The 111,071-nt window shown below is 42.0% G+C and overlaps 11 protein-coding genes, 2 non-coding genes and 1 pseudogene across 13 annotated transcripts in view; 9 read left to right on the forward strand and 5 right to left on the reverse strand.

Annotated features, from left to right (window-relative positions):
- The window catches only part of LOC143273527 (olfactory receptor 2B2-like), a 967-nt gene extending 112 nt beyond the window's left edge, over positions 1 to 855 (reverse strand). The window contains exon 1 of the mRNA XM_076573610.1: positions 1 to 855. This exon is cut by the window's left edge and continues 112 nt beyond it. Coding sequence (XP_076429725.1) covers positions 1 to 845 — 845 coding nt within the window. The 5' untranslated portion in view covers positions 846 to 855.
- A 35,821-nt stretch (positions 856 to 36,676) lies between these two features.
- LOC143273411 (olfactory receptor 2B2-like) lies at positions 36,677 to 37,630 on the forward strand. The gene has a single exon (XM_076572999.1). It carries the CDS (start codon positions 36,677 to 36,679, stop codon positions 37,616 to 37,618), a length of 942 nt encoding a protein of 313 aa, XP_076429114.1. The 3' UTR covers positions 37,619 to 37,630.
- An 11,685-nt stretch (positions 37,631 to 49,315) lies between these two features.
- Trnag-gcc (transfer RNA glycine (anticodon GCC)) lies at positions 49,316 to 49,386 on the forward strand. Its single transcript has one exon. It is a non-coding gene; the product is annotated as a tRNA-Gly (tRNA).
- Positions 49,387 to 49,712: 326 nt separating this feature from the next.
- Positions 49,713 to 49,784, forward strand: Trnam-cau (transfer RNA methionine (anticodon CAU)). The gene has a single exon. It is a non-coding gene; the product is annotated as a tRNA-Met (tRNA).
- A 4,435-nt stretch (positions 49,785 to 54,219) lies between these two features.
- Positions 54,220 to 54,673, reverse strand: LOC102905512 (histone H2B type 1-H). The gene has a single exon (XM_006988865.4). It carries the CDS (start codon positions 54,638 to 54,640, stop codon positions 54,260 to 54,262), a length of 381 nt encoding a protein of 126 aa, XP_006988927.1. The 5' UTR covers positions 54,641 to 54,673; the 3' UTR covers positions 54,220 to 54,259.
- Positions 54,674 to 54,918: 245 nt separating this feature from the next.
- Positions 54,919 to 55,374, forward strand: LOC102905818 (histone H2A type 1-B). Its single transcript, XM_006988866.4, has one exon. The coding sequence runs from the start codon at positions 54,939 to 54,941 to the stop codon at positions 55,329 to 55,331; it is 393 nt and encodes a 130-aa protein (XP_006988928.1). The 5' UTR covers positions 54,919 to 54,938; the 3' UTR covers positions 55,332 to 55,374.
- Positions 55,375 to 56,107: 733 nt separating this feature from the next.
- LOC143273414 (histone H3.1) lies at positions 56,108 to 56,586 on the forward strand. The gene has a single exon (XM_076573001.1). It carries the CDS (start codon positions 56,142 to 56,144, stop codon positions 56,550 to 56,552), a length of 411 nt encoding a protein of 136 aa, XP_076429116.1. The 5' UTR covers positions 56,108 to 56,141; the 3' UTR covers positions 56,553 to 56,586.
- A 2,808-nt stretch (positions 56,587 to 59,394) lies between these two features.
- On the reverse strand, positions 59,395 to 61,511 carry LOC102906129 (histone H2A type 1-H-like). The gene is made up of 2 exons (XM_042278729.2): positions 60,138 to 61,511; positions 59,395 to 59,474 (listed from the first exon to the last, which is right to left on the reverse strand). Exon 1 carries the CDS (start codon positions 61,494 to 61,496, stop codon positions 61,110 to 61,112), a length of 387 nt encoding a protein of 128 aa, XP_042134663.2. The 5' UTR covers positions 61,497 to 61,511; the 3' UTR covers positions 59,395 to 59,474; positions 60,138 to 61,109.
- On the forward strand, positions 61,420 to 63,630 carry LOC102906438 (histone H2B type 1-M). The gene is made up of 2 exons (XM_006988869.4): positions 61,420 to 62,169; positions 63,441 to 63,630. The coding sequence occupies exons 1-2, from the start codon at positions 61,793 to 61,795 to the stop codon at positions 63,496 to 63,498; spliced, it is 435 nt and encodes a 144-aa protein (XP_006988931.2). The 5' UTR covers positions 61,420 to 61,792; the 3' UTR covers positions 63,499 to 63,630.
- A 15,245-nt stretch (positions 63,631 to 78,875) lies between these two features.
- On the forward strand, positions 78,876 to 79,254 carry LOC102906953 (histone H4). Its single transcript, XM_006988870.4, has one exon. It carries the CDS (start codon positions 78,898 to 78,900, stop codon positions 79,207 to 79,209), a length of 312 nt encoding a protein of 103 aa, XP_006988932.2. The 5' UTR covers positions 78,876 to 78,897; the 3' UTR covers positions 79,210 to 79,254.
- Positions 79,255 to 86,758: 7,504 nt separating this feature from the next.
- Positions 86,759 to 87,139, reverse strand: LOC102921569 (histone H4). Its single transcript, XM_042278739.2, has one exon. It carries the CDS (start codon positions 87,113 to 87,115, stop codon positions 86,804 to 86,806), a length of 312 nt encoding a protein of 103 aa, XP_042134673.2. The 5' UTR covers positions 87,116 to 87,139; the 3' UTR covers positions 86,759 to 86,803.
- Positions 87,140 to 90,852: 3,713 nt separating this feature from the next.
- Positions 90,853 to 91,315, reverse strand: LOC102903954 (histone H2A type 1-B). The gene has a single exon (XM_006988860.4). It carries the CDS (start codon positions 91,291 to 91,293, stop codon positions 90,901 to 90,903), a length of 393 nt encoding a protein of 130 aa, XP_006988922.1. The 5' UTR covers positions 91,294 to 91,315; the 3' UTR covers positions 90,853 to 90,900.
- Positions 91,316 to 91,558: 243 nt separating this feature from the next.
- Positions 91,559 to 92,023, forward strand: LOC102904272 (histone H2B type 1-H). Its single transcript, XM_006988861.4, has one exon. The coding sequence runs from the start codon at positions 91,592 to 91,594 to the stop codon at positions 91,970 to 91,972; it is 381 nt and encodes a 126-aa protein (XP_006988923.1). The 5' UTR covers positions 91,559 to 91,591; the 3' UTR covers positions 91,973 to 92,023.
- A 3,318-nt stretch (positions 92,024 to 95,341) lies between these two features.
- Positions 95,342 to 97,264, forward strand: LOC102921277 (large ribosomal subunit protein uL6 pseudogene; annotated as a pseudogene).
- Positions 97,265 to 111,071: the final 13,807 nt, after the last annotated feature.

The raw sequence follows: 111,071 nt of genomic DNA on the forward strand, positions 1-111,071 counted from the left end.
GTGATGATTGCATAAAAGAGGGACACCATTTTCCCCCTGTCCTTGGAAGTGGGGGATGGAGGCTGCAGATACATGTAGATGGCAGTACCATAAAAGAGTACCACCACAATTAGGTGGGAGCCACATGTCCCAAATGCCTTTCGCCGACCTTCAGCTGACCTTATTCTCAACACTGCTTTGACAATAAAAGCATATGAGATGAGGATGAGAGTCACAGGTATTAAAAGAAACACCATACTGATAAAGAACAGCTCTGCTTCATTTGCCGTTGTATCCACACAGGACAACTTGAGCAAGGCAGGGACTTCACAGAAGAAGTGATCCACTTCCTTGTGACCACACCGTGGCATCTGAAGAGTCCACGTAGACTGCAATACTGAGTTGCTGAAGCCACTGATCCAACATGCAGCTGCCAATTGGAAGCAGCGCCTGTGGTGCATGATGACTGAGTAATGGAGAGGCCGACAGATGGCTACAAATCGGTCAAAGGACATGACACCCAGGAGAAAACATTCAGTGCTACCCAAGGCCAGGGAAATTAAAAGCTGGGCTACGCAGCAACCATAGCTGATGACCTTCCGGGTGCTGCATATGTTGATGAGCATCTGTGGGACTGTGCTTGTGGTGTAGCACAGATCCAGCACGGAGAGGTTAGTGAGGAAAAAGTACATGGGGGTGTGGAGCTTGGCATCCAGGCGGGACACTAGAATGATCATCATATTCCCAAAGATGGTCAAGATATAGGACACTAGAAACACCACAAAGAGTGGCAGCTCCAGCCATGGCCGATCTGAAAACCCCAAGAGAATGAATTCCTCTGAGATGCTCTCATTCACCAGACTCATGTTAAATGGTACAGCCTCGGGGTCCCTGGAACACAAGGGGATAGTAAGCTGGTGGACATGATTATTGGCCGCATCAATTAGTTATGAACTGACTATGCCAGAGTATTTCATGCATATATAAGCTGATCCTGTTAGGTTTGAAAAATATACTGACAAAAGTTTAATCATCTGTCAAACCTTTCATGGGTGTTTATGGATTGCTATGCAACAGTTTTTTTTTCTTTTTTCTTTTTTTATTTTACAACACCATTCAGTTTAACATAATAGCCACAGATTCCCCTGTTCTCCCCCTCTCACCCCCCTCCCCCTTCCCTCCGCCCACCCCCCATTCCCACCTCCTCCAGATCAAGGTCTCCTCCGAGGACCGGGATCGACCTGGTAGACTCAGTCCAGGCAGGTCCAGTCCCCCCCCTCCCAGACCGAGCCAAGCGTCCCTGCATAAGTCCCAGGATTCAAACAGCCAACTCATGCAACGAGCTCAGGACCCGGCACCAATGCACAGCTGCCTCCCAAACAGATCAAGCCAAATGACTGTCTCACCCATTCAGGGGGCCTGATCCAGTTGGGGGCCTCTCAGCCTTTGGTTCATAGATCCTGTGCTTCCATTCATTTGGTTATTTGTCCCTGTGCTTTATCCAACCTTGGCTTCAACAATTCTCGCTCCTATAAACCCTCTTCTTTCTCACTAATTAGACTCCCAGTGCTCCACCAGGGGCCCAGCCGTGGATGTCTGCTATACAACAGTTTTTAACAAAGTGATTTCAAGTTACAGCACTGTATGAGTTTCTACAGCCACAGAGCTTCTCCTTTGGGGTTTGCTCTTCAATGGATGGGTCTTCTTGGGACTTTCTACCCAGATACCTGCTGTTGGGGCATACAGATATTGTTCCTATTATTTGAATTCACTTAAATCTCCCCAGAATCAGTGAGAGTGTCTGGTTGTGGGCATGTGTTACAACTATTTAAACCTTGTTTCCCCACTATTCCTGACCTTCCCTCAAGTGAGTCCAGACATTATGACATCTATCCAGAAAGTTTTCAGACACAATGTCAGGAGACTTGTCCTCTTAGGCTCCTGTCAGAGAATCTTTACAAGATTGTTTAATGGTGTGATATTGAGGCTGGCAGGCCTGGCTCATCCACCCCAATCCTCCTTTTCTAACTAGTTTGACTGTCCTATAAATGCATTTTGTGTTCTGATCTTCAGGTTCCTCATTTGTAAGACAGAAATACAAATGCATTTTCTGGCCTGTTGAGAATCACAATTCACCCCACTCGGCCTGACTCTGGTTGGGAACACAGCAGTGTGCTCAATGCAGCCACAGAGATACAAGGACAGAAACGCCCAAAGAATTTCCTTGAAGCTTCTTTTCCAAATGGGTCAGTGGTGCAGATGGTTATGTTACAGTTCTAACCATCAGCTTCAATCCCAGCGGCCAAGGCAACATATCCGAGTATGGATGTTATCTTCTGTGTAAACTGTTTAGCAAACCCTGGTCCCCAGGAGCACAGGTGCTGGGCCACAGGAGCACAGGTGCTGGGATACTTGAGGTGGAGTGAGTCAGAATCCTAAATATCTTAGAAGGAGTCATGTAGAAAGTCCAGCATCTAAAAAGTACGGATCTCAAATAATCAGCCAAAGAATCTGTGTCCAAATTGACTTTATCAATATTAGAATGTATTTTTTTTATCATTTTTATCCATAGTCATTAAATATTAGCAATGGTATTGATTTTTCCCAACTTATTCTAAAATATTTACCCCCTTGTCTGCTGGAATTTTATAAACATGAGATAAGAAATACTGTGTCAATGCATTTTCATGTATGTGTGTGTGTGTGTGTGTGTGTGTGTGTGTGTGCGCACTGTTGGTGCTGGTTTGTACACACACATGCTGCAGCACACACAGGAAGGGCAGAGGGCATCCTCAGCTGCTGTTGTCTTTACCTTGGTGGAGAAAGATTTTCTCCTTTGTTGTTCATGTTGCATGAGTCAGGCCGGCTGGGCCTCCAGATCCAGTCCACTCTCCTCTGTCTCTCATCTCCCTAGAACCACTGGGATTCTGAAGAGCACAGTGTGCTCTAACTAGGGTGTTTTCTGTGGTTTGGACTCAGGTCCTCAAATCTATATGATAAGGCATTTATCTCCTGAGTCACTTTCTCATTATCTCAGCAGAGTTTTTTATTTCTTGAGTTATGGTCTCATGTATCCCAGGCTGGCCCCAAACCTGCTCACATTTCCTTTCTGTGACACCTCATTATTTTATGCTTTCTCAAACTACCTCATATTCTTATGAGAAGGTCTTTCACGTATAATGTTTTCTAAATTTGTAGATAAACAATAAGTCTTTCCCCCCACACAGCTAATAAAGAGAAGGTTTTACATAAAATTTTCTCTGTGAAGAGATGAACCCTGAAGGCAGAAGCTTGGGTTCCTATGTTCCTCTAGCTTGCTTTCCTGAGAGTCCCGATCTGGTTGAGCAGCAAACAGAAGGGACAGCTGACCTGCTGTGAAGGCCATGGTCCCCACCGAGATGACAAATGTCTCCTAATGCTCAAATCCTAATGGGAGTTTATTTAGAAATTTCTTATATATTCTACTTACCTCTGATTTAAGCATGAGAGACAGAAAAATTAGTTTTGACTTCCAATACTCCTGGCATTCAAACAGAATTAACTCAAAAGGCACAAATATAATGCCATTTCCATATACTAGTCCTGGACTTGTTCAGGTGAAGAGAATTCTTCTTTAGTTATGCTTGCAGGAAGAAGTCTCAAGGTCTGCAGTCAGAGCACACTGGATGGTGAGCAGGATGCATGGGTGATGCCCAGAAAGTGTGGTTCTGGAGTCAATTCGATTACTCTTCAGGGAGCGAATCACTATCTTTTAAAGAGATATTTTCGGGTTGATTTTACAAAAATGGAGAAAATACATTTTCAGCTAAATACTGGTTTTGGCCTCTGGTAAAAAATCTCAACCCTGTTCCTCCCTTTATACTATCCATAGGGGCTAACCAACCTCCTGATCCAATGGGAGACAGGGAGGAGATCTAGGAAGGGACATCACCCTTTCATTGTTGTTTGGTTCAGGATAAACATCTCCAGGGACCAGTTTCTTAACTGTGTGAGACTCCAGCAGTGATGATGGGAAAACAACAACCAGAACATCTGAACAACTAACAACTGCATTTTGTGCCCAGCAGGGCTGTGTTTACACTTGTCAATTATTATTCAAGGAGTTCCCTAAAGTCATTCCATACTGTTGTTCTTTTTCCTTTGTGTTTTTTGTTTTGCTTTGTTTTTTGAGACTGGACATATGTCCTAAATCCCAACATCCTCAATTTTCCAAGTGTTGAGATTACAGGGGTGTGTAACCACATGGATTTACAGGGTTGTGTCACCATGTGGATGCATAGGGGTGTGTAACCACATGCATTCACAGTGGTGAGTAACCACAGGCATTTACAGGGGTGTGTAACCACATGGATTTACACGCATGTGTCACCACATGGATGCATATGGGGGTGTAACCACATGTAGTCAGTTCTATCAGAAATGAGCAAATTCATTTTATATTCCATATCATGCCATCTAAAATCATCTTCTCATACCTTTTATTTCCACATCAGGAATGAGACTGCTATTTAATTGATCTTTTCAAATTTTTATTAACTTTGTCTATGATATATTTCATATATGAAAAAATTTAAAAACATATATTTATATCCAATATATCCAGAATATCTTTTTTTTTCATGGGTTCATTCTCTCTACACTAAATTACTATTAGCAGAGAATTATATGTGGCCTATTACATTATTTTGTTTAAAATCTACCTGCAATATATCATTTATTTCAACCACAATACAATGTCATTTGTAGTTTTATTTTTATGATATACAGGCTCACTTCAATTTATTTTTTAGGCAGATAGATTTATAATTCTAAATAAAACCCTAAACTTTAAACAAATTTGGAGAAAAATACCCAATAAACTACCAAATTAAAAATAAAATGACAGACTGATGAGAGAGAGAGAGGGAGAGAGAGAGAGAGAGAGAGAGAGAGAGAGAGAGAGAGAGAGAGAGAGAGAGAGAGATTTTAAAAGGGAACTCAGTTTTGCAGGCTTTCTGAAGAGACATAATGAATTAATTCCTTTTATTTTTTTTCATTTTTTTAATTTTTTTTGAGAATTTCATAAAATATATTTTGATGATATTTGCCCTCTTCCTAACTCCTTCTCATTCATCTCCCCTCCCCAACCCACTCAACTATGTCCTCTCATTTTATTTAGACCTATCAACTCCAGTTTGTGCTACCCATACATTATTCTTGGATGTGTGGCCTTCACTAGAGGATGGTCAACTCCCAAGGGGCTTCACTCTCACGGAATACCGACTCGCCCTCTTCCAGAAGCTCTCAATTACCAACAGATCTTTAGCTAGGGATGGGACTTAGTGCCTCCCTCCTTCCCCAGGTGGGAATTTTTTCTGGCTTCATTCAGTTTCTTCATACTGTCTCAACCACCATGAATTCATATGTGGAACTCTTCTTCTGTGTACAGAAAACACTGTTTCTTTTGATTTTTAATATATCTCAAGAGCAAATGAAGTGTGGTATAGATGTTCCATTTAGAGCTGAGCATTCTGTCTTCTCTCATTATTGTACCTTGACCAATTGTGAGTCTCTATGTTAGGTCTCCATATACTTAAAAAAAAGAAAGAAAGAAAGAAAGAAAAAGAAAAGGCTCCTCTAATGAGGGTTGAGAAATGCACTACTCTGTGGGTACAAAGTTAAGTCATTAGGAGTTGGTTGAATATTATGCACATTTAGCAGAGTCGTAGAAGTTTCTCCCCTAGAATCTAGGACCTGTCAGCCAGAAGTACTTGATCCTGATTACAAGGCCAGAAATGGGTTTCACCGTGTGGAGCCGATCTGAAATCTGATCAGAAAGTGGTTGATTACTCCCATGCCATCCGCGTTACCACCTCACACATCGCATACCTTGCTGGCCAGTCCTTGTTGTATCTCTCAGGGCTCACAGCTGGGTGAGATTAATGATCACTTTTTTCTTCTTGTAGTGTGCATAGCCCCTTCTCAAACTATGAAAGCTAGCCAATAGGGATGAATCTTCTAGGTAAATACTAGCTTGATATCTCAAGTATCTATGACTCAAGTGTGTGATACCTCAGAGATAGGCTTCTACTGTCAAGTTTTGAAGAGTAACCAAAAGCATTGTCAATAGCCTGTGATAGTTGGGGATTTATGGGACCTCATTGCCCAACAACTGAAAAAGAGGTAATTCACGGTTACCACTCTGTGTCTAACAGGGGCATTTTTGCCCTGTGTTAGGGACTCTATTTAAACTCTTGATGTGTTTGTATATGTTTATTTAAGAAAGCTTCTGCTGCTTGCCATAGGACTTTTTCCAATATCTCTTTAGAGTTAGTTATCATTCCCCACTTAGCATTCCCTACCTTGTCCTCTCACTCTGTCCTTAAGCCTTCCTGTACCATTATTCACCTCTAACCCTCTATGCCATTGCGTTTTATTTCCTTTCCCTTGAAATCTACCCTCCCATGGTCCCTTACTAATTTCCTGACCTTAATGGAGGTTCCCAATGAGGCACACATACCTGGGCATTCAAAGCTCACATCCATGAATGAAAGCACATGTTTGTTTTGTGTGTGTGCATCTGTGTTATCTCATTGAGAATCATTAATCCAGCTTCATTATTTACCTGTGAAATTCATAATTTCTTAAGAGCTGACTAATATTTCACTATGTAAATGTACCTTGCTTTCAACATTCATTCATCATTGCTAGATGTCTAGGCTGATTTCATTTCCTGGCTATTGTGACTAAAGCAGTAATGAACATAGATGGGCAGGTATCTGTGTAATAGTAGGCAGGATCCTTTGGGTCTCTGCCAATGAACCCTGTGATAGACCTATTTCTTGACTTTTGAGGAATCTCTGCTCTGATTTCCAGAGTGCTACACCAGTTTGTGCTCCCACCGGAAAGAAATAAGCATTTCTCTTTCTCTATGTCTATGCCAAGTGTTGTCTTTTTCTTGGGGCAGGGAGTGTCTTAGCTATTTTAATTGGAGTAGGACAAAATCTCAAAGTAGTTTTCATTTGCATTTCTCTGATAACTAGGAATGTTGAACATTTACACATATGTTTCTTGTCCACATGTATTCCATCTATTGCAAACTCTTTATTTATTTCCATGACCCATTTTTAACTTGGCTTATTCATTTTCTTGATGTTTCGTGTGGTTCTTTTGTAGTTGTTCTTTGTATATTCTAGATACTAACCCTTTGGGAGATGTTTAGATGCTGAAGATACTGTCTCATTTTGTAGGTCTTATCTTCACTTGGATGATGGTATCTTTTGCTGTATGGGAGATTTTTGTTTCAGTAGATCCTGTTTGTTAATTCTTGGTCTTTATGCCTGTGCTATCAGGGCCCTATTCACAAAGTCACTTTCTGTGCCGGGAAGTTCAGGAGTATTCCCTACTATCTCCTCTTTCAGAGTCAGGGTATCAGGTCATACGTTGCTCCATTTGAAGTTTAGTTATGCAGGCTTAGAGACAAGTATCTAATTTCATTCTTATTCTAATTTCAAACCTATTTGTTTGTTCAGCATCATGGTTGAAGGTATTATCTTTTCTCCAATGTGTATTGTCAGCTTCTTTGTCAAGAATCATGTAGGGGTGTGGGTTTATGTGCGGGTCCTCAGTTTTATTCCACTGATCAACATGCATGCTTTATGCTAGTACCATGCTGTTCTTATTACCACAACTCTGTACCATAACTTGAAATCTGGGGTGATGATTCCTCCGATATCTCTTTTATTGTTCAGGATCATTTTTACTGTTCTTGGTCTTTTGTATTTCCATATGAAATTTAAGGTTATTTTTTTTCAATTCCTGAGACAAATTACATTAGAATTTTGACAGTGATTGCATTGTAATTGCTTTCTGTAAGATGTCCATTTTCACATTGTTATTCCTAGGATGGGAAGTCTTTGCCTTGTGGTATCTTCCTCAATTTCCTTTTTCAGTGTCTTAAAGTTTCCATTGTATAAGTCTTTCAGTTCTTTGGTTATATTTACTTCAAGTGTTTTTGTTTTTATTTTTATGTTATTGTGAATGGATCACTACATGTAAAAGAACTAAACTAGGTACTGATGTCTTTTTCAGAATGATTGTCATTTATGATTAGTAGCTCCTGTTTTTGTGTATTAATTTTGTATCCTACCTTTTTGCTGTAGGAGATTTGTGGTAGAGTCTTTAATGTATAGAATCATATCATCTGTAAATAAGGATACTGTGAGATATTTCCCCTAGAGAGTTACGTCTTACACAAATTTACTTTTTGGATGACATTATCACATCTCAGATTAGAAATGGAAAGTGAAAAAAAATCTAAAGAGTTTGAGGATCTTAAGAATTTCCTACCTGATATAATGAGTCCTTCTGAGAACTGAAGATGTCTTATAGGTCAGAAATTAAAAAAAGTTGAGGAAAGTTAGCCAGGAAATAAAACTCAGCATACTCTTTATTTTTTTTTTCCCCATTTTGCTCTGACCCTTTCTTTTTTCTCACACTTGACCCATCCTTACCCATAACTCCTTACAAATATATTCAAGTTTATAATCTAAGGGACTATTACTGCTGTTGAAATCTCTTTTGGGTAAAATAATGTAATACAACCCAAAGATCCTAAGTGTTGCAGGTGACAGTATGACTTAATGTATTATAATTTGACACCATAGACCATCTCAGAAGAAGAAACAAAGTTTATGCCAGTCATCATTTCCACAAATTCTATAATATTGAAATGCATTCTCTCTCTCTCTCTCTCTCTCTCTCTCTCTCTCTCTCTCTCTCTCTCTCTCTCTTTTGGCTCAAACACTCACTTTTTATTTATTTATTTTATTTTACAATACTATTCAGTTGTACATAACAGCCACAGATTCCCTTGTTCTCCCCCTTCCTGCCCCCCTCCCCTTCCCCCCAGTCCACCCCCCATTCCCACCTCCTCCAGAGCAAGGCCTCCCCTGAGGACTAAGATCTACCTGATAGACTCAGTCCAGGCAGGTCCAGTACCCTCCTCCCAGACTGAGCCAAGCGCATCCCTGCATAAGTCCCAGGTTTCAAATAGCTAACTCATGCAATGAGCCCAGGACCTGGTACCACTGCCTAGATGCCTCCCAAACAGATCAAGCCAATCAACTGTCTCACCTATTCAGAGGGCCTGATCCAGTTGGGGGCCCCTCATCCTTTGGTTCATAGTTCATGTGTTTCCATTCGTTTGGCTATTTGTCCCTGTGCTTTATCCAACCTTGGTTTCAACAATTCTCGCTCATATAAACCCTCCTCTTTCTCGATAATTAGACTCCTGGCGCTCCACTTGGGGCCTAGCCGTGGATCTCTGCATCCAGATTTCTCAGTCCTTGGATGGGGTTTCTGGCCCAACTATTAGGGTGTTTGGCCATCCCATCACCAGAGTAGGTCAGTCCCGGCTGTCTCTCGGCCATTGCCAGCAGTCTTTTGTGGGGGTATCTTTGTGGATTTCTGTGGGCCTCTTTAGCACTTTGTTTCTTCCTTTTCTCATGTTTTCTTCATTTACCATGGTCTCCTATTCCTTGTTCTCCCTCTCTGTTCTTGATCCAGCTGGGATCTCCCGCTCTCTTTCCCTCGACCCTTGCCCTTCATTGCTCCCACTCATGTCCAGGTTGTTCATGTAGATCTCAGCCATTTCTCCATCATTGGGCGATCCTCGTGTCTTTCTTGGGGTCCTGTTTTCCAGGTAGCCTCACTGGTGATGTGAGTAGCAGTCTAGTCATCCTTGTTCCACATCTAGTATCCTCCTATGAATGAGTACATACCATATTTGTCTTTCTGACTCTGGGTTACCTCACTTAGGATGATTTTTTCTAGATCCATCCATTTGCCTGCAAACCTCATGATGTTATTGTTTTTCTCTGCTAGTAGTGTATATGTGCCACAGTTTATTTATCCATTTATCCATTCTTCAGTTGAAGGGCATCTAGGTTGTTTCCAGGTTTTGGCTATTACAAACAATGCTGATATGAACATAGCTGAGCAAGTGCTCTTGTGGTATGATTGAGCATTTCTTGGGTATATGTCCAAGAGTGGTATAGCTGGATCTTGGGGGAGATTGATTCCCAATTTTCTTTTGTTGCAACTTAGTCTCATTATCTTCCTGGTAGCTCTAGTAGAAGGGAAGAAGAGATCACCGATCACCGATAGTGCTTTCATTGTATGTATTCAGAGCATTTGATGCCAAGCACCCATTAGTTCTTTGAACTTTATTTTCCCAAACTGCTTTATGTGACTTTAGCCTCTTTGTGATTTGTACTAATTTCACAGTTTAAAGCAGCACAGATTTCTTGGATCATTTCCCCCTTAGTATTTACATTCACTAAGCTGCTAAACCAACCCTGACTCTTGCCTTTCAAAGGTCCACCTTCTACTTGCTCTGCTTTTCTTATTCAAGCCTGCTACCCACCCCATTGGTATAAAGACACCTTCATTAGCAAAGTTTATTTAGTAAACTTTGGGGCAGAGTCTCACTCTGTAGTCCAGGCTTTCCTGGAACTCATGACCATCCTGCCTCTGCATCTTGAGTGATGGAATAATCGCAGATGTGTATAGTACGTATGCCCTGCTTCATTTGTTAATTCTTGTGTCTCACTACTTGTAATTGTCATTTTCTTTACTCCAAAGGAGCCTTTCTAAAGTGTAAGTTTTATCAGGCCATGTATAAAGTTCTGACGAGGAAGCTTTTCATCTAGAGAACACATATATTCTTTAGTACTGATTATTAATCTAATTGTGTTTACATTTCCAGGTCTACCTCAAGAGCTTATCTTTATCTTGTGCTAAAATTATTAAACTATTGACCATTATTAAACATTGAACTAACTGTAATAAAATAATTTGGAATAAATGAAAGGATGATAACATTTAGAGGAAAAAAATAGCTCAAACTCCAGCCCAGAAACAACCACCGTGGGCTTAAAATTGTAAAGTCTCATTTAAAATTACAGGGGTGGGGGAACCCTTTGAAGAGTGATTGTGAATTACATATGGTAAGAAATGCTAGATGCCAGCATTGCCCCCAATACACAATGCATGTTTTGCAAATATGCACTTTATAAATGGCACTTCTATAATCACAGAATGTGTAAAGGCATCATGTCAGGCATTTTGCAACTAATAATCTGTATGATGATATTCTGAGATTGAAAGATGCTAAAGAGAAGCACTGTTAATAAACTATCTGATAAAGTATTCATCCCTATAGGCATCACAACAAGAAGATAATGGAAAAGGAAGGAAAATGGAAATGGAGATCAAAGTGAGGAAAATAAACAGAATGAAGAAGATGGAAAAGATAAAAATGTAGGTGGTCTGCAATACTCGGGAGGCAGGCCCTGCACCTTGTCTGGGCAATGCAATAAAGCCAATCCTGTTGGCGGAGGTGCAGGTGAGCCAGCCCTCAAGTCGTGAGCATGGGAGAGCCTGGAGAGATGCATCCCTGTCCATCAACGCCTGAGGCAGGTGAGAGAACTGACCTTGAGCTCATAAGAGCGGAAGAAATAGCCCTACCCCTCATCTGCTGCAGCACTCAGGAGAGTGGCCCCTACCATGCCTGGGCAACATAGTAGAGCTGGTCGGGAAGATAAAGGTGTGGGAGATTCAAATACAAAAGCAAAGAGAATTGGCCCCGCCCCTTGCTCATCCCTGCAAGGGGTGAACTCGCCAGGGCAATGCAGGAGAGCTCACCCTGGTGGTGAGGACAAGGGATAGGGGAGAGTGGCAGGCTGAACAACTCTGCAACCACCCAAGTCCAGAACCAGGGTTATGAGTTGGCCCACCCCAATATCCACGCCGTTTGTGATCTACTGGAGCACGTGAAGGGACCAGTCCGGCAGACCCAAAGCTGCAGGCTCTCCACAACACAGGGTAACAGCAGGATAACCAAGAAGAGTCCCAGTGAGGGCCCGGCATTGATAGTGTAGCAGAAACCAGAGGCCTCGAACCAGACCAATGACTCTTTGCAATGAACACTTACAAGTAAAGACATATGGACAGAAGTGTTTACTTTGTGACTCACGGTGTCACAATGCAGCTTCCACGACGAGATTTTTTTTTCTTATTCCTTTCTCTTTTAAATTTTATTTGGGGGAGGGACTGCAAGGGCAGAGGGCGGATACGAAGGGACAGGAAATGAATGGGATCAAGATGCATGATGTGAAAGACATAAAAAATAGATTAAAAAGAAAGTTGAAAAATGTGGCTGGTGAAAGAAATGGAAAGAAGAATAAAAGTGATGTGGAGGCCGGAAAAGAAGCCAAAAATGAAGATTTCAAGATGGAGAAAAAGAGGAGTCTTGGAGTATTGTTTAAAACACCCCTATGTGATATCATAATTTGGTAACACAGTTTATTTTTTATTTTTGTTATCTCTTTGCAACAGACAGACAGAGAAAGCCACAATCAATCAAAATGCAGAATTGTGGACCAAAGGCTACACACCAATTAGTTATCCAGTACCAGATGGTCAGTCCTGAAAACACATGCATAAATAACATGATGCAGACTGAGCAGGTTGCATTTATGTATTTAGGAAGATGTGTGTGTGTGTGTGTGTGTGTGTGTGTGTGTGTGTGTGTGTGTGTGTGTGTGCAACAATAATTAATGAAAAAAGAGGGCATGGATTTGAAAGAGAGCCAGGAGAGGTAGATGGGAAGGTTTGGAGGAAGTAAACTGAGTAAACTGAATTGGGAAATGATGCAATTGTACTATAACTTCAAAATGAAAGAAGTGGTCTTTAAAAACTGCTCTATGTGCTATTATAATTCAGCAGCACAGTCTGTTTGGACCATTGTTATCTCACCTCACAGTGCCTCCCCACTTGTGACATTCTGTTGATGAGGATGCTCACCCCGTGACAATTTGATCACAACAGTCAACGCAGGTGAATTTTCTTCCTGGAAGTGCTCCTGCTCCCTCCTGCTCTATTTGGTCCTGTCTTCTGTGGGCTGCAGCAGCCCCTCAGGGCTCTTGTGGGATCTAGCAACTCTGTCCTGTGTCAGCTCTCATTTCACTTTGTGCTGGATTTTATTTCATTTTTTTTAAATGTAGATGCATTGTGGGCAGGTGAATTCTTGATAAAAAGAATAGAATGTGTACACAGAAAGAGAGGAAGAGAAAATTTCAACAAACTTATCAAAATGAAACAGCCAAATGTATGTCGTGGTCAGTAAGGGAAGAGATGTGTAAGGTTTATATGTATAAGAGATAAATAAGGTTTCTTTCAAAGATGCTGTGGTAGATTGAGTGTAATTGGCCCCATAAGCTCATAGGGAGTGGCCCTATTAGGAGGTATGGAGTAGATGTGGGCTTGTTGGAGGAAGTGTATCAGTGGGTTGGGCTTTGAGGTCTCCTATGCTCAAACTATACACAGTGTGTCACACAGACACCTTCTGGTGCCTGAGGATCAAGATGTAGAACTCTCAGCTCCTTCTCTACCACCATATCTGCCTTCATGCCTCTTCTGCCTGCTCCCTCCCCACCATCCCCTGAGGCACCAGTGACCACCGGTCCCATGGGCCCCATCTGCACTGATTAGAAGAAGAGGTGAGTCTCTGAGCTCCTCCTGGCTAGACAGCCCAGTTCCTTAGCCCCTAAGCCCTAGGGGCACATATCTTGCCCCTCCTCCATGCATCACAGCCCCAGAGACAGGGCAGCAGCATCCTCTCCTGCCCCGTCACCAACCATCCCCTGAAGCATCAATGATCACCAGATTCACAGGTCCCCACCTGCGCGGCTTGGAAGAAGAGGAACTCCCAGAGGCACAGACTCCACCTGTAAGGATTGGAGGAAGAAACAGACAGATGGCAGCATAAGAATACATTCGAACCTCAGTGAGTTCAAGGCCAGCCTGGTCTACAAAGTGAGATCCAGCACAGCCAGGACTGTTACACAAAGAAACTCTGTCTCAAAAACAAACAAACAAAAAACATTCAATAACATAAGAGCAAAATGGCACCTCCAGAAACTAGTGGTTCTACAACAGCAAGACCTGAACATCCCACTGCAGATGAAGCAGAAGAATATGATCTTAAAAATAACTTTATGAAGATGATAGAGGCCCTTAAAGAGAAAATGAAAAATTCCCTTAAATAAATAGGGGAAAAGACAAACAAAAATTTGGAAGAAAACAATAAATCCCTTAAAGAAAGCCAAGGAAAAACAATCAAACAGGTGAAGGAAACAGTCCAAGTATTGAAAATTGAAATAGAGGCAGTAAAGAAAACATAAATTGAGGGAATTCTGGAAAAGGAAAATTTGAGTAAACAAACAGGAACTACAGATGCAAGCATAACCAACAGAATACAAGAGATGAAAGACAGAATCTCAGGCATTGAAGATACTATAGAGGAAATGGATTCATCAGTCAAAGAAAATGTTAAATCCAGTAAATTCTTAACACAAAACACCCAGGAAATCTGGACACCATGAAAAGACCAAACCTAAGAATAACAGGGATGAAAGAAGGAGAAGAACTCCAGCTCAAAGGCACAGAAAATATATTCAACAAAATCACAGAAGAAAACTTCCCCAACCTAAAGAAGGACATACCTATGAAGGTATAAGAAGTATACAGAACACCAAATAGACTGGTCCAAAAAAAAAAAAGTTTCCTCACTACATAATAATTGAAACACTAAACATTCAGAATAAAGAAAGAATATTAAGAGCAACAAAGGAAAAAGGCCAAGTAACATATAAAGACAGACCTAACAGAATTACACCTGACTTCTCAATGGAAACTAAAAGCCAGAAGGTCCTGGACAGACATTCTGCAGACACTAAGAGACCACGGATGAATGCCCAGACTACTATACCCAGCAAAGCTTTCAATCACCATAGATGGAGAAAACAAGATAGTCCATGACAAAACCAGATTTAAACAATACATGTCCACAAATCCAGCCCTACATAAAACACTAGAAGGAAAACTCCAACCTAAGGAAGTCAGGTACATCCACCAAAACACAGGCAATAATCATACAGCAGCAAATCCCAAATAAGGGATACACACACACTATCACCACCACCACCAAAACCAAAAATCACAGGAATTAAAAATCACTGGTCATTAATATCTCTTAATATCAGTGGACTCACTTTGCCTATAAAAAGACTCAGGCTAACAGAATGGGTACGAAAACAGGATCCATCCTTCTGCTGTATACAAGAAACGCACCTCATCTCAATGACAGACATTACCTCAGAGTTAAGGGTTGGGAAAATATTTTCCAATCAAATGGACCTAAGAAACAAACTGGTGTAGCTATCCTAATATTTAACAAAATAGACTTCAAACTACAATTAATCAAAAGAGATAGAGAAGGACATTTCGTGTTCATCACAGGAAAAATCCATCAAGATGAAGTCTTGATTCTGAACATTTATGCCCCAAATACAAGGACACCCTCATTTGTAAAACAAACATTATTAAAGCTTAAATCACATGTCAAACCCCACATACTAATAGTGGGAGACTTCAGCATCCCACTCTCACCAATGGACAGGTCTGCCAGACTTAAACTTAACAGAGAAATAAAGGATGTAACAGATGTTATTACTCAAATGGACCTAAAACTGACTACATACTCGGTAACAAAATAAACCTCAACAGATACAAGAAAAAATTGGAATAACCCCCTGTGTCTTATTGCATCACCATGGCTTAAAGTTAGAATTCAACAACAACACAAATTGCAGAAAGCCTACAAACTGATGGAAACTGAAGAATGCTCAAGTGAATCACCAATGGGTCAAGAAAGAAATAAAGAAAGAAATTAAAGACTTCCTAGAATTCAATGAAAATGAATGCACAACATACCCAAACTTACAGGATGCTATGAAAGCAATGCTAAGAGGAAAATTTATAGCTCTAAATGCCCACATAAAGAAGATGGAGAAATCTCACACTAGTGACTTAACAACACACCTTGAAAGCTCTAGAACAAAAAGAAGCAAACTCACCCAGGAGAAATAGATGCCAGCAAATAATCAAATTGAGGGCTGAAATCAAAAAAATGGAAACATATAGAACAATACAAAGAATCAATGAAACAAAGAGTTGGTTCTTTGAGAAAATCAGCAAGATAGACAAACCCTTATTCTAACTAACCAAAAGACAGAGAGAGAACATTCAAATTAACAAAATCAGAAATGAAAAGGGAAACATAACAACAGGCACTGAGGAAATCCAGAGAATCATTAGGTCATACTTCAAAAGACCTGTACTCCACAAAATTGGAAAATGTAAAAGAAATGGACAATTTTCTGGACAGGTACCACATACCAAAATTAAATCAAGATCAGATAAACAATTTAAATAGGCCTATAACCACTAAGGAAATAGAAGTAGTCATTAAAAGTCTCCCAACCAAAAAAAAAAAAAAAAAAAAAAAGCCCAGGGACAGATGGTTTCAGCACAGAACTCTACCAGAATTTCAAAGAAGAACTAATATCAATACTCCTCAAATTGTTCCACACAATAGAAACAGAAGGACCATTGCCAAACTCTTTTTCCAAGGCTACAGTTACCCTGATACAACAACTACACAAAGACACGACTAAGAAAGAGACGTACAGACCACTCTCCCTCATGAACATTGATACAAAAATACTCAATATAATACTGGCAAACCGAATCCAAGAACATATTAATAAAATCATGCACCATGATCAAGTAGGCTTCATCCCAGAGATGCAGGGATGGTTAAACATATGAAAATCTGTCAATGTAATCCACCACATAAACAAACTGAAAGAAAAAATCGCATAATCATCTCACTGGATGCTGAAAAAGCCTTCAACAAAATCCAACACCCCTTCATGATAAAGATCTTGGAGAGATCAGGGACACAAAGAACATACCTAAACATAATAAAGGCAATTTACAGCAAGCCCACAGCCAACATCAGATTAAATGGAGAGAAACTCAAAGCAATTCCACTAAAATCAACAACAAGACAAGGCTCTCTCCATATCTATTCAATACAATACTCAAAGTTCCAGCTAGAGTAATAAGACAACAAAAGGAGATCAAGGAGATACAAACTAGAAAGGAAGAAGTCAAACGTTCACTATTTGCAGATGATATGATAGTATACATAAGTGACCATAAAAATTCTACCAGGGAATCCCTATAGATGATAAACACCTTCATTATTGTGGCAGGATACAAGATTAACTAAAAAAAAATCAGTAGCCCTCCTATATACAAATGATAAACAGTTTGAGAAAGAAATCAGAGAAACATCACTCTTTATAATAGTCATAAATAACAAAATATCTTGAGATAACTCTAACCAAACAAGCGAAAGACCTGTATGACAAGAACTTCAAGTCTTTGACAAAAGAAATTGAAGAAGATATCAGAAAATGGAAAGATCTCACCATCCATAACAAATGGTGCTGGCATAACTGGATGTTGACACGTAGAAGGATGCAAATAGATCCATATCTATTGCCATGCACAAAACTCAAGTCCAAATGGATCAAAGGCCTCAACATAAATCCAGTTTATGAACCTGATAGAAGAGAAAGTGGGAAGTAGCCTTGAACACACTGACACAGGAAACACTTTCTAAATATAACACCAGTAGCACAGACACTGAGAGCAACAATAAATAAATGGGACCTTCTGAAATGGAGAAGCTTCTGTAAGGCAAAGGATGTGGTAAATAAGACAAAACGGCAGCCTACAGAGTGGAAAACATCTTTACCAATCCCACATCTGACAGAGGGCTAATCTCCAAAATATATAAAGAACTCAAGAAACTAGACATCAAAATACCAAACAATCCAATTTAAAAAATGGGGTACAGATTTAAACAGAGAATTCTCAACAGAAGAATCTCAAATTTAAGGAGTTGCTCAACATCCTTAACCACTAGGGAAATGCAAATCAAAATGACTCTGAGATACCATTTTATACCTGTCAGAATGGCTAAGATCAAAAACACCAATGACAGCTTATGCTGGAGAAGATGTGGAGTAAGGGGAACACTCCTCCATTGCTGGTGGGAGTGCAATCTTCTACAGTCACTCTGGAAATAAACATGGCAGTTTCTCAGAAAATTGGCAACCAACCTACCTCAGGACCCACCAATACCATTATTGGGAATATACCCAAAAGATGTTCAATCATACCACAAGAACACTTGTTCAACTGTGTTCATAGCAGCATTATTCATAATAGCCAGAGTGTGGAAACACCCTAGATGTCCCTCAAAGGAAGAGTGAATAAAGAAAATGGTACATTTACATAATGGAGTATTACTCAGTGGTTAAAAAAAAAAAGAATGACATCAAGGAATCTGTAGGCAAATGGATGGAACTAGAAAAAAAAAATCATCCTGAGTGAGTGTTGTAACCCAGACCTAGAAAGACAAACATGGTAAGTACTCACTCATAAGCGGATATTAGATACAAAGCAAAGAATAACCAGGCTACAATCCACAACCCCAGAGAAGCTAGGTAAAGAGGAGGACCCTGAGAGGATCATACATGGATCACCCCAGGAAAGGGAAATTATTAAGATCTCCTGGGTAAACTGGGGAGTGGAGGGTAAAGGGAAAGAGATGAAGGATGGGAACATGAGGGATTGAGATGGCCAAGTTGGGGGAGGGACAGAGAGAGAGAGAGCAAAGAAAGAGATATCTTGACAGAAGGAGCCATTATGGGCTTAGAGAGAAACCTGGTGCTAGTGAAATTCCTAGGAACCCACAAGGATGACCCCAGCTAAAACTCCTAGCAATGATGGAGAGGGTACCTGAACTAGCCTTCCCCTGTAGTCAGATTGGTGACTACCTTAATTGTTATCATAGAACGTACATCCAGTGACTGATGGAAGCAGATGCAGAGACCCACAGCCAAGCATTGACTGAGCTCCTGGAGTTCAGTTGAAGAGAGAGAGGAGGGATTATAGGAGCAAGGGAGGTCAAGATCATGATGGGAAAACCCACCGAGACAGCTGACCCGAGCTAGTGGAAGCTAACAGACTCTAGACTGGGGAGCCTGCATGGGACGGAACTAGGCCCTCTGAATGTGGGTGATAGTTGTATGGCTTGGTCTGTTTGTGGGGGCCCTGGAAATGGGATCAGGACTTATCCCAGGTATATGAATTGGCTTTTTAGTGCCCATTCCCTATGGTGTGATGCCTTGTTCAGCCTCGATGCAGAGGGGAAGGGCTAGGTCCAGGCTCCAACTTAGGATGCCAGCCTGTTTTGAATCCCCAAGGAAGGCCTTACCCCCTATATGGAGTGGAATGGGGGAGGTGGTGGGGAGTAGGAGAAGGGGAGGGAGGGGGAACTGTGGTTGGTATTTAAAATGAAAAAAAAAATTAATTAAAAAAATAAAGAAAAAAATCTTTTTAAAAGATAGTAAGTGGAGGCTAGAGAGAGGGCTTAGTGGTTGAAAGTGCGTTGTGCCCTGGTGGAGGACCCAAGCCTAGTTCCCAGCATCCACTTGGGGCAGTTCATAGCTGCCTGTAACTCTAACTTGAAAGAATCAGATGCCTTCTTCTGGCCTGTGAAGAAACTTGCACTCATATGTGGTGATATTTTATGTATGATCTAACAAATAAAATTGGCCTGAACATCAGAGGACAGAGCCAGCCACTAGATTAAACATAGGAGCCAGGCAGTGGTGGCACACACCTTTAATTCCAGCACTTGGGAGTCACATGCCTTTAATCCCAGCACTTGGGAGTCATATGCCTTTAATCCCAGCACTTGGGATCTCAGCCCTTTGCTCCCAGTATTTGGGAAGCACACACACCATTAAACCCAGCACTACAAAGGGTGAGCCAGGAAGTGATGTGGCTGGGCGGAGAAAGGCATATAAGGTGGGAGGAGACAGGAGCTCAGTCCTTTAGTCTGAGGACTCAGGGGCCTTCAGTCTGAGGATTCCTGGAGACAGGATCTTTCCCTTTCGGCTGAGGAGTTGGTGAGGTGAGAAGTGGCTGTGGCTTATTTCCTCTGACCTTTCAGCATTTGCCCCAATATCTGGCTCTGGGTTTTTATTATAAGACCAATTAGGATTTGTGCAACACTCATGTGCACATACGCACACACAAACACACGCAGACACACCCATACACATACATTAAAATAAAAATAAAACCCTTTTTAAAAAGAGGCTAGGAATAGCTTGGTCAAGCTGTGCAAGTCTGAGGACTTGATTTCAATTACAAGCACTCGGGTACAAGGTTAAATGGGGCATTATATGCCCATGATCTCAGGTGAATCCTTGGGGTTTGCTGGCCAGCCTGCCTAGCCAAGTTGGTAAGCCCCTGGAAAAAAATGAAAGACTCTGTCTCAAAAGGCATCATGGAGAAGTCTGACCACTGGCCCCACACACCTGCACAGTGACCCCCCCACTCCTGCACACAAATAACACACATGCATGAAGAGAGTAAGGATGATCTATAAAAACCAATGTCTGAATGACGCATTTATATTTCTAACTTTTCAAAAGTGTGGAGTATCTGGTATGTATTGTTTTTTGATATTAAAAAAAAGGGACAATGCGCACTCTTCAGTGCAAACAGAAGTACAGGGAAATTAAAAGCGAATTAATGAGAGTTACCCAGAGAAAAGAGGTTTGTAGTTTACAGACTAAGACAGTGGGGTAGGGTGGGCAGGCTGAGAAAGAACTGATCCTTCCTTAAGAATGTTTTATGTAGTTCCTCCTTATGGTGTAATAATGTTTTGCATATTTAAATTTTAAATAGATAAAGTAGAGAAGAATGGAAGGTGTCCAAAAGAAACACAAACAGAAGTAAATGACCTACTGTGGTGATATTGTGTTCCCCAAAATATTGTGCACTCTAATAAACTTATCTGGGGTCAGAGAGCAGAACAGCCACTAGATATAGAAGCCAGAAAATGGTGGCACTCACACCTTTAATCCTAGCATTCCAGAGGCAGAGATCCATCTGGATCTCTGTGAGTTCAAAGCCACACTGGAAACAGCTAGGCGTGGTATCAAGAGCCTTTAATCCCAGGAAGTGATGGCAGGAAGCAGAAAGGTATTTAAGGTGTGAGGACGAGGAAGTAGAGTCTGGTTAAGCTTTTAGGCTTTTAGTAGCAGTACAGCTGATATTCATTCTGGATGAGGACTCAGAGGCTTCCAGTCTGAGGAAACAGGATCAGCTGAGGAATTGGCGAGGTGAGGTGGCTGTGGCTTGTTCTGCTTCTCTGATCTTCCAGCATTCACCCCAATAACTGGCACTGGGTTTGTTTTTATTAAAAAGACCTTCTAACAATTCATGTTACAACCTACTTGAACTAAAAGTATGCACTGTCCCCAAGTTATAGAGGGTAAGGAATGCTGGGTGGGCTGTAACTTAACGTCTAGGAAAACAGTATTGTAATTGTTGCTTTCAGGTTCAAGACAAAAAGAAATTTATTAAAGTTTTGTAATCTTGTTACTAACAGTATTATTCACAGAAGGAGAGATTAACAGTTCTGAAACTCTCTGTGTTATAGGATTGAGCATAGTGTAAATACACAATGGACAACAAAACCAACTTCCCATTGTTGGCTAAAGTCATCAGAATGATCTGTGGATACAGACACACACACACACACACACACACACACACACACACACACACACACACACAGAGAGAGAGAGAGAGAGAGAGAGAGAGAGAGAGAGAGAGAGAGAGAGAGAGAGAGAGAATACAATATGTGTTTGTTTAGTTTTCATGGCTATAACAAAATACTTGAAGCTATGCTATATATGAAAGAAAGACATGTTTACCTCACAGTTTGAGAGGGCAAAGCTCCCAATATGTACCAGTATTGATGAGATGGAAGGCATCATGCTGGGAGTGTGTTGAGACTGGTCATGGGCCAGGCTTGCCTTTTACAGCATTTCTTTGCAGCAGACAAATTGATGTCCCACGAGACACCAATTCCTTCTGCAATTTGGTAATCTTGTGATAAGCTGCATTTCTTCCATATTGAACATTCATCAGCAGTGCCAGGCATGGTAACCCACTCCTTTAATCCCACTACTTGGGAAGCAGAGGCAGTTGGATCTCCATGAGTTGAAGGTCAGTCTGGCCTACATAGTGAGTTCCAGGACAGCTAGAGATTCACAGTGAAACCCTGTCTCAAAAACAAAGACCCTGGGAGAAACCATCTGTTTCAAGGCTGGGCAGCAAAGGTACTAGATGACCCTGGACAGCAGTCACAGAGCTTAGACACGCTCAAACAGTGAGCATGCTGCCAGGTCATGGGAGGTTCCCAGCGTAGCTGTCACAGGCCCAAACTGGGACAACCTGATATTAGTTAATTACAAATCAAGATAAAACAAGAGACAAACCTGGGCTGTGTTGTAGTCCCATGAGTGTGCCCTTGAAGAGATTAGGGCTCATTGAAAGGACAAAAGAGTAAAGTTGAAAGATCTTTCAAAAGACAAATAGAGGACAATTTCCATGACAGCTAAAACAGGGTCAGCTAATCTGCCGGGCTTCACAGCACTTTGTCAGTGTTAATTCCCTGAGCACAGAGTTCCTGAATTGTCTTTGCAAACGTCTTAGAAGTTTAAAATCAGTTTCAAACAAAATGCATTGAGAATAATTCATTTAAAGTATATTTAATTTAAATATAAAGAAAATATAAGCATATATATATATATATATATTAGACAAGGCACAGGTTTGCTACAGAACTCTGGTAATTTTTCTAAAACCCTTCTGTCTGAATTTACACAGCCTCCACATAGCATCCAAGCTGCTTCAGGGAGATAAAGAATCTTGCCTCTGAATGGATGGCTTCATTAGCTTTCTCTTGGCTTAAAGCCACACATGTATTAATCTATATCTAAGCAAAAGCAGTACCCATACATAATATATTTCCCCCTCCAGTTTAAAATTAGCTCAGTCTGTCCATTCCATGTGAAGCTTTAACAACCTACTACTTGATAACAACATAAATTAGCAGCTCTAAAGACCAGAAATGCACTTTTGTCTACAAAACTCAAGATCCTCTGGCAAACAGCCAGTTCCAGTGCTGAGCTGGAAAACAGAAAATCCTTTTAACAAGTGACAAACTTGTCTTCACTGTGATCACTTAATAAGAAGAAAAAATAGCATTTTCTCTCAATATTCCTTTTCCTTCACAGAAACACAGTTGGAAAACTTCAGGTAACTGCAGATAGAGGGTTTAACTCATTGCTAAGGAGAGTTGATCAAGGAATCCTGCTCTTCTTTGAACCCGGGAGCCAGGGTGAAAATAGGAAAGGCCAGAAGTAGAAAAGTACTGAATCTGAGTCAAGTACCTGGTCAGGCTCCTGTCTGTATTGCAGGTCCTCAGGGTGCTACAACGCAGACACAGTCTTGTGCTCCATAAGGATGCTTCAGTTAGGGATCTACTATGTATATGACCATGACCCTACAGCATCACAACAGAGATGGACACTTCCTGTTATCTAATGACATTGTGGTTGTTACAGCTTTTAGAACAAGCCATTGCATCTGTGTTTCCTGTGGAACGGATGTAAACAAACCCATGTTGCCAGTGATAAACAAGTAGGTATGTGCCACACACTATTATGCACACAGTATGCAGAACTTGATGAGTGGCCATGCTCCTAGCTTATATTATTCTATTTTTATTATTATTATTATTATTATTATTTGGTTTTTCGAGACAGGGTTTCTCTGCGTAGCTTTGCGCTTTTCCTGGAACTCACTCTATTATTGTATTTTAAATTGCACTGTCATTACTTACAAAATGTTTCCCATAAAGCATCATGCTCTTTTGTGCTGGCAGCAGTCTTTTATGTATGTAATTACTGCATCTTTTGATTAATTTGTACAATTTATGTTCACAGAGTGAAATCAATTGATGATGTATTTCTCAGAATGTATCTCCCTCATGCCTGAACACCTGTGAATATGGCTGGAAGGATGGCAAGAAGGGCTGAGCCCTTGACGACAACACTCTCAAGAGACCTTCCATGGTCCTGGTAGATTAAAGATAATCAAGGATACTGTAGTTTAATGTATGCCATGGAATTTGAGAGCTTATGTGTCTCTGAGGAAAATGGGCCCCTCCATGTCCTCTCTTCTCCTTTGGTATTACCAAGTCATTGAAATGGCTTTTAAGAATAATCTCATCAGGACGAAAGAAACAGATGCCCACAATCCCAGTACTCAACAAGGCGGGAGGACTGAGAATTGAAGCCAACCTATGCTAAATGTTAGTGAGACCCTGTCTTGACCCAAACCAAAACAACAATAGCCTTAACAATAATAATATAACAGTCAAAGGGGTAGGTCCATCCCAGAGCCAGCAGCTGAATTGATCCTTCCAGTAAAGGTGTCTACTTCAGGTCATTTGTGGCTATAATGGCTGTGCGATAAATGTTTCAATCCATGGATTCATCTGTCTTACACCACTCTAAACAGACAATAGAACGTAGCACATCTTCAAAGTCTTCTGTGGAAGCATTTTCTTAGGAAGGAGATCCTGAATATTTGGTCAACCTTTAAGAGTGAAAGTTTGCAGAAATCAAATGATATAGGTTGTCTTCATTTATGTTGGTTTTATGGAGCCTCAGGGTATCCATAAATCCAATCTGTGACCATTTTCCCTAAGTCTGAATGGTCTCCATTTGCTAAGCAGATTGGAATCTGAGCCTCCTGTACAGCCAGGGCCTGAACAGAGCCAAAAGTCAGGTAGCCATAAGTCCCAGTATGCTTTCTACGTAGGGGTTAACACCACGACCTAAAGCAAGTTAGGGAGGAGGAAATGGTTTATTTCATCTTACAATTTACAGTCCATCATGGAGGGGCATCAGGGCAGGAACTGAAGCAGAGGCCATGGAGGACCATTGTTTACTGGTTTCTTCTCCAGACTTGTGTTGAGCTACCTTTTTAAAACTTTCTAGGACTGCCTGTCCAGGGTGGCACCACATACAGTAGGTTGGGCCCTTCCACATCAATCATTAATTAAAACAACAACAACAAAAAAAACAAAAAAAAAAAAAAAAAAAAACAAATGCTCCTACAGACTTGCTTGTAGGCCAGTCTTGTTTTTTTTTTTTTTTTTTAAGTTTATATTGTCAGATATTTAAATGGCTGTACCAGCTTGCTTCTTAGGTCCATTTTCTTGGAATATCCTTTTCTTTCTTTCTTTCTTTCTTTCTTTCTTTCTTTCTTTCTTTCTTTCTTTCTTTCTTTCTTTCTTTCTTTCTTTCTTTCTTTCTTTCTTTCTTCGTTCCTTCCTTCGTTCCTTCCTTCGTTCCTTCGTTCCCTCCTTCGTTCCTTCCTTCGTTCCTTCGTTCCTTCCTTCGTTCCTTCCTTCCTTTCTATTAAGAAAATTTTTTCATTCATTTTACAGACCAATCAAAGAACCCCCTCTTTCCTCTTCCTGCTCCCTGCAGCCTCCCCCTCCCACTCCCTCCCACAAGAAGGCAAGGCCTCCCATGGGTAGGCACATCCAGTAGAGGCAAGTCCAAGCCCTTCCCCCTGTCTCAAGGCTGCACAAGGTGTCCTATTATAGGTAGTGGGCTCCAAAACCTGCTCATGCACCAGGAATGGATTCTGATCCTACCGCCAAGAGGCCCCTCAAGCAGATCAAGCTACACAACTGTCTTGCCTTGAAGAGGGCCTGGTCAAGTCCCATGCAGGCTCCATAGCTGTTGATCCAACTTGCATGAGTTCCCACAAGTTTGGTTTGGTCATCTCTGTAGGTTTCCCCATCACGATCTTGATACACTTGCTCATAGAATCCCTCTTCTCTCTCTTTGAATGGATTTCTGGAGCTCTGCCTGGTGTTTGGCTGTGGATCTCTGCATCTGCTTTCATCAGCCACTGAAGAAAAGCTCTTTGATGACAGTTAGGGTATTCAACGATCTGATCACTGGGGTCAGCCAGTTCAGTTCAGGCACCCTCTCCACTATTTCTAGTAATCCAAGCTGGGGTCATCTTTGGGTATTCCTGGCAATTTCCCTAGCACTGGGTTTCTCTCTATCTTCATGATAGATGACATCTCTTTCATTGCTTTCCCACTCCATTCCTGTTCCAGCTCAACCATCCCATTACCTTATGTTCTCATCCCTTATCCACCACTCGCCAGAGCAACACATATTCACAGCATACAGAACATCCCACAGCACCTCCCCTTTTTTGTATAATCAATAAGGGAGGTTTTAACTTTAACATAGTAAAATTACATATAATAGAACAGTTATCAAGCAAGAATTACAGTTATAATGTCTAGTCTATTTGTATTTGGCAAAATTAAAGAAAATATTCTATCTATCCTATATTTATTAGTCTAAAGCTTCATATCAAATTTATCTTTTATCATAACCAAGGAAAATTATAACTATCTAGTCTTTAGATACATCAAAGACCTCAGAAGGATATAATATTACCTAAGTAAACAGGAAATGCATTTTAAGCAACTTCCAAAATTCTGGAAACAATAGAGACAGCTGCCTGCCTGGACAGTCATCCAAAGTTCCTCTGCAAAGTTGGGGCATTTGTCTTCAGCCCATAGGACTAATCTTTTAGTCACTTTCCTGTATCCTGTAATGTCTGACATTTATTCTGTGAAGCAGGAACCTAAAGGATCATTTTGCCTTGCAAAGTTCAGTGGTCACCTTCCTATGGGTCTTGCATGTCCAGTTGATACAACATTTTGTCAAGCAGTCCGGGCAAGAACAGTTTCTTGCTCAAATGGCTATTTGGGCCAAGAAGAAGATAAACCCCATATAGAGTGTCTTCAACACCCATCTTTCTCTTTGAAGTAAATCAGTGCTGCCAGGAACAGATAAGTGTCACTGTCCAAAAAGTCTAAGTTTTTAAAACATTTTAAATGCCATATTCTATAGGTCTTTGAAGTGTTTGAAGATTACCTACCTAATTGAATTATATATATATGTATACCTAGAAAACTTAACATGACTATAAGTTTGACTATCATAGAAGATTATTAATCTGTATTTCTTAATTATCCATTACAATTTAAATGAGCTGCACAAACATAATATCTTAAACAAGAGTAGAAATATATATACAGTATAACAAAATTAACTTCAAATTTGTATCAGTAAACTAAAATCTATACCAATGTAAAACATTTTAAACAAGTTGCTGCTCTTTAAAAGTAGGTTCATTAATCTACCCTTTTATTCTATCATACCTATACTATATTTCCATATCATATCCCCCTTTCTTCTTTTAGAAAGATATTGACTATGACCAATAACAATTTGTAACCAACAACCTAAACAAAGACAAACGTCCATAATCCACCTTTTTGGGAATGTGGGTGTAGTGTTCTAGGCTACTTCCTGCTGATAAAGGGTGCTGTATTCCTAAGGGGACACAAAGAAAATTTTAGGATTATGATGAAGTCCTGACTGGATTGGTCTGTGAGGCTGTATTCTCTGAGCCTTGAAGTTGTTTTTGGATGTTGGATCATCTGGAGACCTCTCAGGGGGTCTGTCTTGATCAAACTAAATGAGCCTGGAAGCAATCCACAGGTTCTCATCTTCTGTGGAAACAGAAGAAGAACCTCTTTTCCAAAGCAATGTATCCTTAGACATACATTTTGAAATCAAGATATCTTTAAAATATACATATTGATTTAACTCAGCAGCTTTTACGATCAAATGTTTCTCTGTAGTTAAAAATCCCAAAGACATAATCCAGACTCTCTGTGTAATATCTATCTTTATGTGGCTTATTTTTTATATTACCTTTATTGTCTCTTTATTTTTTAAAACTTTCTATTTCTTGATATAACTGTCTATATTATTTTTCCTCTCTCTTCAAAACCTACATATATTTGTATATATTGTAAACAATTTAGAGGTTTATTTTTATCTGAATCTGTTTTATTGTCAATCTATTTCTTTAAACTGTAGTGGCTGGTACTGAACCAGCAGCCTTGGCTGCTGACTCCACCCATCTCAGCTTGTCAACATGGTGGAGGTAACTCACTGCCAGCTCTGGGAGCCATGCTGTCCACTGACTCTGGGAGGCAGTGGGTCTATGCTTCCATCCAGCAGTGTATAGCCCAGAAACCTTTTCTTTCTTTTCTTTTTCTCTTTTTTCTTTTTCTTTTTTGTCTGTACTAGCAAAAGCTATATTCACCATGCAGCATACTGCGCAGCTTGCAGACACCACTGTGTACCACAGCAGGAATCTGCCATGTTGCAGGTTAAGCCTGCACTCCACAAACCCGCCATATACTCAGCTCAAGCCCACAGGCTGCAGCTGGCCTGAGAGAGACAACTAGGAAGCTGTTTTTAGCTCCATTTTAGAATCTTTTTTTTTTTTTTTAAAAGCTTTCTCAGGTTTTAGATAGAAACTCTTGCCCCACATTGGGTGCCATTTGTAGCTGGAAGTTTTCCTGTGTCATGGCCTGCCGATGGTTGAAACAAATCTCTCCCACTCGTGTCTCCCAAGTAAACACACAGAGGCTTATATTAATTAAAACCGCTCGGCCAATAGCTCAGGCTTACTGCTGACAAGCTCTTACACTTAAACTCAGCCCATTTCTGTTAATACATATGTCACCATGTGTTCCGTGATTTTACCTGTGTGCCACTACATGCTGCTCCCTGGATGGTGGGCTGGCGTTTCCTGACTCAACCTTCCTCTTCCCAGAATTCTCCTCTCTGCTTATCCTGCCTATACTTCCTGCCTGGCTACTGGCCAATCAGCATTTTATTTATCAACAAATCAGAGCAACACATATTCACAGCATACAGAACATCCCACAGCAAGATGGCATGATTCATAGTCATTTGTATATATAGGTAAGTGATTATTAGCCTTTCTGGAATAGGAAGAGTCTACTAGTTATATATGTGCCACTGTGATAAAAATGACTGCCTGTGACAGCATATAAGATGGCTGACGTGCTGCCAGCAGAGACTGGAGAAAAGGGGACCCGAGATTGTGGACCACCAACCCTCCCTGTGTCCCCCTCCAGTTCTTCTGCTTAGCGTGCCTCTAGAGGGCCAAGGCAAAAATGCCTACATGTCCCAAGGTCACACTTTATGGCACTCACATGTCATGTCCTCCTCCATATAAATATTTCTTGTAATACTAGTCTTCTTCTTCTATCTGATCTTCATGTTCTGTGTTCTTAGACCAATGGTGATTTCTGTGATGCAGGAAAGGAGTGAGGTAAATTCACAGGAAATTATACAGAGATGATCACTCAGGCTGAGGTTAAGGCAGTTATATATTTCATGGAAAAGAACCTGCAGCCTGGAGAAGCTTTTTGGGCTTGGATAAACTGTACTGAATGTGTGGACAACTATAGCACATGGTATGATGTGTATCAACACCCTGGACTCAAATTGGCCATGATGAATAATCCAGTTTCTGAGGATATTCCAAGGACATTGTGTAAAGCTTGAGACCCTAAGGGGTATTGGCTGAAGACTGTGGCTGGAGTAACATACAGATGGGATGACAGACTAGAAGTGTGGGAACCTAGAATAGGAGAAAATAGTGGCCTCCACCAAGAAAGGGAGATGGGAACTTCAATTTAATACTTTTTATTCCTCCTGAAGGAGTGTAGAGATAATGTGACAATTGATGGAGTGATTGCTACAAGCTTTACTGGGTTCCTAGATTAAAGGAACTACCAAGAAAGGTGAGCTTCCTTTCATAGAAGCTCTATAAATTAAATTAGGTCTTCCTTGGAATTGTTGGATATAGAAGGACAGAAGTTGCTGACTTACAGGGACAGATTTCTTGTCTGAGGTCATTGTGGCCCACCAGTCATGGGGCTTGGTGTTTGCAGAGGGCTGAGGAGGAATTTAGGCGGCTGCAGGGGTCTTGAGGTTGGAGTGGACTGTGTGAGAAGGAAATGACTGTCTGGTACATTGACCACTGTTCTTATTTTTGCCTTTTTTGCAAAATCGCATGTTGCTAGCTTTTGGGTCAAGTGCTCAAAAGATTGTGTAATCATTAATAATAAAAATAGATTATACTTGCTTTGGTGTTAAGTCTGGGATAGTTCCTGTGTTTAGTAAAAGATGATGAAGAATATATTGGTGATTTTCTGAGAATAACCTTTGGAATCATGAGAACATGTGATTTTGTATTGGGTGATTTCCCCTTTTCTTTCTGTTTCCCCTTGCTTATGATAATAAAAGACTGAGGTCACCAGGGCAAAAGCAGAAGCTAAAGAAGCTGTAACAAAAGCTAAGAGAAGCTAAGAGAAACTAAGAGAACCTAAGAGAAGCTAGGGAAGCAAAAGAAACTTAGCAACTACAAAAGTCCAAAGTGACCTGTCAGCTTGCACAAACGTTGTCTCTGAGTTGTTATTGCACTTCCAGGTATCCCATCCTTCAGACCCCCGAAACTGCTGAGGCTGGTCCCCAGCAAATGACGGAAACAACTTGAGGAAGAAAAGGTTTGTTTTGGTTGTGGCTTGGCAAAGATTCAGCCATCAAGGCTGGAGGGACATGGCAGCCAACCTCAGTCCATGTCAGTTAGAGAAGAGCACTATTCACACAGCGGTGGGCTAGAAAGGTCAAGAGGGAGGAGAGAGGAGGAGAGAGGAGGAAGAGGAGGATGCAGAAGAAGAGGAAGCCGTGGGCCAGAAAGGTCAAGAGGGAGGAGAGAGGGAGGAGAGAGGAGGAAGAGGAGGAGGCAGAAGAAGAGGAAGAGGAAAAGGAAGAAACAAAGGGAATTGTAGACAACTCAGCAATATGCATGTAATACAGCAAAAGTAGTACTGAGGAAAAATTATACCCATCAGTACCTATAAAAAAGTGAAAGATCACAGATAAACAACCAATTAGTGACCCAAGAAAATGTACTACACAAAAAACCAAACCCAAAAGTAGTAGAAGGAAAACCTAATAAAGATGAAAAAGTAGATGAAATGGACTCCCTCAACCAAGAAAAGAAATGAATAGGCAATTGTTTATGTAGCCATAAAATGGATCCCAGTTGTAATAAAAGAAAAACAATGCTAAGATACATGTAGTAAGTGGATAAAATTCCAAACATTATGCACAGTTGAAGAATCTAACCAAAGTTTACAGACTACACACAAAGAAGCTTTGGTAGAGAGAAGTGTGTGGCGCTCACACCAAGTACCCCACACCTGGGGAGCTGTCTGTCAGGACTCAGTGGAGTGGCCTGCCTCATAGCGAGAGTGATTACGTGCAGAGGGTTGAATCAGCAAGGAACTGTGTTGAAGAGCCTGGTTTCTTCTATTTGGAGAAGTAACGGATAAACAAGGAAAAGGAGAAGACCTGAATGAAATCTACAAATTGAATTGGAATGAAGGTATCACTGAGAACTTATGTACTTACCATGTAGAGATGAGTGAGTTAGAAAGAGGTGAAGAATGTCTGTGTGGGGATGTTACATACTAATGTGTTCATGCACTCTTAGGTCAAGCTTTCTTTTCCATCCCCCCACCCCCAAGGAATCCAGAGCACTGTGGAGAAATGGCTGTTCCAGACACATCTTGTGCTGAATTTATGGAAGGGTTTCTAGATACAAGAGGACAAGACCAAAGGATGTAGTGGCAGCTCTAAGAGACTCATGTGGGTGCAACGTGGGGAAATCTCAGCATCAAAATAATGACTGACTGAACTTTCAACTAATAGGATGGAGAGGGAATGTGCGAGTCTATACTGCTTTAAAGTTTTGAACATGAAAGTGGACATTTGGTGGAGTACCAACTAATCAACATAGAAGAATAACGAGATTGGAAAGGGGGCATTTCAAAACCATGGTCTCGTGGATGCAGCTACGCATCGAGGAGAGGCAGGAAGCATACAAAAGAGGTCAACGCATATCCAAGGCTATCTAAAGGATTCCTCTCGGTTAAGTCAAACATGACCTTAGATGCTATCTTAGGAAATTTATATGTAAAATAATTTTTTGTTCTCATTGAACTAAGTAGTGAGCAGATGTGGTGGCGTATCCCTGTAATCCCGGCATTTAGGAGGCTGAGGCCATCCCGAGCTACACAGCCAGACCCTGTCTCAAAAGTAAATACCAAACTATGGCAATTAAATGGTTTTGAGAAACTCTCTGGATAGCTCACAAAAAGAAAATAAATCCCCACTGAGCACAACATGTAGTTTTCATTCAATGAAGCACTTTAGTTCCAGGCCATTCCTTTAGTGTCTGAAAAAGTAGAGAATCCCGTCCCTAGAGGGAAGTTCCTTCTCGAGCTAATCAGTGAGGAGAGAGACATCGTTTGGCAGATCCCCTGCCCGTGTCCCATTGGGTCAAGTGCTGACTTTGCCGCTATAAACAGAAGACTTAGGCAATGTACGGTTGAGATTTCTTCTGCTGACCAAAAGGAACAGCAGTCTTTACAGACAAAGTATTTTTACCCAGGTTTGCAAGACTGATAGGAAAAAATAATCTCTAAAAATAACAGTAGATTCCCTAAACTGTAAATGACATGGCGCCAATGCCACACATTCCAGGTCTGAGGGATACTCCCTCCTCACTGTCCACATAACTGTGTTTGGGGATCTCAGAACTTCTGCATAGCACGTGAAACTAAAGAACTTTACTCAGTTTGCCAAAATGAGTATACAGCTAAACAGAGGAGGAAGGGGCCACCGTCTCTGTGCAGTTTAAATTCATTCTGCTCACATTCAAGGCTACTTGGACATCAAGCAAACCCATCTGTTCCCAATGCTTAAGTTGGTGGTAAGTAAATACATTTATTCAAACGGCTAAAATTCACATTAGGATTTGAGCATTAGGGGACATCTGTCATCTTGGTGGGGACCATGGCCTTCACAGCAGGTCAGCTGTCTCTTATGTTTGCATCTCAAGCAGATCTGGACTCTCAGGAAAGCAAGCTAAGCTAGAGGAACATAGAAACCCAAGCTTCTGCCTTCATGGCTCATCTCTTCAAAGAGAAAATTTTATGTGAAACCTTTCCTTATTAGCTATTCTGGAGGAAAGTACCTATTATTTATGCTTACAATTCAGCAAAATAAGGGTAGTATGGTAAAGAGCCTCTCATCAGGGTATAGGTAATTGGAGGAATCATCAGTAAATAATTTTCCATGGCGAGGAAAATGTCAACTCAACCCCAACACAGAAATTAAAACTGATATTCAAAATGCTTAATTCACTCGCTCAATCGTGCAGGTGGCAGACCTCGAACTGACTCTTGTTACCTTTCTTATCCCAATGTTCTTCACACCATAAAGCTTAAAGAGCTGTTATCAAAATTTCTCTCATCTTTGTGAGGTTTCAGGCTCAGATATGGGGCCAGGAAACTCAAGAGGGAGATGAGAGTAGAAGACCAGCAGCCCACACGCAGGCTAAAAGGCAAACACATAAACAAATAGAGCAGTGACACTATTCATCAAGGAAGCAGCCTCATCTTTGCTTTAAAATACTCTCAGATGACTGCAGATAAAACTTGTAAAGACCCCTCAGCAGCTTCCCCAAACTCTCAGTAACCAATGTCAGCTTTAACCTGACACTGCTGTGCTCTCGCATGATTCAACTGTTTTGGGTTTTTGCTCTTTGTTTTTTGTTTTTTTGCTGGTGTGTTATTCTAAAGGAGAATGCTATCACCGTAAGGTGCTGCAATGCAGGCTTGCTTTAAAGGAGAGAAACCTATTCGGTGGCCTCAGAGACACCAGCAATAACTGCAAGCAAGTGGAGTAGACATTAAGAGACAAAAATAGGAGCATGGCCCATGTAGTTTTACTAATGTAGCCAAGGGTACCCTAACCTTTGATTTTATGTTCTTTTTCATTAATAAATACTGTTTTCTAAGGCAAATGCTATGTCTGAGTCCAACTCACTTAAAATACAGGATGTTAGCAATACTATCTAGAGATATGCTTTTAGGAGTTCATAAATATTTGAGGGGTCTCACTTGCTGGAAGATGGACACATTCAGAAAGCTGAATAAGGTACAGTGTGAGAACCAGAGCACTGAATTCTTCCGTTCCCTTCCTGGCTTTCCTGACTGTTTCTCTGTTGTTACAACAGTTCCTCCTAGAGTGATAAATTCTTTTTGCTCTTCTTGTGCTGTGACTATGGAGCATGAAAGGATGTCACATACCACAGCTGCACTAATATATTATATTGTTCATTAAGAAATTATAAATCATGACTCTCAGGGTGAGGGGTGCATTGATTAGAAATGAGTCGACTAATTTTCTTTCCTTTATCGATAATGAGGCTTCCTGGAGAAATAGTCTTTTGCTGAGTTCTCAGAAGAAACATTAGTATCAAGGTCCTAGTCAATTGGGTCATTGGTCATGTTGGAGGAGAAAATGCAATGTCCTCGATGGTGAAATGCCTCTTTTGCAATAATACAGAGATCATTTTACTCCTTAGCATTAGTTAGGGAGACTTTACAACTTATCCAGTGAGGACCCAGTTTGGAAAGGAAGTAACTCAATCAGCTACCATGCCAGGACAACAAGTCCTTGGCGAACTGAGACATACAGTCACTGTAACTATATGGACTTGTTGCAGGGGGCGGGGGGGGGGGGGGAGTGATACACTCTTGTAATACTAAGACATGTAAACTGTCTAGTATGTTAGAGACCTGTACCCAGCATGTGGGAGGGTTCAGCAGGAGGATAATGCCAACATCAGCTATGTATCAAGATTGAGGCTAGCCTCAGCTACATAAGACCCTGCCTGAAAAGAAACAACAACAACAAAAATGAAATTGTGAAGTATGTGAAATGTATCTTTACTAATATTATTTAGTAATATTAGGTAGTTCTTTCTACCCTGTGCCCACAATTTCTGGCAATGTATGTTTTTGACTAAAAGGATAAAAATGTGTTTCTTCAATCCATGCTTTAAATGTCCTTGTAGATTCATACTAAATTTTAAGAAAGTACCAAGTTAAAGAAATTTAATTTCTTATGAAGATTCGAGTCTGATGACTATTGAAGTCTTCACTAAAGTTACTCTAGACTGGAAATAGAAACCCAAATAATCTGGGGAGTAAAGCAATTAAAATATTGTAAGAGAAACACGTGCTCATTTTAAAACAGAACAGACAGCTGCTGGCAAATTAGCAGGCCAAGACTGGTTTGCTTTCCTCTCTGCCTCAGTTTCCCAGGGACAAGAGTCTCTTCCGTATTCCTCACGGTAATTTTAAACTTGCATAGTAACATTTAGATACTGAATGCTGTATGTTCTTTAAATGGAAGGAATCATGCTATACAACTGTATAGTAACGTAATTTCACTTAAAAGGCCATTGGAGAGAGGGAATCTAGCTGCGTTCTGCTCAGTGCTGGCCTGCTGTGCTTGCAGGCCAGGGTTCTGTCCCAGCCCTGCTCAAGAGAGAGTGACAGTGTGCACCTCTTAACTGCACTCTAGAGATGGGAGCAAGCGGGAGTCCCAGGTGAGCCTGGGCTACCAGGAAGTTTCATGCAAGTTCGGCCACCTGATACCTCATCTAAAAGAAAAACTTAAAACTTAATGTCTCTCTATATGACCGTATATCTCAGGTTTCTTAGGGGAGAGCAAGGGGATGCTTCTTGAGGGAGCACATGTTCTGGGATGAGTAGAAAAAAAAATCAGCACCCTTTGCTAAAATTTTGATGAACAGGATCAGAGCTGAGAAGCATAATTTCTAATGGTGATTAAGTCAGAAAGTAATTTAGATTATCACGGAGAATGGTTTGGGATGCATACATTCGTTAACTGTCAGATTGTCTCATAAGTACTGTCAGAATGTAGAGCTATGAACAGTTTCTCAAAGTATCCCAGCACCTGTGCTCCTGTGGTCCAGCACCAGTGCTCCTGGGGACCAGGCATTGCCAAACAGTTTACACAGAAGATAACCTCTGTACTCGAATATGTTGCCTAGGCCCCTGGGATTGAAGCTGACAGTTAGAGTTATAACATAACCATCTGCACCACTGACCCATTTGGAAATGAACACTGTAGAAGCTCCAAGGGAATCTTTTGGGCATTTCTGTCCTTGTATCACTGTGGCTGCATTGAGCACACTGCTGTGTGCCCAACCAGAGTCAGGCTGAGTGGGGTGAATTGTGATTCTCAACAGGCCAGATATGCATTTGTATTTCTGTCTTACAAATGAGGAACTTGAAGATCAGAGCATAAGATGCATTCTCAAGGCAATAAAACTAGTTACAGTGGGGGTTGGGGTGGATGAACCAGGCCTGCCAGCCTCATTATCACACCATCAAACAATCCTGTGTAGACTCTGTGACATGAGCCTAAGAGGACAAGTCTCCTGACATTGTGTCTGAAAACTCTGGATAGATGTCATATGTTCGGACCTACTTGAGGGAAGGTCAGGAATAGTCAGGAAACAAGGTTTAAATAGTTGTAACAAATGCCCACAACCAGACACTCTCACTGAATTCTGGGGGAGATTTAAGTGAATTCAAATAATAGGAACAATATCTATATGCCCCAACAGCAGGAATCTGGGTAGAAAGTCCTCAGAAGACCCATCCATGGAAGAGCAAACCCCAAAGGAGAAGCTCTGTGGCTGTAGAAACTCATACAGTGCTGTGACTTGAAATCACTTTGTTAAAAACTGTTGCATGATGCTTAATCTTTTGTCGGTATATTTTCCAAACCTAACAGGATCAGCTTATAAATGCATGAAATACTCTGGCATAGTCAGTTCATAACTGATTGATGAAGCCAATAATCATGTCCACCAGCTTACTATCCCCTTGTGTTCCAGGGACCCCGAGGCTGTACCATTTAACATGAGTCTGGTGAATGAGAGCATCTCAGAGGAATTCATTCTCTTGGGGTTTTCAGATCGGCCATGGCTGGAGCTGCCACTCTTTGTGGTGTTTCTAGTGTCCTATATCCTGACCATCTTTGGGAATATGATGATCATTCTCGTGTCCCGCCTGGATGCCAAGCTCCACACCCCCATGTACTTTTTCCTCACTAACCTGTCCCTGCTGGACCTGTGCTACACCACAAGCACAGTCCCACAGATGCTCATCAACATATGCAGCACCCGGAAGGTCATCAGCTATGGTGGTTGCGTGGCCCAGCTTTTCATTTTCCTGGCCTTGGGTTCCACCGAATGTCTTCTCTTGGGCGTCATGTCCTTTGACAGGTTTGTAGCAATCTGTCAACCTCTCCATTACTCAGTCATCATGCACCACAGGCGCTGCCTCCAGTTGGCAGCTGCATGTTGGATCAGTGGCTTCAGCAACTCAGTATTGCAGTCTACGTGGACTCTTCAGATGCCACGGTGTGGTCACAAGGAAGTGGATCACTTCTTCTGTGAAGTTCCTGCCTTGCTCAAGTTGTCCTGTGTGGATACAACGGCAAATGAAGCAGAGCTGTTCTTTATCAGTGTGCTCTTCCTTTTAATACCTGTGACTCTCATCCTTATCTCATATGCTTTTATTGTCAAAGCAGTGTTGAGAATAAGGTCAGCTGAAGGTCGGCGAAAGGCATTTGGGACATGTGGCTCCCACCTAATTGTGGTGGTACTCTTTTATGGTACTGCCATCTACATGTATCTGCAGCCTCCTTCCCCTGCCTCCAAGGACCGGGGGAAAATGGTGTCCCTCTTTTATGGGATCATCACACCCATGCTGAACCCCCTCATCTACACCCTTAGGAACAAAGAGGTAAAGGGAGCATTTAAGAGGTTGATAGCAAGGCTCTTTGTGATTAAAAAATAAGGGTTGCCCAAATAACAGTTCTATTAGTATAAATTTTACAGCTGATAAATTATATTGTTTTGTTCCCTATGGAAATATTATGATGATCCTCCTCAAATAAAATCTTGCTGAGAGAGAACTACATCAGTGTTCTGCTGCCTAGATATATTTAGTTCAGGAGCCATTAGAAGTGACCTTTTATGATCCTCCCAAACAGCTAACCCCACAAGCTCCATATTTTCAGGCTTTATACTAATTGTGTGCTTGGTAAGGATTCTCAGACTTCTCAAGGCCTAAAGTAAAAACCTGAGAATGGTTTCTACAAAAGCAAGGCATTTCATACACATGCAGATACACCGTCTTGCACATAAACATACTCCCACACTCTTAAATGTGTAGATGCTCTAACAGAAATATGTAATGTGGCCATAGACTCATCTTTTTGAGGCTTGGGTGAAAATTCAGCATTGTCTCTACACCAACACAATAAAAAATTCACAGTGAATCCTCCACCCAAAGTTTATTAAAATATTTGATTATTTTATTTTATAGTTTCTACCTCTATTAAACTGAAGTCACATCCTGTTTTATCTATCAAAAAAGAAATAATAATAAAGCAATATTTTAACCTTTAATCAAACTGCCTTTTGACATTCTAAAATATTTCTCATATATATCTATATATCTATATCTATATCATCTTTCCTCATTAACTCTTAAAGGATCAATAGTTTAAACCATTTTTTATAAAACAGCCTTACAATGATGCCCACTCATGTTCACTGTACTTTTATTATGCAAGAAGGAAGTTTGTTTTCTTACTGTTACTTGCCTTGAGTGAACAGACTATAATTTATACTTCTTCCACATTTTCAGAACTCAATAGTGCTGAACAAAATTGTTATACACTAAAAGTCCTAACTGATTGTTTATTATATATTACACTAATTAATCTCTTCAATTCTTTTTCACCAAACTGATCTTAAAAACAGAGAATGCAGTTACCAATAAAAAAAAAAAATGCATAGAAGACTCATACTGAGTCGAAGCACCTTCAGGGTTTCTAACACAGCAGATCGGAGGCGAGACGAAGAACTTGTCTTTCTACAAATCCCCAGAAAGTGTTGATGTTCCCTGGCAGGGAACAGGCTGTAAGAACTGCTCTACTAACAGTTAATGAAAACAGCGACTACACTGGGCCCCATCCTTTATTTCCATCAATGGGAATTAAAGAGAAAAATGGGAAAGAACACTAAAAGTGTATTTTGAAAACCAGAGAGCATTTTCTAAGGGAAATACACACTTATCTTAAAGTCCAAGTAAAGGAAAGACCACATTTCCAGAGACAACTTTTTATGTCATTTCAAAGTCAGTGTCCTCTAGAGATCTGTGAGAAGCTGGCTGTGGCCGCTCTCAAAGGCAGGATGCTAAGGAGAGAGCCGTTGAACCGTACGCTCCATCCGGGCCCTCTGAGATAGTCCTGATAGTTTCTCAGATATCATCTGGATGCAGCCTGCAGAGTTAGGGTGAGGTCAGCTGTTTACTGTCATCTTGACTAAAGCCAGAGGGGCGCTGGAGGAACTAGCAGAAGGAAGGAAATTGAGCTATTTTATGTTCTTAAAATTGAGTAATTTAATTGATTCAGCACACTGAGTACTGGTGAATTTTAAAGGATTTTATAGCTAAATGCTACAAATATTTTCCTATTTGTTGATGTATATGTGTACATATGATACACGTTTCTTGATCGCCCCAGGTAATTCTCATTATACTTTTGTACAATGTGGATCAACAGTGACTAAGGAGACAAAATAATTCTATGTGCTCCTATCTGTGTTAAAAACCTCTCATAAATAGTGATTAATAAAATGCTGCTATCTTGGAAAGAATTCACGATTGCTACATGATTTAAATGTTTTACTCTACTAATTGACACTTATCAATAGCCTGTCTGGATTTTAAAAAATGACAGGATTGATAACTTTAAAAAGATGGTAGAATAAGAGAAAATAATTCTAAAGGTATAAGAAATATGATTTAAAGTAAAAAAACAAATAAATGGGTGATATTTAATATGAATCAGCATAGTTATGTCAAGTTCAGTTTCTACACTAAAAGGTACAGAAATATGATGACTACATAGTCCATAAAATCCTCACCTGGGAGAACATACTGATAAACTATTGGTTGTAGCTCTGAGATTTGCATTTAAGTTGGCATATTATGTAACTAGAATGCCTTCATAGAATAGAGAGTGAGGAACTGTGCCATCAGAATACCAAACTTCTTGAAGACTTTTTAAGGCATGGGTTTGTTCAGCACGGAGTAGGACGTGCTTTGTCCTGATATCATTGACACCAGCATTGGGAGGGTGCTCATGAAATACAGTTTCTTTCACAGAGAGCAGAATCCCTGCCACTGGGTAAAAAACAAGAAGTTAATTTTAGTACAATGGAAGAAAGGACTCATAAAGACATTGACACTGTACCATGCTAATTGAGTGGACCATTTCTGACAATCTTGGAAAATAGATATTTATGACACAAGGTTGAAACAAAAAATCTCCTCAATGCTTTTCTATTTTGTTCTGCTTCAGGAGTTCTCCAGAGTGAAATCAGATTTGATACGGTGATTCCTCTAAGTGACCAAAGGAAAGAAAGCAGACAAAGAAAAACGATAGATAGGACAATGGCAAGTCTTGTGTAGACGTTGACCTGGTGGTTGTGTCTTCTAAGGACAGAACTGCTTATTTTGATTGTGCTCATGGATGTCACACTGGAATGATAGGAACGGGTCAGTGTCGCTGAGATCTCCAAATACTGTCGAGAAGCTGGACTGCACAGCTTGTGAAGACCCTTCCAACCCAAGAGGTTCAAGTCCTGGCAGCTATAAGAAGAGTTTGGTTAGATATGAAAAAGATTTCCAAAGTTCTGAGTGTTATGTACCTGAAACTAAGGATCAGGCTGGCCATTTTCCTGAGGCGAGTGGCGAGGAAGGAGCCAAAGTGGCCGACTTGGGAAGGGCTGTCCCATGCATGCTGCAGCTCCTGGAGGCTGTGACTTGTCAGGTTGCTTGCTCACAGCCAGACGCTCTCACCTTGGCTCCTTTCACATTTCTTTCTCTACTTCATGAACCTCAGTCCAATCTCTCTCTCAACCTGTCTCCTAAATATTCATGATGGTATTTGGGAGTCACCTAAATAATCTAGAGTAAATACGTCCTCTGAAGATTCTCTATCACACCTTTTGCTAATTAAGGTAACACAAGCTCTGAGGAGTGCCTGTGGACCTACCTCGTTGCCAAAGTAAGATCATCACTAAAGAGCTGAGCCATCTATACTGTTCTGGACCAGACAGCCCCTCATCTCCTAAAGAAGGAAGAATAAAGCTGTTTCCTAGAGTCTTGATCACATTGGCAAGAATCCACTTAATCCTTACATCATCACTATCTTACTATCATGAGAAAATTTTAGACTCCACACGTTTTCCTGTTTGAAGCAGTAGAAGAAAGACGGCATCACTTACCAGGATATACATTGAATTAAACATTGGACAAAAGTTGGCAGGAAAATAAGTAAAAATTTCCATCTCTTGGCTGTTGTGAATAGAGCTGCAGTGAACATGGGAGTGCACATGTCTCTGAAATACCAACTTCATTTCCTAGATGGCTGGGCAGTAGTGAGATTTCTGCATCATATGGCATTTCTAGTTCTTTGAGGAACTTTTAAACTGTTTTCTATGATGGTTATGCTAACTTAAATTGTTTTCTGTGGTAGGTAGCTAATTTATATCGGCACCAACAGTACTTAAATGTTCTGTTTTTTTCTACATCATCACTAGTATTATAAAGTCCATTATTCCTGGGTGAAGTGACAGATAGATCATCATTGTGGTTTTGATTTGCATTTCCCTGATGAAGTAAGGCTCAGTATTTTTAGAGAAACCCACTGGTCATCTTTATGCCACCCTCTCTGAAATGTCTGCTTAGATCTATCGGCACTTTTTCTATCGTTTAAAGCCTTGCTATAGCCTGAATTCCTCATATATTCTGAATAGAGACACACATACAATTTGCAGCTCTCTTCTCCCATTTTTTTTAGCTCAATTGTTTCTTCTTGTGCAGAAGCATCTGAGCTTGATATGGTCCCATATGCTTACTTTTGATTTTATCTCTAGTGCATTTAAGGGCTTGTCCAAAAAGCCTTCAACATTCTAATGTTGTCAAATGTTTCCTCTATTTTTTTTTCATACAAAGACCAGCCTATCTTGAAAGTGTGTTTTTGCAATTTTGTTGAAAATCAATTGGCATAGATGTACAGGATTAATTCCAGTCTTTCTATTCTGCTATTGTTCTGTTTGCTTTTATGTCAGAACTTTTCTGTTTTGATGGCTTCAGCTTGATAGTGTATTTTTAAACCAAGAAATGTGATTATAATTGCTTTATTTTGTCCAAGACTTCTTTTTGTGTGTGTGTAATATATGGGTGTGTATATGTTCATGAGCATATAAACATACATTCGAAGGGCCATTGAACGTATCAAATGCCTTCTGCTTCTATTGAGTTGAAAGTGAGATTTTTGTCCTTACTGTGTGGTGTAGCATGCTTGTTATTTGTTGGAGTTTCCTTTCACCCCACTTAGTCATGGTGAATAACCTTTTAAACGTATTGTTGGGTTTGGCTTGTGAGTGTTTCCTTAAGGATTTATGTAGTCGTGTTCATCAAAGATACCACCCTGCAGTTTTATCGCTGTGTCTCTGTCATCTTTTCTATCAAGGTAATGCTGGCATCACAGCATATACTTGGAATAATTCCTTCCTCAAATTTGTTGGAGTTATCTTAGAAGAGTTGATCTTAGTGACTCTTCAAACTCTTGGCAGGCTCTGCTGTGAAGGCCTCTGGCCTTGGCTTTCTTTTGATGGAACTTCTTCATTGCTATTCATTGTTACTGATCTTTCCAGGTTTTCTACTTTGTCCTGGTTTAATTTTGTCAAGGTGTGTCTGTCCAGGAATTTGTCCATTTTTTCTAGGTTAGTTATCAAATTTGTTGACATATAAATGTTCATAATAATCTCTAATGATTTTATTTCAGCTGTGTTTGTTCCGTTGTCTCGTTTTTTCATCTCCTCTTCTACGAGTCTTCTCTTTTTCTTACTTAGCTAGCTAAGGCTTTGCAAAATTTGTTTATATTATTGAAATAAAATTTTAGTTTTCCTGGGCAGTGATGGCACATACTTTTAGTCCTAGCACTCAGAAGACAGAGGCAGTCCGATCTCCAAGTTCCAGGCCAGCCTGGTCTACACCATGAGTTCTAGGACAACCAGAAGTATACAGAGAAGCCCTGTCTCAAAAACAAAAACAAAAGCAACAAAACGAAACAGTCCCTTAGTTTCACTGACTGTTTAGTGTCCTTTTATTTGCCGTTGTTTAAGATATCTCTGTCTGAACCTCATTATGTCTTCTTTTTGGCTGATTTTGGTTTTAGTTTATTCTTGTTTTCCTAGATTCTTAGAAGGTAATGTGAGTTATTACACACACACACACACACACACACACACACACACACACACACACACACACACACCTTTTTCCCTTCCTTATGTTGTCCTGATGTAGCTGCTTGGGATGTATTTTCCTCTTGAAACTCCGGTTACTGTAGGACATGTTCTGTTATGTTGTGTCTTCTCCTTTCATTTGTTTCAAGTTATTTCTTCTACACAGAATTACTATTTAAAGATCTGTTTTATTTTCATTCATGTGTCTGTCTGTAGGAATGTATGTAGGTGCCTGTGGGGACCAGAAGTGAGCATCTGATCCCCTGGAACTTGGGTTATAGGTGGTTGTGAGCTGTTCAACGTGAACCAAACTTGCAATTATCCTCTGGAGACTAGCAAATGCTTTTGACCATCTCTCTAGCTTCCTCACAGAATTACTTGTTTGGGGGGGAAAATGGAAGAATGGTAGTATTGTGCATCATAGTAGAAACAAGTTCATTAGACAGTGATCATGAGTCTGTTGGTCAGGTGTCCCGCCCTCTAGCAGGGATCCCACCACTTGGGTGATGGAAGCAGAAAGATCGTATGTGAGTCCAATGCCAGCCTGAGCTAGTGAAATTCTGTCTTGAATAAAACAAAACTCTCCTAAAAACTAAAACAAAACAAATGAATCTACAGGTTTAGGATGTATCTTAGTTTGCTTTATATTGTGTGGCCAAAAGCAACTTGGGGAGGAAAGAATTTACTGTCCATCAGGAAGGGAAGTCATGGCAGGCAGAAACCTGGAGTGGGGAACTGAAGCACAGACCACCCAAGGCTGCAGCTGCTGTCCTGTTCCTGGTGCACCACCCAGGGTTACCTGAACAGGAGTGGTACCACCCAGAGTGGACTAGCTCTTCCTACACTAATCATTAACTAAGAAGACACACCACAGTTTTGTCTGCCAGCCAATCTGATGGAGTCATCTCCTCAATTGAGGTTCCTTTTTCTCAGGTGACCCCAGCTTGTGTTAAGTTGGCAAGAAAGCAAAACTAAATACCAAACAAAGCATCAACTAATCGGCACAGGATGCTTGAGTCATATTATTATAGGAGATAATTGCCACAAAACACTTCCTAGGGGTTATTGGATTTCTGTGGAAGTTGATAGGTTTTCATTGGATTTGCATCTTGTGCACCATTTTAGCTCAAAAATATCTAAGGCCTATCACCACATTATTTTTCTTTTAATTTGCTAATTAATTTTATTTTGTGTGTGTGGTACTTAGAATTGCATCTTGGACTTTATGCTTGGTAGGCAAGAACCCTCTCACTGAGCTGTGTGCCCACCCTTGTTACCATTTTCTAAGATAAAGACACAGGAAACGAAGACAAAATGCAGACTTCCAGACGATTTCAACTAAGTTCATGATTTCTGTCTTGACCCACTGAAGGTTCAGGAGGAAGTTGTCTAACGTCAATGCATTGGTACAGCCTCCAACTTTTTCATCCTATTAGTTTCTAGCTTTACCACTGTGGTTGGGTTGGGATATATATATATATATATATATATATATATATATATTCGGTATTACTTTAGTTCTTTTAGAACTGTTGAGACAAAAAGAAGCCATATTTTAAAGACACAAAAAGGCAAATGTTAGATTGTTGGAAAGGAGTGTATGACGTTAGCACCAGTAAAGCAAACACTGATTTGCTTATGTAGTTATTAACAAATAATTTCAGATCGAGGAACATTATCAAGAACTTATCATCACTTACTAATGATGAAAGATTAAGTTCTTCAGAGGGTATGCAAATTTTAAGCACTTGTACACATAATACAACTTCAGGATACAGGAATAAAATCTGGGAAACAAAAGGAAAAGTAATCCTAGCAGCTGAAGACTTTGGCAGACACAGGAGAAGCTCTAGACATTGCTCCTTTGTAGAGAACTGACACTGTCAAGAGGCCTTGGTCAGAAACATAAAGACATTTATATTAGCAACTGCACCTCGTCAGAGAAGCAGGCTCCAGACATCATCCAAGACACTCACCTGTGTGTAGCTCAGGATGCTGTGGTAGCTCCTGCCATCCAGTTACCATAGACAGAATGCCAGTCGTGGGACAGCCAGAACAGTTTACACAACCAGCCTTGCCCATGAGGAGGCACAGGCCGCAGCTTTCTCCTTGAGGGCAGGGATTAGGGGCATCTGTGGGACAAACTGCAGTGGAGGAGGGAGAATTGGAGGCAGGGAAAAGGGAAGTGGTGGACTGTTGTTTGAGTAAAGAAACATGCTCAGAAGACAGTGGTAGAAACAGTGTGCTCCTATGGTGGAGTTTAAGCCATCAGACATAAATACCATCACACTTGTGATGGCTCAAAGCAAGAGTTGTGGTTTTCTTAAGGTTTTAGGCGAAAGTGTGGCAATGAGACCCAACTAAGTAGATGTGTAGTTGTTTTTTTTTTTTTTCTCTTTGCTCTTTGGGGACCCACCACCCAGTTCCCAAATAAATATATGTCTTATTATTACTTATGAATGCCCAGCCTTAGCTTGGCTTGTTTCTAGCCAGCTTTTCTTAACTTAAATTATCCCATCTTGCCGGGCGGTGGTGGCGCACGCCTTTAATCCCAGCACTCGGGAGGCAGAGGCAGGCGGATCTCTGTGAGTTCGAGGCCAGCCTGGGCTACCAAGTGAGTTCCAGGAAAGGCGCAAAGCTACACAAGAGAAACCCTGTCTCGAAAAACCAAAAAAAAAAAAAAAAAAAAAAAAAATTATCCCATCTACCTTTTGCCTCAGGGCTTTTACCTTTCTCTATTCTATGTACCTTTCTTTCCTTACTCCATGGCTGGTTGTGTGGCTGGGTGGCCCCTGGCATCCTCTCTCCTTTTCCTTTTCTTGCTCCTCCATCTTCTCTTTTTCTCCTTCTATTTATTCTCTCTGCCTGGCAGCCCTGCCTATCCTTTCTCCTGCCTTTCAGCTCCTTATTAAACTGAGCAGGTGTTGTAGACAGGCAAATTAACACAGCTTCACAGAGTTAAACAAATGCAATATAAAAGAATGCAACACATCTTTGCATCATTAGAACAAATATTCCACAGCATAAAAGAATGTAACACATCTGTAACAATAATTCCACAACATAGATGAGAAGTGGAGAAAGGTAGAGAAAGATATAAACAACCCATCTTTGGTATTTAAGCATGCTCTTTATTTAGGTTTAAATAGGAAGGATTTGGGCATAGGAAGGATATGCACAGCGACACAGTCTGGTCAGAGTGGACCGACTGATCCCTGGGTCAGTTCTCCAAGGCTCAGGGAAGTTGTCGCTGCTCTCATGACCGTAGGGGAGTGATCTGACTATGGCAACATTTCTAACTCAATTTTCCCTCCCTGCTTTTTCCTGATCTCTCACAGCCCCAGTGCCAAGGCAGGCCATGGAAGCCAGAACCCTCCTTCTCTCAAATAGTCATAAGCCCCAGGAGAATTATTTCAGCCTCCCCCTTCTATTCTGTGTAGCACTGGCTAAGAAGAAATTTCCTGACCTACATGACCTGATAAGACATTCCAGGAGAGGTCTTATCCTAAATGAGTGAGGAACTAACACCGCATGGAGAGGCCAGGAAGAGTCTGGAGACAGGCCATCTAAGGGCTCCCACTCAGCCTATTTATGTTTGTTCACACTGTTCAATGTTCAGTCATATTTCTACTGTCCATTGCTGCCCGTGCTTCATCAAATGCAATCATAAAGCTAGATGCCTCAGCCGGGCGGTGGTGGCGCACGCCTTTAATCCCAGCACTCGGGAGGCAGAGCCAGGCGGATCTCTGTGAGTTCGAGGCCAGCCTGGGCTACCAAGTGAGCTCCAGGAAAGGCGCAAAGCTACACAGAGAAACCCTGTCTCGAAAAACCAAAAAAAAAAAAAAAAAAAAAAAAAAAAAAGCTAGATGCCTCACCCTGGGTCTTTAGATGGTCTGTCTCAAGGTTCCCATATCATGTCAAACTTTGATCAAATATGTTTGCTATGTTTTCTTCTTATTAGCTTCTTTCCTTAATAGAGGTGTTGGTTCTGTGCTTTAAGATGGACAGAAAAGGAATGATCTCCTTTGATGTCATTACACCAAAAAAAGTCAGCTGTGAGGAATTGAAAGGGTAGCACAATCATATCATGTAATTTCTTAGTCAGAGGCTAGCTGGTCTTGTTGCCTAGCTCATGCTAAGGGCCAGCATTTCGTTAGTGAGCATTTTATTATGACAGATGGCAAAGGTAAGCAGTTCAGCTCATCACTTGTTGGTTAAAAAAAAGAAAAGAAAAGAAAAAGCCCCATCTGGGGTGGAGAGATGGCTCAGTGGTAAAGGTACTTGCCACTCAGATGTGAAGGCCTGAGTTCTATCCCAAGACCCTCGAGCAAAAGGAGATTATCAACTTCTGACCTCCACAGGCAGGTGCAAGCATGCAATACAGACGTGCGCATACGCACGCACACAAACGCACTGACTCACACCCACACCCACAATAACAACAAAGTAGAACTTTGGAAAAGAAGAGTGGTCCATGAGTCCTAAGTCCTCTGAGCAGGGTGAGAGGCAAGAGGGCAGATAGAAACACTGCTTCCAGGCCTCCATTTGGGGGTTTCCTTATCCGAGGCCCCAACCTTAGCTCTACTCCTCTCTACCGTAGAGATTTCGTGCAGACCTTACGATCACAGGGTTCTTTTCTTTTCTTTTTCTTTTTTTTTTTTCAGGAGTTCCTTTTTTTCTTTGCAATAGCAGTTTTGCATTGAGGTTTCTCCAGCATGTAGATTTTCTTTTATTTTTAAGTTTAGTTTTTGGACCGCTTAGCTCTGGAAACACGAACAGATCTTCCAGGAAAAGGGTTCTTATTGCCATAGTCTCTCTCTCCTCAGTGTTGCTTCCAAATGGTCTCTCCTTCTTCAGTGTGGTTTTTTCGGTGTGCTTTTTTAATCTAACAGTGTTTTCTGGGAAGAAGCCCTTTATCAGGAATGTCGTGCATATTTTCTGTAAACAATGCCTTTTGCTGAACAGGTTTTACATTTTGATTCAATACTGAATATTCTTTTCCCTCTGTCACTTAATGTGGGGTTTTAAGGCTGCATACATAAAAGAGATTTGGTTTTTTGTTTTGTTATTTTGTTTTGTTCTTCATTTTTTTTCTCTCCGTCTCCCGTCTACTTCTCTTTCACTCATCACCAGACTCCACCCCCAGCTTCTGTCCCATCGTATATTTGGAATCCTGAAAGTTTTTTTTTTTTTTTTTTTTTTGAGAGAATTTCTCCACTTTTTCAATTTCTCCAGAAGTTTCTGTAGAGATGCACAATTACATTTTCACTCCGGAGGTGCCTGAAAGGAGACCCCGGGCAAAACCAGATTTAGTATGTGCTAAGGAAAAACCAGTTATGACCTCGAATAAACGAATGTTTATTCGTTTCGACAATGGAAAAGCTTCTCTTTGGACTTTCTGTTGATTGGATAACAGCAACCACATCTTGAGTTTATTATGCAAAGTCATCTAACACGAGCTCATTTTTATATTTTTGTGGAAGTCACGGTTGTGCCTTTTGAAAGAAGTTATCCCTTGATGAGATCGCTGCACTCGATATTTCTAAAAGACATCCCAGGGCTACTTCAATGCAACCTTGACCAAAGCTTCTAAGGCCCAGGGTCTTTCTTAACATCCGCCAGCTCTCCTGCTGACCTCCCGCGGGCGACCAGCAGGGAGCAGCACTGGATCCCACAAGCCAGGGTGGGTCTCGGGGTTCCTCCGCTACTGTGCTCTGCTCTTCTGCGCCCTCTGGTTGGGTTGGGGAATTCTTTCCCATTTTCTTTCTTTGCAATCTCCTGCTCGTGTTCCTCCCGGTTCCACTCAGATTCCTAAGCGAGTGCTGAGAATTGCATCCCTTGAGGTTTTATTTACGGTCTCCGCAGGTGCCCGCCTCCTTACTGCCTGTCCCCCAACAATACCCGGAGTCCCCGTTACCGTCCGGGTCCAGCAACCTCTCCACCCCTGAAGGGAAACTTATAAGGTCTGCAAGGTGGTGGCAAGTGTCTGGGACGCCCAGTGGTTGCAATAAATCAGGAAGAAGCATTACGAAGTGTTATTCGATAAAAGTATAAAATGAAAGTATAAAATGACCTTCCTGCCTTTTTACAAAGAAATTATATTTTAATACTTTAAAAACTAGGCAATGCACACATTTGTAAGATTATTGAGGCTGTAAGTTCACAAGCATTGGTGGTTCAGTGGTAGAATTCTCGCCTGCCACGCGGGAGGCCCGGGTTCGATTCCCGGCCAATGCATAGAAATCTTTTTCTCTTTAAAAGAACAGCTTGAAAATATAATTTGCCTCAGAGTCAGACTTTTTCCTTCCTTACTTTTTCGATTACTTGTATATGTTAATCATATTTTAATTAAAATCGCTCTTTCAAATAAATAGAACTAATAGGTTAGGGACAAGTTGTTTTCTTAGTGAATTTTATTTATCTGAAGCCATTTGAAATAAAAATTTTCTGAACTGATTTTATTAGATCTGGATCTTTAATTAAGCCGGCCAACCATTTTTTTAAAAGCGCGGTGTTCACGTGATCATATAAAGGCATGAATTCAGAAGGCCGGTAGTGCGATTAGCAGAGTGGCGCAGCGGAAGCGTGCTGGGCCCATAACCCAGAGGTCGATGGATCGAAACCATCCTCTGCTAGTGTGACTTTTCTCTTCGCCACAAAGAAAATCTACAGAACTAAACTTTTTATCAGCTTTCTACCGTTTGCTTATAGAAACTGAAAATAATACCAATTAAAGCGTCATGCTATTAATATTCCTTCAAGCTCAAAAAACGCGGTTTCATATAACTGGGAGATGGTATCTCAGAACGGTGATATTAAACCCAGCGTCCAAAATAACACGTCTATACGCCACCAGATTGCATAATACAAATGCCCAGTTCAGAGGAGCTGCTACTTATAACCCGGATTTAGAGTGTCAGCGAAAGTGACAACGAGTAGCCGTTTGCTCCTGCTCCGTTTTCCTCCTTGCCACTTATTACTGCCACCCGCTCAGTATGGTGTGCTTTCTTTAACCCCTTGGCAGTGTGGGAAGCTCGTTTTCTAGGACCGGGGTTAATCTGTTTCTGCTCTGTAGTTTCCGCTGTACCTTGAGCCCGGCCCGGTGATATCTAGTTCATCGTGCACCAGAATTTAACATTGTTCTTCAAAGATTACAAAAACGTCAAATGGCATTGATCTATTTATTTCACATCATAACACATGGACTATAGGTCTCTTATATTTAAAGGAGGGAGAGAAGGAGGAGGAGGAGAGGGAATTTTGAGGGAGAAAGAGATAGATAGATAGATAGATAGATAGATAGATAGATAGATAGATAGATAGATAGATGAGACTCATAAAATGGAAATATTCTCCAAAACCATTGCAGTTATATTATCCACTCCAGTTCTCAGTTTTCAACCTCACAGATATCTGAACACACACTCAGTTTATCTAAAACAGTTGTAGAGAAATCAAATATGATTTCTGTTCTGGGCCCTATTAAATAAATTTTGTTTGTTCGTGGCTATTGTGATAGGCATTTACAGAACTTGTTTTTTCTTAATTGGTGAATTCAATTTAACTCCTAATTACTTACAAGCATGAACTTGCCTTCTGTATGGAATTTTCTATTAGCAAATATGGTGGTTATTATTGTCAAGGTAATAGGATCTTGAGTCATGGAGGATGGCAGTCCCTGGTCACATCTGCAGGGAGCTATCTAGATTAGATTAATTGAGATTGGAAGACCCACCTTAAACACGGGTAGTTCCATTCCATGAACTGGGGTCCTGGACTGAGTACAAAGGAGAAGTGAGCTGAGCTTCCTGGCTACGTATACCCGTGGACCAGTCCCTCCTCAAGTGTCTACCACAATGACTTCTCTGACTTGACCCCTTAGACCTGTATGCCACAGCCAACCTTTCCTCTCTTAAGTTGCTGTTGGTAGTGGTTGGGTATGTATTTGGTCCTAGCGATGTCGAAAAGTAACTAGTACTGTTACAGAAAGAGCATGTCCTTATAATAAGAAAGCACTCTGCACAGAGACGAAGGGTAACGGCTTGTCTGGCTCTTAGCAAATGGCGTAGAACAGAAGATTTTCCCAACGTCCGTCCACTTTAGGTTTATGCATTCTACAACACTATCATCCTTAAATGACATTTTAAGGTCCAGCCCAGGTTACAATTTGAACAATTTAAAAAGACCGGAGGCTGCAAGTGGGAGATTCACACAGCAAAGATAATGCCGGAACTATTTCTGTAGCACACCAGTATTGTTCTTTTCCACGTAGCTGTCATCCAGGTCCATCTTGCCCACCTTGTAGAATTAGACTTCTCCACAAGGCAGGCCAGAACTCGGTGATTCAGGTTGTGATGCCTGTTAGAGGCATGTTCTTTGGGGGAATGGGCTTAACGGCTGGTCAGTTCTAGTGAACAAACATTTACATCCTAGCACCGTACGTTTTGCTCATCTCTAACAGGCCTGGTTCAGCATACTACTTATTCTGAGAGTCGGTGCCCCTTAGCCAATTCTGCTTTGTGTGATTTTATGTCTCCCAAGCAAATCTATTAACGAATCATTTATAACACGAATCCCATTACTTTGAGTCTCTTCTACTTCAACACAGCAAGTATAAAATCAAGAGAACAGCTGTATGGAGGTACTTTTGATCCAGCATAGGACCTAGAGGCAGAAGAATCAAGAGTTCAGAGCTGTCCTTGGCTACACAGCCAGTTCAAGGACAGCTGGCCTATATGACACCTTGTTTCAACAAACAACACAGAGTCATTTTGAGAGAGCACCTATGGGAAGGTTGCTTTCAAGGGAAGCACATTTTCTTTGTACAACAAATCCCTTTCCCAAGGCTGAAACAACTCTTTTCGCGTTCACATTTGTGAGTGAGGCATTTTTAGAAACAGGCTGTTTCTGATGGAAGAGCCTTTGAGGTCACTTCTAACTCAGACAGAAGGCAGCTGGAGGAGTAGACGCTCCAGAAAATGACACAGAAGGCAGTGCAGTGTGGTGGGCAGTGCTACCGCCTCCCATTCTTCAAATCATTTACACACTTTAGAGCTCTGGACATTGAGTATGGAGATTCCCCAACCTCAGAATTTCCTAGACAGGACTAGAAACTGTGAGGGGCAACAGTCTCCTGGGAGAGAACTGAGTGTCACTGATGAGGTCTGGAGAAGGAGAGGGGGACTGAGACCCACATATCAGCCTCACCTTCTTGCCACAGTCAACATCTGGAAAAAAAAAAAACTGGCATCTTACCAGTTACGGTCTGTCTCTATTGAGTTGTAAGATATCCTGACCATCAAAGGCCGCCGAAGACCCCCATTACTATAGTTAGGTTAGCCCCTGAAAGGGCATAAGATCCCCTGGAATTGTCTTTGTCCACCTCCAAGTCTTTGGCAATTTGCTCTGACAACTCTTATCTCTTTTGTGAAGAATCACTGATACTGTTCCAAGCCAAGTTTCCGGTGTCAGGCCTGGCTGCGTTTATCTCCCGGTAACCAGTGGACTCTCCAGCATGAGGCCTTGGAAGCACCAGCCCTTCTAAATCCTGCACACAGAGGACCTGTGCTGTAGCTGGGCGTCGTGAAATGGACCTGACCCAGCAACTGCTACTTCCCATGAAGAATTTTACAGGGCAGAGTTCAGAGGTTGTGACACAGAAGTAATGACTGAAATGTTGAAGTGTTGCCTCTCGTTGTAGGTGCTCAGGCATAGAGGATGACTTCAGCCAATGGAGTGGCTGGGCAGCATCTGGAGACCTTGTAGAGGGGAAAATACAAATATAATAAGACCTAAGGCTGGTACTGATGGTTTTCTTCCTAAAATACATGCTGCCTTCTGGAATACAAACTGACACCTTTTTTTCTGCTTCAAGTCTTAATTGTTGATTTCCTTAAAGTCAGAAAGAAACAGTTCTCTCTGGTTCTCAAACAAGAGTGGAGATAAAGAAAAAAGGTCATAGGTTCACTAGACAGACATTTTAAAAGCAACTGGAGATCCTTGCCTGGAGAAGAGAAAGAGAGAAAGGGTGAGAAGAGAGATTAAAAAAAAAAAAAAAAAACCTTAGGAAGTTCATTTGCCAAGGGTTCTATACTAGGAATCAGTCCTCCGGCTGATTCTTGTTACCTTTACCCTCATCCCTTTTACTTCTTGTAAGACAGAAGAGAAGGGAAAAACCACTAGAGAAAAGGGAGGGAATTTTAGAGACAAGATTGAGGAAAAACAGGTAGAAGAGAGTGTATCACGAGACACAGAGGTAAGCAGGCGACTGGTATCGGAACTTCCTTTATTTAGTTATCGGCATTGTATACACATATCAAAACATCACATTGTGTTCCAACTAATGTATAAAACTTTTCCTTGCCAGTTAAGAATAAACAAATAAAAACAGAACAAAGGTAATATAAGTAGAAAAGAATGATTTTTTTTTTATATCATGAAATTTGCAGGCAAAATGGATGGAACTAGAAAAAAATTCTGAGTGGGTAATACAGACCCAGAAAGACAAACATGATATGTACTCACTCATAAGTGGTTATTTTAGGTGTAAAATAAAGGACAACCAGGCTATGAGCCACAGCCCCAGAGAGGCTAGGTAACAAGGAGAGCCCAGAGTGATGAATTTCCCTGGGAAGGGGGAATAGAAGAGATCTCCTTTCGTTAAACGGTGTGGGGTGGGGATATGATGGGAACCAGATGGGGTTGGGTGGGTTGGGGGCAAGATGGAGGGAGTACTGGAAGAGAAGTCTTGGTGGGGGAAGTGTACTTGGGGGTTAGGAACAAATCTGGTGCCAGGGAAGATCCCAGAAATCCACAACCAAGACCTCTAGCAATAGGAGAGGGTACCTAAACTGCCCATCTCCTCTAATCAGATTGATTACCCTGTCAGCATAGAGCTGACAAAATAAAAGTCGACCCCAATCTATTCAAATATTCCTATTATCCTGGAAAGGGGGAACTTGGATGGCTAAAGGGTAAATAAAGCTTTAGAGGATGAGTGGGAATATATAACAAGACTAACTTGCTAAGATTAACAGATGTTAACAGCAACTTCATACGAAACTGTGGGTGGCTCTGAAAAGAGCCTTTGGGTTACGGTGAGGTCCGCCGCTCACTTGGAGCTGGTGTACTTGGTGACGGCCTTGGTGCCCTCGGACACGGCGTGCTTGGCCAGCTCCCCGGGCAGCAGCAGGCGCACGGCCGTCTGGATCTCCCGGGACGTGATGGTCGAGCGCTTGTTGTAGTGCGCCAGGCGCGACGCCTCGCCCGCGATGCGCTCGAAGATGTCGTTGACGAACGAGTTCATGATGCCCATGGCCTTGGACGAGATGCCCGTGTCGGGGTGCACCTGCTTCAGCACCTTGTACACGTACACCGAGTAGCTCTCCTTGCGGCTGCGCTTGCGCTTCTTGCCGTCCTTCTTCTGCGCCTTGGTCACGGCCTTCTTGGAGCCCTTCTTCGGGGCGGGAGCGGACTTGGCGGGATCAGGCATGGCAAGAAACAAAAGAAAACACAACAGACAGAAAAGCAACTAAGAGTCAGGACGTAGTGTGCCCTGGCTGCTTTTTAAAGAGACTTGTGGCTATGCTGATCGCTACTAGCAAACGTCACTCACTAACTGCCCAATCAAAGCAAGGATTTTTCAAAACCACGGTGCCATTGGTTTAGGTGAAACTGCTATATGTAACCAATGAAATCGCTCCGTTTTCGCGCCCTGCGTCGACTATAAACAGGGCCAGTGTAGCTTTTTCGTTACTTTCTGAGCAGTTAGTAACAGCCAGTTTTCTACCATGTCTGGACGCGGCAAGCAGGGCGGCAAGGCTCGCGCCAAGGCCAAGACCCGCTCGTCCCGGGCCGGCCTGCAGTTCCCCGTGGGCCGCGTGCACCGGCTGCTCCGCAAGGGCAACTACTCGGAGCGGGTGGGCGCCGGCGCCCCGGTCTACCTGGCGGCCGTGCTGGAGTACCTGACGGCCGAGATCCTGGAGCTGGCTGGCAACGCGGCCCGCGACAACAAGAAGACGCGCATCATCCCGCGCCACCTGCAGCTGGCCATCCGCAACGACGAGGAGCTCAACAAGCTGCTGGGCCGCGTCACCATCGCGCAGGGCGGCGTCCTGCCCAACATCCAGGCGGTGCTGCTGCCCAAGAAGACCGAGAGCCACCACAAGGCCAAGGGGAAATAAGTCATTGGAAACAAGAAACTTCTAGCTAAGCCAAAGGCTCTTTTCAGAGCCACCCACCCTTTCTCCAAAAGAACTGAACACTGACTGGCTTTTAGGTGCATTATGAGATTTGTCCCATGTTGCCCCACCGTTTGCTCAAACCACTGAAACTATGTTGCCTCTACATTGAGTCAAATTGGTTAACTTCTGTGGGTGTGCTAACTAAAGGTTGAATGTTTTATAGATGTTAAGACTGTTACTTTGACCATTTAAATGTTAATTTCAACCCAAGACAACTGCATATATATTGAGAAACTAATAACTATGTACACTCCTCACTTGAACGCTGATTATGAGCATGACTGACAAAAGTCAGCCGCCATTTGCCAACACCAAAACCAGCTAAGGAAGTAAAATCATCATGTGGTATCATAGCTAAGCACGTGTCCATTCCCCCTTTCCACCTCCGCTCTGTGCAAATTAAAATTCACAAATTGCAGGGGCCAATGTGTTAATCATTTAAAGCCGTTTTTAAGTCACTACATAACACATTACCTTTTCATATAATCTGAAACAGAATGCTGTAAAAAATGCTTTAAGACAAAATGACATTGACTTTCCACTACTACGCGGTCGAATTGTCTTTAGGGGAATTCCACACTATCGCTCAAAAAGCAAACCATTCATCAGACTGCAGAAAACAAAAGGACTCAACAGCCAATTGAGTTGTTCTTGCAGCCATTTTGACCAATCAGAATCCGTTCGTCTGTATAAATTTTGGTCGCGGGACCTGTGTGCTCAGACTTCTTGTAAGCTGAAGTTGGAGCAGTAATGGCTCGTACCAAGCAGACGGCTCGCAAGTCCACCGGCGGCAAGGCCCCGCGCAAGCAGCTGGCCACCAAGGCCGCCCGCAAGAGCGCCCCGGCCACCGGCGGCGTGAAGAAGCCGCACCGCTACCGGCCCGGCACCGTGGCGCTGCGCGAGATCCGGCGCTACCAGAAGTCGACCGAGCTGCTGATCCGCAAGCTGCCGTTCCAGCGCCTGGTGCGCGAGATCGCGCAGGACTTCAAGACCGACCTGCGCTTCCAGAGCTCGGCCGTGATGGCGCTGCAGGAGGCCTGCGAGGCCTACCTGGTGGGTCTGTTCGAGGACACCAACCTGTGCGCCATCCACGCCAAGCGGGTCACCATCATGCCCAAGGACATCCAGCTGGCCCGCCGCATCCGCGGGGAGAGGGCTTGAGTTGGTCGCCACAGCTTTTTCAAAGGCTCTTTTCAGAGCCACCCATATCTGCACTGAAAGAACTGTTTTGGCATTTTGGAATTCTCTTGGTTGGGACAACACCAGCTCCCATTCTTACTAGTTTCTTGCTACCCAAGTTTTGGTGAGGCATGTGTACCTTAATAGGTGCCAGGTGGGCGGTTAGTTTTTTTTTTCCTCTTGGCAAACTCGCAAAATACTGTTTAACCTGCTCAGGTATGTGTTGGAGGTCATTAGTGTTGGGTCTAGTGTGCCTAAGCATTTGGTCATAAATTTGTAGCCTAAGTCCTTACAGGACTGTTTTCTAATTGCTTGAGCAGCCGTTGAAGCCATAGACTGACTCCAAAGCCATTTTCATTTTAGGTATGCGTGAAGCTTAAAGCGTTGTCTCCCGTTTTCATGCTAGAAATTAGCAAGTAGAGATAGATGTGCTTTAAAAGTGTTTGGGTGTTTAATCTTTGCACATCTGCACCACTTGTATCTGGTGCTCTCAGGCCAAAATAGGGCGTTGTGTCGCCTGCGACTGGAGTTCTAGAGGGCTGTGAGCGAAGGGGTTAAACTCCCACTCACAACCGAGTTTAGGTTCCAGTTCTCTGAGAAAGGCAAAACAGATGTCTCTTCCACGAAGAGCCTTCCTCTTGGGAGAGGAGAAAACAAGCACAGGACTAGGTCAGGTCAGCCTCACCATCCCTCAAGAACAAATCCAGCAGCCCCTTTCTGAGTCACGTCAGAAGTTGCTCAAACTTGTGCAGATATGTCCGGAAATAAGACTAAATTTCAGGCCATTAAAAGTACACTAATGTAACCCCTGCTTGTTTAACCAATTATAGGTGAGATGACCTGACTTCCTGGAACACCCCTTAGTTGTGCTTACAAGGAGCCTCCATGATCCTCTTGGGGGCGTCGCCATTTTTTACAGGCCAACGACCCCACACATGCTGGAACATTTAAGTACTATTTGAGTCTGGGGTCTCCTTCAGCATCTCCTTGGACCCTTACATGAGCCACCATGTGCAGCTAGAGATCTGAGGTCTTTCTGGAAGAGCTACAGGCCTCTTCATCACTCAGCCATCTCTCCAGGCCCATGAAGGGCATTTGGGTTAGTTTGTGTACTCCTGATAATGTGTTCAGGATCCTCGGATAAATGAGTAAGTGGATGGAGAAACAGGAAGAAAACCGTGTGGAAGATGCGAAAGCCACGATGAGCCAGAGCACCAGAACCAGCTTCCTGTGGCTTATGAAGGCCATCCCTGAGTTTAAGTGTCCATCTGTCTGTCTAACATTCATTTTTCTTTTTAGCAAAGCATTCAGCTTTTCCCGGTCAAGTGGCCTATGTAACAATCCTGTCTCAACTTGTCAGTGGGCTTATTGAACAAAAGCACTTGTGCCAGAGTGAAGAGTTCTGGTCCCTAGCAATCACAGGCCCACCTGTAACTCCACAAAGGAGGCAGAGATAAGTTGGCTAACTTGACTACTGAGCCCCTCCGCTCTGGGTCAGAAGAGGGAACCTCAACTGAAGTATAAGGCAGGAAGTGATCAGGCCACCTGCACTACATGCACACATTACCATACACACCACACACAAACACAAAATAAAAATTTTAAGTTTGATATTATCATTGTGCTTTGTGTTGGCATGAATTCCTAAAGCAAAATAAAGTCCCTCTCCAAGGAGGTGACCTCTGGAAAGGAAGAGGGATATTTTGAGAGGAAGGGCCTGTGGGGCCTAAGGCAGATGGAGAGTTTATCTTTGGATCCAGGCTAAGCTAACCGTTGACTGTACAGTAAGCAGTACATTCTTTCCTTCCACAGAGCAACACGAAGCTCTCTTTCAAACTCTAAGAGGACTCACACAGGCTTTGGTTTTGTTTTTTCAAGTTTGCACTGATCAATACTTGGTATGCATCTCACAATTTTAGCCTTTCAGTTAGAATTACACGAAATGTTTTTTTAGCAGCAGTGATCAGATACATGTACATGAATATTCTGTTTCTGACAATATTCCATATGCTGGCTATCACAGTATGGTCAGGTCATCCTCTAAATAAACTTTATAAATCCTAGCACACCTCATCTCCCATATAAGAACTTGGTTTTGCTTTAGTAATGGCATATAAAAATGAATACTAGGTGACAGATGCCACATTCTTTTGGCATGTCCTAGTAGGTAGACATTAATGTTATTTATTAAGACAAGGATCAGTAAATAGTTGAATTGCTGAGTGATGGATCTAGGACACATTTATTTTTGCTTTTCTTTTTCTTTTTCTTTTTTTTTTTTTGTTTGTTTTTTTGAGACAGGGTTTCCCTGTGTAGCTTTGGAGCCTGTCCTGGAACTCACTCTGTAGACCAGGATGGCCTTGAACTCACAGAGATCAGCCTGGCTCTGCCTCCCAAGTGCTGGGATTAAAGGCGTGCGACACCACGCCCGGCCTTTTCTTTTCTTTCTTTTTTCTTTTTTGTTTTCATACAAGAAATCTTGACATCAGGCCAGGGGTCACATAGAGGGGGTACGTCCCAGACAGACATCAAGACTGGAATTCAGTAGTATATCAGAAATATTTAAAACTAAAGGAGAGGGCTATCTCTTGTAGCTTTTGCTTTATTGTCAACATCAAACTTTCTAATTTGCCTACTTCATATCTACCACGAACCGTGCTTGTGGGCATCCTCTGCAGGGTCCCCGTACGACCCTTTGATAATAGTTCCCCTTAATCTCCAGAGCAGAAGCTACCTTCCATAGGTTTTATTCTTTCAAACCACCATGCTCCCTGTCCCCCAAGACTGTACCCTTCTTCTTCACCCCTCTTAGGTTACTGACTCACTTTTGTGTTTCTCCTCACTAGGTTGTTTCTGTAGCTCAGACACTATACTCGTGGCATCCAAGGGTGAAATGAACTGTCTCTGAAAGAATAATTCGAATTTAAGGAGGTAAAATAAGTTATTGTGCTTGAACTTCCTGAGATAGCATCACTGTTACATAATATAAATATAAATTTCCTTTCCAACATCCAGATTTCCTATATGCTAATATGGGCAACATCAAGGGTAGTTGACCCCACTGTTCTCCAAATGGCCTTTAGCTTTTCAGAAGAAATTAAAATTTTCCTGAACACAGGTTGTCTGCTTGTTAGTACTTTTGGGGTTGGGATGACAACATTCAACATCATTGTTACTACTGCAGTCTCATTTAGGAACCATCCCTGGCCATCGTTGTGTGTGTGTGTGTGTGTGTGTGTGTGTGTGTGTGTGTGTGTGTGTGTGTGTAGGTGGTCAGTATATAAAGTAAACACTTAACTCATTGCTTACAGCAATTTTTTCTTTTTCTTATTTGCGATGGGGGGGGGGGTGTCTCACTGTATAGCCCTGGCTGACCTAGAATTCACAGAGATCTGCCTGTTTCTGCCTCCTGAATACTGGGATTCGAGATGTGAGTCACCCATGCACAGTAATGTTCCTAACAGTAACATAAGACCGTAAGGTACAATGGTTAACTACAAATATTCATAACAGGAAAATAAAGCTAGAAACATTACTTTCTAAATTTGTATTAATCTATAGACCCACCTCAAATAGCAATCCTACTTCGTCAGCCTTTGGCTTCTTCAAACTCAGCAATCCCACTGCCTCAAACAGCATGATGTTACTTACAGGTGTGAGCCACTCCATACCTGGCTTGTGAAATTTCATTTTGGTGTCACAGCAGCACAATCATATACACGGATACTGTATCACTACAGAAAATATAAGTTGTGTTTCCCAAAGGACATGTTAATAGATCTTCATCCAACCTCTCCCTACCTGTAACTCCAGTTCCATTTTATTTCCAGGCTGAGTCATAAACAGAGGCAGAGGTAATCAGGGGTTAAGTCAAAAACAGAGCTAAGCTAATATTGCTTACTTCCTTTAAAAATACATACCTATTCTTAATTACTATTGTACGGGTGGGGTATGCATATGTGAAAGCCAGAGGACAACCTGCAGGGGTTGATTTTCTCCTTCCACGAGGGCTCATGGGATTGAATTCAAGTGTTCAGTGCAACTGTTTAAGGCTTCCTGGCTCTATACTGGGCCATTAGCTGAATTTTACTCGAACAAAAATGAAGACTGCAGAAAACTGTTACTTAGATGTGATGCTCCAGGAATAAAAAGCAGTAAAGAGCAAAACAGTGCCGAGGCCACCTTTGGCAGAGTTCTACCTTGCAGGACCTCGAGACTGGTACGACACAGTACTCCACAGGAAGTCTAATCCGTGTTCAATCTGGCATCGCTTGAGGAGCAAGAGAGCTAATCTGAGTAAGGCACTGGTCAGGTAAGCCTACAATCTCAAAGTGATCACCGGAAACCAGGAAGTCAGGTTGGGCGGGGGCTTCTAGACAATAACTCAATGGAACAAAATGAAAGTAAAGCTCATCTTGAAACTGTTCCAAAAATGAGTTAATCACAAATCAAAGCGTTTTTTTTTTTTTTTTTTTTTTTGAGTAAAGAACGGAGTTCTGAAAAGTCTTTTTTTCTAAGAACTCTTGAAAACTACACTGCTCACTGGGCCTTGTGGTGGCTCTCGGTCTTCTTGGGCAGCAGCACCGCCTGGATGTTGGGCAGGACGCCGCCCTGCGCGATGGTGACGCGGCCCAGCAGCTTGTTGAGCTCCTCGTCGTTGCGGATGGCCAGCTGCAGGTGGCGCGGGATGATGCGCGTCTTCTTGTTGTCGCGGGCCGCGTTGCCAGCCAGCTCCAGGATCTCGGCCGTCAGGTACTCCAGCACGGCCGCCAGGTAGACCGGGGCGCCGGCGCCCACCCGCTCCGAGTAGTTGCCCTTGCGGAGCAGCCGGTGCACGCGGCCCACGGGGAACTGCAGGCCGGCCCGGGACGAGCGGGTCTTGGCCTTGGCGCGAACCTTGCCGCCCTGCTTGCCGCGTCCAGGCATCACATAAAAAAACGATGTGTATGATGTCTTACCTAATACAGTGGAAGAGCAGTTCATTTAGGGGCGCTAAAAAAGAAGACGTGGCATTGGTTAAGACTCTAGTTTCATGTTAACCAATCGAAGCACAGGATTGGAAAATCTGCATTCTGATTGGGTAAAACTAACTTCTAAATGACCAATAATGATGCGTCCAATTTTTCACTCTATTTGCATACAGAAAGCTATATAAGCACAGCGTTCGCCTGCATCCTGTACCTTGACAACCTGCTTTGTTGAGTTGCTTCGCAACAGATACAATGCCGGAGCCAACTAAGTCCGCTCCCGCCCCGAAGAAGGGCTCCAAGAAGGCCGTGACCAAGGCCCAGAAGAAGGACGGCAAGAAGCGCAAGCGCAGCCGCAAGGAGAGCTACTCGGTGTACGTGTACAAGGTGCTGAAGCAGGTGCACCCCGACACGGGCATCTCGTCCAAGGCCATGGGCATCATGAACTCGTTCGTCAACGACATCTTCGAGCGCATCGCGGGCGAGGCGTCGCGCCTGGCGCACTACAACAAGCGCTCGACCATCACGTCCCGGGAGATCCAGACGGCCGTGCGCCTGCTGCTGCCCGGGGAGCTGGCCAAGCACGCCGTGTCCGAGGGCACCAAGGCCGTCACCAAGTACACCAGCTCCAAGTGAGCGCGCAGATAGCACTCTGGTTAAACCAAAGGCTCTTTTCAGAGCCACCCAACAGTTCTTTCGGAAGGGCTTTTACACCACAAACATTCATGGTCCTTTTTTTCTGTTTTAATTACAAGCTTAGAACGCTCCAAAGCTATGCAGACTCTTCAAGTGAGTCTATCCCCGCTAGGAATTAAGTGCCCGTCAGCTGTTCCATTTCTAGCGGTTTTGGTCCCTTCTGTCTTTGGGAAGTCACATTAACAAGTCTCAATTGGAGATTTCATTTAGTTTTCTGAACAGCAGTTCTCAACTGCCTGACTGTTATTTCGCCCTAACCACCTGAATTTGCCTCAAATTTTGCATATTCTTTCCCCAACTTGGGTAGCTGGGATTATAAACGGGTCCAACCAGGTTTGGCTGTACAACCCCCAGTTTTTTCCTATGGGGTTGCCAGGTAATCTTGGGTTGCATATTGATTTTAATATTGTCTTCTGTTGTACCATTGCTTGCTGTGACTTATTTTTAACTATACAAGAATTTATTGGTGTGATGTTGATATTTCAAAATGGAATTTAGAGAAACAACTTCAATGGGTCTTAATGTGATTTCCATTTTTATATTAGTTTTGGGATTCTAGTTGCAGGGTTTTTCTTTGTTTGTTTCTTAATCATAAAATACTAGGCAAGGTTAAAAAAAAAAGTTCATTCAAGTATAATAGGGATTTCAAGAAAATGAAAGTTATTTCGAAGTCCTCTCAGGCGAGTATGTGCAATAGAATGGTGATTAGTCATATAATGTAAGTAATTGAATAGCATCCTAGTTTATGTTGCTGTTGTAAACACCATGACCAAAAGCACCTTGAGAAGGAAAGGCTTTATTTGGCTTACAAGTACTTCCTGATTTAGTCCATCACTGAAGAAAGTCAGGACGGGAACTCAAACAGTAGCAGAGGCAGAAACCAGACTCATACAGATGTTTTTGTCCTACCTCCCAGGACCACCCTACCCAGGGGTTTCCTGTAAGCTTGGCTCGACCACATCACTCATTAATTGAGAAAATGTCCTACAGAATTATCTATAGGTCAATCTGATTAAGGTATTTTTTTAACTGAGGGTCCCTCTTCCATCATATGACTCCAGCTTCTGTCAAATAGATGAAAACTAAAGTAGCACAAACATCAATGAAATATTAGTACACAGATGCTCAGAATGAATTTTAGCTATTGTGTAATAAGATCTTAATATGCCTGTCTAACCATTTTGTTCATTGTCTCTAATCTCTATAGTATCCTGTGGAACAAATTCTATTGTCTTCCTTCTTTTAAAGTTGAGGAAATTAAATGAGAATGGACTGCACTGAAGTTACAACTTGCATCCTGTCTTGTGTGAATGCAAAGACTGAGCTATGAGCTAACTATTCTTCAAAATAATAATACCTCAAATTCTGTACAATTTCAATAAATTTTCTCTCATTGATTTGCTTACTTTTTTTTTTTTTTTTTCCTTTTTAAAGATTGAGAGTTTGCTTTGTAGCCAGACTTGCTTGGAACTCACAACAGTCCTCCTTCCTCGGCCTGCTACATGCTGTAGGCATGGTCACCAAGACCAGATATCATTTAGAGGTAGAATTTCAGCCTGAATCCTCATGAGAGGATAAACTGCCTCTGATATTCATTACAGTCTAGAGACTGGTCTATGATGATTTTAATTTCAGTTTTGAATGAGTCAGTTTATTAAGTATATAGCAAGTCAAAAGCAAATAAATAAATAATAGTGAGAGAAGCAGTAGGTAAAACCTCATCAAATGGGATCTGAAAGCCTCCAGCAACAATCAACTGAGGAAGCATTGTTGAGGCGGTCAGCTGGATTTCATGGGTCAAATCTGTTGCTCACAACATAAAGCTGGAACCAGCTGGGAAGTTGCAGTCAGCTGGAGTTTGCTAGTGGGCTTTCCCCTCCACTGCCGGGCTTCCCATAACTGAAGCACTAGCTTTTTATTTTATTTATTTTTTTAAGACAGTATTTCTGTGTAGTCCTGGCTGTCCTGGAACTTTCTCTGTAGACCAGGCTGGTCTCGAACTCTCAGATCCGCCTGCCTCTGCTTCCCAAATTCTAGGATTAAAGGTGTGCACCACCATTGCCCAGATAGTTTTGGTTTTGTCCCTGAGAGCACTTTTTCATCATGGGATAAACAAAAGTAAGAAGCTGTTCACCTTTTACGGACAAAATGATCTTATGCTTGGGCTGTTTTCTATTCCTTCCCAGTAACAACATTAGGGGAGGGAGCTAATTCTTACACAAGGGGCCTTGTAAGAGGGGGGTGGGGGGGGCAATTCGAGACAGGGTTTCTGTGTAGCCTAGCTGTCCCAGAAATGTCTCTGTAGACCAGGCTGGCCTCGAATTCAGAGATCTGCCTGCTTCTGCCTCCCTAGTGCTGGGATTAAAGGCGTGTGTTACCAACCACTCAAAGATTCCAGCGACGTTAACATAATCATACTTGGGTCACAACCAGTTGGACGATACAACTCTCAGACAGCTTTTCAGTGAACTCAAACATCATATGGCAATTTGCCAATATAATGCTTTATGATACCTACTCTCTTTGTTCCAAGATTAAGTCAATGAGATGGATTAACAAGAGAAAAGTGTATACATTTATTACACGAAGAAAAACGAATAATCTTCAGAGAGATCTGTAACTTTATACTCCTTCTTGGTGGAGGAAGGAAACAGGCAAACTAGTGGAACACAAATTACACCCTAATCAGGACTTCGTTCTTGCAGAGATTACTCAGGATGATGCAGTTGCTTCTGGGTGGCTTGTCTTTGGTAATTTAATGGAAAATCAGATCAAGCATATCCATGAATTTGATTCCAAAATGCCCTTAGTTTGTCCTGCAAAAGGCAAAATTTGGAGTGGCATTTACCAAGTTCCTCGATATATATGTAAGGAATATTAAATGTATGAAAAAAAGAGTATTTCCATTGAAGTGGGAGAAACTAAGAGTAACAAGTTAGTGCTATAAAGGATTTACCAATAAACAAACTTAGTAAATACTGAGCACTCTACCATGGCTCACGAGGAAACTCCTTGGTGTATAGGGAGCAGAGGAAGCTTGGAATAAATGAAGTCCTAAGGGAATTCGTATTGTTAACATGGGATGGCCAGGTCACAGACCCTAGAATCTTAGAGCCACGAAGGAATGGAAAAGCTCCCCACACCAGGATGAGGCTCAGAGGCATGGCAAAACCTGCTCTCATGGTACGTGTGTGGATGCTGATAGTGGGTGCTGAAAATGCCTAACTCCCCTCCCTCAATATCAAGGCCGGAAGTCTGCTCCCATCTAGACTGCTCCTACAGATATTAGTCAAACCTGTCTCCTTGATGAAGCTGTATGCCATCAACACTGACTTCTTGTTTGTCTGTAATAATCCCACTTCCTTGTCCAGCTGTGTGCAACAAACCTGCCTCCTGTTCAACTCTATATAAGAAACGCTGCACTTGGGGGTGCTGTGGTTTCTGCAGCCCTGACACCAGTTCATCCAGTCTCGGCTTTCTATCCATGTGTCTGTCTGCCTTGTATTTCCTCACAGTCCCAGTCACGACCAAGGCCCTGGAAGTCATTTTAGATGCACCCTTTGGACTTTGTTTTGTAAGTATTTTTCAGTTTTTCTAATTTTCCTGATTTGTTGGCCTAATTTTTAACAGTGTCCACAAATTTCCTTGTAACTACTGATGCCAACAGCTGTATTGGAGTTTTGTTCTGGGGCAAGTCACCTGGAAACAGGGAGACGGCCTCAAAAATAGGTACATAGCGTTCGACAAAATTGACTTCCCATCAGGTAACATGTGCAAGTGGATTCCTAAGCCACTCATATTTCTCCTGAATACCCAGCACCAAGTTCAGAGGTCATAACTTTTCAGGCTTAATAATTTCTCAGCTGACTCAGGCAATGGAGGGAAAGTGCTGGAGTTTTGTTACACTCTCATCATAAAGGATTCAGGTCACTGTTCTAAACATTAAAAATTCTCTCCAGGCTGGGAAGAGAGATGTACTGAGATGGGTATCAGGCAAAGAGGTCCCTTATCAACATCGCGGCAGACCAGGCCTGCCCACAGAACGGGGAAATCCTTACATTCATAGCCTTTAGACAGAGAGGGTCTCTGAGTTTAGCAGATTATTAAAAGTCCTAAATAAGATATATGACCACAATTTAGAAAGCTCTGTTGTGGCATACCCACCAGAGAAGATTATCCTGACGCAGGTCAAGCCAACAGAAAGTCTTTATTAGCTAGCTGGCAATCACGCCGGGTGTTCAGGATCCCACTCTAGCACCGAGCCTTCCTCAGGGTGAGCTTTTAGTCACAAAAATATATACAGGCTGGGCTTGTTTCGGTTAGCCAGAAGCAGAACTACAGAAGCCAAAAAACAAGGAAAATATATTTAGAGACTTTCCCAGAACTAGGGACATTGAGGGAATAGGTCCTTGTTTTCATCTTGGCAGGTGGTGCCATCTACCAGCTGAGTGTTACATCCTGAACGGTACCTCCATCATGGAGTCAGTCCTGTTAAGGTCTGGGGGCCTGCTAATGTCCGCTGCAGCTCATCCTACTGCCCCCCCTGCCCCTTCATTGAGGCTGGAATTACTAAACTTGGAGAAGAAACTAAGTAGAATACCCTTCGGATTAAACACATTAGTGATAATTCTGAGTCACTGGGAATGCACTGGTGTCACATTAAGGAAAGAAATAAAAGCATTTCCCCTTGGAGTTGTCCAAGAGCAAGTCCAGATTTGCATTCTCTGTCTACTTCATGCTCCCTGTGTCATGTGTCTGTCTGTCTTCATGTCTGTCTGTGTGAATGAGTATGAGTTTGAAACTGTGCCTAAGTGAAGGCTGTCTTGTCAATCTCTCCCTGCGTCTTCTGTCTCTGTGTGTCTGTCTGTTGTATGTGTTCTGATGGAAAGCTCCACCTCAATTCCCCTCCCCTCTCTCTCTCCCCAAACCTGCCCCCTCAAAGCCTGCCAAACAGCAGCCCCTTCCCTAGAGCTACCCTCCTGTTCCAGACCCTCACCCCCTCAAAGCCTACTAAAAGCCAGTCCCTCCCGGGGGCTTCTCAAGACCATACCTACAGGTTACCTGAGGCATGGTAGCCATATTTGCCATGTGACTCTTCCCCTGCCTTTCCAGGGGTCACCCAGGATTGCTTTGCTCTGTTCATTAAGGCTGGATTTATTAATTCTGCTTGATTGGCTTATGAAATTGGCAGTGGCGGATATCCAGCAACCTGGGATTTAAAACTTATCATTTTGAGCTATGTGAATGGTTCCTGTCTCTAACAAAGGGCTTCGCTCTGTATTTATTGAACAGCTCAGAAAGCATCACATGGCCTCTAGAGCATTCGTTCTCAACCTGTGGGGTGCAAGCTCCTGGGGGTCGCATATCAGACAGCCTGCATATCAGCTACTTACATTACAGTTACCAACAGTAACAACATTACACGTATGAAGTAGCAATGGACTAATATTATGGCTGGTTGATGTCACCTCAACATAAAGAACTGTATTAAAGGATCACAGTGTTAGGAAGGTTGAGAACCACTGCTTTACAGAAATCTTTAGCAGTTTTATAAGGATTAAGTCACTGGCTACAACTGATCATAACAGATAAACTAATATCCATAACTGTCATTTTCAACTTGTGTAGTAGATTTTAGAAAGTAGCTTTCACCTTTGTATTTGCAGCTTTCAGCAAAAGATCCATGGAAGGGACATACCTTAAGAGTGCTGCTCCGCACTAGTTCAGGCGGTAAAAGCTGACTGCATGGGAAATCCAAGGCAAGGTTGAATGATACATTGTTCCCTTAAATGTAGGTTAACCGAACAGAACAAGCAAGAGACGCTAACACTCTTAAAAGTGACTTCTGGTTGGCTGTGAGGCACAGCCAACATTCCAGACTCTTAGAATGTAATTGATATTTTCAGAATATTATATCACCACAGAATATAAGAGGTGGCTGCTTTCGGTTCGGTCAACAACCCAGACTATGTTTGGCTGTTTTTCTGGTTAGCAGCTCCCATCCTGAGTCATCTCATTGCATTACACAAATTTAGTAGTGACAGAAAGGGCTAATGAAAAACAGACACCTTTGTTATTAGGGAAATGGAAAAAAGAAAGAAAGAAAAAGAAAATTGAACATCTCCAAGAACCCTGGAAAACTTTTTTGCTATTTAACAAAACTAGAAAATACTAATATGTATTATAAAGAGTTTATGTGCTGCATATATTAAGAGGGGAGGTGATGGGGAAATATGATAGGGCACAGGAGGTGAGCCACTATTACTTCCCAAGGCTTGGTTACTGCAGCCCAAGGGACTCAATAATCGAAGAGGCAGAAAAACTAAAAAGAAAAGGCTTTGTTGACAAGAAGTCAAAATGTTGGAAGATGGCAGGCTATGGCCTTTTTTGAATTACTTCTTTTTATTATTTTACTTTTAGGTGGATGGGTATTTTGGCTTCACTTGTCTGTGTACCACATGCATGCTTGCCCAAACAGGCCAGAAAATACCATCAGATCCCCCAGGACTTAGCTACGACAGTTATGAACTGCCATGTGTAGAAAAAATGAAGCAGAGCGGCGGGTACACTCCATCTCAACAGGCTGAGATGGCTTTATTGGAACAGGGGTCCTCAGCTTTTCTGGGAGAAGGAGGTTGATTGCATTTAGAGAGACTGGGGAACAGGTGTGTATACACACATGTATGTATACATGGGTAGCTTCCGCGAAGTTACAGCTTTTTTTTTTTCGTGTGTGTGTGTGTGTGTGTGTGTGTGTGTGTGTGTGTGTGTGTGGTTTAATTGGGAGTAAGGTAGGTTGTTTTTATTTCCCAGGGATATTGTTTCTGCAAATGGAGCAGAAGGGACAGGCTAGGGCCAAGCAATTCTTTGTGGTTAGTGCAGCCTGACTCAGTTCCTCGTGACCAGAGGCTATCACCAAACCTGAGTGATCTTAGGCTCCCACACATCTCTCCAGCCCTGGTCCAGGCTCTAACCTCTGCACAAGCAATTTTTATCCCTTGGCCTAAAAAGCAATCTTTTAGGTAATCAAAGGCAAGTCTGAGGGCCCCAGACTGTTGGGTACTCATTTGTATCTTCTAAATGAGACCTCTTCAGAAATGTGGGCTATGTGACTCTTATTTCACCAGAGATAGCTGCAGCCCACTGGATGTAAACATTTAAATGTTCTGTGTCAATTCAATCTACATTTCACTGTCCTCGGTGTCTCTGGCTCCCTTCCAGGTATGACTTTCTCTCAATCTGGGCTCGAAGTGCTCAGGATGGGAGAGTTTTTGCATGCTGTGATGGCTATTTGACTACATGTTGAACTAACTAAAGTCCAAATAGCTGGGCACACCTGTGAGAACATTCTTTAGACCCACTTCTAAACCAAATCTTTGAGGTGAGAATATACACCTTTAATCCAGATCTTTTCAGACAGAAATATCCCCCTTTAATCTTGGCCACACCTTCTGTTGGCAGCCTGTATAGAGCATGGAAAAAGCAAGCTTGCCCTCACTCTGGATAGCAAGTCCATTCCTTCACTGTCATTGGAGTCTACTTTTCAGGACTCAGGTATATACTGAAGACCAGCTGAGATATCCAGCCTCATTGACTGAACAACTACTGGGTCCTTGGACTTTCCATTATTGGGCAGCCATTGTTGGGCCAGCTGGACCACAGCCTGAAAGCTCTTTCATATGGAATAGGATTTATGAGAATGGCTTACAAATATATGTAGTCTGTAAGTGTTTCGCTAGAAAACCCTGACGAATACACATGCCTAGCTGATAACAGTGTCAGTCAATCTACAGAAGAGAAAATTTAGTGGGCAGCCAACCCCTAAGGAACAGAATGGGCAATAAGGGGGAGACACCTCTCAGAACTGTTCTCAGTGTGGAGTAGTGGATGTGCTCAACACAATTCTCGTCTGTCCACAAAAGGAATAGATCTAATCTCAAAGGAATGAAAGAGATGGTGTATTTGGTTTTCAGACATCTTGGAATTCAGCAAATGGTGGCACTTTCACTTCCTGAGGACCTGAAGGAACTGGAGTTTTAGAAGCGGTCTATTGTTAACCTCCTGCCCCCACCCAGGGGGTCTTCTGATCCTTTTCTACCCTAAGGCGAGCCATAGAGGTGAGAACACCTCAGGTAAGACAGAAACAAGACTGTCCCTCTACCATATAAACGTAAAACCAGAAATACTGGTCCCAATCCCTTTGTGGATAATAATTGACCAGGAAGACCAGTTTGTTGATAGGAGATCATAAGACCCTGACCTCCGAGAAGTCCGGTCTTAGACCTGGGGAAAGGGAAGTCCATACTGAGAAGCAGAAAAGATTGTGCACAGAAAGTCCTGGCTGGGGTTTCCCGTTAGTTCACACCACACCTTTGTTGTCTAATTCTATTATTATACAACTGCCTTTTACTCACAATTCAGAAGAAGAAAAAAGACCTTTTCCCTGAATCTCTGAATATTTGTTATAGAAGACTTGATGTCACATGAAAGTTTAACACAGTTACCCTAGAGCTTCATCCTACGTCTGTTTAAAATTGTTTTATTAATGAGACCAAGAACTGGACAAGAAATCTTAGCTTCCCCAGTAATGAGCCCAGGAAAGCTGCGGCCACACACATTAGCACAAAGGCCCAGATTAAGCCACACAGCCCACATGGCAGCTAGCTGAGCAATGAAGCTTTCTCTCTGCTCTGATCTACTGTGCTTGGGAGTGGACTGTCACAGGAGTAATGTGAAGAAGCACTCTGCACACTTGGAGATTAACAAAGGGTAAAAGCTCTTTAATGAAAGTGTTTGTCCAGTTCTGGCTAGTTCTCAATGAGGATCTGGTCTTGAATAGAAGATTTCACTAACTTGTACGCACCTTGAGCTTCTGTATTCCACATACACTGTCATTCTTAAATCTCTTTGGGTCCCAGCCCCAGGTTACACTTTGAACGATTTAAACAAAGGCAAGTCTACATTTCTGGCCTGTTAGGCAGGTGGGAGATTTACAGAGCAAAAATATTGCGAGAGAATTATTTTAAGTGTTCTTTACAAAACAGATGTTACCTGGGGTCCTCTTACTCACCTGGCAGAAGATTGCTTTTCTCAAGAAGTGAAGGGGATCGTGGGTGCTTCATGGCAGGAGAGGACTTACCAGTGGTTGTGACCCTGCATGGCCCTCTTGAGTTGACTGCCTGAGGCCTGCTCTTTGATATGGGAATGAGCCTCTAAGGGTGGTTGTAATCACCTTTGTCTCTTCTGTTTTGGAAATGGGGCCTAAGGGCCAGTCAACCCTGGTGAATAAAGTTACCTCCCAGCATCCTAAATTTTGCTCCTCTACTGTCCCTGGTTAGTGCACTACTTATCTTTGGGGTATTTGGAGGCAGGGTTCCCTTAGCTAAAATCGACCTTGTGTGACTTAATGTCTCCTAAACAAATCTGTTATTAACAAATCCTTTCTAACATCATTTCCATTACTTTGAATCTCCTCTACCTCAGTAAGGCAAGCATAAAAGCAATGGCAGTAACAACAGCAGCAGTGATTCCAAAACCTCTCCTTATTCTATGCAATTGGACAGGAAACTGGGAAGATGCTTCCATTGGCATCGGAATGGCAGCAGGAATTCTTCATCATCAAGCCAGCAACTGCTAAGGCTGCAATTCTGAACAGAACAATTTTAATAAAGCACCCCCTCCCGCCCCAGTATAATAAACAGGGAAAGGACGAAATGCTAAAATTTTTTCCAGAAGAATAATTGACTTTAACAGACTCCTCAAAAGTCAGGATGAGATGGAATAGAATCATTAAAGTTTTATCCATAGGTATACGAGCCGACGGACGGCCCATAGTCCAACCACTAGCATAAACAGAAGGAAGATAGGGCTATGTATCACCACAGGCATCAGCACTGGGGGATTTTTTTTTTTTTTTACCAGACTCTAATACACCGTCTCTGGCTTCACTTGATACATCAGAAGTAGCATTTCCATCAACCATAGACATTTCCACAGGACGAACACACCTCTCCAGAACCCACACTGGTGACTCAGCATCTGGAGGATAAACGCACACCGCTCCCCTTACCCACGCCAGAATAGAGGCAGGGTCTTTCCAAATACCTGTAGACAGATCTTTTCACCTAACCCGCACCTGTACCATAGGCCAGCCCTGAAAATGTCGGGTCATGGCAGTAAGGCCCTGTTTATTAACCATTACAAAATTTAAAATGTATAAAACAGTTGATAGTTTTACATTTGATCCTGATTCTGGCCCCACAATCTCCCCACTTTTATTTTAATTAAATACTGCTTGATAGTAGCATGTGCTCGTTCAACTATAGCTTGGCCTTGAGGATTATAAGGAATGCCAGTAACATGATGAATAGACCAGGCAGTACAAAATTGTGCAAACCCTCTGCTGGTATAAGCTGGGCCATTATCTGTTTTTACTTGTCTGGGAACTCCAAGGTGAGTGAAAGCTTGAATACAGTGGTTTTGTACATCTTTTGGCCGTTATCCTCGATGTAAGGAAGCAAAGATAGCTCCTTAAGCACACCAAAAGAGGGCACATGTGTAACATCCATCTGCCAAATATCATTGGGACGGAGACCTTGAGGATTCATGGAGAATTTAAAAAGGGGGCGCAGGTGGGGCAGGTGGATGTAATTTTTTTGAGCTTCTTGACAAGAACATTTAGTATGGAACTGTAAGGATTGTGCATTTAAATGATATTTTTGATGCAATTGCAAGGCTTGATCATATACAGTGGCAGTCATAATAGCTCAGGTTAAGGAATCAGCTAAGGCATTTCCTTGAGCTAAGGGGCCAGGCAAGCCTGTATGGCCACATATGTGAGCCACAAACACAAAATGCTTGCGAGCCCACAATAGGGATTGTAATTGTAGTAACCATTCATGAATCCTAGAAATAGAGGCAACATAAGAAGAAGTCTCAAGGGGACCTACTATTTGACTTGCATAAATACTATCAGTATAAATATTAAGATCTTCGTTGGGAAACTGTTGAAGGGCCATTATTAAGGCAATAATCTCGGCCTGCTGAGTAGAAGAATGTAACACAGGTTGCCGAGAAATTTGTTGACCTGAGACAACCACAGCATAGCCATTATTAGAGGCATTTGTAAACACTAATCAAGCCTCTTTGATGGGCTTATTCTTAACAACTTTAGGAAAAATAACAGGGTGATTTAGAAAAACATCCATGAATTTCCTGGCAGGATAATGGCAATCAATATGACTAGCAGTGGTGCTAAGAAACAAGCACCACATATCATGTGTAATCTGTAAATATTGTGTCTGTTGATTATTATATGGAAGAATAATTACATCCGGTTCTTTACCAAATATCCTAATACTCATAAGCTTGGCTTTCCATAATAGTTGTAAAATTAAATCATAATATAGAGTAAGTGTTCGATTTGGTGAAGCCGACCCATGAACCCAAAAGAGGGAGGCCTCTTGCCGAAAAAAAAAAACTCCTGTAGGACTAAACTGAGAAGGAAAAACTACAAAGGAAAATGGCAAATCATAATTAATGCACCGTGAATTAGCATTTTCCAGGGCTTCTTCTACTAGTTGAAGGGCCCTTTTGGCTTCCAGAGTGATTTGTGGCAAAGAATTGGGATCTGAGTTTCCTTGTAATAAATCATATAAGGGCTTTAACGCTTTTCTGGGTATGGATAGAAAAGACTAATGCAATTTATATCTCCCAAAAATTTTTGCCAATCATTCAATGTTTTTAAATGTTGTATGCTCGATTGTAATTTTATAGGCTTAATGCCTTCCTGGTTAATAACATGGCCTAAATATCGATAAGGGGACATTAACTGAATCTTCTCTGGGGCTATAAGTAAGCCTGCTACCTTTAAACATTCTTGCAACCGTGCATAGGCCCTTAAGAGTTGCTCTTCTTGGGAGGCAGCTAGCAATATACCATCCATATAATGGATAATATACAATGAAGGAAACTCCTTTCTTAATGGCAGGAGTGCTTCTGAAACATACATTTGACATGTAGTGGGACTATTGGCCATTCCTTCCATGAGGCAAAACCATCCAATGATATCTCTGAGCGGGAGCTCTTAAATTAATAGAAGGCACACTAAAGGCAAATCTTTGACAATCCTTAGGATGTAATGGAATAGTAAAAAAACAACCCTTCAAATCTATCACCATAAGGTGCCAGTCCTTAGGTATAGCCACAGGACTAGGTAAACCAGGTTGTAATGCACCCATGGGTTACATAGTAGCATTCACTGCTCTAAGATCCTGTAACAATCTCCATTGTCCAGATTTTTTCTTAATAACAAAAATAGGGGTATTCCAGGGTGAAATTGAAGGGACAATATGTCCAGCCAAGAGTTGTTCTTCCACCAACTGATTAGTGGCCTGAAATTTTTCGGCTGGCAGGGGCCATGTTTCCACCCACACAGGTTTATCATTAAGCCAAGTAATAGGTATGGGTTGCGGCCGCGGAACAATGGCCCCTACTAAAAATGCCCTAGTCTTGTTCGATCTCCTGGCGGTCCAACGATTGGATCATCAACCTCAATAGCTGCTTTCTTGCCCTGAGCGGTTCTTCCTCGTCCAGACCCAGGAACCCAGCTCATTTCCATCATCATTTTAGTAACAGGAGGAGGAGGATTCCTTGCTAGATTAGTTGTTAATACTGCTCCCATCTGGAACAGCACATCTCTCCCCCATAAGTGTGTGAGTAATCCAGGCAAGACATAAGGCTGAAAACTCCCTTGACGGCCATCATCATCTTTCCAATGCAAAATTTTAGTACTTTTAAGAGGTGTGGCTTACCCTATTCCTTGTAATTTTAATGAAGTACTCTCCAGGGGCCAGGCTTTAGGCCAATGTTCGTAAGCCAGAACAGAAACATCTGCCCCAGTATCCAGAATTCCCTTAAAAACCTTCCCATATGTAGTTAATTGTGATTGGGGTTTGTCCTGCAAAGAAGCAACCCAAAAGGCGGCATGACCTGTGGAGCTAAACACCCCGGTGCCTCTAACAGGGTTAATAATTGGATTATTCGTAGATACCCTAGGAATCAAAAGTAATTGAGCCAATCGCTCCCCTTGGGGAATGACTGTAACTCCTCTTTGAACGGTGGTCATGATCTTAAATTCTCCTTGATAATCTTGATCTATGACTCCTGGAATAACCGTGACTCCTCTTAAGGTTACACTGCTGCGGCCCAATATAAGGCCCATGGTGTTAGGTGCTAGGGGCCCACAAACTCCTGTAGGCGAGGCCTGCGGTCCATTTGAGGAGTTAGGACTGCTCTGGCCTTGGTACTGAGGTCCAGTCCTGCACTCCCTGGGGTTCCTCTGGCCAGGTTCTCAACATGAAGGGATTGCCTTGAGGTCGAACTGAATCCTGCCGCTCCCTGGCATACTGGAAGGGTTCATTGCTCTGTACACTTGGGCTTTTCGGGGGGCCCCACAGCGGGCCCCTCTGGCCATTTCCCGGCTATAAGGGTCTCCCTTCAATGTCTGTTTTTGAACGACAGTCGCTACTCCAGTGAGCCCCTCTCCGGCATCGTGGGCAGATGCCAGGAGTAGTCTGTTGTCTGTTATTAGGACAGTCCCTTTTGAAATGTCCTGCTTGTCCACAACCAAAACAGTTGCGCTGTCCTGCGTTACCTGCAGCCCCTCCAAGGCCACGGCGTATGGCTGCAGCTGACACCTGTCCCGTTATGTGATTTCCATCTATATCTCTACAGATCCTGATATAATCATTCAGAGTCTTACTTCTGTGAGATCTTAAGGCTTCCTTATAGTATTTATTGGCATTTTCAAAAGCCAACTGTTTTACTATTGGCATGGCTTGATCAGCATCCCCGAACAACTTTCCAGCTAATTGTAATAAGTGTGAAACAAAATCGTGATAAACCTCAGATGGGCCCTGAACTACTTGAGACAGTTGATCACCTGCTGCTTTATTAGGCAATGCTTTCCCAGACTGGATTGCGGCAGTAGCTCTTTGAGCATACACCCCAGGATCATAAACAAGGCAGCGTACCCTCCTGAGCCGGTCAGCATGTCTAAATTCCTCTCGGGAAACCCGGCTTGTGCATTTAAACGAGCAATTTGCAGACACTTTTCCTGATACTCTCCTCTCCATAGTAGGTAATCAACTCCAGACAAAACGGCACGGCATAGCTGCTGCCAGTCGCTGGGTGTTAGGTTAGCTGCCTGGTAAGGTTCTACCAAAGATAAAGTAAAAGGAGCCACGGCACCCTAGCTGGATACAGCTTCCTTCAACTGCCTCATTTCCTTGAAGGTGAGGGCAACATGCTCTCTGATTCTCTGACCAGGGATAGCAGGATCATCTGTGTATGACCGGGAATGCACGGGCACCTGATTTTTGGAAGGCTACTCCTCGATACTCCTTTACATTTGGCCATTTCCAATCCTCCTCATAGGCCGGAGGTAGAGGTGGTGCAGACAACTGAATGCCGACAGCATCCTCTTTGCCTGAACTGTCTTTTGGTTTCACTCTACATTGTTTTAATTTTTTCTTTAACTCCTTAATTTCTTGCTTTAATCTCTCCTCCCTCCGAGTCCTCTCCTTCTGATTCTGACAACTCGGTCTCCATGCCCCATAACAGTATTTTCTCCCCAACAGTGGGGGCAATCTTAGAGGGGTCAGAGCCATTCTGATCCCAACAATAATATTGTCTATTATAAAGAAATCAATAACTCAGGACAAGTGGCCAGTTGATTAATCAGACTCAGTCATTTACACTGAAAATACATTCTAAGCATAAAAAAATAGATTTAAAAAACATTGGGGCTGTAGCTAACGATTAAAGACAGAGACCTGTGCACAAGCCTTTGGCTCTAACCCCCAAGAACACACAGAACCACACCATCTAGTTATGCTAAGTTTATATTCATCCAGAACACTCACAGCTGGCACTAGTGAGTATAGTAGAGGTTTCAGAAGCCTTTGGAGGAAAATGTAATATTTATTAAATGCCTTAACATTTTGTGAACAAGAACTCCAGAAGAGAATTGTGTCTGCAAAGACTGGATGGTTAGAACGTCAGCCATGTGGAGACACTGGAGTGTTGCAGAGCCAGAGACTAATTACCGTTTGTTTGGGGCTGTTTTTTCCTCAAGAGCCATTCCTTGCCCAAAACTGTGTTGGCCCTAACATCCTATGACTAATATATGGAATAACCTTCTGAAATATATCAACTTAATAAAATTTCCCATCCATCAAAGGGCCAAGAATGCTGTCTGCTAACATGTAAGGCCTGGGACAAGCTGTTCCCATCTTGCAAGGATCTGACGACTGTATGTGAGGGGGCGCGGTAAAGAAGCCACTGACCTCTCCATGACATGATTAAGATTTTACTACAGATGAGAAAGAACCACCAGAGGCTTTGGGAAGAGTCCAGAGCACAGGGAACGATGTGTAGACTGAACATGGCCGGGGCTAGGAGAACAGGAAAGAACAGTGGAGAAACCGAGGTACCCATGATAGAAAATAGAGCACAGAGAGTGAGAGAATGAGAGAGAGAGGGAGAGGGAGAGGGAGAGGGAGAGACAGAGAGAGAGACAGAGAGACAGAGAGAGACAGAGAGAGATGAGTGGCAGGGCAGAGAGAGGTCCCTGAGCTGCAGGGAGTTTAGGGTAGAGGAGGAGATGAGCAGGGCTGATGCTCGTGTGGACTTTGTACACCTCGTCCTTCGGATACTGAGGGAGCCTGGCGGCCAGCATGGGCTTTGATGCACAGCCCTGGGTACCATAGGTCTCTTATGCCAGAGGTAGGGAAAATGACTCCTTTTGGCAGATGGGAACCAGTTTGGCAAGTTCCTGAGGAATGCTGGCTGTTATCTAACTGCCAGGAGTCCTATCGTTCAGGTTGAGCCCATTTCTGGATTTATGGACGACCTTTCAGAATTTGGGGAAAAGGAGTTTACTTTGGAAGTGACAATGACCTCATGTAAACATGAATATATTTTTTAAACGCTTTGAGTTATGATTTTCTTGGTTCAGTTACTATGAAAAAATGTGCTATATTCAAGAAACATTTTATGGAATTTGGGGTAACCTAAACCTGTGTTTCTGGGGGCATGGTCACAGTGTGGGTGAGAGAACTGAGAAATATGAACTTTTTAACACGTGAATTTCTGTGAAATTGGTTAAGATTTTTCCATAAATTCCAAATGATTAAGCAGACATGGCCATTTAAAAGCTCTAACTAGTGGAAACTATGTGAAATGTAGGTAAGGAAAAGAAGGTAATTCCCAGCACGGCATGCGCCTTAGAAAGTGTGCACTGACGGCCAGAGCACCCTGGCGGCTCCCTGCCGTCTTCTCTCTGGACGGGGTAACCGGTTGTCAGGGGGCCGCTCGGCTTTTCGTATTTTGCACAAGGTCAGCGAATTGACTGTGCACTCAATTCTTCAAACTGGAAACGGGGAAGAGCTAGGTCCATTACAAAGCACAGACAAGGAAGCAAGAGGCGCCTTTTTTTTTTTTTTTTTTTTTTTTAAAGCCTTCCCCTCCCCCACGGCGGCGGCGGGAGCAACTTCCCGCCTCCTCCCGCAGGTTCTCAGTTCGGTCCGCCGCCCGCCGTATAAAAGCCGGTGCTCGGCAGAGGTGTCAGCGTTTCAGCTCTCAGCTCCCTCTGGTGTGTGAGCATGTCCGGTCGCGGCAAAGGCGGGAAGGGCCTGGGCAAGGGCGGCGCCAAGCGCCACCGCAAAGTCCTGCGCGACAACATCCAGGGCATCACCAAGCCCGCCATCCGCCGCCTGGCCCGGCGCGGCGGCGTCAAGCGCATCTCCGGCCTCATCTACGAGGAGACCCGCGGGGTGCTGAAGGTCTTCCTGGAGAACGTGATCCGCGACGCCGTCACCTACACGGAGCACGCCAAGCGCAAGACCGTCACGGCCATGGACGTGGTCTACGCGCTCAAGCGCCAGGGACGCACGCTCTACGGCTTCGGCGGCTGAGCTGCTCCGCCTCCCGCTTGCCTTTCTCTAACGGCCCTTTTCAGGGCCACCACATCGTCTTGAAGGAGCTGATGACCGGTTCTTGATGGAGTTGGGTGTTCAGAAACGTCACATAGACATAAGCTTGTCAGAACTGTACAGGTTAGGAGCAGACGGGTAGAGCGGTCCAATCAGAACCTACCTGCCTAGGCCCCTCATTTGCATGCCAGTTACCAAAGCTGTGTCTTGGTAAGCAATGCTGTGGAGTCAAGTGGTGGTGGTGGAGGACTAGAATTTTGCTCTCGTGTTTAAATGATCGCGCTCTTTTCAAAGCTTACCAAACAGTCCTGTAGGAATTGAGTTCGAAGATTCTCTTCTATTTAGAGGGAGGTTGCTTTGGCTTTGCAAACCACGTTTCCTGTGATGCCGTGACACATAACTGACCAGAAGCTGATACCACTTTTGGGGAGCAAGTTTCTGAGTTGAGTTTTTTTGTAAACTATAATGAACTTTAGATAATTAAAAGCATCACATAGCAAAATTAAACGGTCAAGAGCCATACTCAAGCTATACAGTAGTGTGCATTCTGAACAAAGTTTCACACGTTAAATATCTAATGCATTTTATGCCCTAATCCATCTCCAGAAACAAAAGTGCAGGACAGAAATACCATTAGGAAAACAGTTAAGTTTTGAAAAATTTGTCCAATACCTGTATTCATTCTTTTCTCCCTTATACTTGGCATTAGTTTTCTTCATGTTATGCTGTACCCATATGTACGTTAGTTTACATATACTTATTTGCTAGATGCCACGTATGAGAAAGCATGTGGGGTTTTTTCTTTCTGAGATTGTGTGTCCTTGCTTAATACACTTTATAATTTCGTCTATTTTCCTGCACGTTTTCTAACTTCATTTTTCTTTAGAGCTGAATAATACTCAAGTTTACTTAGTTATTTATATACAAAATTTTCATTATCCATCCCTCTGGTAGACAGCTAGGTTGATTCTAAGCCTTTGCTATAGGAAATGGAGCAGCAATGAACATCGGGGTACAAATATCTCTATGGTGTATATGGAGTTCTCTGAGTATTCCCTTAGACAGGAAACAGCTTTGTAATATTTTTTAAGTTTTTGAGAAATCTCCAAACTGATTTCTACAGTGGCTGTTTTTATGTGAACAGTGAATTGGAGTTTCTTCCACACCCTCACCAACATTTATGATGTGCATCCTGACTGAAGTATCTCCAAGTAGTTTTGATTTGTGTATACCTGATGTCTTGGATTATTGAACACTTAAAAAGTTATTGGCCATTTGCCTTAAATTTGTGTTTCTTGTTGTTGTGTTTGTATTTTGTTTTGTTTTGTTTTGTTTTGTTTTGTTTTGTTTTACTGACTATTTAGTTTATTTGCTGATTGGCAGTTTCATTTTTCTGGTGTTAATTCCTGCAGTTCTTTGTAAATTCTAGATATAGGCTCTGGTCTGAAATGTAGAGGGCATAGACTTGATTCCATTTGGTAGGTGGTGGTTTGATGTTGATTGATGCCTTTGCTGTAGAGAAACTGTTTTCATGGTGTTCCATCTGCTGATACTTGGTCTCGGTTCCTGTGCTGTTTATATTCTATCTAAAAAGTCTTTCTGCAGTAGCTTGAAGGGTATCCTCTAAGCTTTCTTGTAAAAGTTTAAGTGTCTCAGATCTTTAATCCACTTTGAACTGATTTTTGTACAAGATGAAAGTTACAAATCCAATGTTAATCTTGTACAGTTAAAAATAGTTTTACCACCGTTTGGTGAATAGTCTTTTTTTCCAAAGTGTATTTGCCCCCTTTTGTCAGAAATTAGGTGGGTATAGGTGTGCCTTTTTATTTCCAATCCTCTATTCTGTTTCATTGATCTGTCCACCAGTCTAGTTTTATGCCAGCCTAGGCTCCCTTTATCACTCTAGCTCTATAGAGTATGAGGTCAGGTGATACCTCCAGGATTGTTTTCTTGCTCACCTAATGCTGCTTAGGCTGTTTGTGGTCTCATCATGGTTTCATTATTTATTTCTAAAGCTGTGAAATGTGACTTGGACATTTTCATATGTATTATATTCATTCTGTACATTAATTTTGCTACAACAGATGTTTTGCGATGTTATTTCTGCTATTCAGGAACATGGAATATTTTTTTCATTTTCTAGTACCTTCTGTTGCTATATTTTAGGTGAGAAAGTTACACACACACCATTATGCACATAAGGCCAAATTAGAGTCCTTTGTTTTTGGCCAGCCACCAAGAGTGGACTAGTGCCCAAGAAAGTCTCTTGGTGCTGAAACTCAAGGAAACTGGTTTTTAAGCACAACAGACTACAATTACATCTATCTTAGGTAAGGGTGAGAGCAGCCTCATATCTGTTTGCCAGACATAGAAGTTCTTTCAGATGCAACACGATAATTCTGATTTATATTTTATCGGTTATTTTAGTTTATTTTTAGTTTGTACGTACATTAGTTATGTTGGTTAATACATCTGGAAAATGGTCAGGGTCATCGACAATGCAAATGTATTCCCAAGACACACAAGGCCATTATTGTTGGGGTAGAGAGTTGAGACATGTCTACACACACAGAAAATGAAGTCAGGACAAGATGGCACAACACTAGAAACTTCATTGTGCTTTTCCATTTTCAATATCTTAAAGTTCTTGTTGCAGAGGCCTTTGGATTATTTTGGTTAGATATATTCCTGAACACTTAATTTTGAATGGAATGTTTTTTCCTAATCAGTTTCTGAGAGAGTCAACTGTCTGTAACATGAAAACTACTGGTTTTTTTTTTTTATTGTTTTTTTGTATACTGCAACTTTATTACATCTATCTATATTAAGTGCATGAGGTTTCTACTAGATTCCACAGGGTCTGTAGCTAGAGTTTTCCTGCTTTGCCCACAGTCAGGACAAATCCTTGTCACCCGCCAGTCCCACAGCCACTCAGACCCAACCAAGTAAACACAGAGACGTATATTGCTTACAAACTGTATGGCCGTGGCAGGCTTCTTGCTAACTGTTCTTTTATCTTAAATTAACCATTTCCATAAATCTATACCTTGCCACGTGGCTGGTGGCTTACCGGCAACTTCACATGCTGCTGGTCATGGCGGCGGCTGCAGTGTCTCTCCTGATAAAACGACAACCTCCACCTGTTTGCAGATACGAAGGTGTTGCCGAGGGTGGATGTGGTCCCGAAGGCGCCGTTGGTTCCACATTCACCCCAGCAGAAACATTATAAGGAGGAGGTCGCTGCCGCCCATGTCTCTCTTCCTCATATTCAGCGGCAGCTTCCTCTAAATCCTCCTCCTCATCAGGGTCTAACTCACCGTCTAATACTGGATATCCTTCCTTTTTCACTAGACCAGCATTACTTAACGGTCCCCCAATTTCTCGGCAGGCTTTTAGCCAAGCTTCTAATCCCTTTCCTTTCCACGGGGTAATGGCCCTTTGACATTCTTTAGTGCTTTGCTCATATACTAATTGTTGAACCAGAGGCATAGCTGTTTCTACATCTCCAAATATCTTTCCTGCAGCCTCTACCAGATCTTTTAATTGTTTATAAGGCACAGGTTCATGATATCTGTTGTTTGTTTGCGGATCTTCAAAGACTGGAAACGCGGACGCTAGCCGCGCCCAGGTGTCTCTCCTGATAAAGGGTCTTTTAAGTAAAGGGATAGTCTGACTTCTTTTCTCTCCGTTATGATCCCTTGTGTGTCTTTCTCTTGTCTGGTTGCTATAGAAGACTTTTGAACACTCTAGAGAATGAGAGAAGGGAGAACAGTCACCTTCATCTGTCCTGGTTTTAGAGGAAATACTCCCGGTTTGTCTCCATTAATGGTGTGTTGGCTGTAGGTGTGTGGCATATAACCTTTATTATTTTGAGGTAGGTTCTGTCTATTCCTAAAGTCTCCAGGAAGTTTATCATGAAGGAATGTTGAAATTTATCAGTTGCTTTTTTAGAGTCACTTGAAATAATTATGTGGTTTCTGACCATGAGTTTGTTTCCATTTCTTTTTTAAAATTTATTATTTCCTCAATATCCTATAAAGTTTTGTTATATATTTGTGATAATTTTCCGTTGTTTCATTGAATAATTTTTTATTTTTGATATCTAAATTAAAATGCCACAATTAATATGTACAATTTAATTCATATGTAATCTTTTTTTTTTCTTTTTTTTTCTGAGACAGGGTTTCTCTGTGTAGCTTTGCGCCTTTCCTGGAACTCACTTGGTAGCCCAGGCTGGCCTCGAACTCACAGAGATCCACCTCCCTCTGCCTCCCGAGTGCTGGGATTAAAGGCATATGTAATCTTATAGCTGTAGTTTTAATATTTGTCTTAGGGATATATGACTATAACCTTTTATTAATTTTTCCAGTAAGAATACACTTTGAAAGAAGAAGCCAATGAAATGTTAGTTATATTAGATATTTTTGATGTTTACCAGATAAGCACAGAGGACACATTACATTGTTTATTCATTTTATAGAAGACACTGTTTATGTTTGGAAATAGTCATATGCAATTGTGAGGACTGCTGTTATATATTGTGTGTGGTGGTATTGTATTCCCCAAAATACTGTGCATGCTAATAAACTTATCTGGGGTCAGAGAACAGGACAGCCCCAATATTAAACATGACTTTAATCCTAGCATTCTGGAGGCAGAAATCCCTCTGGATCTCTGAGAGTTCAAGGCCACATTGGAAACAGCAGGCATGGTGACTCACGCCTTTAATCCCAGGAAGTGATGGCAGAAAGCAGAAAGGTATATAAGGCGTGAGAACCAGAAACTAGAAGCTTATAGTGGTTGAGCATTCAGGCTTTTGAGCAGCAGTTCAGCTGAGATTCATTTGGATAAGGACTCAGAGGCTTCCAGTCTGAGGAAACAGAATCAGCTGAAGAACTGGCAAGGTGAGGTAGCTATGGCTTGTTCTACTTCTCTGATCTTCCAGTGTTCACCCCAATACCTGGCCTCAGGTTTGATTTTATTAATAAGAACTTTTTAAGATTCATACTACAATTGTGTATAGGAAAATTTTTAAAAATGAACTGTACATCCCATCATTAACAAGTAGAAACTCATCAATATGAAGGTTTACCAAATATTTTTTAAAGATGTTTTAAGATAAAATATATTTTATAGTCCTCATCAAACAAGAGAAACATAAAAATGCCAGATTAGTTTTGTTCCTATGTGTATTATTATTATTGTTTTTTTTTACAATAATAGCCAATGCATCAGTTAATGTATCAGAAGCCTTTTGAACATTATGATTATCCATAGTGTTGGATCCTGCAACATCTAATAGACAACACTACCCTTCTGCAAAATGATGTCAATTCATCTAATAGATGAACGAGGCATATTCTGTTTTGTCACCAATAAATGTGTCTTCTTTTCCATAGAATTATCTGTAGACCCAGGCCCCAAAAGTTGGATCTGACCACTAATTTTTCCAGAGGCATCAGGGCTTCAGGGCAGCAGGAGGACAGAAGAGCTGAAGAGTTCAGACTGTAGGTTGTGTTCCCTGAGGAAGGGCAGAAGCCGGGAGGTGCTGAGGGGCAGGCCCTGCTCTTTCAGGACTCCTGACTTGCTGTCTGTCTCTGAGGGTCATGCACAACCAAGATCTGCAATGCAAGGAACCTGCGACTGAAACAGAAAGGCCTCGGGTCTGATGGCCACAGCCCAGGCAGTGGGGGAAAGAAGAGCTATAAAGATACTTGTCGGACAGCACCTGGACTGGCTTTAGATTTCCGATGCCATAACAAGAGCCCAGGTCTTTACTCAGACAACACAGCAATAACAACTTCAGACTGAATGCACTGAGGCTAGAGCGGCTGTACCAGCACGTGTACCGGCACGTGCACCAGCATGTGCACCAGCACGTGTGCCGGCACATGTACCAGCATGTGCCTGCTTAGCCGACACAATCTCTTGTTTTTACAAACTATCTTCTCAAACATCTTCCAGTATTAGCAGGAATATTTAAGGAAAATGACTTTGTAGAAAATGAATGATTCATATTTTCAGCCCTGTTCACAAAACAACACAGGAGAGTGAGCAGATTTTCTACTAAATGTTATATTTAAGTTCCATTTCACAAGGATAAAATTATTGCCAACGGTGAGAACTAGTAAATCATTATTAAATCAAGCAAGTTCTTTACCTTTTGATAACTTTTTATCACTGAAATGGAGCAGAACTAAAATTGGATTTATAATACCATATCGTCACACATCTATTCCAGAGGTGGATGATACTTGGAAAAATTCATGGTCTTGGTATCCTGGCACTTGAAAAGTGCCTCCCTGGAACTATATGAAATTACTTAGTTCTCCTACTGAGAAACAAATGTGACAGATAAAACAAGATCCTAAAATGTGTTTGGTATAGATAAAAAGTTGTGCAATTGCATTAACATGTATGAAGTGATAAAGATGCAAGAGATGAATAGTGTTTGTGAAGTAGTATTTAAATATGAAATACCTGGATGCTAAATTCATGATATACTAAATATATTTAGTATATGGAGTGCCCAAATTCAGCCACACAGTGGTGGTATCCATTCTGGATCTATGTACTTTTAGCCACCAAACCACACATAAAACGTGAGAGTGTTCCAGAGGTTGTGTTGAGCCACAGCCGTGCCCTGGTCTGGTTGCCTGCCGACTCAGTGGTCACTGCCTAGCTGCTTTCGAATTTGCCCAAACCGGGACCTTTGTCTTCTTCACCAGTGAAGAAGCCTGAGGCAGGAGTGAGAAAAATGAGACAGAGGTGTTGCTGTATGTTGTAATTAAAGACACTCCGGGGATGAAATCAGATAGTCACCCAGGAGTTCAAGCCCAGTTTTGGCTAAAAAATGAGTTCAAGGCCAGCTGGGGGTACGTGAGACCCCACCTGAAAAATACATACATACATACATGCATACATACACACATAAATACATGCATGCATGCATACATACATACATACATAATCTTGCGCCATCTTAACCTTTGCTGTACTATTTAAATTTGAATTGATTTAATTTCTCATAATTTATGTAAGAGTGTATCTGTACTCGGGGAAGCGGGAGTCAGAAGGCAGCAGAAAGCCTGGAATCTGGGGTTATCAGGAAGGGTACACCTATGCTCAAGAGCAGTTAGTGCTCTTGGCCACTAAGACTTCCTTCTCTCTAGTGATAAATGGAGTTAACATTTTGCCTCCAAGTTTTATCCAAGCTGTTATGGCACTTTAGGCTTTACCTAGTGGCTCACCTTATCAACGGTGGTTGGACTTTGTCGTAGTTTGGGTTTCCATTTTCAAGGAAGATGAAAATCCTGGTCCTTCTATGTTGCTTTCATTAGGCTTAGGTTATGAAACATTCCACATGAGCAGTTGGATGCAGTTTAAAGTCACTAAGAAACACATGTTTAAAGCTTGTAAAATTCAAGAACCCTAAAAACCTTTGTCAGAAAGACGGGAACGACCACCTCAGGGAAATATTGGCTATCATCAGAAACAATGTTGCAGGTCTTTAGAAGATGAAGTGGGTGGCCCTGAAAAGGGCCGTTAGAGAAAGGCAAGCGGGAGGCGGAGCAGCTCAGCCGCCGAAGCCGTAGAGCGTGCGTCCCTGGCGCTTGAGCGCGTAGACCACGTCCATGGCCGTGACGGTCTTGCGCTTGGCGTGCTCCGTGTAGGTGACGGCGTCGCGGATCACGTTCTCCAGGAAGACCTTCAGCACCCCGCGGGTCTCCTCGTAGATGAGGCCGGAGATGCGCTTGACGCCGCCGCGCCGGGCCAGGCGGCGGATGGCGGGCTTGGTGATGCCCTGGATGTTGTCGCGCAGGACTTTGCGGTGGCGCTTGGCGCCGCCCTTGCCCAGGCCCTTCCCGCCTTTGCCGCGACCAGACATGCTCACACACCAGAGGGAGCTGAGAGCTGAGACGCTGACACCTCTGCCGAGCACCGCCTTTTATACGGCGGGCGGCGGACCGAACTGAGAACCTGCGGGAGGAGGCGGGAAGTTGCTCCCGCCGCCGCCGTGGGGGAGGGGGAGGCTTAAAAAAAAAAAAAAAAAAAAAAGGCGCCTCTTGCTTCCTTGTCTGTGCTTTGTAATGGACCTAGCTCTTCCCGGTTTCCAGTTTGAAGAATTGAGCGCACAGTCAATTCGCTGACCTTGTGCAAAATACGAAAAGCCGAGCGGCCCCCTGACAACCGGTTACCCCGTCCAGAGAGAAGACGGCAGGGAGCCGCCAGGGTGCTCTGGCGGTCAGTGCACACTTTCTAAGGCGCATGCCGTGCTGGGAATTACCTTCTTTTCCTTACCTACAAGTGACTACATTTCAGTTTTACTTAATATGCTTAGTGTTGTACTAATATTTCTATTTTGACCATATTAAATTTAAGCTTTACCTCTATATAAATTTCATCATATTGCAAATCTCATTTCTTCTAAAATATTTTCAATTTAATTGGCTTTCACCAACATTTTCAAAGATAAACAAATGCTTTTGTGCAGTTTGAATAAAATCTTTGAGGCTTGTCGTTCTTCTGTGACTGCTATGTACAATACTCTGTACAGTACAAGTATAATGAAAATGCTTTTTAAAAAAAAAAAAAATCTCCTGAAACATTTTCCCCTTAACTTCTGAGTTAGGATCTGTCAAGAGAAGTCCTGGAAGGACTGATGGACTAGAACTAGGTGATATGCAGTTAGGGCCCAGGGCTAACAGACAGGTTGGAATGTTATAGGGCCATAGGCTGGCTGTCTCACCTCTGCCTAGTTATAAGCCCCTAACTGTGGTTGACCACCTTTGTGTCCAAACTAACATCTTGTGATTAATGAATGAAAACCATTTTCGGCCTTAACATAGCAGACCACTTGCTTCCACCAACCCAAAGTCTAAGAATGCCATCAGATACAACCAATGTGTATCCTGGTGGCTGATGGTTGATTGACAGTAGACATGTGTGTGTCCAGTGCTCCTGAAAGGGTCACATTTGAACTGGAACTCTTGCCTATGAATTTTCCTGTTTCAACTGCCAGCATAAGCAGCTTCAGCAAGGCCCAGTTACACAGCCTGGACCTGAGCAACGATCTGTGAGGTCCAATCAAATTTACCCACCAAATGATCAGTAATGAAAGCTTTCCACGTTGCAGAGCTGTGGCCCTCATTTGCATGAGCAGCGGAGAGTGGGACTGGGCTGGAACTTTGTGCAAATAAAGCCAACTCTTTCTTCAAACACACTTTACTCCTATGTGTAAGGATGCACATTTGCAAGCTAGTTGTTAAAGTAATCTTCAACACGTGGCTTTTTTTTTTTTAATTTGCATTTACACTAAAATTTAAAACACTATTTAACAGGCCTCAGATTCACAGTCATCCTGTCTCAGCCTCCTGAGCCCTGGCATTGCAGGCCTGACTATCAGACCAGCTAAATGACAAACAGTTTGCCCCAAAAGCTTTATAAAATAATTTGCATATTTGTAGGTGCAATTCAGAGCCTAAAGAACTCTGACTTTAAAAAAATAATTTTTAACTTTTTCGTTTATTTAGCTTTATGTGTCTGAATGTTTTGCCTGCATGTATGTAAGTACATATGTACAATATGTATCCCTGGTGCTTCCCGAAGCCAGAATAAAGCATCAGATCTCCAGGAACTGAAATAGTTGTGAGCTATAATGTGGGTGTGAGGACTGAACCCAGGTTCTCTGAAAGCCCAAATGCTCTGAAACCTTGAGCCATCTGCCTAGGCCACCCCCTCCATTCCTCCTTTTTAAATAAAGAGGCGGTTGTGTTCCGGGGAGGTGAGGGCTGTGCAGATAGAGAACTGGTGGATGGGACAATGGGCGATACCAGGAACGGAAAGAACACTTCCTAGGTGTGTGTCAGGTGTGTGTGTGTGTGTGTGTGTGTGTGTGTGTGTGCACAAACATGCACGAGAGTGAATACACACTTGCAAGTGTGTATGTGTGCAGGGGTGATGACCCAAAGTCAGAAAGGTAGGAGACAAATCATGAAGAATCTTAGGGTTGCACGAGACAGCAGTGAGGAGATCCCATCACTGGAAAGGCACAGTAAGAGCTCATCGTCTCCACTCAGGTTTTCAGTGGAAAAAACAACACAGACGACCCTGATGAACACTGAGTTTGTTGAGAGCCAGAGTGAGCGCTGGAGGCAAGCACATGGCTATGTCAGTAATCCAGGGGAAAGATGGAGCTGGCCTGAGCCCAAATGTTGGCACTTCTCTGTAGGTGTTCTGGAGGTATGCTCACAGCTCTGCTTTCTCTGAAGAAGGCCGAGTCTCATAAAAGAAAATTAACAAGAGAAAGTGGAAGAGCTGGGGTTTCTTATTCCTCTGAGTTTCAACTTGTCATTTGAACACCGTCTAACAGGAAGAAGATCCTGTGAGCACAGAATCCCAAGGCAGGCTGGGAGATCCAATAGAATGTCTAACTTTTTTCCTGGGGTCTTCTACTAGTCCTCACGTTCCACGTGTGCAGGAACGATGTCTTTTGCTCATTCCATGTAACTGGAGTTTGGAAGAGGACATCACAGGCAGTCGATACTCAACCTATGAGATGAATAGAAAATAAGGTCTTCAATTCTAGCTCCTCTCTGCCCCTTGTCTTTTTGTATTCAAGTGTCAATTTGGTGTCTTGGTGTATGCCTCAATGACAGAACAGGATGTGTGAAGCACCCCACCCCACCCCACTCCCCCTCTCCCCCTCCTCCTCACTCCCCCTGGCTGGATGTCAGATCCTGGGAACTAAACTGCTCCTCTTGCAAGATCACAATTCTTCTTAACCTCTAGGCCATTTCTCCAGCACCCTAAATGACTTTAAATTGTAACTCCCACCAATATATACTTCAAGTAGTATTCAGATAAAATACAATTCTAGTGATAGATTTAGTACATCGTTATTTAAAACTTTTCTTTCTAGAGTTGCTCTTCCCATTAAATCAGGATAAATATGAAAGCACTGAATCTGGGTATCTTCGGCATAAGTTTATCTTCGGCATAAGTTTCCAAGTCCTTTGGCAGCAGAGACTGATTTTTTTCCTTTAATTTTGTATTATGGTTTATGTACTCCAGGATGTTTCAGAACTCGAATCTCTCACCTTGGACGCCTTTAAAGCCTGTCTCCACAATGGGCTTGTTTTTGCCATGTACCTTCTAAGACTCAACAACCCATGAAATACTTGCCTAAGATACTTAGAATTTCCTTATGTAAAGTGAAACTAAGTTGAAAAAAATAAAATTGCACTGACCTAAGTGGTTTTTTTTTTTAAGCACGTCTATTTAACAGTTGCAAGTCGTCCTGTAAATGCAAAGGCAACGTGTAACAATCTTACTAGCAAACACCATTGGTATTCCCCATGTAGTGTTACATAGGGACCAACACATGATTTAATGTTAAATTCCTGACTGGCTGTCAGTCACGAGTCCCTTTATCTGTAATGAAACTTCGCCCTAGTTTTAGCACAAATGGGTAGCAAGTAGCAACTCACGCCCAGTCTTACCAAATAGGTAATTAAACTAGGACCGGGTTCGCTTACGTTTGTACGTGTCCATCTAGGAGTGATTACAGGACCAACGACCATTTTAAGCACAACAGCTCCTCCCAGTGTTTTTGTGGGTGGCTCTGAAAAGAGCCTTTGGTCTGACTGTTTTAAGTGGCTTGGGTCAAATGACTTATTTCCCCTTGGCCTTGTGGTGGCTCTCGGTCTTCTTGGGCAGCAGCACCGCCTGGATGTTGGGCAGGACGCCGCCCTGCGCGATGGTGACGCGGCCCAGCAGCTTGTTGAGCTCCTCGTCGTTGCGGATGGCCAGCTGCAGGTGGCGCGGGATGATGCGCGTCTTCTTGTTGTCGCGGGCCGCGTTGCCAGCCAGCTCCAGGATCTCGGCCGTCAGGTACTCCAGCACGGCCGCCAGGTAGACCGGGGCGCCGGCGCCCACCCGCTCCGAGTAGTTGCCCTTGCGGAGCAGCCGGTGCACGCGGCCCACGGGGAACTGCAGGCCGGCCCGGGACGAGCGGGTCTTGGCCTTGGCGCGAGCCTTGCCGCCCTGCTTGCCGCGTCCAGACATGGTAGAAAACTGGCTGTCACAAACTGCTCAGTCAGTAACCAAAAAGCCACACTGGCGCTGTTTATAGTCGACGCAGGGCGCGAAAACGGAGCGATTTCATTGGTTACATATAGCAGTTTCACCTAAACCAATGGCACCGTGGTTTTGAAAAATCCTTGCGTTGATTGGGCAGTTAGTGAGTGACGATTGCTAGTAGCGATCAGCATAGCCACAAGTCTCTTTAAAAAGCAGCCAGTGCACACTACGTCCTGACTCTTAGTTGCTTTTCTGCCTGTTGTGGTTTCTTTTGTTTTTTGCCATGCCTGATCCCGCCAAGTCCGCTCCCGCCCCGAAGAAGGGCTCCAAGAAGGCCGTGACCAAGGCGCAGAAGAAGGACGGCAAGAAGCGCAAGCGCAGCCGCAAGGAGAGCTACTCGGTGTACGTGTACAAGGTGCTGAAGCAGGTGCACCCCGACACGGGCATCTCGTCCAAGGCCATGGGCATCATGAACTCGTTCGTCAACGACATCTTCGAGCGCATCGCGGGCGAGGCGTCGCGCCTGGCGCACTACAACAAGCGCTCGACCATCACGTCCCGGGAGATCCAGACGGCCGTGCGCCTGCTGCTGCCCGGGGAGCTGGCCAAGCACGCCGTGTCCGAGGGCACCAAGGCCGTCACCAAGTACACCAGCTCCAAGTGAGCGCGCGGATCTCACTCTTAACCCAAAGGCTCTTTTCAGAGCCACCCACAGTTTCGTATGAAATAGCTGTTACATGCATCAATCCTTCGTAGTGTGATCCTCTGGCATGGGAGAGGTAGCATAAGGTAACATCCCAAGAGATAAAGTATGAACTGTCAGTCCTTGATTTTTTTTTTTTTTTTTAACACACTCTCCCCCCCCCCCCCCGCGCGCCCCCTTGAAGCTTTTTCTGGAAATGCACCCAATTCTGACCTTAAACATAGGCATTTCACTGGCTTCTCAAAGTCAACTTTTAATTTCTTCTAACTGGGGAGCGTACTTGGTGACCACAGATCTGCAATGCTGTGTGGGTAAGGTTGTGAATCCTGACGCGTATGCAAACGAAAATAACCTGGAAGCTCTGTAGAAAAAAAAGTGTTCCCCAGAGAGGCCATCTGCTAGGCTATGTGATTTCAATGTCCGTCCTCAAAAATCCAGCAGCAAGAGTCTTAACCTGAAGACTTCTCAGAGCCACTCACTCTACTGGTAGGATGTGGCACTTTATTGTGAGATGTTACATTTCTTAGAAATTTGTTATAGCCATCCGAAGGTTGTCATTCGGAGAAAGATTTAGTAAAGCTATTGAATACTTAGTAATGAAGCGTTAACGCCTTGCACACTGCAAAGTCTTCCTGGTCTTTGAAAGAACCTGTGCTCAATTTTAATGTTTGCTTGAGTGAGTGCAGTGGAATTTATGCATGTTTGGTTGGTTTCCCCCGTGAGTTTGTTTTACCAAAAGTGAAACTAAGCAAAAGAAATTCTGCACATCCCAAAGAATCTTTGCTACATAGTGGCTTCACTGGCCAATCCAGGCGCTGCGCGGGCAATTTAAAAATCACGCGCCAAATTTTACTTGTATCTGTCTTTATCCCATGTGGAGCCTCTCGGTGGGGCGTTTGCTTCCCCGCCATTCATATGGTTCTTCCCTGTTCATTTCTCTTGTCTGTTTCTGACACATGGAAGAGACTTTGAAGGAAAAATCAGAAGGCTTTTGCCTGCTGTTCCCTATCCCCACCTTGAATAATCAAAATAGACTTTTCAGTTTCAACATGCAATAACAAAATTGAAACATTTAAAAAAACATTTACCTGTAATCCACATGAAACCACTTCTACAAAAAGTTTATTTTGCTCAGTTCTTTTGGGTGGTACATTTTATATGATTAGGTTATTCTAGTGTGCTGAGGCCCGCGCAGCTGGAGCATGAAATCTGGCCACGGATGCCGAGGTGAAACAGCACTCTAGTTTCAGTTCGTCAGGGAAGCAGCTCTCTTTATTCGTACCAAAATGGGCTTATATATCCCTCTAACAGCAGGAGTCAAGGAATGGCTACTCTGTATCCAGAGGCAAGCGGGACACTGCTTTCCAAACAGGAAAAACCACAGGGGAACTGATCCCCAGCACCCTCCGGAACCCAACTGCACATTTTTCACACAAACAACTTAACTGGGACAGGACAAAAAAGGACATTTCAAATTAAGGCAGCAAACTTACTGCTGCCTACACTAGTCACTCCCCGCTGTTTTCTTAAGAATAAGCTACAAACACGAGCAACGGGAGCTAGGTTTGGTTTTTTGGTTTTTTGGTTTTTTGTGGTTTTGTTTTCTTTAGGAACAATGGTATTCTTTCAGACAAACTAATAAAAATAACCATGGTAAAAGAAATGCATTAATTGAAGTAAATTAACACAATGCACGTCATACAAAGAAGAAAATGGCTGAAATAAAGTATTTAATTTCAGAGTCATATTGGGTTCACAAACAATGGCAGTTAATAAAACCAAAACCAAATTACTTAATTTTGAAGTTCACTTAGAAATGTGTGATTACAAATTGATAAGTGAAGATGTAAAACGAGGAGACAGAGACTACTTTAGTCATAGAGGAAAGCACAGAGACTCTGAAATCCTTTTTGGGGACCTTAGTTTGGCCTTGGGTGTCTCACATAATTTGCTTTACATTTTAGGTGTGTGTTTCCTCTAGCCAGTTTATTAGATACTGTATGATAGCATAGATACAATACAGAGATGAAGGACCCTGTGTAAAAACGAGTTCTAAGGCTCATTAAAAAATAGAAAAATCTATGAGAACCTAGTTTTTCTAGGTGTTTGTATTTTCTTTTAGAAAGAGGGGGAAGGAAGAATAATGAAGTTCTAACAGAGGCCAGTAACAAGGCTCATGGTTTCCTGTTTGGGCTCAAATTAAGTGAGAAAGATCAAAAGACCGGGTCACAGAGACCATGAACACCAAAATGAGGAACAGCCAAAGACAGCTTTATTCTTAGCCATATTATACTGTTGCAGCTCTGGTTACAAAACAGAGAATGCATAGATACCAACCTGTAACGTTGGCGGTTTTTCTTACTGAATGAAGAGTAACTTTTTATATGTTAGTAATTAGACCTTTTCCCAGAAGATAAATGAGAAAAACATGACACCTGGCCAAGGAAATACTTGGTGGCATGTTCTGTCCTAACCCTGCAAACACCCTCTTATTTTCAAGGATTGTCTGGCAAGTGTATTGTCCTGGTCTGACATCAGTTCAGCAAGTCTCCTTCATGTCCCCTTTTTGTTTAATCATATTTTGTTACATAATGTTGAATACGGCTGCTCAAGGTTTAATTTTTTTTTTTTTTGATCTTGAGGTTTTTCTTTCTAGACTATTAAAAATAGCAAAAAAAAAAAAAAAAACAAGCAAATAATCAATATAAACACTAAAGCATAGGGAGAGCTTGCAATCTTAACTTGATCAAGTGGATTTAACTTCCCCAAGGCACCAGCAATACCCTCCAATAACTTATCACCAGAGAGTCCATGTAATTGCTCTGCAAACATGTGAGCAATATCAAACAGTAATTTCAATATTTCCTGATTCATAGTACCATGATTTAATAAATGTTTTTTAACCATATCCTAAGGAGTAACATAGAAATTAGTCACATTCCAATCACATCTGTGGTGATATTTTATTTGTACGCTAACAAATAAAACTTATCTGAGGATCAGAGGACAGAGCCAGCCATAGAGGTTGACACAGATTAACCATAGAAGCCAGACAGTGGTGGCACACACGCCTTTAATCCTATCACTCCGGAGGCTGAGATCCGTCTGGATCTCAGTGAGTTCAAGACCACACTGGAAACAGAGGCAGGCATGGTGGCACACACCTTTAATCCCAGGAAGTGATGGGAGGAAGCAGAAAGGCATATAAGGTGTGAGAACTGGGAACTGTAGGCTTTGAAGCCTTCAGACTTTCAGCAGCAGTTCCGCTGAGATCCATCTGAGTGAGGACTCAGAAGCTGTCAGTTTGAGGACCCGTGGAAACAGGATAAGATGAGGAGTTGTCGAGGTGAGGTTGGCTGTGGTTTGTTCTGTTTCTTTGATCTTTCAGAACTCACCCCAATATCTGGCTCCAGGTTTTTGATTAATAAGACTGCTTAGCAATTTGTCTTACACACATCTTAATAACAATCTTTGTAAGCTAACAGCTTGGTCACTAAACCTAATCACGACTGATTCTAAGTCAGTGATTTCAGCATGTAATATATTATCTATACGTCTTTGAGTATTCAATAATTTTTCTGAATAAGAATGCCATTTTTTAATGTAATATACATTTTGAATGCTTTGATGTAGGGCTACTCCAGCAGCAACAGAAATGGGAGCAATGGCAATAATTCCCAACACAATGTCAATCATTAGTCGTTTTCTTCATTTGATCCACTATATCGTAAAGCATAGACATAGAGGGAGAGTCTTCCTAGCTTGATCCATGTGGTCACACAAACACCAATCCAAAATCAAAGCACATAAATGCTCTGGGAGCTCAATTACAGGAGTACTGGTGTTTAAACATGTCTATAAGGAACACTTGAACAAGACACAGAGCCTTCAGACTGGTCCTAAGTGATTTCTCCAATCATGAAAATAAGGAAGATTAACACATGCCATACTATTATGTGATACTTTTTTTTTTAAGAGAAAGAGAAAGTCTCATGGTTAGAAACATTTTTTCATATATCCCCTTTCCAGGTCCAAATGTTACCTAATTCTGTTATTAATTTCCAAATATGTTCTTGAGTAGCTCCTCTCTCCATATGAGGATAGGAGGGGGCATCCTGCCCCCATACGATACTGACTTCTCAGACCCATTACTATAGGTGCTGATGGCATAATTATTACACAACTGTCTTAATTCTTTGCCTTTCCATTTAATGCAAGCAGAAAGCTACAGGGATCCAGTCTATGACACTACCATAGGAAGTGTTAAAAAGAACTCATACCTCCAGTCCTCTACATAGGATTCCGTTCACTTAACTCTGAGACAGACAACAGGAGTATTGCAAGGGGGGAAATGAGGTGGAATGAGAGGATCGTTAGTAATGTTTCCTTTAAACACCTCAGCTATCAAAATGAACACATTTTCTCCCCTTCGTTTTTTTATTCCATTACAAATAATAGATAACCATCCCCTAGATGTAACTTCCAAGCAATGAACTTCATGCACAATACAAATAGGAAGTTCTTCCACTCACATTTCATAAGATGAATTCAAATTTAAACCTCCTTCATTTGGGAAACAAAGAACCTCTATTGTCAAGGCCTTAGAATCTAATTAGAGGATCATAAGAACGTGAGGACGAAGAACGTTCTCTCCTTGCCCATCTACTGCGAGAATGAAGACCATTCTCAGAATCAGATTGTCGACATTCCGGAAAATGTAAACATTACTCTGAAGGGGCACACAGTCATTGTGAAGGGCTCCACAGGAACCCTCCAGAAAGATTTCAGGACTCCAATCACATCAGTGTAGAGCTGAGTCTTCTCAGGAAGAAGAAGAAGAGGCTCTGGGTTGACAAATGGTGGGGAAAGGAACTGGCCACTGTCCCAACCACCTGCAGTCACATTCAGAACATGATCAAGGGTGTTACACTGGGCTTCTGCTACAAGATGAGGTCTGTGTATGCTCACTTCCACACCAACGTTGTTATTCAGGAGAATGGGTCTTTGGTTGAAATCTGAAATTTCTTGGGTAAAAAATACATCCGCAGGGTTCAGATAAGGACAGGTGTTGCTTGTTCTGTCTCTCAAGCCCAAAGGATGAATTAATCCTTGAAGGAAATGCTATTGAACTTGTTTCAAATTCAGCAGCTCTGATTCAGCAAGCCACAACAGCTAAAAACAAGGATATCAGAAAGTTTTTGGATGGTTATCTGTGTGTCTGAAAAGGGAACAGTGCAGCAGGCTGATGAGTGAGACCTGAGTTACCCAGCTCCAGAAACAAGATTCTGCATTTAAGTACGATTTGGGGTGTCTTTGGGGACAATAAAAGACTTGTATTTAAAAAAAAAATCCAACTAGAGTCATTAGTATAAATTGGAATAGCATGAACCCCCCAGGGCACCACTCAGTTTAAGTGAGAATTTTTAGAAATGTAAAGCCAGTAAGAAAAATTCTTTGCCTCCCTTGAACAGTAGTGCTCACTAACATGTGTTGCAGGAATCTTAAACCATCTTATTAATAAAATCAAACCTGAGGCCAGTTATTGGGGTGAACACTGGAAGATCAGAGAGACAGAACAAGCCACAGCTAACCTCACCTGGCCAACTTCTCAGCTGATCTTGTTTCCTCAGACTGGAAGCCTCTGTGTCCTCATATCCGAATGGCTCTCAGCTGAACTGTGCTGCTCCAAAGTCTGAAAGCTTAACCAGCCAAATGCTTCTAGTTTCTGGTCCTCACACCTTATATACCTTTCTGCTTTCTACCACCACTCCATGGGATTAAAGGTGTGCTTTCTGGGATTAAAGGCATGAGTCACCATGTTTGGCTGTATCCTTGAACAGATGGATTTCTGCCTCTGGAATGCTAGGATTAAAGGAGTGTGCTACCACTGCCTATCCTAAGTATCTAGTGGCTTTTCTGTTCTCTGACCCCAGATATGTTTATTAGGGTACACAATATTTTGGGGAACACAATACCACCACAAACATGGCCAAGAACAAAGTTTTAGGCATTTTATTTTGCCCCAGCTTATGAACCATCTTCTCCTACATTGGCTAATTTTCTCCGCTGCCTCCAGGTAGGAAAGGTACAATTCATTGTGGAAAGTAGTGGTTTTGCAGTTGTTTGGGATGACTGACCCAAGTCAGAGGAGCCGTTTGGTTCAGTGGGCGAATCACAGTCAAGCCATGGTCACGTGCCCATCTCTCAGTTTCAGCAGCCTTTCTGGGATCCAGTAATAACCTGCATCTGTGCAAGCATATCCATGCACTTTCCCCATTTTATAACATTTTCCTTTTCTATTGCAAAGTCTTCCCTTTTATACCAAATAGGTTGTAATATATTACACTCAATACATTCTCCAATGCTAGATTGCCAATGAATTTTATCTGGCATGGGATCATTGTCTTTACAATTCAAAAAAATTAAAATAAATAATGAGTCTAATATGATGTTCCTAGAGCTGAGGATTGTCTTTCCCCCTTTGTTTAATAAACATTGCCTTTAATGTTCTGTTCGAACTCTCAGTGATGGCCTGTCCTTGAGGATTATAGGAAATACTCGTAATATGTTTAATATTCCAATATTGTAAAAAACTCTTTAAGATTTTGTCACACATGAACTTGAACATTAATAATTTGAATTTTTGGAGGAGTGTCCATGGTATTAAAAGCTTCTTTTAAATGTAGTATAATTGATAAAGCCTTTCCATTACTTAGTGTAGCAGTCCACTGAAATGCTGAAAATGTATCAATAGAATGATGCATACATTGCAGCTTCAAAATATTTGATGTGTATTACATCCAGTTTCCATATTTCATTTGATGTATTACCTCTAGGATTGTCACCAGAAGGCAGGCAAGGCCTATGGAAAGTTTGACAAGTTTCACAAAGTGAGGTTATTACTTTTGCCATTCTTTGAGATACAGGAAATTTTCATTTTAAAGCTCTCTGGTTAGCTTGTGTATCTGAATGAAACATAATAGCTTCAGATACAAGGATATAATTGATATGCATTGATTAAAGAATCTGTGAATTGATTAGCATTGGCCATAGGGCCAGCGACACTGGTGTGTGCTCTGATGTGCATAATAAAATGGGGATTGATGTGATGTATTAGTAGTTGCTATAACTGTGAGGAATACAATATAATCATACTACATTAACTTATAACTAATTATTTGCCTTTTAAGAGCTTTGAAAACCTGGCTCTGTATTTGCTCATTAGGGACTGCCCTTCCACAGGGGTGAAGCCAACAGCCATGTTTCTTAACTTGTTTAGACAACTGTGGGAAAGTTTCTAGTTTTACAAGTTCTTAAGTAAGGCTCTGAGCAATTGCATATATTGGTCTTGAATTGACAGGGAATTTCCTGAGTTCCAGGAAGTGCTTGGACTATCTAAACATGGTTTCGTGTGTGGAATTAGTATCAGGAGTGCTGAGAGTTCTGTTCCTTTAGAGAACCCGAACAGCTTCTGTAAGGTGTGTCGACTGCTAGGCCTATCCTTTCCAAGTTTTTACCCTTTACCAGCTCTATGAAACCTTATAAAACCTTCCAGTAGAGTCATCTAGGGGGGCTGGACAGATGGCTCAGCAGTTAAGAGCACTGGCTGCTCTTCCAAAGGACCAGGGTTCAAATCCTAGCACTCACATGGCAACTCACAACTATCTGTAACTCCAGTTCGAGGGGATCAGACACACTCACACAGGCATATATGAAGGGAAGACACCAATACACATTTTTTAAAAATTTAAAAATCATCATCTGCTGTAGTTGGAAGATTTCCTGTGACCCGCCCAGTCCACAGCTGCTCAGACCCAAGTAAACACATAGAGTGCTCAGCCATTAGCTCAGGCTTCCTACTGACTAGCTCTTACACTTAAACTCAGCCCATTTTTGTTAATCTATATGTTGCCACATTTTCCGTGGCTTTACCTGTGTGGCATTACATGCTGCTCCCCGGACAGCGGACTGATGTCTCCTGACTCAGCCTTCCTCTTTCCAGAATTCTCCTTATCTGCTTATCCTGCCTATACTTCCTGCCTGGCTACTGGCCAATCTGCATTTTATTAAACCAATGTACAAAAGCATTATCCCACAACAATATGCTCCTGTCTCAAACTTACTGATCCCTGTCTTGTTTCTGGGGTTTTATGTGCTACATGTCCTGTTCTAAATCTGTCCATCTGCTTCTTCCTCACCACAGGAACCCTGCAAGTGCCTTAAGCATGTTGTGAACAGTGATCCTGAGAGTCTTTACCAGGTCTATCTATCCAGTCCTCTGACTGGAATGCCTCACTTCCTGCAAATAGCACCAGAGATGACTCACCCAGCTTCTTGATGTAGCCCTGCAAACTTAATGGTAACGTATTAGTGAGATTTCCTGTCTCTGTGACTGTGGGGCGTTTACCCACCAACCCCACAGCTCCCTAGAGTTTTCTTGAGTGCGAGCAGCAGGAAATATTAGATAGAAGGATTTATATTGCAAAGATAAACAGACAAAAAAATAAGGGATAGCCTCGAGAGGGCCTGGAACCTTTTCCAACGGGCCCTGCCTGTCTCTGCCCCAGGGTATTTATAGAGACACCAAGGAGGGAAGCAAAAGACCCCACCACCTCAGCCCCAACCCCTGCACAGCCAAGTGCAGACCATCTCAGACACCTGCACTCAAGCCCATGATCCTAATCATCCTCTATGTGGACCTGCTGGATAAAGCCACAGGGAACATGAAAATGGGCTCCCACATGTGACAAAATACCTAACAAGAGCAATCAGGAAGGAAGGGTTTATTTCAGCTCCTGATCTGAAGGGATACAGTCCATCAGAGCAGGGATGGCATGTTGACCATCCTGGCAGGGAGGAGACCCTCCTTTCCGACATCAGGCTACATGAGCGATGCTCTATTTACTAATTACCTATGCTCTAAGCACACATGCTCTGTTTATCAAACTTATCAAAGAAAGCATTTACTTGGGGGATTGCTTACAATTTCAGAAGGCAAGTAAGTCTATGACCATCATGGTGGGAAGCATGGCAGCAGGCAGGCATGGACCTAGAGGAGTGGCTGAGAGCTCACTCACATCTAATCCACAAGGAAGGGGTGGGGGTGGAGGGCAGAGAGAGAGAGAGAGAGAGAGAGAGAGAGAGAGAGAGAGAGAGAGAGAGACTGGGCCTGGCTTGGGCTTTTGAAACCTCAAAGCCCACCCCCAGTGACACTCCTCCAACAAGGCCACACCTCCTAATCCTTCCCAGAACAGCAAATAGGGACCAAACCCTAGAGTACAGGAGCCTATGGGAGCCATAGTCATTTGAACCACCACAGAGAGGAAATTTAATTAGCATATATCACTTTACTTGACCAGAGCATTATTTATGTAGTCAAAATAATGTAAACTCAGTAAAATTTTAAGTAAAAATGTTGACATAGAAAGTGGTATAGATAAAGGGAAGGGAGAGAAACTATAAGAGTGAAATTTTTATTTATTTTTAAGTGAATTTTTATTATAAATAAATCTGGGAGGTGGTGGTGCATTCCTTTAATCCCAGCATTTGAGTTCGAGGCCAGCATGATCTACAGAGTGAGTTGCAGTACAACCAGGACTGTTTCACAAAGAAACCCTGTTTCCAAAGAAACAAAGAAAGAGTAAATAAACCAATAATAATGGAACCGGACATGATAGCACATACCTATAATCCCAGCATTCAGAAGACTGAGACAGGCAGATCATGATTGGCAGGTCTGCTAGTCTCAAAGGCCGAACAACAGGGGCTGGGGAGATGGGTCAGTGATTAAGAGCATGTCATGCTCTTATAGATGACCCAATTTCAGTTGCCAGAACCAGGAGATCAGAGGCCATTTTCTTCACTCATAGGCACATGAACACACACACACACACACACACACACACACACACACACACACACACACACTATTTTTTTTAAATGCAAAATAAAAAGTAATGTATTTTGTCAGTCTTCTGTTGTTTATGGATGTGTGGGAAAAATTAGGGTCACTTCCAGAATAAATTTTGTCTTGCAGGAGCAAGAAAACCATTTCACCAGTTTTCAGTGAAATACTTCCACTGCTTTGCAAAAAGGCCTTTTTTGTTGTTATACAATCTACACCTTAGCAAGTCAATTTCCGAATATCAAAACCTCTAATTAGGAGTCTCCTGAATGAACCAAATGCTAAAGCAATTCTCAGTCAGGCCACCTCTTCATGCTCCAAGTACTCTCATAACCAAGTTTTGCAAAAGCTTTGAACCCTTCAGGAAGAATTCAGACAAGATTCAAACACTTCAACCAAAAGGTAACATCACAAAGGCAATTCAAAGCCCAGGCACTAACACTCTGGAACTCAAACCAGATGTAATGCAAGACTACATACAGTATTAATTGATGTTCTTCTGCTGTAATAGAACACCAAAATCAACTCAACTTATAGATGAAAGTTTGTTTTGACATACAATTCCAGAGAGTTAGAGTCCGTAATGGCAGGGACCAGGCATGGAAGCTGGAGCTGGAGGCTGAAAGTTGTGAGCACGAACAACCACAAGAACGAAGCTGGTGCAAACTGAGAGTGAGTGGGTCTAGGCCTTAGGCTGTCAAACCCACGCCCCACCCCACCCCACCCCACCTCCCACCCACCCCCACCCCACCCCCGTGTCCATGTTCTCCAGCAAGGCCTCACCTTCTAAACCTCTCCAAACAGCATCAGCAACTGAGCATCAAGTGTCCAAATACCTGGGACAATGGGGGACATCTCTCATTCATTCAAACCACCACAGGAAGAAAACCCTTTTTTTTAAGGTCAGTTGTAGATGTATCCAACTGTCTTATTAAATAAGAAACACAGAACCAATGTAAAAGAGAAAGCCGAGAGGTCAGAGCTCAGAGGTAAAATCTGACCCTTCCTCCTTCGTGCTCCTAGCTTCCCGAAAGAGAGCTACTTCCTGTGTGTATGTCTTTTCATAGTCTTTTTTGCTCTGCCTTCTCATTGGTTGTAAACCCAAACACGTGACTGCCTCATCACTACCTGTAAGTACCACCACCCTCCAGGTCTTAAAGGCATACGTCTCCAATGCTGGCTGTATCCCTGAACACACAGAGATCTACCTCGCTCTTCTAACAAGTGCTGGGATTAAAGGCGTGTGCCACCACCGCCACACTCTTGCCCCCGGGCAACTTTATTTATTAACATACAATCAAAATCACATTTCAGTACAATTAGAATACCACCAAATTTCTCCTTTTCTATTTTAATAAAAAGAAAAAAAAAGCAAAAGGTTATAACTAACATAAGAAAAACTATATACAAATGTACAATAACTATATACAATATATACAAGTAATAAATACCTAAACAATGTCTAGTCCATTTGTATTTGACAAATCAGAGAAAATAATTCCATTATCTATCCTATTTTGGTAAGTCCAAAATGTATCTAATTCACTTTCTATCCTAGTTAATCTTCAACTAACCTTCAACTATAACTAACTAATCTTCAACTCCCTCAGAGTCCCAATAAGGAAAAATATTAGCTAACAAAAATAAAAACAGGAAGTGCATGCAAGCAACTTCCAAAAAATTTGTGAGTTGACAGAAACAGCCAGCTGCTGATAGTCACCTGAGGCTTCTTCACAGTGTTGGGGCATCATCTTCAGCCTATAGGCTTAGCGTATCTGACAGACTCATTTGTGAAGTAGGATGTACACAAGGTCAACAGTTCAACCTCGCATTGGGTGAGAGTAGTCCATGTACCAGAAACACCTGAATTCCACTAGTGTCATGTCATGATTCAGGATTTTAAATTCTGGAAATTGTTGACGGTTTTTGAATTCAGCCGTTCATTCTTCTTGGCTGTGTATATATGCCTTCATCTCAGCATCCCCTTCTTCTCCACATCCCTCTATTAAATGCCAGTCTACTATCGAGAGGCGTGAGCTTTCAGCTGCTGTTCCATTGCACAACAGAAGCCATCGGCCCTCTGCTTGTTAAGCTGCCTTTGAGGAAAAGGGCACTGTATCTTTTCCAGATTGCGAAGGCCACTTCAAGGATGGGGCCATATTGTCCTGGTCTCAGAAGATGCCTTTTGATAAAGCCATAACCACACTTGTTTTGGCAAGAATCAGTAGTCCTTTGTTTCATGTTCTGTCTGTCCATTTTGTCCTGTTGATTTGAGGATACTTTGTTGTCCAGTGGCTAACTTTTGCCACAATGAAATTGAACTCCATATGCAGTTTCTTCAATGCCCATATTTTCTCTGAAGTAGATTCGTACTGCCAGGAGCCAACATGTCTCAAAAAAGAAAAATTTTCTAAGTTATTAAAACATTTTAAATGCCATATTCTGTAGATCTCTGAAGGGTTTGAAGATGACCTGTCTAAAATATATCTGCTCAATTTTTAAAACATATCTAATATGACTACAAGTTCTATTGTAATGTCTAACTACTAACTTTCATTTCTTTATATCCTAATAGTTGGTAATAATAACATTCAAGGATCAGAAAATTGCATTACATTGTTAAATGAATGGTATAAATACAATTAGAAATATACATACAGCATTTTCTAACAATATCAATTTCAATATATATAATTTGTATACAATATAAAACAATCCAATCCAATGTAAAGTATTTAAAACTAGTAATTGTCTTTTTCTTTTCTTTCCTTTTCTTTTTTTTTTAAACAAGAACCTTAAATCTAATCTCCTTTGCTTAGCCTTTTCCTTAACCTCTGACAACAACTTGTAACCACCCCCCCCCAAACAATGAAAATTATCCTAGACCCAAAACCCATTAAAAAGACCAAAAAACCACCCACCCCACACCACCTCTTTGGGAATGTGGGCGTCGTATTCTTAAAATTGCTTCCTGCTGGGTATGGGCGAAGTTATCTTTATCCTGAAAGAAAAATTTTAGGTTAATTGTCAAATTCTAGGAAAGGTAACTATATCTTTCATTATCCAGTCTGTGTATAATGCCAAAGTTGAGGGTTTATCTCAAGTCCTTATTCAAGTAGTCTTTGAGACTAGATCATCTCAGCTAGTCATCTCAAAACTGCTCTGAGCACCTGGTAGTTCAAAGTTGATCTGTAGATGATGTTTGTCAGCTTAGTGATATTATTATTATTGTCCACGTGGAATTGTTGTTGTTGTGGGGCCCCATCTTCTTTCTGGAGACGTCAGTTGATGTTAGGCCTGGCTGTGATTTCCTGCAGAAAACTGAGAGACTCGAACACAAAGACATATATATGCAGCTAATTGAAGCCTGTTTTCTAGAATTAGTTAGTACTCTATATGACCATTCATATCTTAACAAAGTTTAAATTGTATATATATATATATATATATATATATATATATATATATATATTAATCTTGTAAATTTTGATAAAAAATTCATACTTTAAGAAAAGTTTAAAGAATCAGAATAGAATCAAAGAGTTGAGATTAGTAATTAAATAGTCCCTTAATTAATTTGGCTTTTGTCCTGTCCCATAGCAGAAGATGGCTCTTTTATTCTGGCATGATACAGGGAGTTTGCATTTTCCTTTTAACAACATGCTTGAGTTTAAAGAAGGAGAAAGCCATTCTCCAACTCCAAAGTCAGCTTTAAATTTTAATTGAACTGGGACTATTAGAAGACCAATAATGTTAAATCTTTAGAGAAAAGCAGAAGCAAACATTTAGGAAGACATAAATTTTTTTAGATAATATATACCCATACGCCGTTTCACTCTGTTTCCTGGGATAGATGATTTGTCCTTTTTCTTCAGTTGTCTCATTTGTCCAGTGTTCTTCAGATTCCTTAACCTCCATTCTCCTAAAAGACAAAAACAAAAACCTTTCCCCAAGACTAATTTTGGGGATGTTCCTTTTTGGAAAGTTATTATCTGATTAAATGAAAAGGCATGTATTATTGGTAGAAGTTAGTTTAAAATGGATGTTCATGCTGGTTGATGAACTATCACCTCCTCTAATTAAGAGGTTTCTCTTGTTCAAATCAAACCTTTATCAATTTTGATGGTACCCACAGCTTATCTTCTCCTGTAGAAACAAAAGCAAAACCTCGTCCCCAATGTAATACATACCCTGGTTTCCATTCTGAGGTCAGCACATCCTTAAACTATATAGGCTAATTTAATTCTGTAGTTTTTTCTATTATCCAATGTCTCTCTGCAGCTGTTGTTCCTTTCTCGTTGGCATTGAGAAAATTCAAAGTTAGAAGAGCATTATGCAGTCTATTTCTGGGAGTTTTGTTATCCCTTTCTGTTTATTTAGTATATCCTTTAGAGTTCTGTTTGATCTTTCTATAACTGCTTGACCTGTAGGGTTATGTGGTATACCTGTAATATGCTTTATATTGTAATAAGCAAAAAACTGTTTCATTTTAACAGAGACATATGATGGAGCATTGTCAGTTTTGATTTGTGCAGGTATACCCATGATGGCCATAACTTCTAGCAAATGAGTGATTACAGAATCAGCTTTTTCAGAACTCAAAGCAGTTGCCCATTGAAATCCTGAATAAGTATTGATGGTGTGGTGTACATATTTCAATTTTCCAAATTCTGCAAAGTGAAACACATCCATCTGCCAGATTTCATTCCTCTGAGTACCCTTTGGGTTACATCCTGCTGGTAATGGTGTTTGATTGTAGAAGGAACAAGTAGGACATTTCTTTACTATTTCTTTGGCTTGTTGCCAGGTTATGGAAAAATCCTTTTTTAAACCTTTACTATTGACATGATGTTTTTTTATGAAATTCTGAGGCCTCCAGCATATTTCCTATCAATAATTTATCAATCTCATCATTGCCTTGTGCTAGAGGGCCTAGCAGACCAGTATGGGATCGAATGTGAGTTATATATAAAGGATGACTCCTTTTCCTGATTGTATCTTGTAATTGGATAAATAGTGAAGTTAATTCTGAAGCATCAGGGATAAATTCTGCAGTCTCAATATGTAATACCACTCTTTCAGCATACTGAGAGTCAGTTACTATGTTGAGAGGTTCTGAAAAATCCATTAATACCAACAGAATACCATACAATTCTGATTTTTGAACTGAATTATAAGGACTTTGAACCACTTTACTTAAATTTTCTAATTTGTAACCTACCTCTCCTTGTTTGTTGGCATCTGTATAAAATGTACGAACTCCAGATATGGGTTTTTGCCATACAATTCGAGGCAAGATCCAATCAGCTCTCTTTATAAGATCAATTCTATCGCTTTTGGGATATTTGCTGTTAATTTCTCCCAAAAAAATTACTGCAAGCTCTTTGCCAAGGTTCACTTCTGTCCATAATTTTTCAATGTCCTCCTTAGTTAAAGGTATGACAATTTCTGCTGGGTCTATGCCTGCTAATTGATGAGGCCTCAATTTTCCTTTCCAAATCAAGTCAGAGATTTTTTTCCCCATAAGTTTTTAATTTTTTATTTGGTTTATTTGGTAAAAATATCCATTCCAATATAATACCTTCCCTCTGCATTAATATTCCAGTAGGAGAATGCCTAGAAGGTAAAATAACCAAAATGCAATCCAGCTTTGGATCAATATGATCCACGTGCACTTCATGTACTTTCTTTTCTACCAAGGCCAATTCTTTCTCAGCTTCAGGTGATAATTCTCTTGGACTATTTAAGTCCTTGTCACCTTCTAAGGTTTTGAACAAATTAGTCAGTTCATCATTTTTTACCCCAACAATAGTTCATAGATGAGAAATATCTCCAAATAATCTTTGAAAGTCATTACGAGTCTGTAGTCTATCTCTCCTAATTTGCACCTTTTGGGGTCTAATTTTTTGTAGCTGTATTTTATATCCTAAATAATTAATAGAATCTCCTCTTTGTATCTTTTCAGGAGCAATTTGTAATCCCCAGCAAGGCAAAATTTTCTTTACTTCTTCAAACATTCTTTCTAAAGTATCTGCATTTGAGTCAGCTAGTAAAATATCATCCATATAATGATAAATTATAGATTTAGGAAATTGTTTATGTATCACTTTCAATGGCTGTTGTACAAAATATTGGCACAGAGTTGGGCTATTCAACATTCCCTGTGGGAGGACCCTCCATTGAAATCTTTTAACCGGTTGAGAATTATTATAAGTAGGCACTGTAAAAGCAAACCTTTCTCTGTCTTTTTCTTGTAAGGGTATTGAAAAGAAACAGTCTTTTAAATAAATAACTATGAGAGGCCATCCTTTTGGTAACAGAGTAGGCAAAGGAATTCCAGATTGTAGAGAGCCCATAGGCTGAATTACTTTGTTAATTGCTCTAACGTCTGTTACCATTCTCCATTTACCAGATTTCTTTTTAATAACAAATACAGGAGAATTCCAAGGGCTGGTTGATTCTTCAATATGCTGAGCATTTAACTGTTCTTCTACCAGCTCTTCTAAAGCCTGGAGTTTCTCTGTTGTTAAAGGCCATTGCTGGACCCATACAAGCTTGTCTGTTAACCATTTTAAAGGTAGAGCTGTTGGTGTCTTTGGAAGATCATCAGTTGTTGTGCCCTGTTCTTGTATAATATGCATGGCTGGTGACCACTCATTAGAACAATATCTTCTAAGATTTCTCTCAGAAACATGTATTAGTTTATGATTTGTTTCTGAGATTGGAGGGATGTTAATCTGAGCATTCCATTGTTGCAACAAGTCTCGACCCCACAGGTTCATGGTTATGTTAGCCACATATGGTTTTAATTTTCCTCTCTGTCCTTCTGGACCTATACATTTGAGCCATGTTGCACTCTTTCACCTGAGATAGTCACTCCATCTCCCATTATTGCTAACGTTTATGTTCCTCATGTCCACGTTTGCTGAACATGTCCTTACAGTCGGGTTCACAAGTCAGCAGTGGAATCACACAGTCACATCCTTCTGCATCCGACAGCCTGAGGACTGAAGTGGATGCCGCAGCAGATCAGCAGGCGCATCAGAAAGGAACAGTGGCTGATACAGAATAAGAGGAAGCTCTGGGGCCCCTACATGGAGACACAGGTTTCCTGAACCTGAGCATGCAAGGTTTGAGTCAGGTCCTAAAGAAGAAGGAGAACTGGAAAGCAAACAGTACAGGCGTGCTGAGAAGACTCTACTTTGTGAGCATGGTGCTTGGCCACTCTTAGGGCTGCTACACTACTCACACCCACTTGGATTCTATCTCCTTTTGTCAGTCTTTATCAAATGCAGCAAAATACCTGAGGCGGAATACTTCTGGAGAAAAGAGTTTTGTTTAGCTTACAATATTGGATCCCAAAAGTCTAAAGAGAGTGAAGGGCCCATGATAAATGGCTGAGAACCTTAAAAAGATCACTTTTTCAAAGAGAGGCTTGCAGTGGAGGGTGGCTGGCTCACTCTTCTGTAATGTGTCTTTCTTGAGAATTAACTTAGGGCTTTCCACAATTACTTTGATCACTTCCAGGGCCATGGCCCATAGTGACCTAAGGGCTTCCCAAAAGGTCCCGCATGCTAAAGGTCTGGACTGTCTCCCATCTCACCACTGGAGAGCAAATTACCATCACAGTGACATTTGTAAACCAATCAATACAAACTCCAACAACATTGCCATCCATTCTCCATCCACCAGCCAGCAATCCACCCATTCATTCGTGATCCTCTCCCACACCACGAATATATCCTTCGGTTCGGTCACCATCCTCCCGTCTACCCCTCTTATTCATCCATTGTTCTTTTGCGTGACCATCTTCCTAGGCACTACATACTCACTGAAGTTTTCTGTACGGCCCAGCTGGCCAGTTCTGATTCTCCAGCCTCCAATTCTTTCACAGTAGCCTCAACTGTGGCTGGGAGAGGTGAGAGTTTTAAGGTCCATGGACTGTGGATTGCTTACCCAGGTCTCTCTAAAAAGCAGGAGGAGGGCCCTACAGCCTCTCACCCTTACTCAGATCCTCCTCTTGTTCTCTTACCTGGGTCCTCCCTCCTTCTACACAACCAGCTCTCCAAGCCCTGAGTCTCCATCCTGGGTGGAGTTGTGTGATCATCCAGTCTTCCTTCTTCCTAAAGTTCACACAGAAGCTCAGCAGTTAAATCCAGTGTTTCCTGGTCTCTCTTGCAGCCAGGTGAAGCAGTGTGCCTGAGTTTCAGTCATGAGATAGTTGACAGAATCTCAGACCTTACCCTTTAAAAAAATATTTGGTGGCTGGAGAGGTGTTTCCATAGTTAAGAGCACTTGCTGTTTTTGCAGAGGTCCCTGGTTCAGTTCCCCGAAGCCACATAGTGACGCACATCTTGAACTCCAGTTCCAGAGGATCTAGCTCCCCCTTCTGGCTTCCACAGGCACTGCATGTACATGGCTCACATATAACAGGCTAGCAGAAACAATCATGCACATAAACAAAAAATAAAGTTCTTTTTTTAATTGTTTTACTATTTAAAGTGTGTGTGTGTGTGTGTGTGTGTGTGTGTGTGTGTGTGTCCGTCCCTGAATGCATCTGCATGCATGCATGTACGTATCCTTGGCAGCCAGAGTCACCAGATCCCTCTGGAGTTGGGGTTCCAGGAGTATTTGCTGCCTGATATGGATGCTGGAAACTGAACTTGGGTCTTCTCCAAGAGCAGTATCTGCTCTAAACTCCTGAGCCATCTCTCCAGCACCCCAGATAGGAGGAGCACTCTTTTTGTTCATTCTTTATATTTTCCTCTTTGAATGTAAATGTAACGATTAGAGTTGAAAAACCTATTTTGGACAAGACCTAGAGGTCAATAAAAGAGCTTGAATATCGGACCATGAAACATGAAAATGGTATATGCTGTTTAAGGAGGTTTCCAGTAACTCAGGACAGAGGTTACGAGTTTGATGAGGGCACAGTTCTCCACCCAAAGTCTTAAAGTGGAAAGGCCAGGCCCTTCACATTGTCCTCAGAAGTGGCATACAGATGTAAGAGAGAAAGCTGTCACTCTCCTGTTCCTGCTCCCTCTCTCTGGCATTCTAGTAGCCTGCCTGCATGCAGCAGTTCAACCGGACCCAACTGGAATTTTCTATACTTATCTTTCTGGGTAAGAACAATTCTCCATGTTGTTATTGCACAAC

The sequence above is a fragment of the Peromyscus maniculatus genome, chromosome 5 (assembly GCF_049852395.1).
Source record: "Peromyscus maniculatus bairdii isolate BWxNUB_F1_BW_parent chromosome 5, HU_Pman_BW_mat_3.1, whole genome shotgun sequence".
Lineage (NCBI taxonomy): Eukaryota > Metazoa > Chordata > Mammalia > Rodentia > Cricetidae > Peromyscus > Peromyscus maniculatus.

Coding starts and splice junctions, on each gene's coding strand:
- LOC102903954 (XM_006988860.4), bottom strand. CDS start 91,293: ATGTCTGGACGCGGCAAGCAGGGCGGCAAGGCTCGCGCCAAGGCCAAG.
- LOC102905818 (XM_006988866.4), top strand. CDS start 54,939: ATGTCTGGACGCGGCAAGCAGGGCGGCAAGGCTCGCGCCAAGGCCAAG.
- LOC102906129 (XM_042278729.2), bottom strand. CDS start 61,496: ATGCCTGGACGCGGCAAGCAGGGCGGCAAGGTTCGCGCCAAGGCCAAG.
- LOC102906953 (XM_006988870.4), top strand. CDS start 78,898: ATGTCCGGTCGCGGCAAAGGCGGGAAGGGCCTGGGCAAGGGCGGCGCC.
- LOC102906438 (XM_006988869.4), top strand. CDS start 61,793: ATGCCGGAGCCAACTAAGTCCGCTCCCGCCCCGAAGAAGGGCTCCAAG. Junction 62,170..63,440: donor ACCAAGTACACCAGCTCCAA/GTGAGCGCGCAG, acceptor TAATCTCTATAG/TATCCTGTGGAACAAATTCT.
- LOC102921569 (XM_042278739.2), bottom strand. CDS start 87,115: ATGTCTGGTCGCGGCAAAGGCGGGAAGGGCCTGGGCAAGGGCGGCGCC.
- LOC102905512 (XM_006988865.4), bottom strand. CDS start 54,640: ATGCCTGATCCCGCCAAGTCCGCTCCCGCCCCGAAGAAGGGCTCCAAG.
- LOC102904272 (XM_006988861.4), top strand. CDS start 91,592: ATGCCTGATCCCGCCAAGTCCGCTCCCGCCCCGAAGAAGGGCTCCAAG.
- LOC143273411 (XM_076572999.1), top strand. CDS start 36,677: ATGAGTCTGGTGAATGAGAGCATCTCAGAGGAATTCATTCTCTTGGGG.
- LOC143273414 (XM_076573001.1), top strand. CDS start 56,142: ATGGCTCGTACCAAGCAGACGGCTCGCAAGTCCACCGGCGGCAAGGCC.